We start from the raw sequence: 144,179 nt of genomic DNA on the forward strand, positions 1-144,179 counted from the left end.
CCAGCGGGAGCGCTAAGCGCCGGGGCGAGGGAACCGCGCGCAACTCGGCCGCCGCCGGCGGGGGTGGAGGGGGGCGGGAGGAGAAAATGCAGCCCGACGAGTCCCGCGAGCGCGCTGGGGCCCGGCCCCGCTCCGCCTCCGGCCCCGCCCCCGTCGGGCCGCCCCCTGCTGCGCCGGTAGCGCGCGGGCTGAGGCCGCAACTAATCCGCGCCGCCCCCGCGCTGGGCGGGCCCCGCACGCTTATTCCTCCCGCGAGGAGAGCTGGCGCCGCTCGCCGCCGCCGACTGCTGCTGCGGCATGTTGCGCTCCACGTCCACCGTCACCCTGCTCTCCGGCGGCGGCGCTAGGGCGCCCGGGGCGCCCAGCCGGCGGGTGAGTAGCTGGGGGCTGGAGTCCCGCTGCCCGGCTTCCCCTTTCTGGTCGCCAGCTGTAAGGGTCCGGGGTTGGGGACACCCGCGACCCGGTTTTGGGTCAAACTGCTGACCCCGGCGCCCCTGCCTGGGCTCAACTTTCAGGTCCCGTCCCAGCCCCGGCGGTGACCCTCCCTCTCGACGTCCCGGGGGTGCCCCAGTAGCTGGAAGGAGAGAGCTTAGGGGACTTTCTGGAATTCCCAGATTTCCTTTCCTTCCTGTCTTCTCTGCTAAGCCGAGTTTATTGGTGGTACTAGTTTAAAAATAAGGAAGGGGGATATTTCTGCAATGCCCCTACTTTGAAACCCAAAGATAATGTATGTCTTTAATACCCAAACTTTCCTCCTCTCAGTGATTAAAAGAAAGGGTCACTTGAGTCTTTTAGTGATAGAATTGTACTGATTCTAGAGTGAGTTAGCCAAGGCATGCCTCACTTCACAAACTAGAAGTACACCGCTGGGCCTCCCAGGAACACAGGCGTCCCGAACTTGGGTTTATGGACACCGCTTTATTCTCTCTGAGCAGAGCAGGGACCTCAGGGCTCTGGAAGGCTGGGCACCATCTCCTGGGACAGCCACCCTTTTAGAAGAGCTCTGTATCTTGCCAATCTTTGTTGCATCTTTTCTCACCTTTGTGAGAAAAGAAATGCTAGGCACATTCATGATACATCTTTCACCTTCTGTCTCTTCCAAGAGCAGTGCCTCAGAGCACACTGTCAAGGGTTTGGTTGGAAGCTGTTTAGTTCATCCATTTATCATGATAGCCAATACTTAGAACACTGTGGTTGAAACCTCTCATGGTGTTATTTCCAAAGTTTAGCTAAGCAGGTGGTTGAGTCCAAAGCAAAGCTCCTTCGGTACTCCTGTCTACGCTCTAGCTTGTTCACACATTTGTTTTTACATGCTTCAGCCAAGCAAAGAGTAGTTGCCTTCCATGCTGCCTTTAACTCTGGAAGGAAGACATCCTTTTACTCTTGAGCATGGGCCAATGATGGGTTCTGGTGTGTGTGTGTGTGTTTGTGTGCACACCAGATGCTTCAGTTTGCCGTAATGCTAGTTGTCAAATCATTAGCTTCATGCAGCAGGATCCCCCCTTAGATTCAAGTGGGTTTCCAAAGGAAGGTTTGGCCTTTCTTTGAGATGAGCGTTTGCCTTTTTTCTGTGGAAATCTTTCTCCATTGGAGCACAATTGTGATTGAAAAAAAATAAAATTACTGAACAGCTAGTCCTGAGCCGGGAAATCACCACGTGTGGGGCCCGATTGCATGAGATTCTCTAAGTCCCTCTCCAGAAGTGGGGCCACTCGGGCTGGCCAGGGTGATTTTGTGGGTGGACACAGATGTCCCGAGTATACCAGATAAGGCTTCTGAAAATTTTTTCCTCATACGTTTACTTTTGAATATTTCCTTAGTTATAAATGCGTTGGTGTCTGGCTCCATGCGGCACATTATCGAGAAGGCTTCACCTTTTGAATAAGATGATAGGAATTCTCTGGGATTGGGGGCCCAGGACGCTGCATCAGACCATCAGGATGTGTCCCGGGCACACTGATACTTGTTCTGTATCTTCATGTTTTCCAACTCTAGTTATGATCACACATGTCACAGGTGCTGTGTGTGGGTCCGTGTTGGGGGGTATAGGAAGTTGTGATTTGTTGATGGATTTATTTATAAAAGCATTCATGGTTTCCTTTTCTGTAGAGGTCCACTCTATCTGTAGAAACAGACGTAGTCATAAACCACTGTCATTAAAAGTGATGATTGTTACAGTGGCGTAGAGTTCTGTGCAGAGTTCTGTGGCAGCTCAGTGGAAAAGTTCTTCTTGCAGCATCCGAGGCGATGTTTGACTTTAGCCTTGCAGGGTGAGTCAGAATTTGTAGGATAATTGACCTTATTGGGATACTAAGAGGAGGAACCATCACTGCTCTAAATAGAATCCTTGGCATACACTGTAGGACAGTGGCATTTGGGTAAGTGATTTACTTTTAGAAAAACAAAAAACAAGTTATCTTCAGTGATCGTTAAAAGTGTCCCTGAATTTGAAAGGTTTCAATGAAGTCTGTGTCACTCTCTCTTTCCTCTCTCGTGACAGGAGGTCTTGAGGGTGGCCTTGAACAGTGACGTCTTAACCATTCAAATAACATTTCTGTTTCATCCAAAGAGCTTATCAAATTAGGGGCTGCAGGGGAAACCAAGCCATGTTAGTCCAGAAGTTCAAGCCAACCATAAATGGTGGTGACAGCTGACACTGAGCAGGGAGTTCTCTGAGTCAACTGCACAAGACCATGTCCCCTAGCCTGACTGGCACCGGTTCTCCTTTGTTCAATGACAGCCACCTATAATTTGCACTTCCTTCTTATCTGAAATCATTGCTCAAGGAAAAAAAAAAAAAAAAGGCGGGGAGAGTAATTTTTGTCAGCTGATAAACAAAGCTCTGAGAGGCATTTGTGGATGCCAACCAACAAGGATTGTGAAATTAAAAAAGTCTGCCTTCAAACCTGTTGTGCACTAAATATAGTTTTATCTATGGCAACCGCAGGAAGATAAATTGCTGGAGAATAACTATAGCCTGAATGATGACCTTGGGAAATTGTGTGTGTGTGTGTGTCAGGGAGGGGGGGATGTTTTTTAAAATATTGACATGTCATCCTATTTTGAAAGGAATTTCATAAATACTGGTGAATCCCACCGAATGAGCCTTTGAAATGAAAAGTCCGTTGCGTGGCCTGGTGTGTGCTTTGCGGGAAGGCACGTGTTACATTGTGCAGCCTCATATTTTGGGGTTGACTGTTCACCTGGGGTGGTGTGAAGAGGCCTATCAGTCATCCCTCCATGGCGAATGAACTGTTCTCCTGTACCCCATTTCTGTCTCAGTGCCTCAAAATAAAGAATCTTCCCTCACTGCCCTGTGAATGGGTCAGGCAGGTGTGTTCCTCACTTCCCTTTCCTGGTGGACAGAAACATCTGTGCACATAAGGCCTGTATCATTTTATAAGCTTTGAGGAAGGGACACAGGATGTTATGGGAATTTGGCTTCTGGTGGAAGGAAGCTGGCTGTAGCAGGCATGGTTGGTGGGGGGTGGGGAGGGGAATGGAAGGCGAAGTTCCCCTTGCACCTAGAAAATTGGCCTGTTCCTCCCCAGATCCCTCCCGAGCCAGCCCCTGACAGAGCAAACTGAGAGTTTTAGGAATCATTAGGCCCTCAGGGCTTAGCCAAAGAGCTTCTGTCACTAAAAAAAAGGATGCTGGCTCAAAGAAAATGTCCCAACTTCTATTCTTTGGCATTGGTGTGGCTGTGCTGGGTGTAGGACAACCAGATCTGATTTCTGGGAAAACTCTTAAGGAAACTCGATTTCCCAAGATGTGTGTGAAGATCCCAGGGTTGTTCTGCAAGGGTGTGGAATTTGATCTTGACCCATAGCTTATTTCAAGAGCACTGAGGAAGGGCTGTGGAAAAGGTCCCTGTTATGGGTTACCTACACTGTGCATCCATACCTGAAGGAGACTTAGAGGCTGGGGTTACCACTGAGCTTCTGATCGCTTGGTAAACTCTTTCAAGTCGGTAAGCCTCAAAAATCAGGATCTAATTGAGTCCAGGGAGCTGTGGGTCCAGGACTGACTAACTAGAGAGGTCATGTTGAGAGGTTTCAAACTATACTTTCAGCAATTACCTTATGATCTTAGAGCTTCCGGCATTCTTTCTTAGCCTACAACAGTTTCACTGTTCCTCGAACACACAAAAGAGTAATATAATGGTCTTTACTTCCTTAGATGAGTGGTATTTCCTAGATGTCAATCACAGTGCTAACTCTTGTTTGTCATTTAATGCCAGAGTGATGTTTCTACAAAGTAAAAACCAGTCATCTGAGTCCTCTACTTCAGGAACCTTCTCCGTACTGCTAGGGAAAAGTTCAAACACCTTAGTTTAGCATCTAGACTCTTCTGTTCTGGCCCTTACCTTCCCTGTCACCCCTCCCCAGGCATATTTTTCCCACTTATTCCAAATGATTTGCCATTCCCCAAGCTTTTGATGCTGTTCCTCGGTTCTTTGCTGTTGTTTGCGCTACTCCTTTGATGGTCGTCTCCTCCAGGAAGCCTGCCCTGAATCCTGCTCTTCCATGTTCTCCTACAAGCCTGTACACCCCGTTATGATTAACTAACGATTAACTATTTGAGGAGAGAGTTTATGCCCCCCACCCTGGCCTGATAGTATAGATGCTTAAAAAGAGGAGCCTCACCAGGGTCCTGAAATGAGTCACACGTAACATTTAAGCCACAAATGGGCAAACAGGAAGAAGAGTCTTGGGATAAAGCCCATCAGCCTCAGAGCCACCTGGGCAGGAAACAGGTGACAAATGGATGGGTCTTGCTGGCCCAGCTGAGGAGCTTGACAGTTTTGGGAAGGCCTCCAGATACTCTGTTGCATCATCCTGTTGCTCTGTTAGTTTCATTCCTTTGGGTAAATCAGTGGTTCTCAACCCAGGTTACACGTAGAATTACTTGGGAAGTTTCAAATACCTATACCCAGGCCTTACCTCACACCAATTGAATGAGAACCTCTGAGAGTGGGGAATAAATCAGTATTTTTTAGGGCGTTTCCCCAGGTGATTCCAGTGTGCAGCCACTAACAAGAGCCGCTGCTTTACATACTGATTTCCCTGTATGGTCTTCTGGGAAACACTGATGCTCCCGGGACAGAAAGAGCACTTTGGACCTTTGGGTTGAAGGTCAGTGTGTGGTGGGGGCTTGTAATGCTCCCATCACACTGGTATCTTTGCATGCATTCATTTGCCATCATGTTCTCTCTCGTTTTGGCATTTTGGATCACGTTGTGTATCTGGTACAGAAGGGAGCCGGAGAGAGCATGAAAGAGAGGTCACCATCCTTCTATGTAGGGATTTTGTCTGGAGTCAGTGCTGACCCAGCAAAGAGGACCTCCGAGACACTTTACTCCCCTGGAAAAAATGTCAAAGTATGTAGATCGGGGGTCAGCAGGCTACTGCCCCTGGGTAAGTTCGGGCCCTCAGCCAGTTTTCATATGGCCCTGAACTAAGAATGGTGTTTACAGTGGCCCAGAAAGACTAAATATTTATGTTCTGGCCCTTTATAGAAAAAGCTTGCTCCACCCTGATGTAGATAATCAGGCCTGCAAGTTCAGGGCCACAGCAGAGCTAAAAGGCCCGATGCAGATGGGAAGCGCGATTCCGCACACAACCTGGCCTACAGGGTCTGGCGATTTTACTCTTGCATGGAGCAAAAGAGTGTGATGTCTGTCCTCTCAGCCGCACCCATGAGGCCACACCTTCCGTTAGTAGGTGGAGCTGGGCAGAGACAACCCACTGTCACAAAGTGTGGCGGGCCTGAGTGAAATGTGAACACATTTGGTACATTTCTTTAGGCAAATCCATTTTGTAAACTGATGAGCAACCTCCTGTCACCTCCTTGGGTCATCTTGTCAACCCTTTCTATCGGAGGTATCTTTTTCTCTTGGGCAAGCCCAGGTGCCTGAAGCTGAGAGCGTGAGAGCACGCAGACCCTCAGAGCCCCCATCCCAGAGAGCCAGGCCCTCTGCCTCCGCAAAGATGACCAGGAGCAAAGCCCTAGAAGATCCGCTTGGCACTCCAAGTGCCCTGAGTTTCAGACAAGCGCTTGGCTGTCTGTTTTCTTGTGGAGAAGACTTGAATGCTCTCTGCCTTCACTTGTCATCCCTCCCAGTTTGAAGAAAGTGGAGGGCTCTCAGGGGATTTTCAGCTATTTTCTCCCTATTATGTTTTAGTTCAATCAAAAAAATACGCGCACGCACGGCAGCCTCTCCACCCAACCCTAACATTTACTGAGCAGGCACCCGTTATATGTTGATAGTATGCGAGGCACTGTAAGGGCTACAAAAGTGATTAAGGTAAAAAGCTTGCTTGGTTACCTCCCCTTGTTTTTTCCCTTCCTTCCATTTTGTAGTACATGGAACATAGCAGGAGTTGAATAACTGTCTGTTGAGTTATTGAAATGTCCTCCCTATTATCTTCTGACCAGAGCCCACGTGCCTCTGTCAGGCATGTATAGATTTTTAGAGATGGGCCCCTACTGTTTGTCCAGTTTCCTCTCCCACTCTAGCGTAGGCTGCAAACCCACTTACCTTTCCTTGAACATGCTCACTTCTGCCTTTGGCCAACCTGGAATTCCTTGCCTAATGGATGTCTGTTGTTGTTATGATGATGGATTCTTGAAACTCTACTGCCCTGTCAGGATCTATACCCCGCTCACATGTCAACTCTAGTAGCCCTCCCATATACTCTCACCACCCATTACGATTCATGTTTTCCTTCCTATATTTCAATGTAATAAAGAACCCTTACCAAGTACTTAATGTGTCCCAGCAACATTTAAAGCCTTTGTATGTATTAGCTAATTTAATCCTCACAAGAGCCCTCAGAGGATAGTTCTCAATATTGTTAGTTCTCTTTCACAACTGAGGTAACTGAAGCACTGAAGATTAAGTAACTAGCCTAAGGGTTCAGAGCCAGTAGGTGTGAGCCAGTACTGGAACCTAGGAAGCGCAGCTCAACTACGCTTTCACCACCAAGCTATCCCACCTCTCAGTACCTTGAATGCCTTACTATAAGTGTTCCTGATTGCTTTGTGTGTTTCTACATTAAGAGCTCAGAGCTCTTGGGGGCAGGGCTGTTTCCATTTCATCTTTGTATTTTGGCAGCCCCCTAAAGTATTTTACAAGTCATGGGCGCACAGTGACTGAGTAATGAAATGTGTTGAGTCCAGCTTCCTGCTTTTGATCACGAAAAGGGACCCTTGCACCCACTGTAGCTGGGCTAATAGTAGAGGTGTTCAGGGTAAGTAAGAGTAAGTTCTCCTTGTTGGTTGAAACAACGGCTGGGCCAGCTGCTGTGGTGAGCCTCTGGGGATAAAGTATCATACCTGCTCTCAGGCACTGCCCAGCCAGGGTAGCTCTGGTTATTGTTTATCTGGGTTTCAGGAAGCCATGGAGATCAGCATCATAAAATGCTCAGAGATAAGCCTCACTGCCTTGCTCTTATTCTGTGGTCAGTATCCCCTTCGGAAATTTCCTGAAGGTGAATGGAAAAAGGGAGGTGGACTGTACCAGGCCAGCCTAGTGGATGGGTTCAGGGGTTACAGTTCTTAGTGCATGTGTTGAGGAATTCAGAGCACCCTTTAGACCTCTAGGATGTTCTTTTTGCTGCTCGTGAAGCAGGCCCCCTGGATTTAGGAACGAGTAGTGTCGTTGTCATTCTATCTCTTTCATGTCCTTTCTCAATCTTTGTTATTGCTATTACTACTATTATTATTTTAAATTAAAAACCCTTAATATAAACAACTTTATTTTAATTAAAAAACTTTTTCACTACTATTAATACTATTACTTTAATTTTTAAAAATTGCAGAAATGTGTACATTGAGAAGTGAAAGTTTCTTTCCTCATCCCACTTCCCAGAGCTCACCGCCATCAATGGTTGTGTTACCTTAAAGACATTTTCCCCCTAAATCTACTCAGATGATCAGAATGAATTTAAAAAACAAAAGCATGATCATTCCTAACATTTCGTTCTGCAGCTTTCTTTCCTTTCACATGACAAGGTGTTTTGCTGTCTTATTTGGAAGGGTCTGACCCTCTTCCGTTCCAGGTTTAATTGCACCTGCACGGTTAGAATGCTCGCAGTGCTTCTTCTCATCAGGGCGCCTCTAAGGACACGTGCCCTCTCAGGGGCTGGGGCAAGCACCTGCTGCGACCGTCAGACTTTGAAGTCAAAGCCTTATTTTCTAAGTTCAGATCATTTCATTTCATCATCTGTCACCAGGTAAAACGGGCCATTTAGGGCAGTGCGTTTATCCCATGGCCCTGCGTGGCTTCAGAGGATGCGTGGCTCTGCAGGAGAGCGTGGCATGTATCGGGTGCCGAGCACACTGTTAGAAGTAGGGTGGCTTTCGCAGTGTGACTGTGTGATTGTGAAAACCTTGTGTCTGATGCTCCTCTTATCTGTGGACATATGAGTAAGACGTATGGATTAAAAATAAATAAATAATAATTAAAAATGAATAAATAACAGGGGAACAGATGTTGAGATCAATTTAGTAACTTGAAATGCTAGTGCTCAATGAAAGGGAGTGGTAAGGGGTATAGGAAAAAATAGGGGAAACAAAGGCTAAAATATATTGGGTAGATGGAAATACTAGCAGTCAGTGAGAGGGAGGGGGAAGGGGTATGGAATGTATGAATTTTTTTCTTTTTTCTTTTTATTTCTTTTTCTGAATTGATGCAAATGTTCTAAGAAATGATCATGGTGATGAATATGCAACTATGGGATGATACTGTGAGTTATTGATGATACATCAAGAATCATATGGTAAGAATGTTCATGTTTATATTTTGTTATGTTTAAAAAAATTAAAAAGTAAGGTGAGGAGTATCCAAGTTCTGGGAGGGTGAAGACTGTGCTCGAGCAAGGGGAAGGGACAGTCTCTTTTTGGGTCATCAGACCGGCGTGGGTCCCTCTGGAGCTTTCACCTCTTCAGTCTGAAATTATTGTCATTAGGGATTATCCCATTAGGGCAGTCGACCAATCAAGGTATTACCGGCACTGTTAATGCCCACCAGATCTGCTGACCAAATTGCTGTTATTCTGGAAATCAGGACCTTGAAGCCAAGTATGTCTATTTTATTTTGGAGCCTTTAGGAGGATGATAAAGATAGCTAGCATTGATAGATGCCGTATGCCAGGCCCTGTTCTAGGTATCTTGCCATCATCCCCTTTGCCCTTGAGGCGAGTGAGATTCTTGCCTGGGCTCACATAGCTAGTGTAGGAGGCAGGCGTCTGTACATGTGTGTGCACGCGAGTTTGTATGTGAGAGGGAAGCGTGAGGCAGGGCAAAGGCACCTCCTTTTCTGGGCAGAATTATGCCATGGATGAGACCCACTCTAACGAAGATTCCCGAGTATGACAGTCTTGGATTGCATCCATGGTGTGAGCAAGGCTTTGATGTTTGTGCAAATGCCAGAGTGGGTTGAGCCAGTCTGTGCGGCCTGGAGTCAGAGGGTTTTCTTTCTCAGAAGGAATTCAGATTCCCATCAGTGCTGTTTCCCACCAGGACAGAGAGCTGCCTGGTGGAATAGGCTTGATTTCTTTTTGACCGGCGTGGCTGGCGGTGAGCTTTGAAGGTTTGGTGCAAAATTGGCCACGTAGGCGGCGGTGATGGCCCCTGGGTCTACATCTGACACCCCAAGTCATTGGTGTCCTGAAGCTTGCCCAGAAGAGAGTGGGGGTGGAGAGGGGTCTTGAAATAACTAGTATTGTTTAGTTTGACAGAAAGGAGGTTCAGGGGACAAGAGAAAAAGAGGAGTTCTGCTGCAGTCCCTGAGAGCAGCTCTGGGGCATTAGGTATAAGTTCTGAGGAAGAGTATTTAAGCTCAGTCGGAAGTGAGAGAGGTGCCCAGCAGCTAAATGGGTTGCCTCCGATGGAGGTAGCTGCAGTTTATTTCAGTGCTCACATTGTGCCCCCGACTGATGGTGGGGAATGTTTCCCTCAGGCTGGGTGCCACCCGCCAGCTGCATTGATGGGTGTGGGGTTCCTTTGGGGTTCCTTCATAGGATGGCGGGTTCGACTTAAAAGGTCTTTTGCAATCACATCTAAATCGGGGCTTCTAAGCTCTGGGCAGGGTCGTTTAGCTCGGAGGCTGCCCTATGGACTAGTGCAGACCGGTGACTCTGCAGACCAGGTCAAGGGGCAAGCAGCGTACCGTGAGTCACACCTGCGTGGCTGTGGGCTGGGCTCTGTGGCTACTGCTGGGATCCTTTCTGGACTCTTTAGGGTGGGATCCCTTCTTACTGGTGCACCTTGTTGCAGGACCAGACTGTGACAACAGGGTGAAATAGACATTCCTTCTTCTTCTTCCCCATTTCCCTCCTCCCCCGTCTTGCCCTTTGCAGGCCTCCTGTGTTTTAGTTCTACCTTGTCTTCCCAGTCTGAAGGGAAGATATCTGGGAAGCATTTTGAGTCTTAGAAACTGTGTGTTGCATCTGGAATGAGGAACTGGGAAGGAGATTTGCATTGCAAACTGTCTTTCAAACAGTATGAGCATATGATCTCTTTAGAACATATCAGAAGAAAAACTAGTTACCCTTCCCAGGAAAATCTGCACCTGTGAAGAGAGCTCTTGGGCTCGGCACCGTGGCCTGTTGGCAGCAGCATAGCACATGGCCTCTGGAAACTGGCTGCTTGGGTTCAGATCTCAACTCTGCCATCTCCTAGCTGTGTGATCTTAGAAAAGCTACCCAGCCCCTCAGAGCTTTCCCCTCCCCATCTCTAAAGTGGGGCTGGTGAGAGAACCTACCACCGTAGGGTTGTGAGGGTTCATGAATAAGCACTCATCACATACTCAGAACTGTGGCCGCAGGCACGTGCCCAGTCCGTGGTTAGCTGTTCCTGTTATTCCTCTTGTGCTCGCATTTTCAGAGGCTACTTTCCGTTCTCTGGGGGCAGGAGATGGTTTTGCTCATATTCTAGAAGGCAGAACCCTTTGTCACTAGAAGGTAGAAAATCATACAAGTTGTAGCTTCTCTCACTGAATGGAAAAATGTTCATCTTAAGAGAAATGGAGTGATTTCTTCTTCTTTTAAACTTTGTAGTTAAATATGCACATCTTATTGTAGGAAAATTGGATATACAGTTGTGTAGAAAGCAGGCCTCTCCCCACCCCCCCACCCCAATCATATCTTACCTGATAACCACTGTGCATATTTTGGCCTATAGCCCTCTCTCAATGTATTTTGGTATACACATGTGAAATGAGATCCTTCTGTAAATACTGTTATGGAATCTGAGCCATCAAAAAAAAAAAAAGTGTGAAATTATTCAGTAGTTTCTTTGTTCTGAGCAGCTGGATGGGGAGTGCCTGTGATGGGCCAGGGAAAGTCCGCTCTTATCCTCACCGGCCCCGTGTGAGGTGTTCCGTGACCCCCGCTGCTGAGTGTGGGAAGCAGATGCTGAGAAGCCAGGAACTGACTGCCCAAGTTCATTCCAACTCAGAAGCTAAGCCCAGGTCTCTCCACCCTAATAACCGGGCCTCTCCTCTCTTCTCTCCTAGGCGAATGTCTGCAGGCTGCGGCTGACCGTTCCTCCCGAGAGTCCAGCTTCTGAGCTAGGTGAGAAGAGTGAAAGAAAAGAGCAGGTGAGCCATCTCCTTGTCCTAGCTCTGACAGGCTCTCATCTCTGTACTGTCCTTTCGCCCCCCTCCCCAGGCTCCCCAGGAAGCCGAATGCCAGCACCTCTGCTGATGTAAAAGCCCTTTCCACCCACCCAGCCGCATCTCACATCACCCCAAAATGCCAACTTCTCTCCCCAGCTGGCTGTGCCAGGCTTGTGCCTCTGCTCTTGTTTCTTGGTGAGCACTGTGGCTCTATGTTACTCTGAAGTTTGTAGGTACTAGCTTTAGTGACAGGTGCTGTGGCTGGCACAATCCGGTGGAGTCAAAGGGCCCATTGTGAGCAGAGCTGCCTGTGGGCTGGAGCCTGGAGGTTTGTGCATGGCAGGATGGGTGTCTTCAGGAGCCTGGGGTGCAGGGGAGAGGGCACTGGGCTGGGGCAGGGGGAGCACAGCACAGGGGGCCAGGGAGATAAATATGACCTTGTCTTTGCCTTAGAGGAGCTTGTACTTTTTCATGTGAGACAGATGTGTAATGATAATGTAATGTTGCAAGTGTTAGGATCCAGGCATGTAAGATGGGCTCTGGGAACCCAGCGAAGGGGCTCACGCACTCTTGGTGAGTGACATTGGTGCAGAACCTGAAAGGATAAGGAGGCGTTTCCTGGGCAAGGCATGCCACTCATTCAACTAACAGTTATTGGGGGTGCAAGCTTAGCTCAGTGGTAGAGTTCTCGCCTGCCATGTGGGAGACCCGGGTTCGATTCTCAGTCCATGCACTTCCCCCAAAACAAACAAACAAAAATTCAACAAACAGTGTTGCAGTAACAGGTGACTCACATGGAAAAATAATGAAATGTGACCCCGCCAACACACAAACAGTCGTGGAGCAACTCCTGTATTCCTGGCCCTGTTCTGGACAGTGGGAGTGTAGTAGCAAACAAAGTAGTAAATAACCATGAAGCGTCCATTCTAGTGGGAGTAGAGTGAAAATAAACAAACTAGGGTGGGCCACGGTGGCTCAGCAGGTAGAGTTCTCGCCTGCCATGCCGGAGACCCGGGTTTGATTCCTGGTGCCTGCCCATGCTAAATAAATAAATAAAAAATAAAAATAAAAATAAACAAGCTAAATGAGTACACTTTCCAATATTTTAGAATGTGGTAAGTACTGACAGAAACAAAGTAAGAGAACAGAATAGTAGTACCAGGAAGTAAGCATTACTTTTTCTTGTGCATATATTTTATATGAATATAAAACAATACAAAATGAAGTTATATCATATAATTTGCATAAATGAAGTCATGAGAATAGTAACTTCTTAAAATGTCAGCTTGCTTTGGAGTTAACCAGTAATGTAGTAAACTGTAGCAAAATGAAGCTTCTCATGGCCAGTAAATGGTTGATGATTAACATCCCTAAATTTCCAGGAGGATTTTCTCTTTTCTGCACTCTTTTTATAGCCTTTTTCTCCCCACTTTCTGCCAAGGACCAAGAGCTACTTGCGCTAATGCAAATGATGAATAACAAGGTAAAAAAAAAAAAGAGGGAGGAAGGAAACTGAAATTAGGACTAGAGAAAAGAGAGAGAGTGTAAAGTAGCGTATCAACTTGAAATGTGAGAATGAGTCCCACTAAAATGATTCAGAAAACCCACTGGTTCCAGGTTAGAGTAGGGAAAGATAGCTGGACTTGCAACATCTCCCTGTGCTGGAAAGCAAGGTAGCACTCAAAGAGAAATAGGGTCATATTAGAAGGACCCAGAAGACAACTTGAAAGGACTCTCACTGGCCAAAATCAGAGCACTTGAACATCGAAAAGAATAATGACAGTAATGAGTTATGACATACTGAATGGAAAAAAAATCCATGTATATATAGTGATAATTGAGAAGAGAATAGAAAAGGAAGCCCTTCTTTAGAGAAGACCAGCTAATAAAGACAGAAAATCTGTTTTTTTTTTTTTAGCTTTTGATCATTCTTTCTACATATGTAATCAGTAATTCACAGAATCATCACATAGTTGCATCTTCATCATCATGATCATTTCTTGGAACATTTGCACCTATTCAAAAAAAGAAATAAAAAAAAAACAGAAAAAATTCATACATACCATACCCCCAACACCCCCCTTACCGATCACCAGCATTTCACTCTAAATTTAGAAAATCTCTGTTTTGTAACTTCTAAGCAGGCCCCTCATTGGATGCTGAAACTAATTGATAAAAGGTTATTGTGGAATGGGATATTTGCATTTGTCTCAAAGTATCACTCGCAGTTTACTTACTGATTCTAAAGGAATGGGTTACCTTTGGAGTGGAGTAGTCTGGCAGTCCCCACTTCGACCCGGTAATCCAACTTAGTGTCGTCAATTTTGGGACAACCTGCTCTTATGTGATTTTGGAGGTGATGCAATTAAGAAGTAAGCAATATTAATACTACCTGTATAATAGTCATGTAAAACTTAACTGACTCTAATAATAAGAAAACAATCAGAAAAATCCAAAATATGGTTACATTCTACAAAACAGTTGATGCAAAACCCTCAATAAATTCAGTATCATTGGGGAAAAAAAAAGGATGACTGTCTGTTGAAGATAAAGAGACGAAAGATACTTAACATCAAATGTAATGAGTGAACCTCGACTTCATCCTGGGAACAAAAGTCTATAAAAGATAAATTGGGACAATAGCAGAAATTTTGTGTATCAACTGTATCGTAGATCTTCTTGAATAAATGTTAATTTTTTAACTTGTGGTAGTGGCACTATGGTGGTTCATTTGAACCATTCAGGTTCTATAGAACTTTGAACAGTCTCAGAAGAAAAGCTTGGGGGTAAAACTTCATAACCCGGAGTGAGAATGGGCGTGCTCAGGCTTCAGCAGCTGGAGCCCTGCTCATGGCCAGGATCAGCAGAGCCTTCCGGACTCTTCCGCCCACCCTGCTCCATGTTTACCTTTTGGAGGGGGTGGCTCGGTCGGAGAAGGGGGCCTCAGCTTTGTCCAGCGGGATATGGACATCTCAGACCATGGGGCCTCACAGGAGCACTTTTTGAAGAAGCAGCCCGAGCTGGAGTGAGCAGCAGCCTGAGGGCCTGGGGGGGGCTGCCCCTTCCTTGTGGTAGAGGAAGCCAAGCTGGGAAGTCGCTCGGGCGGAGTTGGAGATGGAGGGCTGAGTTAGACCCGAGCTGCCTGCCAGGGGGCTGAAATTGGGTGGTGGGTTGGGTGAGGCACCACAGGGCATGATACCATCGAGGGAGACTCAAAGAAGGAGGCTTGTGTCTTCAGCTCTGTCACGTGGGAGTCGGTAACCAAGTTGCATATCTGTGATTTGCCTGTGTCTTGAATGGTGCTTTTCAGGTTGTTGTTTAAGCAATAGGACCCTCTTTTTTGAACAATGTATGATGTTGAAACTTCATCTAACAGCCAGGCAAAAGTGGAGCTTCTGTGGTTGAAGTGCCAGTGGGGGCCAGAGTCCTTCAGTACCCCTTCATTCCTCCAGCCCCAGTTACCTCGAGCAGATGCCCTAGAGCTCCATTGCTCTGAAATAGAGGAGCCACCGGGGTAGGGTGTGCTCCACGACGCTTGCCCTGGGTGAACTGGGATAGCGTCTGAGGGCTTGTCTGCAGTGTGTGGGTGACTCATCCCAGCAGAACAGGGACAGAGAGGAGGGGGGCAGGGCCGGCTGATTCCTGGGGACTGAAGCCTTGGGTGGTGGCAGCACTTGAAGCTACTGGTAGTAAGTGTGAGGCTGTTCTGGGTGGTTTGGTCACCGTATCCTGGCCGGGTCTCTGGGCATGAATCATCAGGAGCCCAAGGCCAGGCACCAGCCAGGAGACTCTGGAGGGTACCCCCCTCCTCTGATGTGGCTTCAGCGTGGCTGCCCCTCCCTGCTACATGGTAGTCCACAAAATTGCAAGATGCCCGGAATAGGGATGACCCTCCCTGCTCAGGTGCCTTTGGCTTCTTTGGCGGAAGGGGGAGAGGGGCCCTGCAGTCTGCAAAGGCCAGGGAAAAGGGCAGGGAGGTGGAACTGGCTGGGATGTAGAAGCAGGAAGATGTAAGACCGAAACTGTGGAGGCTGTTCGGTCCCTGTGAGAACCGCAGCAGACAGAGGGCAGATGCCGGGCCTTGATCTTGAGCACACTCATGGGAGAGGCAGAGTGTATTTTGAGGACAGGGGATGCCCCGGGGCAACGGGGCACACAGATGCCACTGCTAATTGGGCTATTCTTCTATCATGGTTCCCAAGTCAGGGAAGAGAGGAATGACTCAAATGGAGGGTTGTGGCCAATGGTAAATTTTATCAACTCCATGAAGGTTTAGAGATATCTGGAGGCAATTACTGTACTATCGGCGTGTTTTTATGGAGTCAGGGATTCATGGGATGTGTGTGGGAGGCTTCCCACCTCTCAGGCAGATGCCCTGGCTGCCAGTTCCTTTTGGTCCTTCCCTTCCACGGACTGTCCTGGAAGAGACTACTTTCTGCAGTCCGCAGATGAGCTCCCAAACACTTGGTTTCCTCTGATATGCAGATTTCCCATCTGTAAAATAGGCATACTAATGCCTGGCTGCAAAGAATAAATGAGCTAATGTGTGCCAAGTACCTACTGCAGTATCTGGCCTTTAATACTGATCAGAGGGGCAATGAATGAATGCCAGATCTCTTCCCTTGACATGCCCAAGCCAGTGGCCTTTCTTCTTTGCTTTTCTCCCTTGAGTCTTCTGAGGTCATTCTCCTTTCTGAAAGTGCCTGTCCTGCCTTCCCTCCTTCCTCCTGGCTGTGCCTCTGCACCTTTTCTCCATGTCATTCTGTCCGTAAACCTGAGCATCCCTCCTCTGGTATACCCAGCCCTTGCCTCAGCTCCTGTCCCTGCACCACCCTTGCCTGGGAGAAGCTGTCTTTCCCGGCGTGTATGGCCACTCTAGGACCATGCTCACCTTATGTTAATATTAAAAATATGAAATCTGGACCATTTCTGTGAACAGAAATGCTCAGAAAGTTCCAGGCTGCATTGATAGTTTGAGTTGAACTTAGGTACTTTTGTTTGGAAAACATTATGACCATATCCCATACTCAGCCCATTTTACCAGCTCAATGATTGCCCGTTGTTTTGCTTGGTCTGCCCTGCCAGAGAGGTCCACTTATTCTCTCCCAAACATGTTATCTACTTCTTCCTTAAAGCCTTTGCTGAGACCCTAGCTCATGCTTGGAGTTTCTTTTCACCCCCCTCTTTGTTTATCCAAGTCTTCCCTGCTTTCCAAGCTCAAGGCCCTTTTTGGCTTGGAGCCCTTCCCTGAATCCTGGTGCTTTGATAATTTTTCTATCCTCCCTTGATGTATAGCATATCCAGTCTGCCCCTCTCTTGGGAACTCTGCATATGGATTTATTCATATTTCTGTCCAAATCTTATGCATATAAACACACATAGAGAAATAAGAGATGGGACTAACTCCAGTTATTACAGATTTATCATGTTGAATTTCTCATTGCATAATCCTATTTTAGGAAATAGAAGTTGAACTTGCTGCTTATGAGTCTGTGTGAAGTCCCATCTTAAACTGGTAAAGTAGCTTGAGGCAAATAACATGTTATCTGTCCTTTCATTGCTCTCTGTCCCCATCCAGGCTCAGGGAGTGGTGTCTTTTTATTCTCTCTTCCTAGAGGCTGGTTCCCTGCCTTGCACATAGTAAGGACCTACAGAACGACTTGATTATGAGGATTCTGTTTATCACTTTGAATTGTATTAACAACTCAGATAAATTAGCCATGTTTTTTTTTCATTTATTTTTTATTTATGATACATAACCACATACAAACACACATTCTTATCATATGATCATTCTGTTCTTGTTATATAATCAATAACTCACGCTATCATCACATAGTTGTATATTCATCATCATGATCATTTCTTAGAACATTTGCATCAATTCAGAAAAAGCAATAAAAAGAAAACAGAAGAAAATTCATATGTACCATACCCTTTACCCCTCCCCTTCACCAATCACCAGCATTTCAATCTTCTAAATTTATTTTAACATTTGTTCCCCCTATTATTTATTTATTTGTAATCCATATGTTTTACTTGTCCATCAATAAGGTAGACAAAAGGAGCATCAGACACAAGGCTCTCGCAACCACACAGTCACACTGCGACAGCCATATCATCATACAATTATCTTTAAGAAACATGGCCACCGGAGCACAGCTTCATATTTTCAGGCAGTTCCCTCCAGCCTCTCCATTATACCGTAACTAAACAGGTGATATCTATTTAATTTGTAAGAATAACCTCCAGGATAACCTCTCAACTCTGTTTGGAATCTCTCAGCCATTGACACTTTATTTTGTCTCATTTTGCTCTTCCCCCTTTTGGTTGAGAAGATTTTCTCAATCCCTTGATGCTGGAGTCCCAGCTCATTCTAGGATTTCTGTCCCATGTTGCCAGGAAGGTCCACACCCCTGGGAGTCATGTCCCATGTAGAGAGGAGGAGGGCATTGAGTTTGTTTGTCATGTTGGCTGAGAGAGAGGCCACATCTGAGCAACAAAAGAGGTTCTCTGGGGGTGACTCTTAGGCCTAATTTTAAGTAGGCTTAGCCTATCCTTTGCGGGATTAAGTTTCATATGAACAAACCCCAAGATTGGAGGCTTGGCCTATTGCTTTGGCTGTCCCCACTACCTGTGAGAATACCAAGAATTCTCCACTTGGGCAAGTTGAATTTTCCCCCTTTCTCACCATTCCCCCAGGGGACTCTGCAAATACTTCCCTATCACTATTCCAGTTGCTCTGGGATTTATTTTAGCCATGGGTTTTTATTTGTCTATTTAAGAATCATTAATAATAATGATAATGGGAGAGAACATTAGTTTGGGAGCCTAAATTTCATGTTGAGAAATTGATAAATGTGGAAGATGATGTTTACAAATTGTTGAACATTGGAGTTAAAATCAGTAGTAGATAATTTTGTAATTCAACACCTGTCTTCAGATAATTCCATGAATATGTATATCCATATTCCCAACAAACCCACATGCACTGTACTGTATGAGACACACGCTCGTAGAAATGACAGAACCAACACCACTTATTACAGATGCATCGTGTTGAGTCAGATTCTCCCTGCGGAGGCCTATTTTGGCGAATACCATTTGAGTTCTGCTAAGTCTGAGCCTGAGTGACGGTGAAGTCCTTTGCAAATGGATGAAAAACTTGAATTAGATAGTAAGTTCAGTGGCTGTCCTGTCTCACCATTTTAAGTGTCCTTTGGTGACCTGTGTTTCTGAACAAGCTGTTTTTCTCTAGACCTTTGAGAGCCCTGAGTGAGGGAGAGCGGATATATGGGCATGGATTAAAGTCGTGACCTTTCTTAGCCCAGTGTAATGTTTAAAAGGAGGAAACCCTTGCCATTAGATTTTATAGTCCCCTTTCCTTTAAAAGGCCTGTATGAATAAGCCTGCTGACTTCTCATCCTTGGCAGGACTGTTTATACAACATCACCGGCTGTTGCCAGGCGAGGGAGTGTGCTGCCATGATTCACAGGGAGCTGGGGCTGCTCGGCATGATAAGGTGCAGGGACTCTGCAGGACTCCCCAGTAACAGTGTCACGATGATGTGAAAAGGCATGGGTTTGAGTCCCGGCTCCCTCCCAGCCGCTGTCGTGGCCGGGCGGTCAGGTCCTCTCCAGGTCTTGGTTTCCTGGTCTAGGCCATGGAAATATTAGTCCACAGTCAGTGGTTTTCACATTTCTTTAGCTGTGGGACTCTTTATTTAAAGTACTGTATGTGGAGATGCTGTTGGTAGAACAGCGGCAGTGCAGTGGCTGTGGTTTAACATAAGATCAGGGTTATGTGGCTGCCCCCAGCAGCCTCCGTTTAACCTCACCCCCAGGCTTCTTAGAATCTGAGGAGGAACTGGGGATATTGTGTACAAACTCACAGGACTACACAACTCTTTCCGGTTTTTCTAACATTCTGAGATTTGTGTTTCTCTCCCCATGAGGAGAATGGGGAGTGAGCATTTCAAATGTCAGAGCAGATAGATAGCTGTAACGGAAACGACAAAAAGACCCCGAGAGAGAGTCAGGCAGACAGACTGAAGTATCTAGACGGTCATGTAGATTTTAGTAGGAACCCAGATACTCAGAAATAAGGAGAAAATCACACCTCTGATAAGAGAATCTGTCATTTATATTGAGTGTCAGCTGCTTGCCCACCGGCATACCAGGTGTTTAAGATACATCGCTGTGTGTCTTCCTTAGGACGCCACTCTGAAATCGGTGATATTATCCCATTTTAGGGTGCTGAAGCTCAGTACAATAAACAACTTGCCCAGGGACATGCAGCTAATTCCTGGTAGATTTACGATTGCAAGTCAGGTCTGTGACTCCGAAGCCAGAACTCTGTACCTTACTATGTTGTGATGGAAGCATCAATTTGCGTGCTTTCTCCTATCAGGGAAAGTCTGTTTCAGATATTTACATTTTGTCAGCCAAGGTTATCAAGGTGTGCACTGTACAACTGGGTTCCAGAAAAGAAATTCCTGATTTTTTTTTTTCAGATACTCTTATTTCTCTTTTTCTCCCTGGAGTTGTTAGGCCTAAGTAGCTGTTACTCGGATAGAAGCTGTAAAGGAATTGCTTTAAGTTGCCTCCTACCAGAATATTATCATTGGAACTTATTACTCTCTTTGGGGTTTCTGCTTGACTAGAAGCTTTTCTTTTCCTTCTCATCTTTAAGCATTTGAAGAGATCCGTCTGTTCTTCTGAGGATGCATTTATTTAGGAAGTGGTCAGCAAATATTTAATAGGTCAAAGGCTTCCATTTCTTAGAGACTATGGTCCTGCCCTCCCCTTCCTGTTCTCCCAGGCTGTACTTGGGCTCAGTTGTAATGTTCATTATGTGTCACAAGAAGGCAAAACAACGTCAAGTATGGGTAATGATTGAGGACCAGTAATTTGCTAAGATGAACATCCAGGCAGGACAGGGGAGCACCCGTTCCTGGAAGTAGGTCCTCTCCAGGCCAGATGGATTGGTGTGGATCAGATATCCACTGGCTCAGCACCTCTTCCTGGGACAGCTGCTGCCTTCGGGTGGAGAGAAGAGGTCTGGGGCAAGAAGCTTAGGGAAATAACTTGGCTTCTAGTTTACATGTCATTCCATTCCTGTTAATGCTCCTTCTAAGTCGTATTGGCAGCCTGGATGTGTGTCAGTTGCCTGACCTGGCCTCTGGGGCTGGGGACTGACTCTGGCAGTCCACCACTGTCAGTTTTGATTTGGGTGTCAGTTTTGATTTGGGTGTCAGTTAGATTTATGTGTTTCTTCTGTTATTTTTTATTTGAGAGCCCTTATTGACCAAGGGATTTCTCTCCCTTTTCATAGATTGATTCTCAGATTCTAGAATGACCAAATAATCCAGATATTCTGGCTTCAAACTTTATTTATTGAGCATCTCGTTTTAATTCCTGGGAATATAGTAGTATAGCAGGGGAGATACAGCCTTTACCTCTGGGGATGGAGTCGATCTCACTGTAAGATCATGTATTCTGGTTTAGGATTTGGAAACTATGCTCACCCATCTTTGGCATCATTTACTGTCAAACAGCCATAAAGACCTTACAGCAGAAATTTGGACTGAGCTATTTTTCTATGGTTTCTCCTTTCTACGCATATTAGGAAAAACGTCTGTATTATGATCCTGTAGGCGAACCTTTGTCTAGAAATAGGTCACAGGAGACGGCTTATTTGAGAAAATTCTCAGTATGTTTCAGTGATTATGCGTGTTGTTAATTTGGGTGCGTTTTGCTTAGGGATTCTGGAATGCCTTCTCAGTTGGTTGCTTCCTCTTCCTTTTGGTAATGACTTTCTTTTCGTTCTATACATTTGTCAGGACTTTTGTTTTCAGGGTGATTTTGCCTAGTACTGTTTTACACCCAGGAGGCTTTAATGGGTATCCTGTTTTAAATTTGATTTTTTAATACCAAGCAGTACTACACTACGAAAGAGATTTTAAAAACTTAATTATGGGAAATTTCAGACATACCAAGGAAGACCAAGTTGTGAATCATTTCCCCCATTGCCCAACCCCAACAATCCTCAATCCAAAGCCAGTCCCACCTGGTTATACCCCCCACCTCCTTTCTCTGCCCAATTTTCTACATATCAGGTTCATTCAGAAGTACGCCCACGTTTCTCTAGAAAGGTAGATTGTTTCTTAATATTATGACAACACTATTATCATGTCTGAAAATTAATATTATTTTGAAAGAAATGAGAGGAGAAAAATTCAGCCACAGACGTGTTACCAAACATTTAGTCTCACATTATTCTTTCTTTCTTTCTTTTTTTTCTGTGTTCTCCTCTAGTGTTTGACCAAAACCATGTTGACATTTTGAAAATATCATAGCAGTTTCTGCACCTCTGCAACTTTTCTGGACTTCCTGGATATACATTTTGGGATTGTGATTGGGGCAAACATCAGCTACCTATCCTTCCATCGAAGGGGAGCAAAGTGTGTTCTCTTCAGCTAGCCCACATTTACCTCTTCTGGATAATTCTGCAGAATGTCTTGCAAATCCTAACGCTTCCTGTTCATTCCACAAGTATTTTTTTGAGAAACGAGAAACCCAGTGCCTTCCTAGATGCTAGGGATTATGGTGGAAAGAAGACAGAGGTAGGTGGTCCTGGACTTCTAAGAGCTTATAGTCTGTAGGGGAGGCAGGTTTTACGTCATAACAGTCATTGCAACAGTAATGATCACTTGGTAATGGTTGTGGTAGAGTGTTGGGTAGAAGTGCTTTGAGATTGTAAAAGGAGACCTAATCCGTGTGATGGGTCAGTGAAGGCTTCTTGGAGACCTGCTCCTTGCTGAGCAGTGAGCAAAAGCATTTGCAAATGGCCTGAGGCAAGAAGGAGGTTGCTGTTAAAGAAACTGAAAGGAGGCAGTGAGGCTGGGGTGGAGGTTTGGGGGTGAAGAGGATTGAGTTGAGGCTGGAGAATAGTCTCTCCATCCTGAGCAGCTTTTTCCAAAGGCCCCAGGACCTGAGGACCAGGCCCTTGGCTTCACTGCTCCTTAAAGCTCTGGGCTGCCACAAGGAGATACGAGTTCCAGTTCCACTTTGAACCCCCAACTCTGAACCATTTTGGAGGTGTTGTCAAGGAAAGAACTTAGATTTGGGAAGACAAAGACCGGCATTTGAATCCTGCCACCTCAGTGGAGCTAATACTACTTTCACAGTAGGCTTATTGTGAAGATTAAGGGAAACATTATATAATAAAATATCTGGACTGCAAATATTTTTTTTTCCTCTTTCTTAATATTCTTTCCCTTCCCCTGTCACACCCCAGCAGCCCCCCAGGCTGTGGCAGGAACCGAAGGGCTTGTGTTGGCTGCCCTACACCTCCGCCCTGTACCTGAAAGGCCAGCTTTTCCCTGAGGGTCTTTTATGCAGACCCTGATATTTTAATCCTTTTAATTTGCATTTCTTTTGAAACTTGAAATATAAATTATTAATTCACAAATAATGCTTGGGTCTTGTTTATGTGCTTTTGCCAAAAACAAAATTCAGAGAGTGCAAGAGAACATAAAGGAAAAGGTAAAATCCTGTTCTACCCAAGAAAATGCCACTAAAGGTTTAGATTCCATCCTTCCAGATGTTTTACGCACGCAAATAAACACATTCTTTTTCAACTTTCAAACAGTTGAGTAGCTTTATTTCTAATCCTTAGCCTTTTACATAACAATTTATAGGAATAAAAAAACACCGTGTTGCTTATTTTCCATCATTCTGCCAGACGCTCTCTGCATCCTTCACTGTGCCTACTCGGGCTCCCTTGCAGGTGGCATCTGGTTAGATCTTTCAAAGGGAAACACCGACAATTTGGTACCACAACTCTGGCCACAATGCTCTCTCCTACCAGTGACCCTTCCTCCCTGGCACGCCTCTCAAACGTGGGCTCGGATAACACAGTTTCTATCCTTTGCCTCTCAGGAGTGTTAATATCTCCGTGCTTGTGGGCTTCTGTAGCCTTTGTTTCTGGCCCACACATCTGTAATAAGTTTGTCGTTAAAATCTTCTTAGTTGGAATGGAATTCTGTTTTCCACCAGAACCGTCGCTCATGCAAACAGCCTTCCTTATATCAGTTTGTCAAAAGAAACAGTAGTTTCCTCAAATTGCCAAATAGGATATTAACTCTTAGGAAAATTATTTCTCTGTGTTAACTAGAATGGCTTCAGGTCTAAATAACTGACAGCCCTAAGAATAAATAAAAACACTTTTAAGAATGATACAGAGTCCCGTTAGAGAGAAGGATTGGAATGAACAAGTTGAGCAGCTTGTTGCTGTCACTGATTTCCCATCTTGTACGTTGTTATCTTTAGGCTACTGCCCCACAGGGTGACGAGCTACCATCAAATATCACGTACAGACCTGGAAAGTTCAGTAAAAGGAAACAGTTTCTTATGACTCCTTTTATCATTGAGATATGGTTCAGAGGTAGGACATATCTATCCCAAGCCAGTCATTATGATGAAATTTCCATGGTTATCTGGGTGTACCCTTAAACCACCTGGGGGTAGGGTGGAGACAAAATACAGAGCCCAGCAAGGAAGAAATAGGGAATGTTTCTATTAGAACTGCTTACCAGTGTGTTCCAAGAAGCTGTAGAAAATAGAAGACAAAGGGGCAAGGATAATATATGACACCCGACAGTGTTAAATACAAATGCATAATAACTGGTTTACGTGAAAGTCAAGTTACACATATCATGCTTACATAGATCCTGCAGTGAAATACCAAGAGTATGAAAGAGAAGGTTCATTAACATCACCATTTTTCCTTTGTGGAGGGCAATATTACTGTTCATAGCTGATGTTGACCTTTACAAAACTTATGCAAATACTATTCTTACTAACAGCATTTACAACATTTCTGACTCAGCGACAGCTGAAAAACTTCAGAAAAATATTGATTGGTTTCTTTATTGAAGTGGTAGTTCAGTAAACTATTCATTTATGCCAAGAAACAGTTAGAAAAGGGAGGTGATATGGTTCTTTGTGAAATATTATTTCATTTAAAATATATACTGGCCAAATTGTAAGGAGACACTGGTATTATTTAAAATAGGACTGATTAAGAGGTAAAAATCTCACAAAACATCGCTTGACTTCTTTATTGAACAGTCAGTTTCAGCAATAATGACCATAGCCATTTATTTATTTTAGGAAATAGGGAAAGAAGGAATATGTGGTTTGTACTTTAAATTTGCCAAATATATCTTCATATGTACATAGTGGTGTGCTGGTAAATGTTTGACAACAGGTTCTCTGGGAAAATAAAACCACCGATTAGTAGAGTCTGCCACTTTCCAAGGTGTGAATACACCCGCTATGCCAATTTCAAGCTACAAATGTAACAGTGCTGAATGCAGTGTTGGGAAGAGATGTACAGTAGCGTCCTAATATATTGAATTTCCGCCCTTCTAGATTCAATAGTCTATGTAACCTAAAGGGCACAGACAGTAGTAAAATGCAGTAAAACAGTTAGGAAGTGATAAGTGTTGAATATTTATTACCTTTGTTTTTAATGTAATTTGTGAGTTCACATAATTTTTAATAATGGCTGTTTAACAGGTAGTCCACAAAATTCCTGAAAATTTGATAGTCAGCACTTACAAGCCAGTATGAGCTGACACTCACACACCACATTAATTATGACAACCTATAAAGATATTGGTAGTGCTTAGTGTGGCAAATGTTAATATATATTATAATAGTTACTAAACTAAAGGTTCATATTTTCGCCTTCTAACCATCTTACGCTCCAAAAGCGTACCCTAAATTTGTTATTTTAGCACACTCATATAGTGCCTGCAAACGTCAGAGACTCCTCGTCTCTTTAATGCTGCTGTTCAACATTTTTTGAGCTTTGCATTTTACTGTGAACATGGGTATAAGTGAATATCATCCATTATGGTTACGATGTGTTTTCTTTTTTTGTATGCTATGTGCCCCTGGGTCACATTGCATTCTTTTCCATGTGAGTATCATGTTATTGAAGCACTGTTTGTTGATTTTTTGTTTGTGTTTTCATTTTTGGGAAGTGTGTGGAGCATGAATCAAACCCAGGTCTCCCACATGGCAGGCGAGAATTCTTCCCCTGAACCACCCTCGCACCCCTACCATGTGATTTTGGCATCACGTCTGGAACACGACCCTATACTATATAAATTCTAGATAAAGGTTTTTACCACATTTCTTGAGTGAATAATTATCCCTCAGGACAGATTTCCTGATGAAAAGTTTTAATTTTTTTTGAAAGCTTCCCCATATTCAAGACATATAAGATTTTATCCTAGTACCATTTATCTGAAGTACAATGAGATATCATTTCTTAGTAGTTTGTGGCAGTCTTTTGATTTCTCTAATCTCATTTTTTTCCCTACATATACAATCAGTAATTCTTACTATCATCACATAGTTGCATAGTCATCATTTCTTAGAACATTTGCATCGATTTAGAAAAAGAAATAAGACAACAGAAAAAGAAATAAAATGATAATAGAGAAAAAAAACTATACGTACCATACCCCTTACCCCTCACTTTCATTTACCACTATTTCAAACTGAATTTATTTTAACGTTTGTTGCCCCTATTATTTATTTTTATTCCATATGTTCTACTCTTCTGTTGATATAGTAGCTAAAAGGAGCATCAGACAAGGTTTTCACATTCACAGAGTCACATTGTGAAAGCTATATCATTGTTCAATCATCCTCAAGAAACACGGCTACTGGAACACAGCTCTACATTTTCAGGCAGTTCCCTCCAGCCTCTCCACTACATCTTGAACTCATTTTTAAAATCGTGCAACAAATATGACAGGTGGAAGAAAGCTCCTGAACATTCAGGATGTCGAAAGAGTTTTCACCCTTGTGTGACTTCTCTGATGTTTGGTTAGTACTGACCTCTGGCTAAAGGGTTCCCCACAGACATTGTAGTCACAGGGTTTCTCCCCTATATGTGTGCGTGATGATAAGGTGTGGTTTTTGGCAAAAGAATTTCCTACACTCAGTGCATTCGTAGGGTTTCTCTCCTCTGTGTGTTCTCTGTTGTCGAATGAGGTTTGACATCTCCCAAAATGTTTTCCCACTCACCACATTCCCAGGTTTTTTTCTCCTGAGTGACCTCTCAAGTTGGATGAGATGTGATTTTTTGCTGAAATTATTCTCATTTTCATTGTACCCATAGGGCTTTCCCCCATGTGTACTATCTAATGTTTAAAGTGGGTTGACTTTTCCCAAATTTTGTCACTTATTTTATATTCATGGTGGATATTTCTTGAGTAAGCTCCCTGATGGATAATGAAAGTTGAATTGTCACAGACGATTTCCCCATATTCATTATGTTCATAAGGATTTGCTCCTGTAAGAGGTCTCTGATGTCCAAACCTGAAATACATGTAGAAGGAATTCCTACAAATACTGCATTCATATGGCTCCATGTCCACATGAGTTATACTGTACTTTAAATTTGGAATGATGACTCTTCCACATTCATTCTGTTTAGAGAAAGTCTCTGAAACAGGCTGTCTCCTCATGGAAGCCTTTCCCATTTTCATTATACTCAAAAGATTAGTCAAAAACTGGTTGACTGAGAACCTTACTATGATTGAGGACATTTCTTTTGTGAGTATATTTCTAAGATTTCTTTCCAGTAGGAATTTTCTCATGCCTAATATCAAGGAGCAATTTCCGACATATATTAAACTTGTCAGGCTTCTTTTCTGAATAATTTTTACTTATAATTAGGTCTGAAATATTTCTCAAACTCGTTTCACATGAATCACATATTTTATAGGAAATATTTCTTGAAGGAACCGGGTGTCATGACTGTACACAACAAACAAATTAGTACATAATAAATGGGAAAGCAAATGGTAACTCGGGACATGGGAATGTCAGAGCCAGGAACGGGCTAGTCTCCGTTTTGTAAATGAAGAAACTGAGGCATGAAGGAGGTCCAGTCTCCAGCCGCAGCAGGGTGGGTCTTCCCGACACCCTCCCAGGGGGCCAGGCGTTGACTACGTAACAAACACCACAACCTCTCCCAGGGTGCAATGCCCACAGCAGCCCAGGGGTGCAGGGACGATGGTGGCCCCGATCTTCCAGGCAGGGAAACCGAGTCCTAGGGTGGTCATCTCGCCTGCCCTGGCAGTGCTGCCCCTACCTGCAGGCCCCAGATTTTTATAAACAAAAAATGGGAACATGACATTTACTAGTTTCCCTTTAATGCATCTTAGCTTTCTGTCCATGAGAAGAACTTTTAGATCCAGGACCTCTAGGGCGGTGTTTCTTAGACTCGTGACCCTCCACTGTGCTTGTGTTTTTTTCAGGTGTAGTGACCTTCGTCTCCTCAGTTGGTGCCAGGAGCCAGAATCCTCTAAATCCAGGCACTGAGGGCTTCACTGCAAACTGACCTACCTGGGAAAGCCTTTACTTTTTAGAAATGCATTCCACAAAACCTTGTATTGACTGGCACCAGCTTGTTTTTCAGGAACTGGGTGGAGTCTGTGATTGAAAGAGCAAGCTTTTGTTTCCTGGCATGGAGGGTGTTTTATTAAAGCTTTTCCTCTTCATAATTATATACCTAATGAATCAGGGATGTTTTAATCCTAGCTTGTCACTCCACAGAGAGCCATTTAACAGCCTGGTCACTTAAACTTATGTACACATTTCGGGGGTCAGCATCAGTATCCGTGGGACCCCGAGGTGAGAGAGTCAGGTGGACGTACGTATTCACCAAGAGTAAATACAAAATGTCACACAGCCCCTCTCATCCCATCTCTTCTCAAGTATTTAGAGAAGGGTGGGAGGCAATGGATATTGAAAAAAAGCTCTCATTGTAAAACAAACGGTGCACAAAGGAATAAAGAAAAAAGTGAAAAGCCACCCTATTTCTAGCACTCTTGCCCCCACCCACCATCCCCCCGCTCAGAGGTCACCACTGTTAATAGTTTGTCATGTAACTATTGCTTTTACAAATTTGAATGAATGGGATCATAAAGTACTTATTGTTCTACCACGTGAATGATTTTAAGATGCAAGTTATAGATTTGTTTTTTGGGTTTTTTTTGGTATGTTGTATGGTGGGGTCACATTTCATTCTTTTTCCATGTGTGTATCCCGTTTTTGCAGCATTATTTGTTGAATTTTTGTTTCCTTGCTTCTGTTTTTTTTTTGGTGGGGAAGGGTGCAGGGGAAGTGCATGGGCCAGGAATCGAACCTTGGTCTCCCGCATGGCAGGTGAGAATTCCACCACTGAAGTACCCTCGCACCCCCTGCAAGTCTGCAAGTTACAGTTTTGTATGTCAAAAATATATTTTGTGAGTTCATGGAAAGAATCTGTGCAAAAGTGGTTTAAAAATTAGTGGGAGAGCAGAGTTGCTTTTATAGACTTGAGGCTTCTGAAATGTGGCATCGTTAAAGTATTCGAGGTCAGCCCTGAGAAAATAGGGAGTAGGCCAGTTTTTCTATGAAGTCTTGGTCCATGGTCTTGTTTTTGTTTTCTTTTCTTGCCTCTGTCCCTTCTGTGGTGTGGAGGGCCCTTCTATCTCCCTACATCTCACAAAGCCCGCAGGGCAGAAAGGTGTAGTCAGACAGAACTGGGCCTGAACCTAGCTGTGTGACCATGGGCAAGTGATTTAACCTCTCTGAACTTCTGTTTTCTCAGTTATGTAGTGAAGAGGGCAATTACTATGTTACAGAGTCGTTGTGAAGACCAAACATGCTAAGAAATATTTCTAACTGATAGTGTGTACTCAACACACCTTAGTTTTCCTTTCTCCAACTTCTTGAGCCTTCTATAAAGATGTGTTAAGACTAGGACTTGTTACCCCTTCCCAAGAGCATTTGCATTTCAATAGTACTCAAAGTTCTAATGGAAGGAATTAAGGATCAACCAATAGGAGCAGGAAGATTCTTTTGGATTTTAATCACACCGCCTCCCCTGACTTCAGAAATATTTAACACAGACTGACCCACCTGTGTGTCTCAGAACTTGGTCCCAGAGTTAGTCCCAACCTCAAAGGGTAACTTGGCTGCCAGGTGGTGGCCCATTTTCTTCCCTCAGCGTCAATGCATTTCAGGCTACTGATTTAGTGATGAGGTTGAAGTCATACCAAGCAACTGGTACAAGGGTAAAGACATGCAGAGAATAATGGAGGTGCAGTCATTTATTTTGTTAAAGGGAACAAAAGTCCATCTCACGTCATTGTGGGAATTAGAAGAAGGGAGATGTACTACTCGGCATGTGGACAGGGCCTCAGTACAAATGAAGGCAGTGGGCTCTTCCTCCAAGGCCCCGCGGGCCCGGCCCCTGCCAGGTGTGGCTAGGTGGGCGGGGACCAGGTGGATCTGTGCCCTCTCTGCCTGCTGCCAGGCACCCATGTGCTGGGCACAGCCTGCATGGCCATCATGACGGGCGTATTGATCATAGTTGTTTTCATTGTTCTTTCTCTCTCTTCCTGTCTTCTTTTAGCAATTCTCTGACCAGAGCAATGGAGACCCTCCCAGGAAACTTCCTCAGGGTGTTGTTTATGGTGTGGTGCGAAGATCAGATCAGAATCAGCAGAAAGAAATGGTGGTGTACGGGTGGTCTACCAGTCAGCTGAAAGAAGAGATGAACTACATCAAAGACGTGAGACATTTAAGGACTTTCATTTTTTCCTGGTTTATTCTCTTTTTTGTTATCATGGAAGAGGGTAGGGTTGGAAACATTGAGTGAATATAATAAGGCATTGTGAAAGAATTCTTAATGTTGTCATTTTGGATAGAAATGATTCCATATACCCTCATGGTAATGTTAGAAGCACAGATGGAATTCTGTGATGGGGTGGGGGTTGACCGGTAGGATGGAGGCTACTGAATAGAGATAACACAGGCATCCCGATAGCTCCTTCTTCTGCATGTGATGTGGAGGTTCTTAAGTGGTTTGCTTGTTACATTGGATACCCCAATGTATAAGTTTGGACACCTGTGTAAGTTTGCCTGATTTTTGCTCCAACCCAAACTGACGTCATCAAAAATGAGATTTATTTCACATGGGATAAACCTAGAGGTAGGTGGACTCCAGTTTCACTTCTCTGAGGTGTCCTTGGCTTTTTTCTCCTTCAGTCTCAGGCTGGAGGCATCATCTGAAAATATGACCATGTCAGGGGGCAGAAGAGAGCTGACTCAGATCTGCCTTAATTTTTAGAGGCTCTGCATTAGGTTTCCCCTCATGTCCCGGTGGCCAGGATGGGGTCATGTGCCCATTCTCAAACCAGTCTCCGGTAGGAGCGGTGGGATAACAGTGACGGGTTCTGTTGGGTTGAAGTCAGTTGGCTGGAAATGGGTGCTAGGAAGCTAACCACAGTAGACATTATACAGCACAAGCCAACCAGTACCATGTATTTTTTTTGTATTTAATACTACATTTCTTATTTTGACTACATGTCATTTTTTGAGAAAATTTAGAAAACCCAAAAATGTGTCAAGAAGAATACAAAATCACCCTTAATCTCCCCGTTCAGTTGAAATACTTAACATTTTGGATCATTTCCTTTTAATCTTTTTTAACTCTCTCTCTCTCTTTTTGGTCCATCCAGTATCTCCTTAGATTGAGCTTTGTCCTGTTGCCAGATCAGACAGTTTAGATAGAAGAGGAAATGCATGGCTCTGGCGTTGATTGGCTCCACGTTCTGCCATGTGGGTTAGAAGTGCCTGTGAGAAGCAGGGCAGGCCTGTGGAAGGCTCCCTGACCTGTGAGCCCGAGGACCTGGGTTCAAGGCCCAGCTCTGTGTTTGGCCCAGCAGGTCACTTGCCTTCTCTCAGCTTCAGTTTTCTCATAGACTGTGAAAGCTGGGCTGTGACCCTAAGGTCAAAACCTCTAGCTCTGTGAGCCCCATTTTATTGGGGGATTTACAGATAAGACTCAGTGTCATGCTGTTTTATCTTTTGTATGAAATTTTTTTCTGCAGCTTTATTGGAATACAATTCACATACTATATAATTTACTTATTTAAAGTATACATTTCAGTGGTTCTTAGTATATTCACAGATATGCACAACCATCACCAGTATCAATTTTAGAACATTTCATCACCTCAAAAAGAAATTCCTTACCTTTAGAGAATTTGTCTCCCTCAGCTTTTAAGCAACCACAAATTTACTTTCTGCCTCTAAGGATTTCCATAGTCTGGACATTCATATAAATCATATAATATGTGGTCTTTTAGGACTGGCTTCTTTCACTTAGCGTGATGTCTTCAGGATTTATTCATGCTGTAACATGTATCAGTACTTCATTCCTTTTTATGACCGATTAGTATTCCATTGCATAGATATACCACATTGTGTTTATCCATTCATCCATTGATGGATTATGTTTCCACCTTTTGGCTATTAATGAAAAAACTGCTATAAACATTCACGTACACATTTTTGTGTGGACATATATTTTCCTTTCTCTTGGGTATATACTCAGGAATAGAATTGCAGGGTCATGTGGTAACTCTGTATTTAATTATTTGAGGTACTTCCAGACTGTGTTCCACAGTGGTTGCGCCATTTTGCATTCCTACCACACTGTATAAAGGTTCCAGTGTGTGCACATCCTTGCCAACACTTGTTATTATCTGACTATTTATTTGGTTGTAGGCATCCTAGTGGGAGTGAAGTAGTATCTCAATGTGGATTTGATTTGTTTTTCCTTGATGACTAATAATGTCGAGCATCTTTTCATGTGCTTCTTGGCCATTTGTTTATCTTCCTTGAAGAAATGTCTTCATATTCATGATCCTTTACCCATTTGTAATTGGGTTGTATTTTTGTTATATACTCAAGAATCCTTTTTATGCTCCTGGTACACATTCCTTATCAGATATGTGATTTGCAAATATTTTTTCCCATTCTTTAGGTTATCTTTTCACTTTCTTGATGGTGTATGCATTTTGAAAAAGAACATCACTTATTGAATTTCAAAAATAATAAATGCTTAAAGGAGAAAATGGAGAAAAGCCAGAAAATACACAAATGTACAGCATAGGCGTACATTTGTGTATTTTCTGTCAACCTCAAATCCCCAGCCGTCCTACCCTGAAGATAATTTTTAACCATTCAGAGAATTTCATTCCTGATTTTCCTGTTTAAGATCAGTTAAACATTCTAAGTCACCTGTATTATCCTCAAGGAGATGCTTAGACCTTCCTCATTTAAATGCCCCACATAGCTTGGCATGGCTTCACAGGTAAACATTCTAAGCAGAATGGAACGTGGCAAATTGCCCAAGACAGAGACAGCAGGTTTGGGCTGATCACAAGTCATGTGCCGAGGTTGCGGGGGTGCTTCTGAATCGGAATTACCACCTCCACTGTGGTCTGCAACTTAAAATGAATTTTTGGGTCCCACCTTCTGTAGGTAGCTTCAGATTCATGTCTGGCTGGGCCATTCCCGTGTGTGTGCATGGGTTTGTGTGTCTTCTCCTCCTTGTAAGTGATTGACACCTGACTCCCTGCAATGTTTGGTCAGCTCGGGATTTGCACCCCCTTAGCCACTGGTGAGCGTTTGAGCCAAGTGAGGGCGGCAAATGAAAGCCAGCCTGCCCGCCCAGAATGAAAGCTGCGCTCTGGACCTTGTTTTTCCATAGCATTCGTAGTTAATGGTAAGGACACTGATTCTGTTAGAATTCACTGGGGAGGGCTTGGGGTTTTAGGACCCACCCCAGCCACACCTAATCAACAGGCTGCGTAATTTAAAACATTGCTTCTTTGTAAATAAGCTTCAGGACGCATCCTCCCATACTGTCCTCTCTAAGCTTGTCGTTCTAACCAAATGTTAAGCCCTTCTTACACGGATGGGCCCTGTAGCCGGATCCCCGCAGCCTTCCTGACACTTTTGAGGATCCCTGAGCTCTGCTTGTAAGGTGTTTTTTTAAAATAACTTTTAAGGCCCATTACTCCTCTGGCAGTGATTCCATAGAGAAATGAATAGTTTTTGTTTAAGCAAGTGTTTGGGGATCAGCTTTACTTTTGTTATATTTACTGTCTTATATGTTAGTGCTTAGTGGAACCTCAGTGTTGAATTTATGTGCTCTTCAGGTCTCATACTTTCCTGCCTGACATTCCAGACATTTCCTAGCTCTTTGGCTGTCAGCAGAGATATAGACAAGTCCAGAAGTTTTCTGGATTTTGGTTCTCTGGACCACATGTTTGCAGAGTCAACTTGTTAAAAACTTTCTACTTATAAAAAATGTGTGCTGGAAAAGGATGCAACCTTGCCTAAATGCAGTTTGAGAATGATAGGTGAATTTCAGCAAACTTTTTTTATTTTCTTCAGTGTATCATTTTTTCTTTAGAGTTTATTATTTGGATAATTAAAAGTTAATAAATTATGCCAGAGACCTGGGTTTGATTCCCGGACCCTGCCCATGCCAAAAAAAGAAAGAAAGAAAGAAAGAAAGTTAATAAATTAAAATTTCCTTGATTTCTAACTAGATATCAGGAGGGATCTTCTCCTTTAATTTCCCAAATTGTCCTGTTCTTAAGAATGCGTCTCTTTTTAGAGTTTCTTAAATGTTTTGGAAATCTCATATGAAGTTGTTGTAGCTTGATCTCTAACTAGCAACATTGTGGGCTTCAGGTGAGAGCCACTTTGGAAAAAGTACGGAAGAGAATGTGTGGAGACTATGATGAAATGAGACAGAAGATTCGACAGCTCACCCAGGAACTATCGGTAAGTCCATTTCTCAGGCTCTTGGAAGATGGAGGGATGGTAGAGCTCAGAAATTCCTCTCAGGGGCTAGTACCTGAAAAAATTGAGTATATAATACTCTTTGTGAGATAGATGCATATTTTAAATGAACTGAGAGAACTTTTTCATGGAACAAAGTTTAAAGGAAAATTTTTGTTGACAAGAATAATCTCCTTGATGGTAATTCATATTTTAAAACTTTAGTGTGTGTGTGAGACAAGCAAAAATGTTTATTTGGTGCAAAATTTATAGTTTGACTAGTACATTTCCTAATATAACTTATGTGGACAGCTTAATCGAGCACCATAGTTCTTGGAACCTTGCATAGGGCATGAGAGAGATTTTGTAGGTTTGTCCATAGTGATGCCCAGATAAATCCCAAAGCGATTTGAACAGTGAATAGGGAAGTATTTGCAGAGTCCCCATGCAGGAATGGTGAGAAAGGGGGAAATTCAACTTCCCCAAGTGGAGAATTCTTGATATTCTCACAGGCAGTACGGACAGCCAAAGCAATAGGCTGAGCCTCCAGTCTTGGGGTTTGTTCATATGAAACTTAATCCCACAAAGGATAGGCTAAGCCTGCTTTAAGTTAGGCCTAAGAGTCACCCCCAAGAGAACCTCTTCTGTTGCTCAGATGTGGCCTCTCTCTCTCAACCAACACAACAAGCATACTCACTGCCCTCCCCCTCTCTACGTCAGACATGACTCCCAGGGGTGTAGACCGACCTTCCTGGTGACATGGGACAGAAATCCTAGAATGAACTGGGACTCAGCATCAAGGGATTGAGAAAATCTTCTCAACCGAAAGGGGGAAGAGCAAAATGAGACAAAATAAAGTGTCGATGGCTGAGAGATTCCAAACAGAGTCGAGAGGTTATCCTGGAGGTTATTCTTATGTGTTAAATAGATATCACACGTTTAGCTAAGTTGTAATGGAGAGGCTGGAGGGAACTGCCTGAAAATGTGGAGCTGTGCTCTGGTGGCCTGCTTCTTGAAGATAATTGTATGATGATACAGCTGTCGCAGTGTGACTGTGTGGTTGTGAGAGCCTTGTGTCTGATGCTCCTTGTCTACCTTATCGACGGACAAGTAAAACATATGGATTAAAAATAAATAATAGGGGGAACAAATGTTAAAATAAATTTAGTAGATTGAAATGCTGGGGATTGGTGAAGGGAAGGAGTAAGGGGTGGTATGTATGAATTTTTTTCTGTTTTCTTTTTATTGCTTTTTTTGAATTGACACAGATGTTCTAAGAAATGATCATGATGATGAAATACAACTGTGTGATGATAGCATGAGTTATTGATTATATAACAAGAACGGAATGATCATATGATAAGAATATTTGTGTTTGTATGTGATTATGTATCATAAAAAATAAATACATTAAAAAAAAAAAGAATAATCTCCTTTACGTTACGAGCGTGCTCACCAAAGTCAGAAACAAGACAAGGGAGCCAACTCTCATCATTATTGTTTAATGTGTCACCTGAGGTACTAGCCAGTGTACTTAGATTTAGAGATATAAAAACTGGGTAGGTTCACTCAAGTGACCCAATGGGAAGAAAACTACTGAAAGCAATAAAATAATTCTGTGAGGTAGCAGGTTATAAAATTAGTAGATTAGAAGTACAGAAGTGTCACTATACCAAAAAAAAAACCCAAAAACCAAAAGCCCGAAACAGGCAGAAGAAATAACAGCAACAAAAAATATCAAACACCTAGGAGTAAACTTTGGCAAGCAGAAAGACATATCATGTGCTTAGAAAAGAAGAGTCAACATTATAAGATGTTAACTCTTCAGATTATTCTACGAATTTAGTATGTTTTTGTTTTTTAGAAATGAACAAGGTGATTTTAAGATTTATATAGAAAAATCTATAAAAGTATGACGATTTTGAAAAATTATGAGAAATCATGGAAAAAAGAACAATGAGGTGGGGACCCGTCCTATAAAATTTTAAAACAAAATTTTATACTCAGAAATTGAAACAGTGCAGTGCTGGCATATGACTAGACAGATAACAATGAAAAAATGTCCAGAAATTTACACTAATATATGACAAAGGTAGAATTTCAAATAAAGGGAAGAAAATGGACTAGTCAGTATATGTTGGTGAGAAACTAGTTTTATGCCTGGATATATTCCAAATGGATTAAAGATTCAAATGCTGAACAATAAAACTTAAATGTGCCAAAGGACAGTATGAGTGAATTCTTTATAACCTTAGAATGTGGGTGGGGTGGCGCAAGTCTTTCTCACTGTGAGATAAAATGCAGTAACCACAAAAGAAAAGGTTAACAACTTTGACTACATTGAAATGAAACACTTCTTCAAGACATAACATCAAAGTCAAATGACAAACTGGGAAAAAGTATTTACCCTTCACATTATAGACCACAGGCTAATTTTCTGAATATTTAAAGATATTCTATAAATCAAGAACAAAAAGGTCACAACGTATAAAAAAATAGACAACTATTTTAGCAGATAACCTATAGCACAGGAAGGATGGTGAGCTCTAAATGTAGAAGATACTCACTTTTACTCACAACTCGAGAAATGTACAGATTAAACCTATCCTGAGATACTATTTTTATTAGACAGACAAAACTCTAAGAGTGAGACATGACGCTGCATTGGCAGTGCTGTGGAGAAGCAGGCAGGTGATGGGAGTATAAAGTTTTATTGCTCTTAGGGAGGGCAATTTGGCAATATCTGTAACTACAAAGGCATATATTTTTGACCCAGCAATTCTATTCCTAAGAATTTATTCTACAGATAAACTCTGACACGTGAAATGACATATGTATGAACCTATGTATTGCAGTATTATTTGTAAGAATAAAAGATTGGTAACCTAAATGTCCATGAGAAAGGGGCAAGTCAAATAAATTATGTAATATGTCTGCAATGGAATATCTGCGATTTCTAAGAGTGAGAGAGTGCGCTAATCTTTAGAAAGAGCCATGGAGAGATTTCCAAGATCTGTAATAGATGGTGAAGAAGGCAGGATGCAGGAATATGTGCACTGAGTGCTATTATTTGTTTAAAGCAAGAAGGGAAAATGGATACATCTAAATTGTCTTGTATATGCATAAAAAGTTACTGGATGGATACTCAAGAAAGCAGGAAGGCAGTGGTCTCTAGTTGTGGGGTGGGCATGGTGTTAACTGAGTAGATGGGACAGGAGTGAAAGAGAGATTTTTTTACTGTGTATGTCTTGTAGTTTTTAAATATTTGAAGCATGTGTATGCATTACTTACAAATTTTTAAGTAATTTCTTCTGTAAGATAATGCCCCTGGGGGGGGATTTTTTTTTGTACTTGTTCTTCATAATCTCAAAGCTAAAATCCATGATTGTGTACACATGCCTTCTGTAAGAGTTAATATCTGCAGGAAAAAAAGAGCGGTTACAACAGAGGTGCCTGAGAGTTTGATTTATGACCAGGCCGTGAGATTTTCTGCTTAAGTAACACCTGATGCATTGATTATAGGGGTGAGAGGATGTAATCACACCCAGCTAATCTCTTTCTCACTGGCATGTAGGCAGACTTATGAAATTCTCCCATATTTATGACAGGCTCCAAGGACTGTAAGCAAAGCAGTAGATTTACAGTGGATGCATAAACAAGACCCAGCCTCTTACCGTCGCCATCTCTTGCACAACCTCATTTTCTCAGGCAAGAGCCATCACTGAAATCCCATCTCGCGCTACGTCTCTCCTTCCTCTGGACTACCATATACTGCAGCCAGATTAAGATTGCTAAAGTACTGCTTTTATACAGACACGCCTGAACAAGAATGTACCATGTGTTCCTGGCCCTGGCACACTGCTTCAGCTCTCTCTCCCACCTCTCCCCAGGCAGCACCTCCAGTTCCATTGTGCCAGGTTGCTTCCCGTGGCTCCCACAGGCCACACAGAGGTCCGCCCCCGAGCCCTTGGAAAGCTTGCTCCTTGTTCTCCCACCTCCCTGCATGTCTACAGCCAGCCCTTCTGTAGGTTGAGCTCAAGACTGGCCTCTGATGAAACACTCACCATCTCTTCAGGCTTCAGGGGTGGTAGTGTCAGTATCACACAGTTTCATATTTTAGCACTTGTTCCTATAATATCTTGTGGCTGCCAGTCTTGTGAGTAAACTTGGGCCACATGGATACTTCTTTTGTGAAAGTGTCCAAGAAAGTGTTGTATTCAGTGGTTGATGCACCAGTTGGCTGTCCCTGCTGTGGGCTGTCACCAACCATGGCCAGTAGGTGTTGAGGGTACTACAACTCTATGGTACGTTTGCCAAATCTCAGATTTGCTTTGCTGATTTTATTTTATTATATAATCACTGCTTTGCTAATTTCCTTTTCCTTCACCAGGAAGGAGATATAGGTTGAACAGCTCACATGAAAATGATGGTGCTGGTGGCCGCCATATTGATCTCTTACTACGTACTAGACACGATATAGTAGACAGTGCTTGGTATTAATATGTTCACGTACTTCATTTTAATTTTTCAGATAAAATTGAAACTCTGAACAGGCATGTAATTTGTTTAGGGTCCCACAGCTAATAAATGATGATGCTAGGCTTCAAAACCCTGTGCTCCTAGTCATCATTGAAACTTACCCATTGGGTGCTGTCTGTTCACATCCACAGAATGATTTGGCAAAGATACTCTCCCCCCAGTTTCATTTCCTTATTACTGTTTCCACTACGTATTCTTTTATCAGTCACTTCCTCAGCATTAGTTGTATCTCTTAGATTAGCAAATACTGATGAAGGGCAGTCAAAAGAGTTCAAGAACAGATCAAAGTAAACAGAACATGATAAACAGATCATGCTATCTTTAAGTCAGTTGACAACCCAAACCACTGACTTCTGTGTTCTCAAACATGTTAAACCCACACACCCAACAAGGACAGTGAATGATAATTAAAATGATAGAACAACCCTTGAGAAGTAGGTGAGCTCAAAGTTCTATGGTGAGAAGAAAGAGAAAGATAGCAGTAGGGTCTTTCAGCTGGGTTCTGACTCTAGGTATGCCCCTTCTGAACTGTTTGACTGTGGGCTCTTAACCTGTCTGATTCTGTGTCCCCTTTGGCAAAGGAGGATGTTGTGGCTGCTGCACAGTAATGTGACTAAATGAGGCTCTTTGGATAAAGGTGAAAATGCTATCCACAGTAAAGCTTGTTGTTTTCCTAGTCTCTGGTTCATGTAGAAAATAACTTTTTAATTTAAAGCTGTATTTGAGATATTGTTGAAGTGGACATGACTGCTCTCAGAAGGAAGTTCCAACCTAACTAGATTGTTATGAGGGTATCTGGATTGGCTTTGAATAACTGTCTCCTCGATCTTTTCAGGTTTCACATGCTCAGCAGGACTATCTGGAGAATCACATCCAAACACAGTCATCAGCCCTGGACAGTTTTAATTCCATGAACTCATCCTTGGCATCGGACTCCCTTGGCCTGCAGGTATTCAGCCTTTCATTGTTAGACAGGGTTCCCCTCTGTTACAGTGAAATCAGGCTTCATCAAGGGAGGCCCTGCTCCTTTACAGAAATTAAGTCAGAGAATATCCTCAGCTCGTTATTCAGAATTCTTAAGCGTAGCCACACAAAACACTGTTTCAGGGAGACAGCGAAAGAGTTGAAGGAAGAGTTTCCAAGCTGAGACTCGAAACCTTTGAATTGCAGTTGTTTCTGCCCTTACTCTAACGAGTTTTTAGATTTCATGTTCAGTGCTAGAGATGCCACTTGGTCTACAAGATACCTAAAGGGTGATAAGTGTTAATGTCTATCACAGCTTACAGCCCCTTTCTCACTGTAGTCCAGTGTTATAGAAGTTCCACCTAATTACAGAAAAGACAGACTTAACCAAAGACAATCTGAACTCAGGTTTGGTAAGAAACTCCCAAAGCCCTTCAGGTGTTTTTTCTGAGTTTAGAAATTATTTTGCGTTGACAAGAATCATGTGTATTCCAAAGAATGTCTTATATTACCAGATGGGGAGACAGAAAGATCTTGTGTCTTAAATTTGTGACAGTGTGTTGTCAACCCACTGCAAGGGCATGGTTCTCTGGATAAATTGGATTTGCTGAGAGTTAACCACTCAAAAGCATTCTTACCCTTCCAGCTGAGTCCGCTGCCTCACATGCACACTAACTTGGAAATGTTCAGAACAAAATGTTACATTCACCCGAAATAGCTTCTCTTGGCCTTTGCTCCCAAATATGTGAACAATTGTTTCTGACCCTCCTCCAACTTTGTTATTTGGCTCTTATCTTTTTGCCCTCCTTTTCAAAGTTCCACAAGCGATTTCAAGTCCTTTCTGGTCTAATGTAAATAATTTATTCAATAAGCAAACAAATATTCATGCTGGGATTAGCTGCTTCCCTTGGAACTTGGTATTATCTAATAATGGTGATATGGCAGAAGTGCCAAAAACAAAGCCAGGCCACCGTCCAGCAGTAGGACTGGGTGGGCCTCGGTCTGGGTTTGTCCGAGAGGCCCACCCCTTTCCTGGCTCTCCTTAGCGGGTGCCAGTTTTCCCCTGGTGTCAGGGCAAGCCCTGGTCCTTTCAGTAGCCTTTGTTTTCTTTTCCTCCTGCCATCAGCAGGGCTCTCCAGGGCTCTTCCTTTCCTTTCCTCTTGGGCATCTTCTCATTCCTAGCCAACTGGAAAGTGCTTTATCTCTCCTGAATTGGGTCTTGGTATCTGTACTGAATTTATGATTTTCCTTCTCCATTATATTTCTGATTTACCATCCAGCTGACATTCAAGATATGTCTTAAATTAGAACAGGGTCAACCAGGAGATACCCTAATCCAGATATCTCGACCACCTCCTAGTTATCATCCAGTGTATTAGTCCCATGAGTCTTATAACTAAAAGATTCAACCATTGTTTTTGTTTTGTTTAAAAATGATATCAACTGATAGCTGCAAAACTCAACCGAGTCCAAGGTAATTGGTTTGTATGTATGCTGGGTCCCAACCTCTTTCATTGCCCACTCTAGTCTAGACCTTTGGTTTGATTTGAAAGAATGCTAGAGCTAGAAAGAAGTGTTGAAATGTCCCATTCCAACCCCATTGTTTTACAGATAAAGAATCAGGTCATCTGAGAGAAATGACTTGAATAGGCATCTAGCTAGTTATAGAGCCAGGACGAGAAAAACCCTGCTCTCTTGATCCAAATTATAGATTCATGAACAAAAGAGTAATATCTCTAAAGCTGTTGGGGTTTGGAGTGGGGGTGGCTGGGCTGTGTGTTTTCTAAGGACCTTGCATCTGAAATGGTCTGTGATTCCATGCTTCCAAACAGCAGAAGTATTTCCTTTAATATCTGTTTACCACCATCCTTTTCCTTGATTCAAGTAGGTTGAGGAATGAGAGACTTATTATTGTCCAAAGTGAAGACAAAGGAGTTGGGGGCGCTTCAGAGACTAATCATCTACAAAGAGGACAACTGTGTTAGAGATTGTGCCCAACCCCAGGGCTTTCAGATCTTCTTATTTGAAATAGATGACTTGGGGAGGTGGTAGAAGGTGCCCATAACTCACTGTCCAGGGGTGGGCATTCTGGGGTCTGTGGAAGCCATTTCTCTGTAAAGAGAGCCAAGCAGGTAGGAACTGAAGCAGTAAACAGCAACAGTATGAATTTAAACATTCTTGCTTCTGTGGGTGGCCAGGAGCAGTAATCAACAGGCTTTTATCAGATACTTGTCACCAAACTCTACTCCCTGGTGCTCCTGTCTCACCACCCTTCTCTGCCCAAGGAAGGAAGGTGAGGTATTGGAGTAACCTCAGCCGTATTCCCCGTATCTACCAGGCAATCCAGAAGTACAGAAGTGACAACCCCTTTAGGAAATAAAAGGAATATCTCCATTCTGCAAAACTCATGTTGGTTTTCTAGTTTCATTATGAAAATTTAGAACATATAACAGAAACAATTATTTGGACTTTGATATCTTTCCTCCTACTCTTTTTTTTTTTTTCCTGTGCACAAACACGTATTTGAATAAATGCTTATATGTGTTTTTCAAAATGAGGTTGTACTATGTTTAAGTATTGTCAAACCCATTTTTTAAAATGTGAAATGATATACTATGAAAAGTTTTTCCATGGAAAGATTCCGTGTTCATCCATGTCCATCCATCCTAAGTGGGGCAAGCGGAGTTGACCGCAGCCTTGGGGAGCTGTGGGGGAGGCCGTCCGGTCCACCTGGTGACCAGGTGCCAGGGCCTCTCCGTTCCTTAAACCAGGGTCCCCAGCGGGCAGCGGCTGCAGCTGGCCTCTGCCTCATGGCGAGCGACAAAAGGGATGGCCCGGCCCGTGACTTTGGCTGTGTCTTCTCACACCGTTAGGTCTCTGTTATTGTTGGTTCTTTTTTTAAATCCTGACAGAAAACCCTTGTGGATGTTACTTTGGAAAACAGCAACATTAAGGACCAAATCAGAAATTTGCAGCGGACGTACGAAGCGTCCGTGGACAAGCTGCGGGAGAAGCAGAGGCAGTTAGAGGTTGCGCAGATTGAAAACCAGCTGCTAAAAATGAAGGTGGAGTATATGAGCCCCGATTTCCCATTAATCTTTCTCTTCTTTTCTTCTCCTTTCTCTCCTCTCGCCCTCTACTCTTTCATTTCCCTTTTCCTTCTTCCTCTGGATTTTCTCATCCTTTTTTTTTTTAATGATAGAATGGAAACCTTTATTTTTTCCTATGAGTCTCCGTAATAATCTAATTTCCTTCATATGCAGCTAACATATGTGTGTCTGTGTGTTTATGTATAGTTTCTCACCCTTTTTGAGGTCACTTAAGAGGTTCCCTGTTCGCTGTGTCACCGTTTTCGGTCCGATGTGGGTGTCCCTTGAACACTGCTGTGGGACACTCCTTCACTGGTGCCCGTGGCCGCGGGGGCTGCTTGGTCACTGCGGCAGTGCTGTTACGTTGCGGAAAAGACGCTTGGGACACTCACAGGTCTGAAAGCAGACGCTCTGGAGATCCCTCCCTTAGCTGCCCAGGCTTTCTCTGAGGTCCTGCAGCCTCTCTCTTTGGCTCGCTTGTACTTGGGCTCTGGCCCCCTTCTCAGGAAGGAAAGCCATGGTGGCTGAGGACCCTTGGGGCATCCCTCTTGCCTAACAGGGTGGGCTGTTTCCTAGCTGGTTGCCTCCTACCCTGGAGGTGTGAGTCCCTTCCCCAAATTTGAAACATGGAGAGGTTTCCTGCTCAGTGTCAGGAACAGACCCATGAATGGCTCATGGAGGGCATTCAAAAAATCGTGTCACGAGTGAATTCTTTTTCATTGAAGTCTGGTTTTCAGATTGTGTTCAGCACAGCCTTAGGGTATCCTAGAAGAGGGCGCCTTGAGGGTAGTGTGGCCTTATAATTGATTTGCCTGAACTGGAAAGATGTTTGGGAGTAAAAGGTGGTACTGCTGGTGACTTAGTGGAGGAAACAACCTGGGACATGCGGTCGCCCTACCTCTGAGCTGCCTCGGGGACAGGCGAGTGAAGAGCCTCTGTCTGTGCCTGGCCCCCATGGGGTCAGGCAGTGCACACTCCACTTGGCCAGAGAGGGGTAGAGAAGATGGGCTTCTCTGCTTCCACTTTGAACAGGGCAGCTCCTCCTTTTACTGCGTCATGCTTCGTGATTCTAAGTAAATTACTTTAATAAAAAGGGTTCTGATGACAAAGAAAGGCTGAAATCACTGTTTTAAGTCTTTTCTTCAGCTTAGGAGTTTTATCCATTTTTCATTCCACAAGGATTCTTCATGTTTCTTCTGCACACTTCTATCTTGTGCGTTCCTGTTTGCTCCGGGGGCAGTGGGCTGGCAGGCTTCTGGGGGCATCACTGGGCTGTTTAATGGTCTGGCTTCCTCCAGAGAGTCCAAGCCTTACCCACAGTGGTCTGATTTTAGGGACTAATGCTTGTTTTCATCCTGAGCAGCAGAATTAAAGAGGGAAAACCCTTTACCTCCCCAAATTAAAAATTTAAGAAGTTACATGGGTTTTAGAGTATCTCACATGACCTGGCTGCAGAGTCAGAACTCAGGACAAAGCCCTTTCCAGCAATCTGTCTGCATTGGAGATGGAGGGCAGGGTGTACGTGGTCCCTCTCTGCCAATGAGAATTTCTATTCTGGATTTTCCATTTTGTGGCTTCTTGTGTGCCAAATCTCACCCAGTGACAAAAAAGAATTAGAGGACATCAAGAGAGACTTTGGTCAAATCCTTGATGTAAACATCATATAATCCATAAAGTTGAATAATATCAGGGGTTCCATATCCAGCAAGCTCATCTTCCTAGAACAAGCAATAATTCAGAGGAAAGGGGCAAAAACAAACCTTCAGAAGTGTAAGGTCAATGTCATGAGGTCCACATGTGAGGAAATGGTCCAGACTGCAGGAAACACCTGCTATCGTGAACCTAAGCCCTGTCCATCCACATCTAGGGCATGTCCTCTCATTCTTCTTGTCTCCAAAGCTGGCCTGCTCAAGCCACTAGAGACCCCTAGCTTAGTGTCCCGCCAACTAGGTTGGAATGTTTCTACACTCAGCAGTTGAGAAAGCACAGAGGTATGGAACGCATGCATCTAGAGTTCTTATTTGAGCTGAGCTGAAGCCTTAATTGTAGAGACTAGCTTGGCTAGTGCAGCTAATGGGACCGCTTCAACTTCATGCGGGAAAGTTCTCATCAAAGGCCTCCCTCCTTTTTTTGGACATTAATTTTTTTTATAGTAATCGGACAACATGGAGAAAAAAAGCCTAATGATCTAAAAGGTAATCTAGAGAAAAGAAAGTCTCTTTCTTACCTCTGAGCTCTGGTTCTTACCTAAAAGCAGTAATTGCTACCAGTTTGTTAACTTCTCATAGATATTTGTAGTTTGTGAATAATTGATATATCTTTTTTTAATATAAATGTTAGAATACTAAACAGATTTTTATTCCTTTTTCACTGATCATTTCATATCAGAACATCTAGAGGTACCTTTTTTTTTTATCAGTTGCCTATCATCAATTACATTGATGAACTATGACTTATTTATACTTTCTTATTGGTGAAGTTTAGGTTGTTTCTAGACAAAGACCCCTTAAGACCTTTGCCTTTCCCCTCCCCGACTTTCCTTGACTCTCATCCTTGCAGGAAGAAAGCAGGAACGGCTCCAGACATGTCCTCCAGTCAGGTGGGGCAGAGACCTCGGTCACCTGGAATCCTCCTTTTCTAGGGAGAATCTTTCCTTTGCGCATTTGTGTTCTGTATTTATAGACACATCCTCACTGTGACCCAACTCTTTTCTTTTTCTTTTAAAAAAAGTAATTTTCTATTAGAGAAAATCCCGAACATTTAGGGAGTAGAGAGAATAATATAATGAACCCCTATGTATCCATCACCCAGCTTCAGCATTTCCCAGCAGTCAGTGTTGTTTAGCTACACCCTCATCTACTTCCCACCACACTCCTGCTGGTTATTTTGAAGCATTTCATCCATAAATATTTCAATACATAAAAGAGAAGGAATCTCATACCTTAAAAAATTTATAATAGTATAAAGCAGCCAGTCAACCACAGAAGAATTGTTATTCAATTCTGGATAAGATAAAGCCCACATATTACAATTGGTTAGTATGTCTCTTAAGTCTCTTTTAATCTCGATGTTCTACCGATCTCTTTTTTTTCCCCCTTGTGATGTATTTGCAGGAGAAACTGCTTTGTCCTGTAGGATTTCCCATGGTCAGGATTTTGCGGATTACTCTTTAACTTGCTCCTATGTCTCTTGTAGTTCCTGAAAGTTGGTATTTAAAGGCTTGATTAGAATTCAGGGTTTGATTTTTTTTGCCAAGAATATTTCATAGTTGGTGGTATGAACTTCTGAGTCAGACCTTCATTCATTTTTATGGCTGAATAATATTCCAGTGTCTGCATATGGATGTATGTGTGTTTGTACATATATATGTATATATACAGATATATACACACACACGCCACATTTTATTTGTCCATTCTTCTGTTGATGGACATTTGGATTGCTACCACATTTTTGCATTTGTGAATAATGCTGCTGTGAATATTGTGTGCACATGTCCGTCTGAATCCCTGCTTTAAAATCTTTTGGGTGTATCCTCCAGAGCAGGATTGATGGGTCATATGGAATTCTGTACTTAAATTTCTGAGGAACTGCCAAGCTTTTTTCCACAGCATTCTCACCAACAATGCATGAAGGCTCTTCTTTCCCCACATTCTTACCAACACTTGTTATTTTTTGTTTTTAAATAATAATCATTCTAATGGATGTAAGGTGGTATGTTCTGGATTTGATTTGCATATCCTTGATGGCTAATGACATTGGACATCTTTCATGTGCTTGTTGGCCTCTGTACATCTTCTTTGGAAAAATGACTCAAGTTGTTTGCCCATTTTTAAATTGTGTTTGTCTTTTTGTTGTTGAGTTAAATTACAGTGTTTAAAGTCATTTGGAATAGTACTTCTCTGTGTGGTTATGCTACAAACTAGAAACACTTTTAGGTTCATTTGTTTATATTTTTAAATTAGATACCTTTTTGAAATTTAAGTTTTTTGTAAGAGCTAAATTATTTACTTGGCTTCAAAGTAAAATCAACAAAGCCAAGTATATTCAGAAATATAGTATTTATATAATATCCCCTTCCTTCTCTTACTTAATCTCTCCTCCTAAAGGTAGCCTTTTTCTTTTAATTTTTTTTATGTTTTTTTCAACTCTTACTCAAATTCCAATAATTTAGTGATCTTATTTTTTCAGCCCCCCCCCCCCCAAATACACAAGAATTAAACAAGTTTATCTTTTTGGGGGCCAATTAGAGAGTAGATAGATACCTCAGAAATCCAGAGGAAATGGATCAGAAGAAGCATTAGTTGAAGCAAACCATTGTAAAAAGGTGTTCAAAAGACAGTGGACCATGAACTACATTTTAGAGAAAGTTTAATTTAAAAGTGGCCACATTTTTCCTTTAGGGGGTGGGGTACTTATGTTGCCGCTTTTTAAAAAGTTCCCTTGTGGAGCACCTTTGTCCCAAAACAAATGAAGTAGTGCCATGTGCCCCTTTTTACTTTCCCGTACATCAGCTCATCTCTCTCCCTCCTGTCACTTCCCCCGTTGGTTTCTGCTTCACTCTCTTACGCTCTGTGCCTCTGTGTGTCCTCACACGATCCGAGCAGAGTGAGAGCTGCTGGTTCCCCTGAAACCTACAAAACCTGTAGTTCTAAAATGACCCTCTTTGCAGGTGGAATCGTCCCAGGCAGCGAACGCTGAGGTGATGAGAGAGACGACGAAGAAGCTGTACAGCCAGTACGAGGAGAGGCTGCAGGAAGAGCAGCTAAAGCACAGTGCTGAGAAAGAGGCGCTTCTGGTGCGTATGTTGTAGCTGCCAATAAAATAACCAAGATTTTTTGGCTATTGTTGGAGAGGTTTAAGTAATAGGGAGATGCATTAGTGGGCTGCAACTGAGATGAGGGATTATGGAATATATTCATTTGTTCATTCCCTCCCCTCCCTGCTCAGAGGGTCCTGCCCCTCTGTTTGTAAACACACCCCTTTCTCTAGCCGATCTGGACCACTGGCCAGCACTCAGGAAGATCCTGGGCTCTCCTCCAGCCATGCTCTCCCACACTCTAGGCCTTTCTACCTGGAATATCTTCTTCCCTGCTCTTAATCCTACCTCAGGGTGCATTAAAGCCCACCCCTTCCATGCATGAAGTCTTTCCCAGTCATACAGCCAGAAGTGTCTGTACTTAGGATGCCCCTCTAACTCTCTGCTCTTTGCTATGCAATGTTATTATACCATAGAGTTAGAGTTGGGATGTATGTCACATATTGGGGTTTTTCTGGATCATACAGTCCTTGGAAGCAAGGACTCCAGGTCTGCCTTATCTTGTCTCCTTAGAGGCTTAATAAACGTGCTAAATGATTTTTTTTCTTAGGGGCGAGTTGTATTGTACTACGGGAGAAAGATCTTGGAATTCTGCGTTCACTTCCAGATCTGGCCCTAATTCCCTTTACACTGGTGGCAAACGTGATGACAGTCTTAGCATCTAGTCAAGGGACAAGGAACATGTGCAGGCTCTTTTTATAATTTGTAGACTGAAGGACTCAAGAGCAAAAAGGAGAAAAAATAACCAGGTCCCTTAAGAACCCACACATTGAGTGTTTATTCACAGGTAAGAGCCAGATCTTGGAGTTGAATTCAGGATCTTTGAGGCACTTCTCAGCCCCAGGGTCTTACTTTTAAAGAGAAATTGTGACTTTAAAAGACTGTGGCTGTTTGAACCCAGTCAGCACCCTGGGAGCTCCACCACGCGGCTGAGGACAGTGGGTTTCTTTTGCAGGAGGAAACTAATAGTTTTCTGAAAGCGATCGAAGAAGCCAATAAAAAGATGCACGCGGCAGAGATCAGCCTAGAGGAGAAGGACCGGCGGATTGGAGAGCTGGACAGGCTGATAGAGCGCATGGAAAAGGTAAGGGACCAGCCCCGGCCGTGTCCCCCACTCGCTCGGGCTGCCCTGCGTTCCCATGGCGGCCTCACGTGCCTATCAGAGGACTTAAGAGGCCTCAACGCTGATCCCCCTCAGCCCTCAAAAGTGAGATTAAAAAGAAAAAGAAGCAATACTAAACTATAAAATAAAATCTAAGGATGCCCCCCAAATTTCTCATTTTCCCCATGGTAACTGTTCCAATGCTTTCTAAAAATGTAAAATTCTCCCCTTTGACAGCCCAGCTTTGCTGGTGGCCTGGGCATGAACCAAGCTTCCCCTTTGGGTAATCAGGCCCTATTTTAGATGCCACATCAGCACCTCAACCCCTGTGTTTCTGGGCTGTGCCTCTCGAGGTTGACTTTTCCTTGAGAGTCTGTAGATTCAGAGGAGTGGGGACGTTTCTTTGTTGACATGGTAAGGAGGCTGATGTGGGGGGCAGGCGGATACCTCTAGAAGGTAGGAGCTCGACTGAGATAATGAAACCAGTGAAAAAGAAAGAAAACAGGCAGGAAGTGGAGAAAAGGGAAGATAGGGTGGGAAGGACAGAGAGAAGCAAGGAAAGGGAGGAAGCGAAAGGATGGGTGGCCTTTCACAGATGACAGCTGACTTCTAGGAGAGAGGTGGTGGCTTAGGGCCAGAGCTGTGGTTGGTTTCTAGAAAATGACTCCCTAGCTGCATGTGAGTTTGCAGAATAGTGTTGATCTGCCAAGAGGGTGATATTGGGAATTTCCAACCTGACAGTGGAAGGAAGGGGAATGAAAATGTGAGCGAGATTAACAGCTAGGCTTCTGGGAGATTCTCAGAAGGGGTGTCCTTACTCCTGGCATCTGCAACATCAACCCCTGTACTGTGCCTTAACAAGGCGAGATGCAGCCTGAGTGAGAACTGCTTTAAGTTCAGTTCTGTGGAGCCTTTGGGTTCACCGAGGGTTCTGGTTAGCTAGGATTTTTGTTTGGGAGGGACTTCAGCAAACTAGAGTCAGTCATTTCAACCAGTGCCCTCTTGGAAAACAGGATCCCATCTTCTATTTTTTATTTCTTTTTAGGCATTACACAATTTTTATTGCAAGAGTTTGTGAGTTTATGGTTTGCATATGTTTAAATCTTTAAACTTCAAGTATGAAAGTATGCGACACATAAATTGAATAAACATATATATATATATATATATATATCACATATCCAGTACATTATTAAATCGTAACCATACTAAAAAAAAAAAAAAAGAAAAGGATTTACTTATCTTCACTAACACAGACACTAAGTGCAAAGATCAAATCCTTAGTGTATTTAATAAATGCTCAAGGCTGTGCGTCTTTGACCCATCTTTAACTCCAGTGATTGTTACTATAGCTTCTCTGCAGATTTCATCTTACAGCATTATATTGAACCATATGACCTAAATTATAAAGCCAAATCTTTCTTCCCCTGAACTCCCTGTGTACTGTCTTATCACTCAGAATATCACAACTCCCCATTTTTTTTTTTTTTTTTAAAGAGAGAGGGAGGAAGGGAAGGAAAGACAGAGAGAAGGAAGGAAGAAAGGGAAACATCTTTAAACATTTTCTTGTTTTTATTATATTTTGTTTGTTTGTTTGTTTTTTACATGGGCTGGGGCCGGGAATCGAACCGAGGTCCTCCGGCATGGCAGGCAAGCATTCTTGCCCGCTGAGCCACCGCGGCCCGCCCAACTCCCCATTTTTTATTGAAGATGGCTGGTTGGCTTGTTTTAGAGAAAGTCAGCATTGATTAGAGGGGTAGTGCTGACGACTGGGCAGCAAGGGCACTTTCTAGAACTTGGATGAACTTTCTCCCACATTGTGGTTCTCCTACAACAGCAGAAGATGCTGGTTAACTGACATGCCTTCTCTCAGTGACAGATTCTCCTGCGCTGGTAAAGAAACAGGGTGAGCAGGCATCATGGGGGAGGTAGAATGGCAGGGAAGCGCTCTTCAGAGAGACAGTACGTGTCCTGGCTAAGAATCCAGGGCGTAGAATCACACAGACTGGGGGTTTGGATCTTGTTTCTCTTTATAGTTGTGGACAGAGACTTGACTTTCCCAAACTCAGTTTCCTTTTCGGTAAATGCTTGATGTAAACAATTCTTATTCTTCGGGCTTTTGTGAGGAATAAATGAGAAGCATTCGTACAGGGTGCTAAGCATAGAACCTGGCACATAGTAGGGCCTCAAAAATGTGTGGCCCTGATTACTTTGTTACAGACTTGCCTAAGTTTCTGTGTCCTGAAATCCACTTTCTTTAGCTGGACCCGTTGTATAGCTTGTCCTCTTTGTTGCCTTGGAATTCTGAAAACTCTTGGGGTTTTCCCCACTAATTTCCTCCTGGAGCCTTCAGGACAGCTGTGTGAGTGGGGCTGGGAGCTGGGTGGAGGTGGTGAGGCCCGGCCTTCCAGCCAACATTTATGTAACAAAAAGTTCCCTAAATCATGTTGACTTTTTGTTTAGTTATTGTAAACTTATTACCCTGTCCTAAATCTTCTTTTCCATTTAGCCCCCAGAAATGCTTTCTCTTCTTGGTTAAGATTGGATATTTCAGTTTACCACCCTTGCCCCTTCAGAGATAAATCTTGGAGAATACGAATTTTGCCAAATCTCTGTTGCACACCACAGAGACGGCACATCCGCCTATGAGAACTGAGCCAGTGTTTGTATCCTCTTCTCACTTATGTGCATTTTGCTCGAGAACAAACTGTGTGCAATTGAAATGGCTTCTCCTCTATTAATTTACTATTTATCTTATTGGGCATTGTATTTTTTCTGATCAGGAAAAATTTTTTAAGGAGCGTGTTCTACCAGGCACCCTCCTGGGGAATAGATATCCCCACCTTGATTTGGCTACTTCTTTCACAGGTTTATACAAATGTAAAAATCACTGTGCAATGTTCACTGAAGGTTTGTTATACCTCAGTTTTGTTTTGTTTTTTAAGTGATTTTTAAAAAAAATGTGTGCTGTAAATTAGTCCTTATCCTCCTTTATCAGGACTTTTTTGGGGGGGCTTGTTTGTAAAATATTTATCACTATTATTTCAGTGCTAATGTAAATTTGCAGAGGTAGTGTGGGCATTTCACCGAGGCTAGGCAATAAGAGAATTTAAAAACAATTTCAAACCCCAGTAAAAGTCAGTCTTCTTTTCTTATTCTAAATTGTTGATGATCATATAATCTGAACTTTTAAATTTACATATAGAGAGCGAAGTGTACAAATCTCAAGTGTACATCTTTATACATGTGCTAATTACGTGTTGCTGCTGTAGCAAATTGCCACAAATTTAGTGGACTTAAACAATGCACATTTATTTTACAGTTCTGGAGGTCTGAAGTCCTAAAACCAAGTGTTGGCAGGACTCTGTTTCTTCTGGAGGCTCTAGGGGAGAATCTGTTTTCTCACCTTCTTCAGATTCTGGAGGCCACGTACATTCCTTGGCTTATGGTCCCATCTACATCTTCAAAGCCAGCAGGGTAGCATCTTCTAACCCCTCTCTCTCTAACTCTGCTACCCTCTTTTAATGACCCCTGTGATTGCAGTAAACCCACCTGGCTAATCCAGCATACTCTTCCCACCTCAAGGCCCTTAATCACATCTGCATAGGGTCTTATGTAAGGTCACATTTTCACAGGCTCTGGGGATTAGGGCATGGATTATTCTTTCTATACTATATCTCTTTATGCATGAATACACCTGTGTAAACAGCAACCAGCTTAATATATAGGGTTTGCCAGAATCCCAGAAGTCTCTCTTTTTTTATTTAGAGTATAATCAAGAATTTTGCAATATCACAAGCAACTGATTTCAAGTATTGATTATATCGTTATTTAGGACTGTAAATTTTCACAAGACATCTAAAGCTGGGCTGATGGAATAATTAAAAAAAATCGTGAATGCCTTTTTCCAAGATATCTGTCCCTTATTCATAAATAAGTCTATGAATATATACCAACAGATTTGGCATCTGAGTTTTGTTTGGACTCTGAGTGATGGGTGTGTAAACCCAGAAGGTTTTAGAGACTTAACTCACTTATGATGCAATTGCTTGGGTTGCATTTTCTAATTTTGGATCCATTGATTAAAATAACAGTTGCTGTTTGTTTTAGGAACGCCATCAATTGCAGCTCCAACTCCTAGAGCACGAAACAGAAATGTCAGGGGAAATAACTGATTCTGATAAGGAAAGGTAAGATAAGATACCCTTTGGCTTGTCATGGAGTCAGCTGTTGGACAGCCTTTTGGACAGCTTTTTTTTTTTTTCCACATGGGCAACACTGGGAAACAAACCTCCTCTGGCATGGCAGACAAGCATTCTTGCCTGCTGAGCCACCGTGGCCCACCCTTTTGGACAGCTTTTGTGGGCTCATCTGATCCTTGTATTATCATTCATTTGGTCATCACTTATTGCAGCCTTATACATATAAAGCACTGGGCTGAGAACTTCCGATACAGAGTTAGAACATTTAGAAGCTTACAGCCACAGCTGAGAGCTGATGGATGGATGTTATGTGCTGGAACACATCAAAAATCATCACAGGTGCAAAAGTTCAGTCTCCATAGCCATGAGCTGCACAGGATGCACCTGGTTGATGAGAAAACTCAACAGCTGTGACTAATACCATTTGCCCTGGAAACTAATTTTAAAATGTCTCTTGTTGTCTTCAAACATTGGTTAGTAAACCATTGTCCTCTGGCCATGACCATATAAGTCCACATGGAAAATATGGAGGAAGGGCTCACTGCCTCTCATAGAATCAAAATGTAAAAAGGCCACGCACATCTCTCTGGTAGAGGAAAACAAGGCTGGAATAATTTGAGCATTTTGGGCAAATCATTTACCTACCCCCTCTGAGATTCTTTGTTCCTCTGCAAAGTAGGAATATTCATTTTGAAAGGGAAGATGTGATGATCATAACAATATCGCCCGTCTAGTGGGTTATTATTGTGAAGGAATTGTTGAGTGTACTGCCTGCCACATGGTATCTGCTGAAAAATGTTTTCCTTCCTCTTTTGAAACTTCAGCGTTTTCAAAGTTAAAAGAGTCTTCCCTGGGTCCCTAATGTAGTGCTAAAGGAGGGACCTGGAAGTGATGGGATGTGGTGAGCAGACCACCAGGTCCTTTGTCCGGTGCTCCATTCCTGTGACCCACAGGAGTCCCCCTGCTGCTTCCTTTGGTTCTTTTGAGCCAAGCAAAGTCAGGAAATAATTTGTGCCATTTAAAAATAAAAATATAAACTCTTTTGCAATGTAGTCTACTCTACTTTGATGCGGAGAAGATCTTTCAGCATGTTTTCCACTTACTCCAACTAAATGATGAGCAAAGCCACTATAATTCCCTACTTCAAGACTCTTCCACTTGATTTCAGATATTTTGTTGTATTGCTAGACTCCTCTCTTTCTCTAGTCTCCAAATCAAGGTAATTTACTGGACATTCCTATACTGTATAACACCAATACACACAGCCTCATACACCCATAAGTGGTGAAAAAAAATTCTGTGTTGGGCCCAAGGAAGTATAATAACTGCCCTTATCCAGGATAAAACTTGCAATTGGGAACTTGAAAAAGAGTCCTGTATTCCTTCTACAGTGGAGTGGTTGATTGGTAGTTAATTACCTATGATACCCAAAAAGAAGAAGGGTATATCATGAACTGTCATTTCTTGTAACCGGGCAGTATTCTTCAAAGCTACAGTTCTCTGTGCAGTGTCGCTGCATTGGTTTAGAACTTGATTGCAATTTCTTCTATTGGTGTTAGGTGTCAGCAGCTGGAGGAGGCGTCAGCCAGCCTCCGTGAGCGCATCAGACACCTGGATGACATGGTGCACTGCCAACAGAAGAAGGTCAAGCAGATGGTGGAGGAGGTGAGTGTTTGTCAAAGCCATTGGCCTGGGACGGTAGGAAAACGTCATCCTCCACACAGATCTGGCTCTCAGCTCAGTTTCCTCTTGGCCCAGAGGGGAGTCTCCTGGTATATCCTCTGTGGACGGATGATGATCCTTCTAAAAAAGAGACACTTCTCCAGGTCAAAGGGTTTGCATTAAGAAAGCTGTGAAGCACAGTTCATAGTTCACCCACTTTCAAAGGATAGTAGTTCCTGTGCTAGTTTGGAATGCGATATACCAGAAATGGAATGGCTTTTAGAAGGGGAATTTAATAAGTTACAAGTTTAAGTTCTAAGGCCATGAAAAAGTCCTAATTAAGCAAGTTTATATAGAAATGTCCAATCTAAGGCATTCAGGGAAAGATACCTTGGTTCAGGAAGGCTGATGAAGTTCAGGGTCTCTGTCTCAAGTGGAAAGGCACATGGCAAATGTGGCACCTGCTAGCTTCCTCTCCAGGCTTCTTGCTTCATGAAGCTCCCCCAGGGGCATTCTCCTTTATCTCCAAAGGTCGCTGGCTGGTGGACCTCTGTCTTTCTCGGAATCTCGTGGCTTTCTCTTTTGTTTTTCTGTCATCATCTCCACTCTCTCAGAATTGCAAGCCTTTTCCAAAAATGCTTTCTCTTTTAAAGGATTCCAGTAAAGTAATCAAGACCCACCTGGAATGGGTGTAGACACTCTCCACCTAATCAAATTTAATACCCACACTTGATTGTCACATCTCCATGGAGATAATCTAATTGAAGTTCCCAACAGACAGTACTGAATAGGGATTAGAAGAAACAGCTGACTCGACAAAATTGGATTAGGATTAAAACATGGCTTTTCTAGGATCTGTAAATCCTTTTAAATTGGCACAGACCCTGCGCAGTGTCTATAGCTTAAGGAATGACAAAGGGTGTGACAAGAAAAGTTTGTTTCAGCTCAGGTCTCTGCACATCTCCCAAACCTGCCTCCTCTCCCAGCTGCCGCCCTTGCCCTGTCTCATTTCTGGATGTCTTTTATTTCTGTCTCTTCTGTTCTCTTTTTCTTGCCTGTTTTTCTCTTTTATCTGTTTTTCCTCTCATTCTCCTCTCCCACAACTGTTCCTGTTCTCTTTTCCAGCATCCTTTCTCTCTGAACTATCCGTGTAATATGGCACCAAGTTACATATTACTATATATTGGACATAGTTTAATATTTTGTTTTTCTAAATGAAAAGAATAGGTAAGTTGAACATTTGTATTCCTCCAAGAGGAAACAAAATATTTTAATCTGTCTTTCTTGTGGTCCTCTATGGCAGAAAGTCTGTTGTGATAAAGGGAATCATATATTATAGTAATTTTTCTTGCACTGTTAAAATCTGACAAAAAGCCCGGTAGAAAATAGAACAGTTAGGTACTAGCTGTTTATAAGAATTCCCTAGGGTATAATTCCCTAATTTGCAAAGAAAGGAAAAGTTTTCAATTTAATTAAACATTTGGTTGACAGTGGAAAAATGGAGAAAAAAACCTTTTCTTACATTAAACCCTACTCTGAAAAGGTATCCATTTTATAAATCCATAAAATGTTGAAGATGTTAATGAGTGGGGTTAAGGTCAGGGAATTGCAAGGATGGGGAGGGACATTCTTTTTTATTATGTGCAGGATAAACAAATGCAGTAAATAAAATCTTGTCCCTGAATGAGTAATCCAGTCATGCCGTGTTGACTCTTGTGAGTCTCGTGTTGGCCCCTGTACAGGTCTCTGGGGAGCAGTAGGGTACCAGAGGTTTGGATAAGGCAAGCATGCACGTCGCTGGCAGTCCCCATATGCACACAGACGCCAGTGCTCCCAGCAGCAGTGATGGGTAGATCCTGCCCCATCAGCAGCCCTGGGGGTAAATGTCAGGACTTTGTTTCTCTAAGGAAAAGCATCGTTTTGTCATAATTAGCATCTTGGTAAACTGTGCTTTCCAATCAGTTTTTTTCTGCTCCTCAGTTTCACACACAGGAAGCCTGGGGCAAAGGTGGCCCTTATTTGCCCCATGTGACTCCTTCAGTGTTGAGTACTACATTCCTCCCGCCTCACCACTGATTGTTCTTACTGTTTTAGAACCTAACATGAGAGCACCACTGAACCAAGCTTCATCCCGGTTGGCTTCTCCTTCCGTTATTATCTGTGAGGGTTTGAGACTGTTACCAAAACTGCTGATACTTTTTTTTAACAGACATTTTCAAAGAAGTTTAGAATTCTGTTTTCTAACCTGCTTCCAGAGGATAGCAGTTTGAAGGGAGTGGGGAAAATACACACTTGGATCTAGAGGGGCAAAAAAAAAAAAAAAAATCAATGTCTTAGCCTTGCTTTCCTACCTGTGATTTCATATCTCCCAAATAAGCCTCTTTAAGTCCTTACCGTGAGTCTGGAATACCCTGTCATTGGAATGAAATTCCAAGCTGAAATGTAGGATGGCACCACCTAGGGGATAGCTGGGTTTCAACAGCAAATGGAGACTTAAAATAAAAATAATAATAGTAATAATATTTACTATTGCTAATAATAATTACTATTATTTTATTCTAGATATAAATAACTACCTAAATCAGGTAGTCACAATCAATTTGTTTGTCCTCTGTACCATGTTAAACTTATGCAACAAAAGGCTGGCTTAAAATCTCGATTGTTACAGCTATTTCTGTGGCTCCATTTCTTTTTAAAGTTAGAAACCTGGAAAGGGGGACATTGACAAATGAGCACATTCAGAAGGGCAGGAGCAGATTGGAAAGCAGTAGAGAACTGTACTAATTCAGGGAGTGGTTGACGAAAGTGGGGAAGAGATGACCAAGGAGAGACACGAAAATGGACTTTACTTCTTTAGAAAATGATCCTCTGCAAGGGGGAGTACATTTTTGTTCGTGTTACCAATGCAAGGGCAGGCCAGCACCACTGGGTGACACTTGCAGAGGCAAATTTCAGCCCTCCATTCAGTATGAGGAAAGCATTGCTAATACGGCTTCTCTAGGAAGGTTTTCAAACCTTCATCACAGGTGCATTCCTTCTGAGATAAGTGGAGGTAGAGCTCTCTAGTGTTCCTACAGATGTCTGTGTTCTGTAACGTGAAAGACTACGTGGAGGAAATCTGAAAACTTTTGGTAAGCGTTTGTTTCAGCTTGCTAAAGCTGCCTGAATGCAATACACCAGAAATGGGTTGGCTTTTAACAATGGGGATTTATTAGTTTACAGATTTATGGTTCTAAGGCCATGAAAATGTCCCAATTAAGGCATCAGCAGATGATCTCTGGAGAAAGGTTGCTGGCATCCAGGGCTTCTCTGCCAGCTGGCAAGGCACCTGGCCACCATCTGCTGGGCTCTCACTCCCAGGTTTGGTTGCTTCCAGTTTTTGGTTCCAGTGGCCTCCTCTCTGGACTTCTGTGGGTCCTCTCTTAGCATTCTCTCTGAGCTCTCTTGGCTTTTTCTGCCCTTTATCTTCTCATAAAAGACTCCAGGAAAGGATAAGACCCATCTTGCATTGGGTGGGTCACATCTCAATTGAACCAACCTAATCAAACGGGCCCCCTCACAGTAGGTGTGCACCGTGCGGGATGGATGAAAAGAACATGGCATTTCTGGGGTACATAACTCCAAACTGCCACAGCGCTCCTTTTATCAAGAATTTTCTGTGGTTTGCCATGCTGTGCCTGTTATGAAGAGCCCAGCATTATCACTGGTTCTGCATGATGGGTGAAATAAGCAAAGTGATAACTAAATCGCTTTAGGCCATTGGAACCAGATTTTGAAACATCCTTTATATGTAGCAGACATGAGGGGTGGTTCTCTTCCCCTCATAGGGAGTCTGAACGCTCATCAGCGCCACAGACTCACATTCCCAAGGGGAAAAGAGACTCCAGCCATTGTGGGCGCCATTTTGGTTATGTCTCTGAAGAAACTTAGCTCTTCAGAGTTGATGGGCTTCTTTTTTTTGGTCCAAAATGTCCAGGTCTCACTACTGAGGCTCTCGGAATCCTTGTCAAGCAATACATTTCCTCTCGCCTTAATAGAATGGCATTTAATGGTAATAGTAGTACTACTGCTGCTACTAATAATATATTGAACAGAAGGTAACCGGCTGAGGTTTTACAGTTTTTAGCTCAATAGTGACCTGGTGCTCATTGTGTGGGATGGTGAATTTAGCATGGACTTGTGCTGTGTAAGAGGGGCTGGTGGGGCGGGGGGGAAATGAGCTCCTTTGAAATGAAGGATTTGTGTATTGCTTCTGGAATCAAGTTCACTGAAAGAAGATACAAACCGTCTTCTGTGAAGTAGGCAACCAATACTCGGCTAGTCTAGATGTTTCTACCTAATTCATTCTCCTTTTGCTGTGGGTTTCAGGGATTACTTATTTCTCTCCCAGTTTTTCCAGCTAGTACCTGCTTTGAGAAAACACAAATCACTTTTAAGGATTTGCCAGAAAATAGAGAGAAATACCAAGGAACTAAAAAAAAAAATATAGCACTCGTGGGGAAATTAATTTCTTCATCCATTCACCAGGTACCACCAAGCACCTTCTCCACACCAGGTTGGGTTATGCAGTGCATATGGGGTGCATATGGGGTCCCTGCCCTCCAGCAGCTTAAAGGCTGATATGACTTGAGCTCCAGATAAATCCTTGCCCTTGGACTTCATTCTCTAGTTTAAAAGTCTCATCAGGGTTAGTCCTTAGTCTTGAATCTGGTTGCATTCTCTTTTAGATGGCTGGTAAAGGAAGCAGGGGAGCTAGGGGGATGCACAATGCTGGGGAGGACCCTCAGAGGCCCGGCCAGGGCAGTGAACCCCTCTTCACACATCTTTAAGTGCTTTTTCTTCAGTAAACAGGTCGTTCACACCTCTTTACCTGCTCATACCGGGGCTGATTCTGCTGCCAACCAAAGCAGCTTTCCTGCCAAGGGGAGAATTATCTGGAGGAAAAAACAAATTTTTATTTGCCCTCCAATAGGGTGGGTTTACATTTCTGCCAGTGGTAATGATATTATTCCGCTGCATAAACAGTAATTTAATAAGAGTTCTTTTATTATTTTTCACATCAGCCACTAGGCATCCTTTCACGTCATCATTTCTTTCTGATTTCCCATTACGATTTGTGATGCGCAAAATATTCTTCAGGCAGAAAGAAGGGGGTCTGAAGGGCGGTTTTTGTACTGTGTCAGAGGAAGTACTATTTCTTAAGACTCTTTTCTTTGACAGAAAGCAATCGTTCTTACTTTCCTCTTTCTATAAATTGGATGTTTTAATGAGTGGATGAGCCCGTATTAGGGTGTCTTCATCTGGGCTGCATATTGGAATCACCTAGGGTGCCATAAAACATGCCACAGCCTGGCAGACGGGGGTGGGGTGGGGACAAGGTATCTTTTTTTTTTTTTTTTAAGCTCCATAAGTGATTCCAGCGTGCACCTGGGACCAAGGACCGCTGCCCTGGGTTCCAGGTCTGAGCACTGGCCTCTGCTCTCCTCCCTGTGTTTCCATGACATTCATATGTTCAGCCAGCCCCCCTCAGCAGCCCCTGCAGCTGGGCCAGGAAGCTGGTAATGAAGACCCTTCCCCCTGAGTGAGGCAGAGAGGAGTCGGGAGGGCTCAGTGGAAGAAAGCCAGGGAGGCTGTCTCCAGGGAGCAGGAGCAGTGAAGTGGGACCCAGCGCTCGCCGCCAGCCCCTGGCCCAGGAGGGCTCCTGGACAGTTCCCTTTCCTTAGCTATCCTGGCCCCATGGTGTCCGAATAATAAAAGCTTCCCAGGGGCTCAAGAGAATATTACTAAGGTAGAATAATCACATTTGTTAAAGAGATAATAGGGATATGAGGTGGCAGAGTCCAGTCCACCTGGTGTGTCCTTGGAAACTTAGAACCTTCCATTAAGAGAGAGACCAGAAGTGGTTGTCATGCAACCTTGTTCCCCTGCAGAGGGAGAGGGAGGGACGCGCGCGGGCGTGTCTGCACGCACCCTGGTTGAAATGATCCACCCCTGTCTGTGCAGGAGGCCTTACGCTTAGCTGCCCTGCGCCTCTTTAGGAGAAGGGGACGTAGTTGTATTAACGAGAACCACTTCTCAAGTGCAGCACAAAGCACGGCACTTTTGCAGTTCCTAAGAAATGGGTTGTGTGTAAGAAATTGTTATCTCTTTGATTTTTTGCAAGAGTGCTGCCAAAACCGTAAGTTCCCTGGGGAAACCCAGTATCAGGGGCGCTAGATGACAAATGACTCTTCAGAGAATCGAGGCTTGGCCCAGTCAGCAAAGCCGAGTTTCTGGTCTCTTTTCCCAGAGCCCCGTGTCTTAAGGCCCCAGGCCCTGAATCCATGTGCTCCCTCGTCTCTTAGAAGCCTGGGAGAACTGTTTTGTAAGAATAGAGTAAGAGTTGGCAGGGAGCACAGGCTTTAGAATCAGAACAGGCCTGGGTTTGCTAGATGTGGGTCCTTCAATAAGTTGTTAGTTTTCTTGTCTGTAAAGTGGGGTTAATAACAGTATCTTCCGGAGCCTGTTTTTTGTAAGAGTTAAATGAGATGATGTTTATAAAACATTTAGTGTACTAATTGGAACATAGTAAATACTCAGTAAATACTAGTGGCTGTTATTATTATTACTTATGGGTGGTTCCTGCTGTGTCAGCCCAAAGTAAAATTAAATGAGTTAAAAACAACTAGCTGGGTTGGTTTCTAGCGTCAGTCTTTGAGTAGAATATTTTCACACCAAGCAATTAAAAAGAAATTAAATTCTCTCCATGGCAAGAACTTTACATTTTAAATGGCACAGCCGTTTATTAGCACACAATTATATTTGAACTCTTGTGTGTTGGCTGAAATGTACAACACACAGAAATACATTTTTACCAATGTCTTGTGTTTTGAGGGTTCAGAGTCATTTCCATCACTGGTAATTAGCCAAATACCATTTTTAAATGGGGCATGGGAAAGGAGCCTTAGCACTGAACCCCATAATTCCCTATTCACAACTCACCTAATTTACTCAATTGAACTGTTTCTAGATTATGTCACACGAGCTCTTCTCCAGATTTAGCCTCCGGTTCTTTGGAAGATGATACAATGGTAGCCTGCTCTGGGTTGGAAGTCCTTCTGTTGTTCGTGGTTAGAAGAACACGTGCAGTCTGTCTGCTGGGAAGAGGTGGCATTTATCTGTGAGGAGCTGATGAACAAAACAGGAAGGCCATGCTCTTGAAAGGACCATTTGACCGTTTAGGGCTCTCGTTTGAAAAAAAACACCCAACTTGTACACATCACCTTGTACATCCTCAAACTGCAGGGTCACGAGAACTCAAAAATCCAGAATATTTTTTAGAAACTTAGGTTCCTAGACATCCAAGAAAGAAATGGTAAAAAATAATTCAGAAAATGCCAGGTGGAAAAATGAAGCCTTACTATAGAAAAACTGCCCAGGACACGTGGTCAGGAGATGGGAAGAGGGCTCGAAGAACTTCAGTGTTCCAGGAGAGAAGTGCTCCTCACCAAACCACACCCCAGATGCCACCGAGTATTCTTGTGGTCTGTTTATATTAGACTAATATGTGGGACATGGCCAGAGGTTGGCCTTCCTGAATGGAGATCAACTGTGCTAGTCAACGTAGCCCTCTCCTTGTTTGTTTAAGAAAAGTTTGGGTTGCTTCTATTGCTAAGGGGGTTTTGCCTGAAGAGACAGTTCAACCAGTTTCTTGAAAAGAAATTTATCTGATGAAAAGAGAAATATAGTCAGCTGAAATACATTGAGAGGAAACATACTTCATGGTGCTTTATTTTTTAATTGGCCTTCCTTGAGCCAGCTGCAGATGATAGTATTTCATCGAAACTTGCAGTGTTGCTTAGAACTGGTAGTAGTAGCTGCAGTGGGCGATTAGCCTGCATCTGCGAGTAGGCTGGGTTGAAGGATGAGTTTATTCAGAGGCCCAGTGCCTGTCCCTTAGAGGCAGGGTGGCTGTCCACTCCCACCACCTTCCCAGGGCAAAGTGTAGATGCTTTCTGGTGGGTATTTGTCATTAGTCTTTCATTTTGATGCTCCTTCCCAATTTAAGCAAGTTGAGTGGACGGGAAAGGAAGCAGATGAGTAATTTTCCACCTTATTAATTGACCACCGTGTAGCTGACCTGTGCACACTGCTCTGTTTAAACACAGATTCCCCGCTGATGTGGGGTGGCTGAATGCTCTGCCGGGGAGTCCGAGTTCCGTCAGCGAGATTTAAGTCAGATTTGACAGGTGCTAATCTAGATGTCACTCTAGCGTAGTTATCGCCCACGTTTGTTGAAATACCTTTTCGGTCATAATGTTTTTCTAAGTCCTGGTGGGAAAGTTACCGACCTTTGTTCTAGTAGAATAATTCATTACCTAGTTACCCAAAAAATGAAATAATATTTTAAAAGGGCGTGTAATGGCTTTTAGAGAAAGTGTGTCACCCTGTGAGGCTCTCCCCCGTGCTTATATGCTCCCCCTCTGCCCTTGGTGTTCCTTCTCTCTTTGGGCCATGGACAGTACCTGGGGGTCAGGTAGGCTTAATTTTGTGGAACAGATGTCAAGGAGCACCCTGTGGTGCTAGCTGGGCTTGGACTAAGCTGGACCCCACAGGGGCAGCCTACACCCTTCGCTCGCCCTATTCTAGTCCCAGCCCTGGGGCCTGGGCTAATGAGTGAGCTCCTTAGAGCTGGGACCTCTGCTTGCCAGGACCAACCTCAGCCTGCTCTTCTCTGCCTTTGCTAGTGAGCCCCACCTCACCCCTGTCCTGCCTCGACTGTGGTGTGGCCTGAACTTGAGTTGTTGCCTGTCTAACCTGCGTTATCTGCTCAACTCCTACCCCCGTACCACTCCCCCTACACACACCCTGTATGCACACCCTCTCTCCGTCCTTCCCTGCCTTCCTCTTGACCAGGACCTCAGTCTTGGACTCCTAAAGCTAAAGTCCGTACCCTGCGCTCCTGCCCGCGGGAGGCGCTACTCAAAAGTTCGAGGCAAGATTTATCAATCGCAAATGAATATGTTATAGTTTCAAATTCTAGTGTGTGACCTTGTGTGGCTCACTTATTTTAAGATCCTAGGTATTTTATCTAAAAGGTGAAGCTTTTAGAAGTTATCAGCAATTTCACGGGTACATGTAAGCCTTTTTTCCTATGCATTTTGGGAAATAATCTTGCAGGTTCGTTTTGTGACGTATATTGATGGCTGTATTTACGATACCAATTGTCCTTTTGTTCTTTGTAAATGTTATCGAACCTACTTTCTCTTTGTTGAAATTGTTTCAAATAAATAGGCTTTCAAATATTTCTCAGAGACCTGGATGCCTGTGTCCTGCCCTTAGAGAGTGCCAGCACACTGGGAGTTTGTATTCTCCAAGTAGCTGCCAGTTATTGAGTGTTTCTCCTGTTTTAAGGCTGTGCATAATAGCCTGGGGGCCAGTATCAACTCAGTTATTTCAGCACAGAGATCGAAACTGGGAGTCTAAAAAACCAAGTAACCTGCAGCCCCTCAGCAGATAAGGTGGTGCTGAGGTCCACACACACAATTTTGACTCCAAAGCCAGTGTTTATCTTCTCTTCTAGTTTTTATTTTTGTTTTTTAAACTGGAAACAAATTTCAGCACAGGGAAGTATAGAGAATGATAAAAGCAAAAACCATGGACCCTTCTCCAGAATTAACAAAATGCTAACATTTTGGCCTATTTCAGATTTTCTTTTTAATAAAAGAAATAAAATATTACGGATAAGGAAAAGGTTCCCTTTTTATTCCTCCTTAGTTATGTCCCTCTTCCTCTCCCCACCCCACTACAGGAATTTGCTGTCTATCCAGGCCATGTTTCTATGCTTTTACTACATAGATATGTATCAATGTACAGCTTAGTTTGTATGTTTAAAAAAATTATGTAAGTATTTGTTGTACATACTTGCAACTTGCTCTTTACTCAGGTTTTGTTTTTGATGTTATATATAACTGTAAATTATTCATTTTAATGGCTGTATAGTATTCCATTATATGAATATATTGTAAATATATTTATCCAAGACCCTATTGATGGGTATTTCATTTGTTTCAAAGTTTTATTCTTTTGTAACCAATGCTGAACATGTATCCATGCTTCTCTAGTTAGGGGATGTGCTTAGAGGAAGAATTACTAGGTCCTGGGGTTGTTCCAGATATTGCCCAAATGCTCTCCAGCACGTATACTTGCACCAGTCATGTATGACAGGGCAGATTTCGCCACAGCCTTACCCCCACTTGGCACTCACTGCTAGACTGTAATTTTAGCTGGTTGTGAAATAGTATCTCATTGTTTTAGTTTCGTCAGCCTGATTACTACTACTCATTTCAGCTAGTGAGATTGAGCATCTTTTCAGAAGCTTATTGAACATTCAGGCTTCCTCTTTTATGAGCTGGTCATTCAGATCTTTTGTTAATTTCTCTCTTAGGTTGCTTATCCTTTTTCCTGGTGATCTGTGGGAAATTTTTAGATTTTATCAATATTAATCTTCATCAAAAAATATTTGGATGCAGTTGTCTTCTCCCAATCATTTCTGTATGTTTGTTTGTTTGTGGTGTCTTTTATAATCGACAAGTTTTAAATGTTGATATTGTTAAGTTTGTCAGCTTCTGTAGTGTTTTGTATGTCTATTATAAAGATATTTTATGTTATATTTGAAACTATTGTTTTTCATATTTAGATTTTTAATTACAACCTTGCATTCCTATCCCCTTTCCTTATTCTCTTTTTTTCTCCATAGTTCTTATCATTTTCTAATGCACCGTACACTCTACTTATCTATCTTGCTTATTTGTTGTGTTTATTGTCTGTTTTCCCTCTGCTAGAATGTAAGCTCCGCGAGGGCAAGGACTTTTGTCTGTTTTGTTCATGGTTGTATCCGTAAGTCACTGGCCTATAGGTGCTCAATAAATATTTATTGAACAAATAAAGAATAATCCATGTGGAATTTATTTTTGTGTGTGTGTATGAGTAGGGCTCTGCTTTTATTTTTTTTTCCTCAAGAAAAGCATGTTTCTCTAACAGCTTTTATTGAATGGTCCATCCTTAACCCACTGGTTTTTTTCCTACCACCTGTGTCAAGCTGGAGTTCTTTCCCCTGTGCCACTGTCTTTGAATATTCCCTATGTATCACCCTCTGCTGAAGTCTGCAGGAGACCTAGTCCGGGCCTTAGGGGTAGGTTTGGAGGTAATGAGGAGCCAGGCAGAACGTATGGACAGTTCTTGTCTGATGATTTAAGATGTGCGTTTTGTAAACTGGGTACAAAAGAAAAAAAAGGTTCAGGGAACTTTCTGGTTGACATTAAAACTCATTAGAACTCGAGGCAGAATGTGATGTGTTAAGCAAGAGTATAAGCCATGTGTTCTGGGAAAACTTGGAGTAACTTAAATCTGGCTTTGCATTCTGCCTCTGTTCCAGTCTAGACTTTGCCATCTTGAGCAGGTTATTTGTTATCTCCAGGACTGTATCCTTCTCAGAAAAAGGGGACCGATCATAGTACCTCCTTGGGAGGTTGTTGTGAGGGTTGATTGACAAAATGAATGCTGAGTGCTTAGCACAGGGCTGTAAATGTTAGCTGGTCCTGGTGTGGGTGGGGAGTGTTTGGAGAGGAGGTGGTATTTGACCAGGTTTTGCAGGGTGGGTTGGATTTTTCTAGGCAAGGCATTAATGGGTGGAGAAAGACATGCCAGACAGAAGCTGTAGAATAAATAAAAACATAACATGGAAACCACAAAGTATAGGGTGAGTTCAGGGAGCATTAATCTAGTTTGGGTTGTAGGAGGAAATGGTAGATAAAAAGGCTGAAAATATAGGTTGGGAACAGTAGAGTTCAGTTATAAGCACCAATCCAAGGAAAATGTCCCTTATTATACTGCTCACAGTTCCTCAGTGGCTCCTCATCGCCTGATCAGATCTGAGTCCTAGAGTGATGCTTCTGGAGGGGTGCTGGGTGAAGGGGGGTGGCGGGTAGTAAGGGCAGCCCTGGCCAGTGCTGGTGAGGGTCCATATTCCTGGGCACTTGAATTTTAGCAACATTTCAAAAACTACCAGTTTTGAGCACCACCTTTGTGCTAAGTGTGGCACTAGGGTGCTTCCTTGGATATTGTCTTGGTAGATTAGTCTGAAGCATTTCTCTCCCCTGGATATTCCTGTTCAGTGTATGGTGTTTTGTCTCTGAAATTATGTCCATCTAGGAAAGTATGGGGATGGAGAAGCTTACAGCATGTTCTCCTTCACTTCTCCATTCCTCCTTCCTCCCCTAAAATCATACAGAAAAAAGAATAGCCTGAAAAATGAGGTCCTCAGCAAATCCTTCGTTAGAGAAGATACGCAATGCCACCATCATTTCCAGCCTTGCCTAATTTCTGGGCAGCCTTGCAGTGATAGGTTGATAGAGGAAGAAGAACTCTGAACTTCAGATGGTATAAATAAAAGAGTCTGGGCCTTGATAGGAGAGAGACTTGAATTTGATTCCCAATTTCTGCCAACATCTAGCCCTACAGCGACTGATGGTCCTGGACTGCCAGTGGCTGAGTTCTTGGTCTGCAAGACATTTAGTGTTAAGACCTGCCAAGTCCTGGGCCAACCGAGATGGGCTGATCACCTCGCCCGGCCCTGTGATTGAGCCTTGCCCTCACCCCATCACCGTCGGCAGGTCGGCCTGCCTCTGGGGGGCCAGACACTGCTCTGCCTGTTCTCTGGACTGACTTAGGTGTGCTTTTCTTTCTCTCTCCGTTTATTGCCTGCCTTCCTCACTGGTCTGTTGGTTCTGTGAAGGTAGAGACCATGCTTTCCTGGCTTCCCGGTTCCTTCCCAAGCCTAACGCTACCCAACGCTACCCAACATCTGCTCGGCAGACGGTTGCTGAGGGGGATGAACGAGGGGTAAATGAATGATGAAACTCTTGGAACCTCAATTTCCTCATCTGTAAAATGGGGATAACCATTCTTAAACTGTTTCTGAGACTGACATAACTCAGCAAAGGCCCTGGAGTTCAATACGCCATTCTTTCATTCCAGTGAAAGAACACAGGTTGAAAAACCAATTTATTCATCCTTCCTTGACATTTTGGGGCCCCTAAGAGAAACAGGGCACTATGCCTCTCCTTAAGGAGAAGTTGGGTTACCTTTAATAAAAAGTAAGAATCAAACCAAATGAAATTATTTTACCTCAGAAGCCAGTTTCCACTGATCTTTATGAATGGTATATACTTATATATTACTTCAAACTTAATAGAAAAAATTGATTAAAATATGCGTCCTGTTCATATCTAGCCTGGCTGAATGCCACAAGACACATTAATTGAAAATGAATTTCCTACAAACCCAATCAAGCATCATGAAGATGAAAAATGTACCTTTTTCCTCCGTTCTTTCATTGATTTTTCATTTTCCCTGCTCAGACCTTCCTTCAGCAATTTTTCAGTTTCGTTTTGTTGCAGCCTTGATTCATTCCCTTCACCCCACCCCTGTCCCCTCAAATGAGCTCATGTACCATTTTCCTTGTCCTTTTTAAGCTGTTCCTTCCTGCCGCATTAGTGCAGGGCAGATTCCGATCTTTATCTTTTTAAAACATAGGGTACGCTTTATTATTATTTTTATCCTTGGTGTTTTATGGTAGCTCTTTTCAAGGAGAATGCGCTTTAAAAAATACAAGAGCTATGAAATAACAGTGTTACAAGACATCCAAAATATAATTAAGAGAAAACTGTAATGTAAAAATTAAAAAAGACCTCAGTGGAGAGTATGGCATATTAGTTATTCTCATTTTGCATTGTGGAATGTGTGACGATCAAACATGATTCCCATTTGGTGGGGGAAATGGAAGCAAATGTTTGCCAGATCACAGAGGAGACAGGAGGTTGGGTTGAAAACAAGGCCCCATCAGACAGGCTGAAGAGGAAGAGAAGGTGCCTAAAAGCTCTCTGAGCTCTCGGAGCTGCTTGCCTGTTCCCTCTCTCGCCTGCCCCAATGGGTTCACTGGTTGTGTGGAACCCTGGGGGCTTTTGATAGCCGTAACGCAGATCTTCAAGCTGTTTTCTTGAGAAATTTTCAAATAACCCAACACATGAAATTCACCCCCCAAAAACTACAGAGACTTACTCAGGTATCATATTCCCTGATTTATTTTTCCCTAGAACTCATTACTCTGCTTGTCACATTTTGATTAGAAGCTTTGGTTGACAGTGACAGATTTTTGATACACTTTTTGATTGGAAAATGAATTGGTTCTTCATAAATGCAGTTTCAAGTAGGAAGTCTTAAGATGAGGGTCCATAGGAAGGAGTAACGGAGCATGGGTTTGTAAAGGATGGGGAAACTTTGGTTTATTTTTGTGGTCAAGGTATGCGATGTGCTTGTGCAGACACACGCAGCTCTACGTCTTGATTTGGAATCCATGTGGGCTTGTAGGCCCTACCTGGCTGTCCTCAAATTAAAATGAAAACAAAGTAAAACAATGCACATTTCCAAGAAAATAAACCATGACATCAAATGCTTGGACTGGATTTTTAAAATAATCCCCTTCTCCTTACAAGATTTTAAGCAATTTGATTGAATGTGACCATCCGTTTTAATGTCCCTGCTAGTACTGGTGCTGGGACTAGAGTTGCACACGTGGCACGCTCAGTGTGTGATAAAGCTGATATGCCCCTTTTGTGAACTCCTCTTCAGTGTATGTCATGTTTATTTAAGGCATTTTTCAGGTTACATGTGTAATATCAGTTGCCAGCTGGTAATAAAAAACACCCCCAATGCCAGTTCCTTAAAAACTCATGTCAAGTGCTGTCTAGTATTTAATACTTATTTGCTGCTGTATTACTTTTTTTTAGAACCGCCAACAATGGATATCTTAGTTAGCTTAACCGTAGGCATATTTAAATAAAGTATCCATGATTACTTACATTTTTTTTAATACGCCTATGTTTAAACTAACTTAGATATCCATTTTAGGTGGTGAAGATTTCCATATGCTACTGTAAAAATATTTGTATCTTCATATTTTCCTGAAATCAGGATAATATTTAGTAACATAGGTCATTACTATAGCACTGCAGATATTTGTGAGAACTTGGTACTTGATATCTTGAGAAAATTCACAGTTTTGACAGCTGCTGTATTTCTTATATTCCTTTACTTTTCTTCAGTCCCTGAGTTCAATATTGAGTTATCTTTCATGAGTCTTGCACAACTGAGTGCAATCCACATCCCAGTTCCAACAGCAGGGCTATCTCATGTTCTGACATCCAACACGAAATGACCCGGGTCCTCTATACTACCAATAGAAAGAAAATTTCAGGAAGCCGAGAAGCCTCAAAACTTCCATGGTTGGGTGGGCCACAGTGGCTCAGCAGGCAGAGTTCTCGCTTGCCATGACAGAGACCCGGGTTCGATTCCTGGTGCCTGCCCGTGTAAAAAATAAAAACAAAGAATCCATGGTTGCAATGAAACCATAACAAAATCCATGCTACAATTTTTTTGTGCAATTTCCTTTTGCTTTCATCCACGTACACGCTGTTTTTGAAACAAAGTGGGAGGAGTCTTTTCCCAAAGCAGTGTATTATAAAGGTGTGGCTTGATACAGGTGATTTCAACTTCTAAGAGAAGGGTTCTTTTATATGAGCTCATTGATGCCCTGGATATTTGTCTGCTGTGAGCTTAGTTGCTGTCTAGTGAGAGAGGAAGATGTAGATGATGTGTCCTAGTAGGAAGTTTTTCAAAGGGCTGTGGTCACACAGAGGAGGGCTATGTGAAACCAGCCTGGAGGGCTTAGGAAATGCTGGCTTAGGAGGTGACTGTTGAGTAGGAGTTGCCTGGTGGAGGAGAGGCTGAAGAAGGCATTCATAAAGGAGGCCGAGCAGGTGGTCCAGCAGCCTGGAACCAGGGCTGCAGCATGTTCATGGAGCGCCTGCAAGGGTTCGGTGGCTTAGATATAGGGTTCATTGGAAAGAGGGGGGATCTGCATGACATGATGCTGGAGATTGGGACTACAGTGGAAGGGCCTCATGTACCGTGCTGGGAAGGTTAAACATTAGAGTCCTGGGACGATTTTTAATTAGGTCAGTGATACATTCAGAATCTCTAGAGCTGCCACTTTTTTAAAAGCTTCCAAAGGGTGATTCCAGTGTCCTGCCAGGTTAGCAGTGATTGCTCAGCTCAGACAGCCTGTGCAGGTAACTCATTGTGGCTAATGTGAAGAAAAGCCATTGTCAGCTTTAAGAAGCCAAGATTGTTATCCTCCACTTCCTCGTGTATCAAAGTGGCCTGCGCCCTACAAGATTGATCAGGCTGCAAGACATATATTCAATTTGAGTTACAAAAAACATGCTAAATGAGACAAAAATTAGAAAAAAAAATTATGAGCATTAGTTAAAAGGTTCCAGATTTTACCAGGGTGGGCTTTTTCCTTCTTGTTCTATAAAGGGATCTACTACATGGTATTTAAATTTAGCTGCTGCAATATGGTTCTGTTCTTGTTTAAGTAAAATGAGTGTTCCTCATTTCTCAGTTCTTAATGCCTTAACGTGAATCTGGTAACTCGAATCCATTTACCACCACCTGGTGACAGTAAGACCTAAGTGCAGCTTCATTGACATGGTAAACCTCTTTAAGGTCGTCTTTACAGATTGAGATGTATCAGAGCTTGAGAGCAGAGGTGTCAGATGGATTTCTCTTGCACACCAGCTTCACAGTGCCTGAGATTTTGGAGCGACCCCTGATGTGGAGACATGTCAGTTTAGTAGGTTCACCTTGGATCAGCTCAGTCTCCAAGAGTCTTTTCAGGACAGTTTGACCTTAAAGTCTAAATGATGGATTTGTTCAGGGATTGGTAGATGGGTTCATTGATTCATTCATTTGTGTTCTGAGAATATAATCAAGGTCTTTACTCTCCTTGACCTTGAGTGGCTGAGTCTAACTTAGAAGAGAGATACTAATTAGTAGTAACATGAGGACAGCTAATTTTTATTGAGTGCTCACATGTGCTAGGTACGCCAAGATACAACCTTCAGGCTCTTTGAAATTGGCACTTAAAACTAATATCGTATTCCATACAAATGGGTGATTCAGAGATTGTGAAAAAGAACCAAAGACGGGAGTCAGATACAATTAGAATGCTCTCAAGCCCTGAAGCAGGTGAGTCTGTTTATTTTAGAAACTGGGTGTCTCACTCTGGAGAAGGCGTGGGGATGTGTTCCAGGGGCAGGCCCCAGGGAGACTGAGTTGGGATTCAAACTTGGCACCCTTTGTCAGGCATGTGGTGCCAGGCACTCATGGTTTTTCATCTGAACAAGTCAATCCTGGTCACAGAATGTACTGTACAAAAGATCCTTCTGTAAGAAATGCTCAAGGATGAAAGCAAACATGATACTCAGCTTTCATTTAGCACAATAGGGTGGCAGCTTTCTGAAGCATCAATTCCTGTAACACACAAAGCTTGTCCTCAGAATCTTCAGTGCCCTAAATCCTTCTCAAAACCCCTTCTTTCTCCCCAGAACGAGGTGCCTCTTCATTCTGCAACAACACTTTACTCTCTGGACACAGAAAGGTCTTCTCCCTACAGCTGCTTTTCCAGATGACATCTTTTATTTGTATTTTAAACTGAAATCCAGGGGACAAAGATGAATGTTCTCAATTTTTTTCCTATGAGCTGTTCATTAGGATGTTCTTAAACCACATCTCTTAATTCCATCAATTCACAGACTACTCTGATGACTTCCGAGATAGTGAGACTAGTATATTTAAAATCACTTATGTTTTTTATTTCATTCAATATTACTCTGACATTCTTAGAACACTTTAATTCCATTATCCATTTTGCCTAGCACATAAGAGTTTTAGAAGTCTGTTTAAAAAATCTTAATAAGAAGGAGTGAAAAAGGAACACTATGAGGATAATTAAAACTTTTTTTTATTGGAGCAACTGCAGAATTACAGAAAAATCATGCAGAAAGAACAGAGTTCCTCTATACCCTGCACTCCACATTTTCCTTATTAATATTTTGCATTAGTGTGATACCTTTATTACAGTTGATGAAGCATATTATTGTAATTTTATATTAATAAGTAATTCCATAATTTACATTAGGGTCACTATGTTATAAAGTCTATGAGTTAAATTTTGTTTTTTTATTCTGGTGACATATATACAACCTAAAACTTTCTATTTTAACCACATTCAAGTATACAATTCAGGGTTAATTACATCTACAGTGTTGTGCTATGATCATGAAGACAATTTTTCCTACAAAAATAGAAAAGAATTTAAACACACTAAACTCTTTTCTTGCCGATAATTCTACCTCAAGCCAAAAATCATTTTCATTTATCTAACTTCTCATCCAGTTTTTATCTTCATTTTTGCAAACTTTTGTTTTTCCATCTTTCAAGGCTGTCTGCAAACACTTTTTCCATGTTGCCATATAATTGTTTTTAGTGTTTGTATAATATACTCCATCAGATTGATATTCTGTAATTTATTACTCATTCCTTTAGTGCCGGACATTAAGGTTATTTCCATTTTCCCTCTATTATAAATAATAGGAATGAGAACATCTTTGTATATATTGCTTTTTTTCTACTCTTGAATTACATCTTTAGGATAAATTCCCAGGAGTGGGATTAGTGGGTCAAAGGGTATAAACAGCTTTATAGCTCTTAATATTTATTGCTAAATTGCCCAAAGGGTCATTCTAATTTACAGTGCCACCTGCAGCACATGAGAAAAGCTGTCTTCTCAGCCTGGTTACTTCGGTCCATAGTTTTGGGCAAATTTAATAGGTATTAAATTTTCATTACTGTTTTTAATTAGTAATTTCTTTAATTATTATTAACAAAGGTGTGTTTCTCATTATATTCTATTCTGTATGATTTGCTTTTCGTATCAGAGGACTGTGTTTTTTGACACCAGGTGGAATTTAAAATGTTTTATAATGAAAATGTCAAGTGCACTTAGAACAGAAAGAAAAATCAGTAAAGTCCCATAGACTCATTACCCAGGTTCAACAATTAGCGAGATTTGGCTATATTTGCTTCCTCAAACTCTCCTGTTTTTCTCCTTTGTGCCATTATTTTGAAACAAATCCCAGACCCTGTACAAGTTTTTCCTCCGTATTTCACTATGCATTTCTAAAATATTTGTACCTTTTCACAATGCTGTTTTCACATCTGACAACGTTATTAATTCCTTGGTATCATTTGTACCAATTTGCATTTATACCAACCTTTGCATTGTTTCTGTTTGCTAATACCTGTGCATTCATCTTTCTCCACCTGTTTCATGCAAAAGCTAGCATGGCACACTTACCGTACCAGATACCACTTTAGTGTTGAGGCATCATTTTTTTTAATGATTTACCTAGACATCCATTGCTAGGATGTATTATGGTTTATTTAACCAGCCCCTCTTTGATGAGTTTTAGTTCATTTTGTGTTCTCTAAAAAATAAAAAATCCTGTGTCCGATCTTGTTGACCCCAGTGTGCCTTTGGGGTCAATTCCTAGAAATGGGATATGTGGGTCAAAGAGTATATATCTGTGGACTTTTTCTAGATAGTGCTAGCTTTCTCCATAGAAGTTGCACCATTTTGCACTGAAAGGGATTAAAAAATTTTTTGCAAATGCCCAAATTTAATTTATGAGGTTGATGGAAAGGCAGTGCTTTCTTAAAATTAATGAGTTATTAATTGGTCCTACAAACTGCTGCCACTGTTATCGAAGGCATGGCCTGACAGAGTTCTGTGCTTCCTGCTTGTAGGGAACCTGTGGTTTGCCCAGGGACCTGTGATGTAGGAATGAAGAACAAAGAATAGTCCAAGATACATCTCAAATCCCTCCTCCTTAGGAAAATTTCTCTGCTTACTCCAGGCCGCAGGAATCCTTGATCCTTTGCATTTCATTAGCACATTTAATGACAGTGATCCTTGTCCCCAACCAAAACTTGGTTCAACAAATACGATTGTACTAACAGGGATAATGGAGATAAGTGTTTGAAATTTGGGCTGCCTCAGAAATTCAGGCTGAATAATTATATGTGAAGTTCTTTCTCTATTTCGCAAAGAATATTCTCTTGGATGATAATAAGGGCATTATGGTGAAATCAGTGTGGAGATGATAAACAGATGCTAAGCAAAATTAATGAGGTGTGACTTTCCAAGATCTTGCTGAATATCTCCAAGTGCCTGGCCACAGAACCCCCTGTTCACAGAACAGCTCTTGTTAATACTGTTCCATGGAACTGAAAGAACCAATATGTTAGTTCTATTTAAATGAAATCCACAAGCACCGCTTTCAGTTGACTTACCTGTATTCATGCATTTCTATGTTTTTATTGACAATTTTCTATTTGCTTTTTTCTAGATCGAATCATTAAAGAAAAAAGTGCAACAGAAACAGCTCTTAATATTGCAGCTTTTAGAAAAGATATCTTTCTTAGAAGGAGAGGTAAGAAACTGTGTTTCCTTACATTGGTGTCTTCCTAACCATTAGATTTTATGTTACTGAGCCTCCACTGACACGTGCTTTTAAAAATATGACTATTTCTTGGCTTTATAAAATTGATTGAAGGTTAACTGCCAACACTGAAAATGAGGTTCTGACAGCTAGTTTTACTTTACCATCTGACTCTCCTCATTCCAGCTCATTCCTCACCTCTGCTTTTTTGGTCCTGGTTTTCCTTGTTCAAGAATTTTCTTAGGAAAAGAAAATTTTGCTAAAGAAAATTTAGCAAAAGAACAAAGACAAGGATGATTATCTTTGTATTAACAGTGGAAAAGCTGAGGCACTTAGAAAAAAGTGCTTTGCTCAAGGTCACCCAGTTTATTAGTTGCCAGGATTAGGCTTAGAGAAGGACTCCTAATCCAGTGCTCTTCTAATACTTGGGGTGAACATGTATTGGAGATAACTAAATTTTACCTGAAACTTTTAAGATATTTAGTATTCTTGACTTTGTGGCCTTGAAAAAGTCATTTCGTAGGTTTTGTATAAATTCCAGAGAGGAAAATTATGAATTCCTTAAGAGTTTATGTATTAACTGAGGGGAAAGCCAAAATCTATTTGCTCTAAAGGCTATGTATTAAGAGTTTGGCATTGAGCCTCCATGAAGAGCTTGTTTGCGTGTACCCTTGTCTCTGTTCCTAATTATAGTCCTTCCCAGTGAGAGACAGCCTAGGAGAGAATGAGGAAGTAAGGAGAGAGGAGAGAAGGAACATTTATTAAGCACCTAGTGTGTGATGGGCATTGGTTACTTTCCATATCTGCTGTGTAACAAGAAGATAAGAGTAGAATCAAGTTTACCCAAATGTGAACCCAGGATCTGCTTCTGACTGGCTTGGTGACTCTGGGGGAGGTTTCTATAATTATAAACTGGTAATAATAACAGCACCCATATGTGTGTGACAGTGAAATGAGAATGCATATGAAGTGCCCGGCATGTACTAAGCACGTGATAATTGTAGACCTACTGTTGTTGTTCACCCTTTGTTAAAAAGGACGTCCTGTGAATTAGGTTACATTTACCCCCATGTTTATGGATGGGGAAACTGAGATTCAGGGACATTAGGGAGCCTGCTCGTGATTACAGGTGGAGATAGGCTAGCCTGAGTCCAGAGCCTGAGCCTCCCAATCACCATTTTTGCAGGGGTAGCAAGATGGGTCTTTATTTACTCTCTGCTTAAGAGGCTGCCTTCAAGTCATTACCAGAAGTTGCTGACTCCTGACTGGGCGGAGAAATGGGTACTTACTTTGCCATCTTCCCCTCCACCATCTGTGAGTCCATCTCCAGCCTTATGAACAAGCGTTTATATTTCTAAGATTTCCCTCTGAAATCACCGCTTCCTGTGGGAGGCATCCCACCATAATCATCCATTAACTCCTGGGTCAGGAGAAGGGAGTGGACACCCTGAGAGTCAGAGAGCATGCTGGTGGACAACTGGGTGCACGGAGAAAGGGCAGTTCTAGGTGAGAGGGAGGAGATGCCAAGAGGAGAGGCGGAAGGTCACCCCCCTGACACACACAGCTCTGGTGTGCTACTCAAACAAGCTCTCCTACTGATAGGTTCTTAAATGTTCAAAAGGATATATGCATGGAGAAGAGTCTTACATATATTTGTACTTTGTTTAATGCTCAATGCATTGAACTCATCATTATCTTTGGTATGGTTATCTCAGACCCTGAGATGTAAGGTATGGGTCCAAATAGTTGATTTGGGTGGTGATCCCGGGGAGCACCAGCAGGGGCGTGGGAAGATGAGACTGGACAGGGAAGAAGGCCAGTAATGGGTGCCTTCTGGAGCAGACCACCACTAAGGGCAACCGAGGCTCGCTTGTACTGGATCTCTAGGAGATGGTGTAGATCTGGCCTCTGAGATGTCCTTAGCAAAGGGCGGGGAAGCTGGGATATTTATCTACTAATTCTTCTCAGTAATTGGTTGAAGACTGCTTCTAGGGGTTGTGGCAATTTTGGCCCATACTGGGCAGAGCCAGTTGGACCAGTTTTCCTTGAGCAATTTACACATTTAGCTGAACGAGTGTAAGGCTTGGCCAAGCCAGTTCCTATTATTATAGGGGCCAGAAGTCTTTTGCCTGCAGCACCCCAAGGAATTCATCCTAGGAGGGTGAGGAGTCTTCCAGGACACAATTCTTACAGGCTGGTAATATGTCAGCTTCTTTTAATAGTCCAAATATTTTTACAATACATAGGTGTTTGGGCCCTATATGAAATCTTAGGGTTTGAGTTTCATAAGCTGATTATCTTGTGTGAAGTCAATTCTCTTATTATTTGTTCTGACTTGTCCAGATAGTGTTTTGGGATTTATTGACCAAGTCTGCTCCTCTTAGCCACAGTACTGATAGTTTTAAAGAAATAATATTACATGTCTTCTCATCTTGGCCCCCTTCAGACCTAACAGTCTTGAATCTAACATGTGCCCTCACTTAGTCCATTCCTATCTGTTCCCAGGAAAGTTTTAGCTGCTTTCCTTCTTTAGTCATGGATTTCAGTACTGCTCGGAGTACACACCGAAGTGTTGGGGCTACTTTGTGTCAGCTCTTGAGAGCCAATTGTGTGCATGTCTTCTCAGTTTTGCATTCAGTAGTATCATACTGAAAGCTTGGTATTAGCTATAGTGGGAATCTTTACGCCAGAGAAATTGGCAAACACCGTAAATCGGGACTCTTTTCTCTGGAAATCTGATCGTTAAAAATTTACCAGCACACTAATAAAACTCAGTGGTTCTAAACAAGGGTTCTCTTTTGTTTTTATTTTTACAAGCAAACCCTCTGTGCCAGTTTGAAACTGTCCTGTACCCCAGAAAAAGCCAAGTTCTTTAATCCTCATTCAATATTGCTTGGTAGGATCTTTTGATTGTTTCCATGGAGATAGAACCCACCCTATTGTGGGTAGTAACTTTTGATTAGGTGGTTTCCGTGGAGATGTGTCTCCACCCATTCAAGGTGGAGTTGCTTACAGGAGCCCTTTAATTGGGAACCATTTTTGAAAAAGCTTTAGAGCCAACAGAGCCCCACAGCCAGAGCTTTGGAGATGCAGCAGGGAAACACCCCCAGGGAGGCCTCATGAAATTAGAGATAGCTAGCAGATGCCGCAATGTGCCTGCCCAGCTGAGGGAGAATCCCTGAACATCACTGGCCTTCTTGAGCCAAGGTATATTTCTCTGGATGCTTTAATTTGGACATTTTTGCAGCCTTAGAACTGTAAACTTGCAACTTAATAAATTCCCCTTTTAAAAACCATTCCATTTCTGATATATTGCATTCCAGCAGCTTAACAAACTAAAACACCCTCCTCTTCCCCCGCTTCCTAATTTAGTTTTTATTTCAGTAAGTTTGCTATTTCTAGTCATCCCTTTTAAGTGGTATACAATTTTGCCCTTAAGTGTCTTACTTACTTGACTGAACGTAATGTTGTCAAGATTTTTCTATGTTGCAGTTTGTTTCACAACTTCTTTCTTTCTTATATCTGAATAATATTCCCTTATGTGTATGTATCACAGTTTTGTTTATCTGTTCATATGTTGATGAACACTTGGGCTGTTTTAGCTTTTGGCTATTGTGGATAATGGTGCTATAAACATTGGTATACAAGTATTGTTTATGACTCTGTTTCCATTCTTTGAGTATATATCTAGCAATGGGCTTTCCAGATCAAATGGTAATTCTATATTTAGCTTTTTTGAGGAACAACCATATTGCCTTCTACAATGGCTGCATCGTTTTACATTCCCACCAGTGATGCACTGAGGTTCCTATTTCTCTGTGTCCTCCCCATCAGTTGCTGTTTTCCTTTTTTCTAATAATAGCTATCTTTGAGTGTATATGGAGTGGTATCTTGTGGTTTTAATTTGCGTTTCTCTAATGGCTGGTGATGTTGAGCATCTTTTCATGTGTTTATTGGCCATTTGTTTATCTTCCTTGGAGAAATACCTATTCAAGTCCTTTAAGCAAGGGTTTGGATTTAGATCCTGACACCTCCTCTTAGCTGAGCCATCCTGGTCAAGTGCTGAGTCTCAGTTTCAGCATTTGTAAAATGGGGATAATCATATCCACTTGGAAGGATATTTTTTAACCGAGTACATTTACATGTAAAGTATGCAAAGCACTTAGTACTGTACTTGCTCAGTGTGAGTGATTGACAAATATTAATTCTTTCTCCATGGTACTCGGCATTTTGGAGGCTTAGATTGTCATACCCATATTCTGCCACTCATTGTATGTGATCTTGGACAAATCAGACAACCACCAACCTGGGCTCAGTTACTTCACCTTTACCGTGGAGGCAGGTGGGGGGTGGGGAGATGTGTAGGAGAGGACTTAGAGCATCTCTAAGTTTATTTTTATTATTAATGTTTGGAAACTTCTGTTGGCTTTTTCAAATCATGTTAGAACATTGGATAAACAGTTCCAGAGAACACTGTATAACTGCTCCCTGGACTTGGAAGAGGCTAGGTCCTTTCCTGAATCCTGCCTGAAAAAATCCAGAACCCTTTCTTTTCTTTTTTTTTTTTTTTTTAAACAAAGAATGTGGATTCTTTGTTTGGGTCCCTGAATTCATCATTTGTACTTACCTATATTTAAACTCTTTACATACATTGTATTTCATTTTGTACCCTTTCCCCTACTCCCCAGTTCCTAAAAGCTTGCTCTAGCCTGCCCTTAATCAGATTTGATTCTCATCAAATGATTTGAAATCTTCCTGATACAATAATATGCCCGTTCTTCTTTCTTTTTCTTCTGGAAAAGAACTATCCCATTACCTCCTTCTGATGTACGAACTAATGTTAAAATAAGATTACAAGCATATATTTTCACTAATAAGCTTTCTGATACTCTGAACAGACTGCATTCCATTTTTCTCTGCTGAACAATCCCAACCTTGCAACTCAACTCACAAGTCAGAGAAAAGGATTCAGGTGACTTGGATTTGTCTCTTCTGCCTTTAATGTGTGGTTCCTAAACCTTCCACTGTGTCTGTTGTGCATTCTTGGGGCTACTACTAATCTTCCTGTGTAATAGTGGGGCGGCAGCGCCAGGGCTCCCAGAGTGGTGGACGCAATTTTGTTCAGTGGTGGTGCTCTGCAGCTCAGGGCTGCTCACTCCCCAGGGCTCGAGAGAGTTGGGGAGGAGTTGGCTGCAGTATATTAGTAAACATAATTTCTAAAAAAAATGCCAAAAGGTGCCACACCAGGTTCTTCCTTCCTGGTAGGCGCTCAAGCCTCCCAAGCTACTGTGTGTTATGTATTACACATATAAACACAAGGTGGAGGTATTTGAAAGCAGGAAAACCCTGGAGCTTGCTTCTCAATCCTAGAAGCAGTCTTATATGGAGCACAGTGCTGGCAGCTGTTGAAGCTATACTTTGTTATTCCACATTAGTTACATTCTGCAAAACTGAGAAGCGGTAATTTTTGTTTTACTACATCAAGTCCTATCGGTTTTCTTTTTAAACTGTTTCATAATTCTACCTTTCCTTTTACAGCCGCTGTCTAGGGTCTTACCGTTGTTTTTTTTCCTGATCCATTTTATTGTGTATTAATTTACAAAAATAAACTGCATCTATTTAAAGTGCAATTTGATGAGTTTTGACAGTTGCATGTAGCTATGAAACCACAATCACAATCAAGATGTAGAACATCATTCCCCAAAGATTGTCTGTTTTCCTTTGCAATCTATCCCTCCATTTACTCTTAGGCAACCATTGACTTATTATTTTTTTTTTGGAGGGGGGGAGGTGAGGAGTGGTGGTGGGAGATCACTTTTGTTATTTTTTTGTTACTGTAGATTTGTTTGAATTGTATATAAATGTGATCATATATCATGTACTCTTGTATCCCAGCCTAATGATTTGAGATTCATCCTGTTGCTGTCTGCATTTCTTTTGATTGCAGAGGAGTGTTAATCCATTTACCTGTTGATATGCATTTGGGTTATTTCCAGTTCAGGGCTATTGTGAATAAAGCTGCTAATGAATGAACATTCCTGTCTGAGTCCTTGTGTGACCACATGTTTTCATTCCTTTTGGGGGAAATTCCTAAGAGTGGAATAGCTGAATTGTATGGTAGGTGTAGATTTAACTTTTAAGAAACTATCACGGTTTTTCAAAGGGGTATGGTGTTTTACATTCCCATCAGCAATTTGAGTTTTCCAGTTTTTCCACATCCTTGCCAAGGCTTGATATTGTCAGTCTTTTAAATTTAGCCATAGTAGAGGAAATGTAATATTGCATTGTGGTTTTATTTTGCATTTCCTTAGTGACTAATGACATTGAGCAGCTTTTCATATTATTATTGGCAATTTGTATATCTTATTTTGTGAACTGTCTGTTCAGATCTTTTGCCTGTTATTTTATTAAGTTTTTGTTTATTTGAAATTGACTAAGTAAGAGTTATTTATGTATCCTGGATGACAGTTATTTGTCTGTGCTTTTTTGTCCTTATGCTTACCACAAGGTCTGATTTCCTCTAAGAATTTTATAGTTTTTACTTTTACATTTAGTTCTATGGTCCATTTTGAGTTAATTTCTGTTTTGTATGAGGGTTGATAGTCTTTTTCTCCTCCCAGGAGTTCACTTGTAACTTTTAGTTTCTTTTTAATTCTTGATGTTAGTGATTTGTATTCTCTGTCTGCGCTTCTTCCCTTTATCTTTTTCTTTGATCAGTCTAGCGAGGGGGTTATCAATTTTGCTGGTGTTTTTCTTTTCTTAAAAAAAATGCATTTGATTTTAATTTTTCCATTTGTTTTCTATTTCATTGATTTCTGTTTTTCCTTTAAATTACATTGAGTTTATTTTGCTCTTCTTTTTATAGTTTTTTCAGGTGGAACCTTAGGTCATTGATTTTAGACCTGTCTTCCCCCCCGCCCCTTTTTTTTTTCTTTTTGTATGCTCTACAGTAGGGGTAGGGGGTCACATTTCATTCTTTTTTCATGTGACTATCCTGTTATAGCAGCACCATTATCATTATTAATTTTGGGGGGAGTGCACGGGCTAGAAATAGAACCCAGGTCTCCCACATAGCAGGTGAGAATTCTACCATTGAACTACCCTTGCACTGCAACCCCTGCCCCATCTTCTTTTAAAATATAAATCTTTAAAGCTATCATTGTTCCCTTACGTTCTGCTCCACTGCATCTCACACACTTTTGATATAATGTGTTTTCATTATCATCAATTCGAAATATTTTCTGATTTCCCTTAAGATTCTTCCTGATCTATGGATTATTTACAAGTATCCATACTTGTAAATATGGATTTACACATCATATGTAATATGTAAATACATATGTAATACATATGTAATACATCTATCATACATATGTAAATATATAAATATTCAGAAGTTAATATTTGGTGTTTTTCTAGATGTCTTATTGTTTTTTGTTTCTAATTTAATTCTTTGTGGTTAGAGAACATACTTTGTGTAGTTTTAATTCTTTTAAATTTATTGAGATCTGTTTTATGGCCCAGCGTATGGTTTATCTTGGTTAAATGTCATGAAAAAAAAAGTAATCTGTTGTCTTATATGTTCTGTAAATATCAGTTTGGTTTTAGTGGTTGATAATATTGGCCAGATCATTTATGTCTTTCCTTGTTTTGCATTAATTGTCCTATCAGTTGCTGAGAGAGAGTTGTTAAAATCTCTTACTATGGTTTTTTACTGTATTTCTCCTTTTTATTCTATCTGTATTTACTTCACGTATTTTGAGGCTCTATTAAGATAACGTTTCTGATTATAATGTCTGTATGACGAGTTGACCTTTTATTATGAAATATTAGTCTTTAAATGTGTTAATACTCTCTTGAAGTGTAGTTTACCTGATATTAGTATAGCTGTTCCTGCCTTCTTATGTTTACTGTTTCTATGGTATCTCTTTGTACGTCGTTTATTCTCAACTGATCCGTGTTTATGTACTTGAAATGCGATTGGCAGTTTCTGTCTCTCAGTTTTTTGTTGTTTTTTTTTGTTTTGGAGTGGGCAGGCTCTGGAAATCGAACCCTAGTCTCGGACATGGCAGGTGAGAACTCTGCCACTGAGCCACCGGTGCCCGCCTGTGTCTCTCAGTGCTTTAAAGATGCTGTTCCATTGTCTTCTGGTTTCTATGGTTTCTGATGAGAAGTCTTTGGTCATTCGAATTATTGCTTTCAAGGTTGTTCTTTACCTGGGGTTTTCAGCAGTGTGACTGTGATGTGCCAAGGTGTGCTTCTCTTCTAATTTATTCTGCTTGGGGTTCACTAAACTTCTTAGGTTTGCACATTTATGTCTTTTGCCAAATTTGGGGGTTTTTCAGCATTATATCTTTTAAGTATTTTTATCTGCTCTATTTGTTTTCCTATTCTCTTTCTCTGACTCCAGTATGCTTATGTTAGGCTTTTAAATTTTTCCTACTTTCCCTGAAAATCCATTCATTGTTTCTAATCCTTTATTTCTTTATTTTCTTCAGATTGGATGGTTTCTATTAATGTATCTTCAAGCTTATTGACTCCTTCCTTTGCCATATTTATGCATCTCTTAAGTCTATCTAGTGAATTTTTAGATTTCAGAAATTGTATTTTTCTGTTCTAAAATTGCCATTTGGTTCTATTTATATTTTCTACTCTTTTTCTTTTTGGTTCTTCTTCTGAATGAATTATGAGCACATTATCCTTTACCTCGTTGAATATAGTTATAGAAACTTCTTGAAGTCCCTGTCTGAATTAGAACATCATTGTTATCTCTGGATTGGCATCTGTTGATTTTCTTTTCCCTTTGAAATGGGCCCTATTTTCCTGAGGCTTCTTATGTCGAGTAATTTTGGGTAATGACCTAAACATTGTGAATGTGTTGTTGTGAAGAATTTGGATTCTGTTTTATTGTCCCCAAGGAGTACTGATTATTGTAGCAGACAGTGAATTTGTTAGAGGCAACTGCACCCTGCCAGGCATGCCCGTGGCAGGCATTTGGGGTGGGGAATAGTTGAAATCTCAGTTCCGTTCTTTCAGCCTTAGCTGCAACCATTTTTCAGTTTGCTCCACACACCTTGTTCTCTGACTTTCTCCTCTTTTGACTTCCCCTTCAACCCTGTGGTCCTGTTTATCATGTGCTCCTCTTCCTGAGTCCCTCTGCCAGAACGATGGTCTTTCTTTTGAATTTTTACCACCCCTATGCTGCCACTACTATAACCGTTCTACTCTCTGCTTAAAGCTGCAAGAAGAAACCAATATCAAAAAAAAAACAAACAAAAATATAACAGAGAACCCATTCTGTGCTAAACAGTGTATGTGTTATCTAGTACTCTAGAATCACACCTCAACTTAGCTCCAACAAAACAAAGACAAATGCTTTAATTTTTTCTGGTTATGCTAATATCATGCTCATTTTAAGACATAAATATGTTTATTTATTTAATAAGTATTTATCAGACATCTACTTGCCATGTTTGATTATACAGACAAGAAACTGAATATGGTTATTGCCTCATGAGTCTTTAGGTAGCCCTACAGAAACACATATGAAAGGGCTGCTCTATGTTTTACCTACCCTCCAAAACTTGTTAGTAGTTTTGTTTTGTTTTTTGTCCAGAGTTTATAGTTTTTATCTGCAGAGAGCTCAGTTTCCTAAGCCTTCATTCCTCTGTATGAGAAATGGGACTCTCACTCTTTGAATAAGATGACGGTTGTGACCTTTCTAAGTTGTCGACTTGTCTTTAGTCTTGTTTCTCTCCAGTCCAGTTTTCATCTGGGAGTCCAAGTGATTGAAAGAAAATCTAAGTTTGATGTTGCCTTTATGGGATAATGTCTCAGCTCATTGTAATGGCCTGTTTAACCCTTTATGAATAACTCTTGCCTACCCGTGAACTTCAGGAAGGTGCCTGTTCTCAACCCAGTATGTTTGTGTAAGTCCGGAATACTCATCCCTTTTGCTTTCTTTTCCTTGACTAACTCCACGGACTCTTCATGGACCATCCAACCTCTCTCCCTGTTTTGAGTTGTTTCCCTCTGAGTTTCCCGTTATTATTCTTTGGGTCCATCTAGCATGGGCCTGACCAGTTTGTCCTGTAATTTTATGCTTACGTTTCATACCCAAACAAGATCGAGCTCCTTAAGGCTTGGAAATCCTGCCACATTTCATCTCTCTAACCGTTATCTACCTCCGCCCACCCAGTGTCACATTTTGACCGATATATAGTTTTTTTACTGATTATATTGAATTTTCATGAGTATAAAAGTTTATCATTTTTGTGCATCTGTGGGTGTCTGATATGTATACATAGAGTTCCCATGAAATAGAACAAAGAGTTCTGGGAGCCCTGTTCACTCTTCTGCTGTGTACCATTCGGGGCATATTTGCCGACCTTGTCTTGTATGCATGCCCCTTCACTCTAGGCCCTGACATACAGCATTCTGTGAAATCCTTGTGATTAAAGTCTTACCGCTGAGAAGGGGCAAGGTGGTTAGAGTTGCTAGAGCTTGTCAAGGGCAGGCTTCTTCTGCCTTTCTTTACTTGTGAATGTGTATGTAAGGGTGTGTGTGTGTGTGTGTGAGAGAGAGAGAGAGAATGAAAGGCCCTGGTGGTGAGCCGGCACCATTGTCCCGTATGGAGCACCAGGTGATAAATTCAGATCCGAGATCTGTCATGGCTTGTCAGCTGCTAGAGGAGCTGGAGTGTGTTCTCTTCCTTTATGCCATTTCTTATTTATCAGAAAGGAGCCTTAGAACTTACATCCTACAGAATGCAGGTTTGTACAAGAACTGCTGTTTTGCTCCATGGAATCACCCATTCTGAGAAGGCGTTACTGAGCTATAACCCACATTGCTTCTTACAAAACAAATGAGCTTCTGTTTCCAACAACTTTTAATCTTGTACATGTTATGTAGTATCCTAGAATCTTGTTGCAACTTCAGCTCCAACTGAAAAAAAAAGAAGGAAGATAAATGCTTTAATTTTATTGGCTATGCAAATAGCATGCTCATTGTAAGACATAGAGGCATCTATTCACTCAATAAATATTTATCAAGCATCTCCTATCTCTCATGCTTTGATTACACAGGCAAAGAGATAAACATGGTTATTGCCTCATAAAACTAGGCTAGCCTTACAGAAAAACATACAGAAGGACTTTTTAAAAAAAACATCCAAAAATCTCAGTACACAGAGATAAACACTATTAGCCGCTCTGTGAAATTTTCTTATGTGTGTCCTTTGAATTCCAGGCGCCATCTCGTCATCTCTTTTCATTTTAATATCCTCAGCTCTCTTGCTCCTTTGTCCTTCATTTCCCTCGTGAGGCAAGTTTCTAATTCCTGAGCATCTAATCACTGACCTATGTAATGGTTAGCTCTGGTCTGAAATAAAGCTAGTCAGAATGCTAATTTTAACCTCTTGGGGCTTTTTTTACTTTATATGTTTGGGATTCTGAAATTTTTCACACCTATGAAATACAAATTTTAAGTCATAGAGGTATTTCCCACTAAATTAAATTAATAGACTTGTTTTATAGTTTAATGAGGGGGTGTTAAAAGTTGAGCAGAACCTTATTTATGATAATGCCATCCATAAGAGACTAGTTAAATAAATAATGTATATCCGTACAATGGAATACTGTGAACCTATTAAAATAGTTTGTTGATATAAAAAGAAAGCTGATAAACATGGAAATCCAATGGTAAGTTGTTAAGTTGGAAGAAAAAACAGATTGTAATGTAGATTAGGATATTTATTTTGTTTCTGTTTATGTATAATTGAATGCATATGTATTTACATGCACAGAGAGCTGTCTGCAGGGGTTCCATGGTTCAATGAATATTTTTTGAGTACTTGCTGTGTATGAGGGACTCAAGAAGTATGCTATGATAGGTTTCCCCCACGGCATGGGGGAAAATAGGAATACCTATAAATGTTATTATGCATATTTGTGGGGGAACATATTTGCTTTACTAAAAGTATTGTTTTTCTGATTTCTAGAATAATGAACTCCAAAGCAGGTTGGACTATTTAATGGAAACCCAGCCCAAGACTGAAGTGGAAACCAGAGAGATTGGAGTGGGCTGTGATCTTCTACCCAGGTATTTAGGAATTTCCTGTTTTTCTGGCTCAAATTCTTCTTTGACTCAGAATACTTCACTGGGCTGTTATTACCAGAATTTCATCCTTTCTATCAAAAATCTTTCTGCAAAGCTAAGTGGTGGCTGCTGAGGGGTCTGACTGGTTTCTTTGGGAGCAGGGGCATTGCGCACGGCAGAGGGATAGAGAAGGAGAGAGCTGGGGAAGCCATGTCAGAGAGAGAGCCACTCTATCAGCAAGTGTGTGCATTTCTTCGTTCATTCATTCATTCAGCAGACATCTGTTAGGTATCTTGTGCCAGACCACTGTGATGCAGAGAGGAACAAGTTTTGGTTTGTGCCTGCAGTCTGGAGGGAGTGACAGATTATGTGGACAGATATTAACACCAGTGTGAGAGAAACTTAAAAGGTGCTTTAGTAATATGGAGAAGGGAGGGTCACAATCTTGAGTATTAATCTTTTCCCCAGTGCCATAGCAGTATTGTCAAGTCCTGGATCCGATTCATAAATAAATGGTCTGCTTGAGTCCTGAGCAGATTTTTTTTTTTTAAATACCAAAAACCACCAAACAAACGCAAACATTCCTATTTCGATCATTCCATTCTACATATATAATCAGTAATTCACAATATCATCACATAATTGCATATTCATCATCATGATCATTTCTTGGAACATCTGCATCTATTCAGAAAAAGAAATTAAACGAAAACAGAAAAAAATGTATACGTACCATACCCCTTACCCCTCCCTTTCATTGATCACTAGCATTTCAAACTAAATTTATTTTAACATTGGTTCCCCCTATTATTTATTTTTATTCCATATGTTCTACTCATCTGTTGACAAGGTAGATAAAGGGAGCATCAGATACAAGGGTTTTACAATCACACAGTCACATTGTGAAAGCTATATCATTATTCAGTCATCCTCAAGAAACATGGCTACTGGAACGCAGCTCTACATTTTCAGGCAGTTCCCTCCAGCCTTTCCATTACATCTTGAATAACAAGGTGATATCTACTTAATGCGTAAGAAAAACCTCCAGGATAACCTCTCAACTCTGTTTGGAATCTCTCAGCCATTGACACTTTGTCTCATTTCACTCTTCCCCCTTCTGGTCGAGAAGGTTTTCTCAGTCCCTTGATGCTGAGTCTCAGATCATTCTAGGGTTTCTGTCCCACGTTGCCAGGAGTCCTGGGCAGATTTGATAACTCTGACCTGGTTGGTTGACTTGCATTCCCTGGCTGGAGGGCCGTTCGTGGTGTTGCTGCCACACACACCCGTGCAAGGGCCTCTCCCCCATGAGGTCAGAGCCCATGATCCAGTAACCTGCCTTTGGTAACTAACCCACTGGCTCTTGTGGCTCAGAACTGTGCGTGACCCAAAGAGGACATACGACACGTTTCCAGCCTGATTACATGGGTTCTGTGATTTGGGTAACAGTCACAGGGTGCCTGGTACATTGACTGTAGGAGGGCGTGTTCTCATGTAATCAGAGGCATTTGTGTGGTTTGTTTTGGGTATTAGTGGTCCAGAAAAAATGTAGAATCCTGGAACCTTGAATGGTACATCTAGTGGGGAACGGTATAAGCTGATCACTAGGCTGGGGTAGGGGTTCTCTGGTTCTCATCCCACCAGCCGGCAGCAGGAGCACTCAGGCCTGTTTCTCTTCACTGGGGTCTCGGTTTCCCAATCAGAACTTGGGGTTCTGGCCAGGTGACTTCTCAGGTCTCTTCCAGCCCCAACTTTGTATACAAAGCCTCATTTCCTTACTTTAGTATTTTTATTCATTATTGATATCTTCTTTTTCCTTTTTTTTTTTTTATTACAATTAGCCACTTGCCATTCTCCAAGAATTTGCTGAAAGCACCATTAAGCTTCCTTGGACAATGTTCTCATTTTCAGTGGTGGCCTTTTGGTAAATGCAAAGCAATTTTATCATCCCGCAATAACTAAAAGAAAAAAAAAGGAAAAGAAAATGTCATTAGGCTCTGGGTCTCATCCGTGTGTGGTGCTAAGTACAGATAAAAACGTAGCCACCAAAAGGGGTGCACGGGTGGTTTGGTGGTAGAATGCTTGTTTCCATGTGGGAGACCCGGGTTCGATTCCCAGACCATGTACCTGAAAAAGAAAAAACATACAGCCACCAAAAGGAAGGCTTGATCATGTCCAGGGACTCCTTCTGAAACATAAATAGTTTGGCTATTCCCCCCACCACCACCACCTTTTCTTATTTTTCAAGAACCAAGTGACTTAGTCCACACTAATTGCCCACATAATAAATCTTGTTTGGCGAAGACGGGTACAAAACTATGTCTGAAACCCATAAATTGTTTGTTTTCTAATTCCCACATTTTGGCTTAAAACAAGCGTTTCAATTTGTATGCTGAAGTATAGCCTGAAGCAAACTTTTATGGCTAAGTTATGAAGCCACAAAGCGGTTTTCATAATGGAAGTGCTGACAGACCCTTAACTTACGACCGCGGTGAACTTGGAAGCCACCTCAGTATCTAAAAGCAGCTTTTCCATAAATGTAGCATTTGGTTTCCCCCAGGATCCATCTTAGCACTTTAACTACCGAGGGCAATCAGCAGAGGAAATGAAAACTACATATCCACATAACCGAAAATGCGGACTAACATTTCATCCGTTTCCCCACGAATGTTTATGAAGTGCCTACTATGTGAAAGGTGCAGGTCAAGCGTTGGTGGGGGGAGCCCAGGAGCCGTAGATATAACTCAGTGTGCTAGTTTCCCACCGGTGCCATCGCACCTGCTTTGCTCTGTGCTGGGGCTTCTGGAGAGGCTTCGGGGCTACTTGGGGGCTGAGGGGGTTTATTGTGGGGCTGGCCTGTAGCACCTCCACCCCCTAAATAACCCAGCTCATCTTTTAGTCTCTTTTCTATGTTGGATTCCGCATAAGATTTTGTTTGAATAAAGAGATTTATGGTCACAGCGTTTGAATTACAATTAGAGCTGCTCTGGTTTTTGTCCTGATGAAGAAAAAAGCCTGCCTTTTCTTTAATTACGCAGCCACTGAGCCTGTCTTAGACACATGCTCCATGTGCCTCCCATTTCCCCCATCCCTGCCAGGACTGTGAGCTTCTGGGGGATAAGGACCCTAGGTTCCCATCTCTGAATCTAGCGTTCGGTTGATGGTGAATGAATGTTTGTTGGATGAATGAATGAACGTTATACACCAATTTCTAAGATTTATGGCCTTGGGTAGCTAATCTATACTATAATATGATTAATTGATTTAGTAAAGGCCTTGGTAGAAGCGATTCTTGTTTGTTTTACTTCTTGTGTTTATTATTTGTCTCACCCCACTAGAATGTAAGTTCCATGAGGGCAGGGATTTTTGTTCATTTCACTAATTGCAGAATCCCAGGGGTTTACTGCAGTTCTAGGTACATGGGAGGCACTCAATCATGACAATCCTTCCTAGACAGAAGAATGCCTCTTTCTTACCCTTGTAGGATTTTTGTCACCTGACTCTCTTCCAATCTCACTGACCAGAAATCCTTCTCCATTTCCTTTATGGTTTCTGTTTCTCCTACCGTGGGAACCCTTAATGGTTCTGTCTTGGTTACAGTAGGTCTTACAAAGATTGCATCCAGTCTGTGCTTCAACTCTTGTCTTCTTTTGACTGAGCCCCAAGGTAATTTGATTCTCTTCCCTGCATTCAAGTCTTCATTCCTAACTACCCTCCCAGCTGGTGGCAGCTTGATCTTCATGCTCACCATATCCAAAGCTGAGCACATCGTTTGTTCTTCTGAGTTCTTCTTGGTACCGGTTAAAACCACTGGCTTGGCAGTTAGACGCCAAACTACATCTGCAGCCTTGGCCAAGTTCCTAACCTCTCTGAAACTCGGTTTTCTCACCTAGAAAATGAAGATATTGGTAGTAATTCCTCAGAGGCTTGCTGAGATGATTAAATGAGGTAACCTGCATAAAGTGCAGTGTAAGTGCTCACATTTCTGTATTTCTGTAGACCACTTTCCTTGTCACCTAAGCTCAATATATTGCAGCCCCTTTTGAGCCCTCAAATTATATTGCTCCCAGACCCAGTCATTCCTACAATGCTTTATTTTGCCTTCATGACATGCCTTACGCCTCTTCCATTCCTACTGTCCTCAGCCTAGTTGGGACTGGTATTACCTTGCATATAGCTTACGTGATACAATCTCTGCCTCCACTTTCTTCTCCTCAAGTTCTTCCCCCTTTCGTCTAATCTTTGTGTTGCATAAATTTCTAGGCAGCAAGAATCTCCTCATAATGGAACAAGGAGAGAAGAAGGACTGGGGAAGGATTCACTGAGATTTCAGTGGATTTTAAATACCTGTTTTTTTTTTTCCAGAAGGTCCTATAGTTTGATTTAAAAACCTTAATTAAAGCTATTGAGAACAAGTTCAGGTCAACTAGTCTTCATTCACATAGATTTCTCTTTCTTCTGCTCCTGAGTGAAACTTGGTTTCCAGCAAACTCATAAATTGTTTCATGCTAGGTATAGTTTAATGGGAAGTATTCCACCTGATCATAACTGCCTGGCACATAGTAAGTGCTTTAAGAATGCCTGCAATTTTCATAATTTTCTGTTGCAGAGAAGTGAGCACAAAGTTGCTTGTTTGTCAAAGTTTTATTTGCTGACTCTGCCATTGATTCCCCCGTGGACCTACTCCTTTATGCATTAATAAAAGGTTAACAATAGCCTGAATGTTTTAAAGAAAATTGTTGAATTTCAATTCTGTGGTTGAAATTATTTGTGTTCTTTAAGTCCTCTTATTTCCAGTGGTCAACAAAATCAAATGCCCTACTTCCTTTCCTAGAAAGGTTGGGATGAGAGCCTATTTTTGAGACCCAGCAGGTCCACCTTTATAAATATTTCTGAACTTTATAGGTTTTTAGCATATTGTTACCGGAGCCCATTTCTGTTATGTGGAATTTTCACAATGTTTGGCACGAATTGCCATCTGGGTTTTGCCCCTGGCACTTCACTAAACTGCCCGGTCAGGTCACCAGGGACCCTTGAATTGCCAGATTATGTGGATTACTGTGCCAGGTGACACTGTGACCACTCAACTCATTCTTTAAAAACTCCCTCACCCCCTGGTTTCCTTTGTCATTCATTTGTGGAATGAGCTTCCTGTGCCTGGCCTGTGTGAGCTGCTGGGGTCATGATGATGAGTGAGATGTGGTTTTTGTCCTTAAAGAAATTGTGCCTAGCAGAGGAGACAAATGTGTAGACCAGTGGTGCAATAAGATGGTCCTGTGGTGTGTCAGAAGCCTATCCATGATTTTCAAGGTGTATCTGATGGGATTGGAGCATGGAGAAGGCATATTGAATATTTTGGGAAAAGACGTGAAGTTTAGAATTTCCCCTACCCTTCTAACAGACCACTTTCAGAAGTTGTCTTCCTACCATATTTGAGTTGAAAATCACTGTAGGGTAATGGGATGTGTTACTGACGGGAAAGCTTAGCCTAGGTGAGCCTGCAAGCAGAAGTTGTGCATCACTGCTGAAGGAAGCTGTAAGGGCAAAAGAAAGGAATGCTTATTGGAGTGGGTATGGGACATGCTGGTGGGGGTGGGGGATTCAGGGAACCCATCCTATAGGAGAGATTTGGTTTGAGTCATAATTTTTAGGACAGACGGATAAGATTAGGGAACTGTGCAACTCAGAGGGACAGCAGGAGAAAGGCAGAGAGATGTGGGGAGTATGGTAAATTATGAGAACTGTGTACTGCTCAGCAAAGCCAGACAGGAGTTATAACAGGAGATGATAGAGGGCCTTTAGGCTATGCACAAGAGTTGAACTCCATCCAGGAACAACAGGGAAAGTTGGAAGGGTTTTAAGAAGAGCAGGAATATGCTCTGAGGAATGTGTCAGAGAAGATATCTTTGACAGCAAAATGATCAGTAGATGTGGGGTGGGGGTGGGGGGCTTCGCCAGCACTGTAGGCCTGGAGATGATTTTGGACACTATTCCAGTATTTGCAGCTAGATGATGAGAACCTGAGCTGGGCCAGTGGCTGAGGAAATAGAGAAAAGAATTGGCAAAATAATTGTTAAAGAGGCAGATTCCATACCACTTCGTGAGGGATTGGGCGTGGGAAGTTAGAGGAATGGGAGTTGACTCCTACATCTCATATACCCAATTGGTCATTGCATTAGTCAGAATAAGTAATATAGCTGCTGTAACAAACAACCCACAAATCTCAGTGAGTTAACATAATAAAGATTCATTTCTGTCATTACAGTCCAAGGCAAGTTGGCATGGGCTTTGGCTCCACGTAGTCATTTGGGACCCCAGGATTCTTCCATCTAATAACTCTGCCTGGGCTTTGGAGTCCTCCTGCATTCTCCACTGTATTCTCTGCACAGGAGAGAAGAGAAGGGAGCATGGAGGGTCATGCAAAGGGATTTTTATGGGATAACACTAGAAGTAATATAAATCATTTCTGCTCATTTAGTCACGTGGCCCACCTAATTGCCAAGGAGGCTGGAAAAAATCATCTAGATACGTGTCCAGGAGGAACAAGAAATGTGGCTTATGTCTCTATCTTAGTCACCAAATCCTGTTAATTCTACCTTCTAACTATCTCCCTAACCTTTCCCTGCCACTTCACTTCCATTGCTACTGTTATAATTCAAGTTCTCATGATGTCTCACCTCCTACATAGCAGGACTTTCCTAACTAACCTTCCTGCCTTCAGATGAACCTCTCTGCATTCAATCCTCAACAATGCCCAAAGGAATCTTGCTAGAATAAAAATATGAACATATCATGCCCTTGCATAAAATACAGTAGTGGCTTCTCTTCTGAACTCCTTAGCAAGACACCTGAGCACCTTCTCTGCCTGGCCCCATCCTGTCTTTCTGGTCTCATTTTCTGCCTCTTTCCATTATAGACTCTGCTCCAGTTGTACTGAACGTGTGTCTGTTCCACACCCATGGCATGTGTTCACCCTCCCTTTGCCTTTGCACATACCTGGCATTCCCATCTCCTCCTTGCCCACTTGATGGATGCCACTCCCTTATCTCCTGCTGGCGTCTCCCAGCAGGAGGTCAAAACCGCCTGGAAGGTCAGAGGTGAGGGAGCCAGGGTGCTGCCCTTCCATGCCAGGACACAGAGTGGGAGGAGAAGGGGGAGAACAGATCTGGATGGGCAAATGAAGAATATCCAGCACAGTTCTTTATGTCTCTGTCATGGTACCTGTCATATTTTATTAAAATCATTTATGTATGTACTGTTCGCACCAAATTATGCCTTTATGGAATGCATGTTTTACACTTTCCTGAATCATTAATGCCTAGGACCGCCTCTGAAAGTTGCTGAAATCATGATCCCTTCAGTAATGTTGAAATGAAATACTCAATTTTGCGTGATTACCGTCCTTTTATTTTTTAAGTGCCGAGAAACCATTTCCTAGACTTGTCTTAACACATGAAGAAGATGAAACTTTCGTTTCATCTTCCTGACCTGCCTTTTCTCATTTCTCAGCCAGCCAGGCAGGACTCGTGAAATGGTGATGCCTTCCAGGAACTACACCCCCTACACAAGAGTCCTGGAGTTAACCACGAAGAAAAGCCTGACTTAGGTGCTCAGATCTTGTACCGATGAATCAAGACCCTCGAACTCTGCGGCTTAGAGTCTGGAAAGGGTGACTGTTGTTTCCTGCGTAGACAGAGTTTAAGCCAAAATGGAAATTGCCAAGGTTCGGATCCGCTTCCAAGACATGCAGGAAAGTGAAGGCGGAGGGGGACGTCACAGAGAGGTATATACCGCAGTCATATTTCAGACACCCAGCGGCGTGCACTGCTGTCCTACGTTGTCATTTGTTTTGCATGCAGACACTGAAATTCTGTCAGAAGAATTCCCTCACAATTTATTTTCTATTTTACTAGACTTTGGTTGGGAAGAAAAAGGGCATTAATTTGAAATTCACATTATTCATGTCAGGCTCATTTGTTACAAAATGAAGGTTTTGTTTACCCGTAAAAGTATTAGAGGCAGCATTTCTCTGGCACGGAGAGGCATGTCTACAAGGATTGTGGGCACCTGTAGAAACCTGAACTGGAAGGAAAGAATTACCAGCGTGCAGTGCTCTGTGCCCCAGGTCCCCAGGATCAGTGCAGGTTTTATGGGAGCCATGGTTCGAGACAGCCCTCGTGTCTCTTGTAGGGGCCAGACAGCTTCAAGCTTCATTCTGACACACTAATTGCTCGGTGTTAATTTGTGCCTTATGCCTTTGTTGGAGATCACTGTATTCAACTTGTGATTTTTTTTTTTCTTTCTCACCTTAACTTAAAGGACTTTTGTATTATACAGAAATGTCAATCATTTAATGTTTTCAGTATCAATTGGTGTTTTTATTAAATGAATGAGTACCCTGTTCGTGCATGCTCTACTTTGGTGTCATAACCCGTTACAAATATTTAATAAATACCGTATATTTTGTTCTAATGATGTCTCTGTGTTTCATCCATGACCACGTGGAAAGGAGAAGAGAGCAGAAGCAGGCTCCGGAATGAGTGTCAAAATCAGTTCATAGTGATCTTTCAATTAGAACAATCTGTAGTAATATTTATAAGCCATAAAGCAGTATGTGTGTGAGTGTGTGCTTGTATATTTTTAATCCCTAAAATTTAGCTAACTCACCTTCTGGAAAGAGTAACATTCTTTGGTTACAAATTGGAAAAATAGTTTTCCCTTTAAAAAAGCTCTCTCCCTTGTGCCCAATTCTCCTTACACCTCAAATAAATAAAATAACATAAAACAAATAAAGTAAAGAACTCAGCTGAGTAAATCAATGAGTCAGGAAAGTATAACGAAGAAAGTGCATTCTTTGGAGCCAAAGTTGTAGATAAATCCTGATTGTGTGTCCTTGGGCAAGTAATCAGACCTTCCTGAATATCAGTTATATCCTCTAACATCTTAAGATAACCATATGTGCTTGTTGGGCAGTTGTGAGTAGCCGACGAGATTATTCACCCAAAGTTACTTACGCGGTGCTGGGTACGTAAGTTGCCGGGTTTGACGTTATATGTAGGTTTGTTTGGAAGCAATGTGGACTCCTGGTCCCCACCCCCATGGAGATGTTCCAGAAGTGAGAAACACATGTCCTGTGGAAATCACCAAGGAGGAGTACCTAGGGAAAAGGCAGGTCTTGGGACCAAGTAATAGGGAAGCTGGACTCGGAGAGTGACAGAGGGTCCGAGAAGCCCCCTGTACTCCTGGATAAGCTGATCTGGTAGCAATTTCTAAATGAAATGCAATGGCTCTAAGCTCTAATGAGACCAAGGCAGAAATGAAAACTGTTCTGCAACCACTTCCTCATTCCCTCCTTTCTCTCTTTCTTAAAACGAACAAGAAAAAAAAAAAACTGAAAAAATTTAGCGTGTTATTTTAAATTCAAAGAATTTAAATGAAGCCAGGGATTATTCTGCAGTCCTAGAGTTGTCTCTATCTGAGCTTGTTGTGTTTTTTAGTATCTTCAACATATGGAGAAGAATCCTAAAAATTATTTGAAATACTCAAAAAAATTATTTAAGAGACGGTCTAGTTAGAACAGTAAGACTGCAAGAAACTTAAAGATGATACTTTGAGGTCTTTTGTTAAAATTTACTAATGATTCCAAACTCTGAAAGAGTTACACTTAACACTCTCTTCATGAGCATGTATTGTGTAGAACTGGGGGAATGAATTAATAATGCGTAGTAAATTTATCTCTCTGGTATGAAAAAAGCAGTGAGTTTAAAGTAAGTAAATACATACATCAATTTCCAACAATTAATTGGATTCCATTTTATTGATGTATCATAATTTACTCAACTTATCTCCTAATGTTGGAATTTTGGAAATTGCTTTTATTCTTTTCTTCTTTTTTTTTTTTAAGCAATCCTCTAATGAACCGTTTTGTACATATATTCTTTGTATACATGCCTATTTGTTTTTCTCAGGATAAATTCCTAGAAGACGAATTGCTAGGTCAAAAGTTATGTACAGTTTAAGTCTTTTGTTACATCAGGTCCAACTTGTCCTCTGGAAATTTGTATTCATTGAAACTCTCACCAACAGGGTGAGGATGTGGTTTTCCAACCCCTTGGCCAACACTGGGAATGAAAAGTAAAGAAATGTATAAAATCACTTTCTTTAGGTGTTTAGTTTGTAAATGCTGCCAGAATGCAATATACCAGGAACACAACAGCTTTTAGAAAGAGGAATTTATTAAGTTTAAAGTTCACAGCTCTAAGGCTGTGAAAATGTCCAAACTAAGGCATCCAGGGAAAGATACCTTGATTTAAGAAAGGTCAATGGGTCCAGAACATTTCTCTTAGCTGGAAAGGGACATGATGAGATCTGCTAGCTCTCTCTCTTGGCTCCTTGTCTCATTAGGATTCCCCAGGGGTGTTCTCCTTCCTCATGTCCAAAGGTCTCTGGCTATGTGGACTCTGTTGGTTCTGAAACTTTTTCCAAGATGTTTCCCTCTTAAAGGGCTCTGGTAAGCAACCTCACCTTGAATGGGTGGAGACACATCTCCATAGAAACTATCTGTTCTAGTTTGTCAGTTGCCGGAATGCAATATACCAGAAACTGAATGACTTTTAAAAAGAGGAATTTAATAAGTTGCTAGTTTACAGTTCTAAGGTTGAGATAATGTCCCAATTAAAACAAGTCTATAGATATGTCCAATCTAAGGCATTTAGGGAAAGATACCTTGGTTGAAGAAAGTGGATGAAGTTTAGGGTTTCTCTCACAAGTAGAAGGGCACATAGTGAACACAGAGTTTCTCTCTCATCTGAAAAGGCACATGGTGAACACGGTTAGGGTTCCTCGCTTATCTGGAAGGGCACATGGCGAACACAGAGTCATCTGCTAGCTTCTTCTCCTGGCTTCCTGTTTCATGAAGCTCCCTGGGAGGCATTTTCCTTCTTCATCTCCAAAGGTCACTGGCTGGTAAACTCTCTGCTTCTTGTGGCTATGTTATTCTCTGCTCTCTCGGAAATCTCCCATTCTCCAAAATGTTTCGTCTTTTATAGGGCTTCAGAAACTAATCAAGACCCACCCACATGGGTGGAGACGCACCTCTATCTAATCCAGTTTAACAACCACTCTTGATTATATCACATCTCCAGGGAGATGATCTAATTACAGTTTCAAACATACAATACTGAATAGGAATTATTCTGCCTTTATGAAATGGGATTTAGATTAAAACATGGCCTTTCTAGGGGACATACATCCTTTCAAACCAGCACACCATCTAATCAAAAGTTACCACCCACAAATGCGTGGGTCACATCTCCATGGAAATAGATCCCACCCAGCAATATACAATGAGGCTTAAAGAACTTGACTTTTTTGGGGGCACACAGTGGCTTCAAAGTGCACATTAGGCATACTCGTCACACAGGCCATGAGAAAAGTTCCTTCAGGATATTGTCTTTTGAATCCCTGAGGTCAGGGACTGTGCAGGCATGAGCTGCAAGCCTGTAGTGTCCCCAAGGCTCCGAGAATGCCTGGACAGCCAACAGAACTGGGCTCAGAAGGAGCCGGTATCCCCAGGACCTAAGAATCAGGGCTTGTTGCTTAGTGAGTCAGAAGTGAGGGTCAACCATGGGAAGGGGGCCTGCAAGAAATTTCAAGGACACAAAAAATTGGGTTGGAACAACACATGTCTGAGATGGGGTTTGGATCTTGGTGGGACATGCCCCAGAGGGCAGACCTCAGGGCTAACTAGGGGGGAAGGAGCACACTGGAAAGGCTTGGAGTTGGGGGACATGATAGAGTCCCCACGGAGGACACACACCATGCAAGGCTGTCTCCTGGGCTGGTCTGTGTGTACTCAGGGCACCCCCTTTCTCATGAGCAGATCCCATCTGCCTGCTCCAGGACCTCTGGGCTGGTCCCTGGGGGCGGGATAGTTGGGGAGGTGGTGATGGGAAGGGTAGGGTTCCTTCCTGTCCTGGCTCAGACCACGTCAGGCCCTGGTGATCTCCTTGACTTTCAGACCCAGAGGCTCAATTCAGTTCAACCGGCCAGGTGCCAGGGGCTACGTTTGGGGCTGGGCGGACAAGCAGTGGGCCTCAAGCCCCTCGGCCTCTCTGAAGTCCTTTCCAGTAAGACTGGCGCCACCTGTTCTTTGTTGTCTCTGAATCCCAGGGCTGCTTATTTTCAACGTCCTCTTTTCTATCTATTTAATAGATCATCATTTCAAGCTTCCTGAGTGGTATAAACTCTGGAAGGCAGTTTCCTATAAAGGACACACGGACATTTAGAGGGGCCCATTCCAAATCTATAAAAGATAAGTAATCCAGAAAGATCCTTGGCCTGGGGCGGGGTGGGGGATGGGAGTGGAGAAGGGTGTGTAAAGGGGACCAAGTGTGGCTGAGCTAGACAAAGCCTACATACAGTCCTGTGAGGGAGATGTTGTCACCATCATTTTGTGTGTAAGGAAACTGAAACTCAAAGGGATAGGAAGGGCGGGCCACGGTGGCTCAGCAGGCAAGAACGCTCGCCTGCCATGTCAGAGGACCAGGGTTTGATTCCCGGTGCCTGCCCATGTTTAAAAAAAAGGGGGGGATAGGAAAATTGTCTGAAACCACTCGTACCTTTCTGATTCCTGAACACAGGAGCCCGCCCCAAGTCTGCCACTAAATCCAATACCTCCTTGGTCAGGCCACTTCAGCTCTCTGAGGCTGTGTCCTTATCTGGGACACTGGAGGCTGCGCTGGTGATCTTTAACTGTTCCTTCTAGGGCTTATGCTTTCTTAAAAATGATACAGAGAAGACAGACACTAAAGGCCACATACTGTATGATTCTATTGATACGAGGTCTCCAGAATAGAGAAATCCATAGAGACAGAACTCAGACTGGTGGTCGCTGGGGGTTGGGGAGAGGTGGAAATGGGGCGTGACTGCCAGCAGGTACAGGCTTTCCTTCTGGTGTGATGAAAAGGTTCTGGAACTAGACAGTGGTGACGGATGCACACCATTATGAATGTATTAAATGCCACAGAATTGCACACTTTAAAATGGTTAAAATGGTAAATTTTATATGTGTATTTTACCACAATAAAAAAATGCGCAGATGGCAGATAATTCTGAAGGGAAAACATTCAAAACCTTTAAGAAGAAGTTGAAAATTTGAGCCTAGTTATTAGATAGAGCAAAACCAAATGATCTTTTTATACACCTTTGCGTAATAATAAATTACACCAGAAAGAAGCGGAGGACATGATTGACAGGCTAACAGGGGTTGTTAGAGTAGCGAAAGTGAACTTCTCACAACCTCCTGGGGTTTTTCCCCTCTTGCCCTCATGAGGGTTTTTTTCTTTTTATGCAATTGGAAACCTGAGGGAAACACTGCTAGCTCCTCCAGTAAGCAGCTTCACCATAAAGTAAATGTGGATCAAGTGAAATAGCATGAATAAATTTCCCAGCGCTGAGCCAGAGACGTGCCAATAATTGATACCTGCTATTATTACTCCTAGTTATTGGGAAGGGAGTATTGTGGCACTACTATTTGCAAGCCCAAGGATTTCTTTGACTGGGCATGTAATGGAGACTGGGCATGTAATGGAGACCTAAGGAATACTAGTGCATGGGATTTGTGCAGAAGGAAATGTAAGGTCAACAATTCGGCAGGATAGGGGGATTAAACAAACTGTGATCTATTTTCTCATACGCAAAGTCGAGAATAAGCCATTTGACTTTGTCAGGGAAGGGAAGGCCCTAAAGAGAGACGAGATGTGATTCTGGGAAGAGGGATCACAGTATAAGTAAAGGGACCAGAGGGAGACAGTCACTAAATCTGGGGGTAATTTGTTATGCAGCATGAGATAACTAAACACATGGTATCAAATATAAATCACAGTGCTTTTTGTTTTTGCATATGGATGTCCAATTATTTCAGTATCATGTGTGGACAAGACTATCCATGCTCCACTAAATTGTCCTTGTACCATTGTCAGATATCAAACGGCCACACATGCATAGGTTATTTCCAGCCTACCTCACATAGGTTTACCCTCTATTCTGTTAGATTAATCTATTTGCATGTTTTGACGCCAATACCACACCGTCCTGATCATTGTAGCTTTATGCCGTGCCGTGCCTTGAAGTCAGGTACTATCGGCCCTCCGACTTTGTCCTTCTTTTCAAAGTTGCTTTGGCTATTCTGGCTTCTTTGCATTTCCATAGGAATTTTACAGTTTGAAAATTTTCACAAAAGGGCTGCTGGGGTTTTGGACGGGTTTACGCTGACTGTATGGATAGCCAAGGAGAGTATGGGAGCTGGCTGCAAGTGTCAGGCGGGCTGGTAGCAGCACCCTGGTCTGGCTGGTAGAACGGGGCCACTCCCAGAAGTCAGAGGCTGCTTCCTAACTTGGAAAAGTACTAGGTAAAAATTTCCATAATGTATTTTGATAAAGGTACAGTATAAACTTTGTGGAAGTCTGAACAAAATATTATAAGAAACATTCATTTGTGCCCAAGGGCCATAAAACTGATGTAATTTGAATGCAATAAAATATAAATAAATGGCATACAGTTCGTGGGGGTTTTCTCTTTAAGTTTTCAACACATACTTTAGGGTTTTAACATATAGCATTTACAGCATTCACCTTCCTGAATTAAGGGTGGGAGGTGGCGGGGGGGTTGGGAAATAATTAGTAGGCAATTTTTTGGCCCTGGGACTTTTCTTGTAAATGTTTTCTTTGGCAGCCATGCTCTTGAGAACAGGAAGTTTCTCTCTTGTTACAGATTTAAGACTTTTCTGGGCCAAATAACAGAAAGTTGGATTAGTTCTGAAATGAAAGATGAGGGGGGCAACTCTAGGCTCTTGCTGGAGATTAATGACATCTTGCAAATATTTTAATTCTCCCTTTTCCTCTTAACCTGCCACCTCCTAAATAAAACACTCAGCCTGAAAAAACTTAACTGGTCACTTTGTAGCCCAATCCTAGAATAAAATATTTTTATGGTACTCACAAATTTATTCAAACATTTTAGAGGGTTGGGGGGAAAGATATTAAGGCTGTCTCAAGTTGATCTTTTAAAAATTTTGTTCCAAAATTCTCAATATGAAATTTAAAGCCCAAAATTGTAGTTGTAAAGATGCTAATGTTTCCACAGTGATCATAAAGATCCATGATTTTCTTTGACTTTTAAAAATGACTTTCGTTATGGACAAAAATGTTCAATCAAACTTTGTAAACAATACCTATATATTGTCTAAGATAGTTGCAAGCAGTTCATTAGGAATTGTTCAAAATGACAAGATCCCTTGACTATCACTTGTTTGTTTAACTGGGAAACAAGGGAACTGGGTCCCCTAGAAAAGGCTGAGTCCTTATTTACAAATGAGCCTGCTTAGGTTGAAATTGAATTAAAATTCATTTTTGCCTTTGATTCTAGAAAAATAACTGTAATCTTGATTAAATTATTATCTGGGGGGAATATTCATTCTATGAATTATCTGAGAACCATTTGTGAGGATTCTTGAAATATAGAATATGTTTCTGTAACAAGTATTTATCTTTTACTGGCGATTTAGGAAGTTTCTATGTGTTAATACAACTTTTCAGAAAGAGAAAAAGGTTGGGCTAAATTCTTCATTTACACTTGCATTACACACCCAAATGCAAATGCCCTTGTGCCCACAAAGTTTCATAAAGGTGGAAAGAGTCTGGGATAGGATGATGGATGTTCTAGTTTGCTAGCTACTAGAATGCAATATACCAGAAATGGAATGACTTTTATAAAGGGGAATTTAATAAATTGCAAGTTAACAGTTTTTAGGCCATGGAAATGTCCCAATTAAAGCAAGTCTATAGAAATGTCCAGTCTAAGGCATCGAGGAAAAGATAGCTTGGTTTGGGAAGGCCAGTGAAGTTCAGGGTTTCTCTTTCAAGTTAGAAGGCACAGGGCAAACACAGTCAGGGTTTCTCTCTCACCTGGAAGGGCACATGGCAAACATGGTGTCATCTGCTAGCTTCTCTTCTGGCTTCCTGTTTCATGAAGCTCCCTGGGAGGCATTTTCCTTCTTCATCTCCAAAGGTCGCTGGCTGGTGGACTCTGTTTCTTGCGACTGTGTCATTCTTCTCTGCTCTCTCTGAATCTCCTGCTTTCTCCAAAATGTCTCCTCTTTTATAGGATTCCAGCAAACTAACCAAGACCCACCTGGAATGGCTAGAGACACGTCTCCACCGAATCCAGTTTAACAACCACTCTTGATTGAGTCACATCTCCAGGGAGATTAACTGAAGTTTCAAACATACATTTCTGAATAGGGATTAGAACTAAGGGCTGCCTTTACAAAATGGGATTAGAATTAAAACATGGCTTTTCTAGGGTACATACATCCTTTCAAACCGGCACAATGGGGATTGGGTGGGGGTGGGGGAGGGTGGCGCTCACCTAGATGGAAGGACATGCCTTTTCTAAGTCATGCAGCCCTTCATTTACATTATCTAATATTTTTCTCTCTGTACTTTATAAAGAAAGAATACCTATTCCTTCAAACTGTCTTTTTCTCCAGTATGCTTGAAGTGCCTTTCCTCCCACATCATTTGTTATAGTCTGCATGACTTCTGCTATTTTGACTGGCAGATTTTTTTTTAACCTTATAAACAATCTCAGAGCTGTCATCCATTGATATAAAAACTGAATTATGACCAAGAACTCTGGGTAATGGAAAACATTATCCAGTCCTATAAGATATGGGCAACCGTGGGAGTACAGCAAAGGTTGATAAAACCTGAAACTCCATCAGTGTTGGGTGAGTATTTATTTAAAGGGAGCTACCTGCTTCCTGGGTTGACCACATACCAAATATTTCTTCTCAACATTTATGAGCTTAAATAGATGCAGATGTTGCCAAAGAATGTATTATAACATTAATCATCCTAAGAATCATATAATTTAAGTGTTGAAAGTTATGTTTAGAGCTCATCTGGTTCAATATTCTCATTTAAAGGGGAGGAAACTGGGTGGGCCATGGTAGCTCAGTGGCTGAGTTCTCACCTGCCATACCAGAGACCTGGGTTCGATTCCTGGTGCCTGTCTATGCAAAGAAAAAAAAAATTGGGGAGGAAACTGAGGCCCAAAGAAGTTAACTGACTTACCTAAAGCTAGTGCTATGCAGATCCTCCCAGGAGAAAAACAATTTAAGACTGAAAAATTTCATGCATGCACTTTCACTCTGACCCGGTTGAACTTTATTATCATATGCATTAGAACATATAAATTTACTCCTCCAAATTTTGGGGAGAAAAATCAAGGAGTATTTAATTTTTTCTGAATAGTTCTCCTGACTGTATATTACATGGTTATCCCTTATGCCTCCCTCCCTACTCCCACTAGCTGAAGTTTCTCAGAGCTATGTTCTTTTTCATGCAAGACAGAAAATTAAAGGTGACCAGAAGCTTCATTCTGGCTGAGTCAAGTAAGAGGAGAGGAATAGTCAGTTTTCTTTAACTCCAACCTGCGGTCAATCACATTTATTTCTCAAACCTCAACACCTAAAAAAAGAGTTATTGTGACTCTGACGCACATCAGATTCCAAAAAGTGAGTTGTACTGATGTTGTAGTAGAAACGTTCCTTTTTTCTCCATCAAAAGGATAACTCTCTCCCCAGTGAAACTCAAAAGGAAAAGAAATCATGAAATCTCACTCTTTAGTGACTTTCATATTATTTCCCTCACTTTCCTTTTCTATTTTCAGATAAATATATATGCAAACCATCTTTCCTCATGCACAAAAGAAGTGAAATCATAGTTCATCTGAGCATATTTTATTAATGAACCAATTTTTATTAATGAGATTATTTTTATAGACAGACTTGTGATATACAATGTAATAGATGTTTTGTGAAAAATCTCAAATGAGACCCATTTAAATATAAGAAACTCAGCCTTCCAGCATGGATTTTAAACCAACCTTAAGCAAAGTTTGGCTTTGACATCCTCCCACTTCCCTTTTTGCCTGCCTTGCATATTCTCCAACTCCTGGACACCAGGTCCTCTGTGGTCTACCTACTATCCTTTAGCTCACTACTAGAAGATTCTCCCTGGTCTGTCCTTCCCTCAGATTGTTCAAAATTCCCTCCATTTTCTCCCTTTTCTGCCAATAAAATTCTACTTTTTCAGTGCAGGTACAGGACCTCGGCTGGCATTTATGAGAAAGTCATTTGGAACCAACTTATACTCATGTGTAAATGACTAAGAACTACAATCCTTCTACAAATTATCCATGATCTCCAAGGAACATCTTTGTTAATTTAAATAATCTTATTTGTGGAATTTCAGCTGGTGTGTCGGAGGGAAGGGGAATAGGTATTTTAAACCTTGTTTAAAATCTGTCTCTGGAACTGAGAGGATAGGCTTCAGCTATATACAGTGTCAATACAGTATATACCAAAGCTCAGTACTCTTCTTGTTCATGATTTTTTTTCCTGGTCTATGAGTTTATTCATGTGAAAAATCTTATAAAGATGCTACTATTCAATCACAATTAGTCACATATCCAACCAGTAACCTTCATCAAGCACGTAAAATGTATTAATTAAAAAGTGAAATGGCATGAAATTTCAGAGAACCAAATATTTAATAATTTAAAAAATAAATGATCTCTTCCCTCCAAGCTATCACAAAAGGATCATAATATACAGCGGTGGACTGAAATGGGAGATTTATCACTAAACAGCATTCAGCCATGTGAAGGTCTGAAAAGAAAAGAATCCTTTCCCTCCAGCTTGAAACTTACTCGGCTGTGATTTTTCTCAACAGGGTCTTCATATTTTTTTTTCCATGGGCAACTGCCCCCTTGGTTAATCCCATTTCCCTTAGTCCTAGTTTTTCCAAGCAGCTGAGCAAACAAAGATGCAGGCGGCCATTTTACCAGGCCTCCTCCCTCAGGCCTTTGGGACACGCCGTCTGTCCATCCTGTTCAGAAACCAGGGCCTGGACGCGCTCAGAGAAAGCAGCAAAGATCTTCTGTCAGGATTAATTGTAATAGGCCGTAGTCTGTCACCTGGGAACCACGGGCCATGCTAAGTGGCTTTAAATTACTATTTACTGATAAAGAGGGAGATAGCTGAAAATTCGGTTCCTCATTTCAAACAATTCGGATAACTAATGCAAGAATTCACTTTTCCTGTGGACTTCGGTGCACTTTACAACCTGAGCCCTGGGGTCGTGGAGGAAAACCTTTTGTTGCCCTGGGAACATGGTGAAATACAAAGAGGGAAAATGTAACACTTTGTAGACCTAGAATTCTAGAGGTGAAAGGGAAATGAGGAATTGATCTGTGAAATCCTGAGCACTTCTGAAGCTTCATTTTTCTTATTTGTAAAAGTTCAGAAAAATGTTATTCTTCCGATTGCCTCTTTCATTATTTTTTCACCCTCTTTGCCAGTACCTTTTTCTTCCAGCCTTTTCTTTCCTCTTTTCACTGTTTTTCTTATGCCCCAATTCCAGTACCCTGTTCCCTCCCTTACTTCCTTTTCCCCAAGTGGCCAGGCTCCAGACACCTGCTTGTGAAGTTCTGTGCTGAGAAACACACGGGCACTGAGGTGAGAGAAGAGGTCCTAGCTCTTGCCTCTCCTTCTGTACAATTGGGGGAGTAACCACTGCTCTGTCCAACTGAGGAAGTAGCTCAGAGGACCTGATTGAAAGGAGAGGTTTGATAAAATGGTGCCCAGATATCAGCCATAATTGGTCAATCAAGTCTTAGTTTTACCATACTCAATGAATTGTTCATTAGCTGCTGCTTTGGTTGGGTTAAAAGTTCAGCATATTCCATTCCCAAATGGTGATTAAAAAAAAAAAATCACTGAAGAAAAGAGAATTTGCTTCTTATTTGATTATGACTCGTGGTTCCCACTCCTTCCTTGCCTTCCCTCATGGATCATGTCAGTTATTCATGGAGAAAAATTTCTCCACACCCATTTCAAAACATGATTGATACCATCAAACAGGTTTGGTACAAGTTCTGTAATTTTTCGTAAATGCCCAAGCCAGAATACCTAGACCTTTAGGCAAGAAGGCAGTAATCTGGCAGCTACAACAGAAATAAAACAAGTAACCTAACCATAAAGTTTACCATGTTCATAATGCAAATGAAGGAAGGAAAATTAGATTTTCTTTTAAAGCTGTCTGACAGCAGTTTAGAGAAAAAGGGCTGATTTGACTACAAGTAAGGAGATCTATTGCAAGTTTCAATCAAGGGTTTGGGTGAAGGGTATATGGGGGTAGGGGGTGTTCAAACGGGTGACAGGAGGGAGAGTGTAGATAGAAGAAAGTGTTTAGATTTCAATAGTATTTAGGTTGTAGGATTTGGTGCCCAGCTGTATGTGTGGGGCCAGGGGCTAGGGACAGGTGAGGGAAAAGGAATAGCCAGGTATGAATGCCTAGTTTCTGGCTTGGGTACCATTGAAGAGTTGAGTGGGGAAGGGAAATATAAATCAGTTCAGTTTGGACACACTGATTCTGAGAAGCCTTTTGGACATCCGGGGGATACGTACACACTTCGGATGCACAATGTAATAATTTCACTTATCAAGTGAGAACACCCATATAACCATCACCACAATAAAGATAATGAACATATCCAACACTCCCCCAAATTTAATCCTGCTCTTTGATAACCTCCCTCCAGCCACTCTGTGCCACCCCACAGCTTCAGGCAATTGGTGATTTACTTTCTGTCATTATAGATTAGGTTGAACTTTTTAGAATTTTATACAAATGAAACCATACCGTGTGCACTTTTTTGGGGGGGGGTTCCTTTCACTTAGTATAATTATTTTGAGATTCACTGATTTTGTTGTACGTACCATAGTATTCAATTTTATGGCTATACCACAAACTGTGTATCTATCCACCTGTTGCTAGACATTTGGGCTGTTTCCACTTTGGGGCTATTACAAATAAAGGTGCTACGAATATAAATACAAGTCTTTGTACAAACATAGGCATTCATTTCTCTTGTGCAAATACCTAGCAGAAGAATGGTTAGGTTATATGGTAGATGTATATTTAATTTTTGAAGAAAGCAGCAAACTGTTTTCCAAAATGGAATCACCTAAAGGCTAGCTCTCCCACATGCCTAGTAGTGGACGCTGTCTGTGGCTTAGAACCTCAAATGGGGCTGGCAGCCAAAACACCTACCCAAACTCAGCCTCCTTCACAATCCGTAGCTGGATTCCAAGAGCAATAGGCAGAAGCTGAATTGCGTTTTTTGTTTGTTTGTTTGTTTTGCTTGTTTTTTGCATGGGCAGGCACGGGGAATCGAACCCAGGTCTCTGGCATGGCAAGCAAGAACTCTGCCTGCTGAGCCACTGTGGCCCACTTGAAGCTGAATTGCCTTTTATCACATAGCCTAGAAAATCACTTTTGCTATTGTTACAAGTGCATCCAGATTCAAGGGTAGGAGAGATGGACCGCATTTCTTGACAAGAGGAGTTTTAAAGTTAAATATAAGAAGAACATGTGGGATGGGAGATAGTCTTGCTGCCATTTTGCTCAACACCACGTGTGCTGTGGCCAGTTTTAAGGCCACTTGTGCTCCAAACTAACAACCAATGGGAGGAGACAGAGAAGAGCAGCTGAAGATTCTGGAGAACTTTTATCAATTTCACGATTGGCTCTTTTTTTTATCTTTAACTCTGTAAGGACAAATGCAAACCATTACCGGGGGAGTTTTTATCATGTTCGAACAAAGTGCTTGTGCCATTTGGTGGCAAGAGGATGGCTAAGTGATCCTGGTAGCCCTTCGCACAACTAATGAGCTTTTCCCTTCCTTTCTTTTTCTTCATTTTAATTGTTTTTCTTCCTTTCTAATACACCCAGTTTTATTCGTTACTGTGAAAGCAATTAACACTCAAGAGATTAAGTTCCACTGGGAAGGTGACTTGGATTTTTTTTAAAAAGAGCATTAAAAAACAAAAACAAATGAAAATCAAAACCCCCATCCAGATTCCATTTTATAACAGATGGGCTCTTTATCAAAATTATTGTGATATGCAGTTGGAATTCTTTAGCAGAGATTAGTTGTCTGTGGTATGTGGGCACCATTTCCTCTCAAATGTTTGCCTGGAAACAGGTAAAAACCATGGCACTTGTCCCTCTCTTTGTTCATTTCTCCATTGTTAAATTTTCCCATTTTGTATTCTTTTTCCCAGACACTAATGTTAAAGTCTGTAATCTAAATATTTAGTTTTCATTGTTTTTGTTTGATGTATTATAAAAGAATACTTTGCCTATTTTCATTTTGAAGTCCAAATGCTTTTGTTTCAGGATGATGTTTTCCTAACACGAAACATCAATCCAAGAGAATTAGATGGTTTGTACATGGGTATTGTTAGTGTGCTGGTTTGAAAGGATGTATGTACACTAGAAAAGCCATGTTTTAATCCTAATTCCATTCTGTAAAGGCAGCCATTTCTTCTAATCCCTATTCATTACTGTATGTTTGAATATGTAGTTAGATCATCTCCCTGGAGCTGTGACTCAATCAAGAGTGGTTGTTAAACTGGATTAGGTGGAGACCTGTCTCTTCCATTTGGGGGGGTCTTTATTAGTTTACTGGAATCCTATAAAGCAGAACGACAAGAGAGAAAGCAGGGAGGTTCGGAGAGAGCAGAACGACACAAGAAGCAGGGAGCCCACCAGCCAGCGGCCTTTGGAGATGAAGAAGGAAAATGCCTCCCGGGGAGCTTCATGAAACAGGAACCTAGGAGAGAAAGCTAGCAGATGATGCCATGTTCGCCATGTGCTCTTCCACTTGAGAGAGAAACCCTGAACTTCATCACACTTCTTGAATCAAGGTATCTTTCCCTGGATGCCTTAGACTGGACATTTCTATAGACTTGCTTTAATTGGGACATTTTCTTGGCCTTAGAACTGTAAACTAGCAACTTATTAAATTCCCCTTTTTAAAAGTCATTCCGTTTCTGGTATATTACTTTCTGGCAGCTAGCAAACTAGAACAGTTAGGAATTCAGATTTGTATTATGACATCTTGTTATGTAAGAGATTCTATCCCATACCACTGAAAATATTTATAGTAATTATAGTTAATCCTTATATTCTTACATACACTAAAGGGACATTTTATTAAGAGAAAGAGGAATATCAGGGAGAAAGGAGAGAGAAAAATGATGAGAGAAGGAGATTCCACCAATTAATACCTGCTATATGAGTTAAGGGAGACAAAAAAGTCCTAGCATAGTTCCCCAACAGAAAGGACTTTACAACTTAGTTAGGAAGGGGAGATATCTTACCAGGTATAGCACAATTATTAGAGAGGCATAATAAGCTGTTCAGTGAGGTTCTGGATTTAAGCACTATAATTGTGTTAAAAGAAAGAGCAAGTTGGTTTGGAATAATCCAAGAGTCAGGGAGGAGATGAAGCTTTAGGCAAGATTTGTAATTGGCAAAGAGAAAAGGGACAGCCTTCCACAAGAGGGAAACAGCAAAGGGTAAAGTTCTGAGGCTTGAAAGAAAGGCATCTTTGCTTTATGGACCCTGGGGACCAAGGATCAGTGGATGGGGATTCACTGCTATGGGGGAATAAAGGGTCAGCTTGAACCTAGGGGAAGGATGAGGAGATCTTGGGGGAACTTGCCTGGGGACAACCTCCTGATCAAGTATTTCTTATCATGCTAGGACCAGAACAGGTTTCTGAAGTTCTTGAAAGCAAGGATTATACTAAGAAAATTTATTTTGGTACACTATTTAATCTGATCAGAATGAACTAAACTGGGGAGATACAAAATGGCTGAAAATGTGATTCTTTGAATAACTCCAAAATTCAGCTAGAGCTTTTGTCTGATTGAAAAGGAGTTGCTGGAGGTTGGGTTTATATAACACCTTACGGGGGTTTGAAGAAACCTCAATTTTCCATATCAAAAATGAGGTCTATGTGTGGAGGTGTAGTTTAGACAATCTGCTGTGACTCTTGCATACTTCTTACCCTTTCTTTTGGGAGACAGCTCTGATAGCTAAACTATAAGGAAAGGTGAGAGCAGGGTGTGAGGCTTATTACACTTGCCATCTTTTCAACAATTGGGGAAAAATTTTTTTCACCGATGTTATACACTTGGAAATAGGCCTAAAGTGAAGAAGGGGATTCTCCAGTTGGTGTGGTAGAAAGAGCAATTGGGCATTTGTGTTTGAATTCCGGTGCTGTCCCTGGTATTGTGCCTTAGAAATAGTTACCATAATTGTTGTCTCTGTTTTTATATTGGCAAAAAAGGGAATTGCTTTGTACAGTCTCGCAACCCCCTCCCCTTGCACCCCATCACCACTCTTAGCGGCCTTTGCTAAGGTTTTTGGCGGCGCTTTGGATTAGTTCAAAGAATTGGGAGTGCCATGACAACTAGTGCCCAGAAGCTAGGGATACCAAATATCCTGCAATGCCTGGGACATTGCCACAAATAAAGAATGTTCGGTCCCCAACGCACAGAGCCCTATTAAGAAGGGATGATGGTCTCTAAATAACTTCCCAATGCTACAACTTCACTAAGCTTTGAGCTAAGAGGATCCACATCATAGACCAGGCCCTTGAAAACCCAACCCCATCAATGGCTAACTCAACTTTCAGGTTCCAAATTTTACTTCTTAGAGATACTTCCCCTGATGTCCATCTCGAATTTACTATTAAATTGTCTTGCTCTCTGTTAGTACTTGCTGCCATTCGCCACATCGAAATGAAAATAGTGGCCGTGGCTATGTGCCCACTAATATATAGCGTTTGGTGAGGTCACAGTTGCATTCCATAAATTTTTTGCATAAACATGAAAAACGGTGGCACTCAATAAATACTTTAGATGTAAACAAATGAATAGGCGACGAAAAGACAAGCCAGCAAACGGCGCGAAAAGGGAACTCGGCCGAGGCGCTGACGTCACTCGCAACTTCCGCCTCTTTCCGCTCCTCCCGGCGCCCCCTTCTCCTTGTCTGTGTTTGTTTCCGGCGTTTCAATAAAGCTCGATTCGGCTCGAAGGAGACTCGTTCTTCCGGGAAGATGGCGTCTCCCGCTCGTGCCCCGGAGTCGCCGCCGGCTGCGGGTCTGGCGCTAGCGGCGAGGTCTGGTGAGGAAGCCGACTGCCCGCCGCCTCGCCAGCCTCAGCCCCAGCAGAATGTCCTCGCTGCCCCGCGGCTTCGAGCCCCAGGCTCTCGAGGACTTGGGGCAGCGGAGTTTGGCGGAGCTGCGGGAGATGTTGAAGCGCCAGGAGAGACTTTTGCGCAACGAGTAAGCTTGGGTCCTGCCGGGTCACTGCCAGGCTCTTTTGGTCCCGGCTCCCTGGGAAGCTCCTCCCCACCCCGGGGTTCCCTTCCCGGGAAGGTGACCTTGTCTCAGATTCATTTCTGCCCCACAGGCGAGGGGACAGTCTGCAGCCGCAAAACTGCACCGCATTACGGCCAGTCACGCACTAGTCACACTGCCGGATGAGTAGGGTACTGGACTTGTGTTTTATCGTTTGAGCTGTTCATTACCACCTTGTTGGTTTTCTTTATCCAGGTGTTGTGGCGAATCCTTGAAGGAAAGGTCTGTGCTATAAACTCTTTCTGTGTCCCCCCTCTCCCCACAACTGGTGCCCAGTACAGTAAAGGCTCAATATCTTGTGAATTTCATCTCAAAATCTTTCTTTCACGAACTCTAGGAAGTGGGAGAAGTGGGATATGAAGAATGGTTTATTAAGCCGAGAAAGTTTGAACTCTCACTCAACCAGGGTAGTAATATAATAAGTAATTTTTTTTTTAAGGAAACTTCATTTAGCAGCTAAGTGGAGGATGGTTTGAAGGAATAAAAGGTTTAAGGCAATAGGAGGATATTTTCAGATAGGTTCCCAACAAGGGGATTTCTTAAGAAAGCGAATGAGAACGGTGGCCATGAGATGGAGAAAATTACATCAAGCATGGGATAATTTGAATATGTTGTTTCCAGCGTCCATGCTGGAAGTTTCCAGGTAAACCATTGCCAAAACTAGGAAAATTGGGGGAGGAGAAAAGGTCCAGGTTGAATTTGCTTAGAATGAGTTGAGGGAAGGGCTGAACAGACATTGAGTTAATTATGTCTAGTTAAAAGCTGGAGAAGTGGTCGTGGGGCTCTAGAGAGGAGACTGGAAAAATAGGGGAGTCTCAACTGCAGAGAAGTGTTAATAGTTGAAACTGGGAATGAATGTGGAGAAAGAAAAGAGGGCCTGAGATGTAACTTTTCCTTCCCGTGTATTATATAGCTAAAGAGAAAGGGAAATGGAAAAAAGACTCCACTCAGCAAAAAGGAAAAAATAATCATTTGGCACCTTCCTAATAGATAGGTGTTTTGATTTTGTGAGAGTGGACTTTTTAATGTATAATTCTCTTAACTTTTTCCTCTTAAACATAATTGACAATCCCGAAGAGCTCTTATATCTCTTATATCTATCAGTATTTATGTTTATTAGGAATTACAACAGAGAAATCTTTAAAACACAAAAATATACAAGCATACGTTCCACTAGTCATCACATCACAAAACCTTTGGGAAGCCCTACCCATATGCGAGCATGGGAGTGAAATAGTAAAAAAATGTCTTAGTATTTTTTTTTGTATGCTCTGTGGTGGGATCACATTTCATTATTTTTCCATGTGAGTATCCTGTTATTGTAGCACCATTTGTTGAATTTTTGTTTGTTTGTTTTTTGGAAAGTGCATGGACCGGGAATTGAACCCAGGTCTCCTGCATGGCAGGTGAGAATTCTATCACTGAACTGCCCTTGCACTCCTGTCTTAGTATTTTTATGAAAATAGTTTTGACCTTGCAGACAAGATGGCCTTGGGGACCACATTTTAAAAACTGTTACAATATGGGAATGCTTTGTGTTGTTATTGTATACTTAAATTACTTTTCTGCAGTTCTAGCTAGATGAGACAAAAATTATTCTCTATTCTTCCAGCAGAGTATTTGGGTAATGTCTTAATTTGTTTCATTCTTGTGTGGGGCAGTTGGAAATCAAATTTTTTGTTTAAAAGCCAGTTTTTCTCCTTTTGAGGATAATGCTCTGTTTTTTAAATTCCCATCTTGGGGTTAAAAACATGCCAGTGATGTATACTTGTTCTTTTCCATTTGACAGAAAATTCATTTGCAAATTGCCCGACAAAGGTAAAAAGATCTTAGACTGTGCTGCCAGACTGAAAGCAGCCCTTGCCGAACGTGAAGAATTTAGAGGAAAAAGCGAACTGTTTCATCCCGTTAGATTAGGCTGTAAACCAAGGCAAACTGTGGTTGTAGCAGTTGATGTGGACACAGATAAGACCCAGAATTCTGATCAGATACTTGATACTTCATCACTAATTCCTAACTGTTCCTCTGTGGATAACATCAAGTCATCTAAAACAACCTCACAAAAACAGGGAATTGCAGATCTCACTAACAAAAGCGATGAAGAGACCACAGAGGCAAAGTGCACAGTGAACGAGAGCCCAGGGTCGAGCGTCAGAATCGGTGCAACTTTCTCATCTATAGCTAGTGAGCATCTTCCTCAGCGTTGTGTTTCAGGTCAAGCAGAAGATATTTCCAGCAGCTCTGACAGCCTGTTTATTGATAGATTACAGAAGATCACAATTACAGACCAAGGTGAACACGGCTCTGAAGAAAACACAAGCACTACTAACTTGACAGATCTTCATAGCAGGACTCAGAAGAAGCCCCATTACGTGGAAGTGCTAGAAATGCGAGCCAAAAATCCAGTGCCCCCACTACATAAATTTAAAACAAATATGTAAGTACCATTGGAAATAGATCTAGCATAGGAACAATATTTGTTAGAATTTTTTTTTTTAAGGAGGGAATTTGGGCTTTGTGTGAAAACTACTTGTAGTTAGGAATGAATGTGTTTTGGAAATAGAGCAACATGACTGGAATGGACAATTCATGTTGAAAAGTAGTATTTAGTATTTTATAGCCAAGTAATTAAAAAGGTTTTAAGTAACGGAGGAGTGTTAAATTTCTTGATATGTAGCCAATTTTTCATAATAAAACATAATTAGAGTTGGAGAGTTTACTGTGACTTTTTTTCTAGAACCATTTTTTAGTACACAAAAACAGCTTCCCCTTAAACTAAGCTAAAGGAAAAGTAGTTGCAGGAGCTGATAAAGATATTCTCAGCCAAAAATGCTTGAATGCTCATGTTTCCTAAGTTAGTGGTTTTACCACCTCCTTGGTTTTTTCCTCCCAAAGTGTCTTCCTTACCTTATTCCCATGTTTGATAGTCATGAAGACTGTGACCTTAATCTCTCCTTAATCATTGTCTTCATCCTCTCTGTCAAAGTGAAGGCTCTCGTCCCTCTATAATTATGGCCAAAGTGATACTGTAAAATGCAAATCTGAACCCATTGTATAGAATAAACCTCTGCATTTCAGTCTGGGCCAAGCCTGTTCTCCAGCCTTGTGTCTTGCTGCTTTTTCTATGCTCTCCACCTCCTGAACCTCCTGTATGCTGCAGCCATATTGTTTCACGTTCCTGTTGGGATGCCCTTCTCCCTTCCTTTACATGATGAGCACTGATTTCAAGACAAGTTTCTCTTCTTTGAAATTTTTCTGTCAAAAGAACTGGCCATTTTCTTCTCTGTGTTCCAGTAAAGATATCCATCATAGTGTCTGGTGGTATATTGCACTGGAACTGTTTGAACAGTTCATTTTCTCAACTAGACAGTAGACCTTTTGCAGACTTTTTAAAAATAAATATATAAGAAATAGCTGCAGTTCAAGTTTAAAGTTTAAAGAGGGAAAGAAAAGGCAGAGGAATTAGCCTGTATATGTATCTGTTAGAGCAAAGAATTCTCAAATTATACTAGAAAGGTTATGCCAATTTAAATACTCAAGTTGCTTTTTTTTTTGGCTTCTAAAAGGGGAATTTATTAAGTTGCAAGTTTACAATTCTAAGGCCATGAAAATGTTCAAACTAAGGCATCCAAGGAAAGATAACCTTAACTTCAAAGAAAGGGGCTGATTAAGTTTGGGATTTCTCCCTCAGCTGGGAGAGCACATAGCATCTGCCAGCTTTCTCCCATTTCATGAGGCTTCCTTGGGGTAAGACTCATGTTTTTTTTGTTGTTGTTTGTTTGTTTTTTGTTTTTCTTTTTGCATGGGCAGGCACTGGGAATCGAACCTGGGTCTCTGGCATGGCAGGTGAGAACTCTGCCTGCTGAGCCACCATAGCCTGCCCAAGACTCATGTTTTTGCAGTAAATATATTCAGAAAAAGGAGAGAAATTTTATCAACAAATATAATATAGGTAAATTGCTTACAGTTAACTTTATATAACAATTCTAAGGTTAAAAACCATTTGTGTGTGTGTACGTGAATCTTTTAAATGTGTGCTTATATAAAAATAGTCTTTTCACGTACATAAATTTTCCTCCTTCAGATTACCTTTGCAACATAGTGATTCATCTAGTCATTATCAAAGAAGAGGGTCTCCTGTTTCCTCAGAAGAAAGGCGACACAGGGATAAGAAACATCTTGATGACATCACAGCTGCTCGGCTTCTGCCACTTCACCATATGCCTACCCAGCTGCTCTCCATAGAGGAGTCTTTGGCACTTCAGAAACAGCAGAAACAGAATTATGAGGTATTTAGAGTATTTTTATTTTTTCCTGTGTGTATTTTGGATGCTACTTCTATCAGTTAGAATTTACTCCAGGTAGTTGAAGGGGAAAAGGGATTAAATATATATATATTTATATATATATAAATTTATATAAATATATATATAATATTCATAGAGAAGATTAGGTGCTAGAGAAATGATGGTCAGGGAAAGCTGCCACTAGCTTTCAGATATGTGTCACTAGTTTCAAAGAGTTGGGCAGTTGCTGGAAATTCAGAAAGTAGCTGAATATCGTTAATAATATCATTAGCTGGCAGTGATAGCACTTGCCTACAATATCATTATGGAGATGTACTAGAAAATGTGGAGAGACTGCTGCAAAATTTCACATCTCTTGAAAGCCCATACATCTGCCCACTGCTGTTGAAGGAGCAAAAATATCTCCTCTCTCTTCATATAAGTGCTTCTTACTAGTGGCATTGAATCCAGAGCCCTCCTAAGAGATTGAGGGAAATATCGTTCCCACACTTCCATCTGCAACATAGGGGAGAGCGTAAAAGAGTGTGGGGAGGAATAGTGCTGAGTTGCCAGCAGGCAGTCGTATGCTCTGTTTGAAAGCAGGATCTGCATGCCCATGTGAGGATAGGAGTCGCCTGTTTTTGGAGACTTACTTTTATATATACTGTCTCCAAAGATCAGTATGTTCTGTATTGAACTTTAAACAAGTACAATTTGTGTAAAGAACATGGAATGAGAGAAAATAAGTGTGAGAATAGAAGGGGTTAGATATATGTGAATAATAATAATTTGCATCCTAGGAAAACCACAGCCTGATTTCTTAGATACTGCTTAGTTAGATTTTAGTCAGGTTCTCTGACTAACACCAACTAACGCAGAACTAGGCTGTTACTCTGCCTTGGCATTTTCAGCGCACTCCTTTTTTTTTTTTTTTTTTTTTTATTTTTTTTTTTTTAAAGGAAAGACAGAGAGAAGGAAGGAAGGATAGAAGGAAGGAAGGAAGGAAGAAAGGGAAACATTTTTAAACATTTTCTTGTTTTATTGTATTCTGTTTCTCCGTTTTTGTTACATGGGCTGGGGCCGGGAATCGAACCGAGGTCCTCCGGCATAGCAGGCAAGCACTTTGCCCGCTGAGCCACCGCGGCCCGCCCATCGCGCACTCCTTTTTAAAGTCATTTTTCTTAGTATAATAAAATAAACAAAAATTATCATCTAGTTATGGCTATTATATTGGGGAATTGTCCTTTTAATAGTTTCTGGGCATTTAAGAATGCCTGTCCTAGCTTCATCCTACTGCTTTAAGATATGAGTCTATCTGTCTACCTATGCCTCTTTATTTATTTTAGTTTGAATTAAACCTTTCATTTTGAAATTGGCTTCCTTGGTAGGTTAGTAGTAGTAGCTCCCACTACGGTCCTGCTTACCTGTAGAATGTCCTGAGTGGGAGGACATTTCAAGTCATGGAGAAGAAAGCAGGAGGAAAGGGAAGAGCCAGGTTAGGAAAGAGTGTTCCAAACTGCCATCAGTCAGCAGTATATTAGCACATTTCCAGTATCTCAGAACTAGTTGGATTTTTATTGGATAGTGATTTCTTGTGGGATTTTATTCTGAGAGAGATATTCAGCTTTTTAGTATTTTTAAAATTTTCATTGTGGCATTGAAATGTCACCCTCAATTCTAGAAGCCCTGATTTAATCTAGGGAAAAAGGTTCTATCAGTTGGAGAATGAATACAACATTAGTGATTTTTGACATCTGATAGCTCAGATCATCCATGTGTGAGTGTGAGTCTGTACACATGTGTATGCTCACATCCTTAAAAATCTGCAAGTGTTTTTAACTGTTCCAGTGCTGATTATCCAATTTTTGTGTCGAGTTAGGATATTTCCATGCAGTGTTGTTTATTATTGGAAGTCAATAACTTAACTATAGTTGTAATTGGTAGCTCTCAGAAGCTCTCGGAAGCTTTGCTCTGTTTTGTCTGTAGGGCATCTGTAGGGCATCTGTAGGGCACAGCAATCAGGCTTGTTCTGTTGCGGCAGAGAGAGGACTAGGCTGGGTGTTCTGCCATTTTATCTCTGATTCTATTTGCCTGACATCCCACTGAGAAATTGTAGGGAAAAGTTGTAAATGTGTAAATTTTTGTTTGTTTTTTTTTTAAAGGAGATGCAAGCCAAACTCGCAGCACAAAAATTAACTGAAAGACTGAATATTAAAATGCAGAGCTATAATCCAGAAGGGGAGACTTCAAGGAAATACCGAGAAGTAAGGGATGAAGGTGATGATCAGTCCTCCGATGATGAATTGTGAAGATGGGCGTTGGAATATTCTCTTCAGTCTCTCAATGTTGAGGTGTCATCTTAACATCAGACTTTTCTAACTAGTTTCAAGATTGGTGTCAGACATTACTGAAGGAAAGAATTGTGTAAAGTTACACTAAGGTAGCTATCAAAAGTTCAGTTCATCTTTCAGAAGATAACATTCATGTGCTTGAAATTTTCATATTTGAATATTGCATTTGACCACATTGTATTAAAATTTTGCAGTATGTTGTGCATTGGTCTAATATTTTAATATATAGCAGAGCATGTTTGTTTTTTTCTTTCAAGCCAAATGAAAGCAGATAATTTAGCTTTTTTTTTTTTTTTACTTATTCTCACCTCTATCAAGCAGCATTTATTACTTTTCTTTCAATGAAATTGTAGTTGCCCCAGGCATCACCTAAAATGAATGAAGGAGATATAATTTCCCTTTTTCTTAAATGAAGAAGAGAATTCTAGAGAACTTTATGCATGATTGCATGGTGGTGTTGAGATATTGAATGTGAAATACCTAGGGAAGAGCTTATAGAAGACGCCTGACAAATGTTTGTTTCCTTTTGTTTTCCTTTCAGAAGAACGCTGTCTTTCTTCTGATTAGGAATGAGTACGTTTGATAGAGGCTGGAAGGTGGAGGGTCTTTCTGGGTGACCAGATTTGCCTGAAATAACATGAGGTTTAGGCAGAGGCTAAGTGGACTGATCTAGATGAAGGGAGTAGCTGTGCTTGTGCTTTACCTGCTCTAATATGATAGGTCCATTTACAGGGTATTAAAGTTTGGCAAGGAAGTTTTTTTTTTCCAAAGATGCAATTGTTTTCTTGCCAATACATCATTTTGTTTTCCCCAAAAAAGGCATATAAAGGCCATAGAAATCTCAATTTTACATATACCTACTTTCATGTCATCCTAAAGGATAAAATGGTTGTCTCCAAAGAAATTAATACACTTAGGTTATCGAGTATTTTCTTTTTGTCTAATATGTTGAAAGGAAGAATAAAATATTAATTAGATCAACTTTCAGAATATTAATGGTGATATTTTACTGGCACTTACTTATATTTAACTTCTTTTTGACTGAAAATACATTTAGGTGAGATGTACATGTGATAGGAAGGGCTCAGTTCCATATTACCCATGTCTAGTCATAGCTATTGCTTTTCATGTCCCCCAACTCCCTTTCTCCCCCTACCCCAAGAAAAAAGCAAATGTAAAAGTACACCGAGGTAAAAATCTCAATTAATTTTAGTTTTAAAAATTAATAACCCTTCCATGCAGGAGACCCAGGTTCAATTCCCAGATCATGCACCTAAAAAAAGAAAAAAGAGAAAATTAATAGTAAATGATTTTGCAACATAAAAGTATTTGATGTTCTATCTAACATGTTCTTTATAAAATAAAAAACTTGTTATTTATGGAGAGCTGGATAATAGGGAAGGTCTCATGGTCGTCTACACAATCACCTGTAATGCTGTCATTCAGAGAGAACCTCTGAACATTTTTGTTTATGTACTTCTTGTTTTTCTAGGTATAACTAAACAGTTATATTTTCAAGACTGGAATCATCTGTACTTTATTTCATAGTCTGTTATATAGTAAACATTTTTGCATATTATTAAACATTTTGGGTTTTAGATGATTGCAAAATATTCTGTTTAATGAAAGTACCATAATTTGAAAAAAACAATTTCCTGTTTAACAATTTGTTTATAGAGTGTAACAAGTAACCAGTGATATGATCACCATCTTAAAAGGTAATCATATCTGTACAGAAATGACTACTTCCAAAAGATAGAATTACTTGGTGAAAGGATGTGTAAATTGTTGAGAGTTTTGATGTACATTATTCACCACAAAGATTATGTCCATTTACAGTCCTACTAGTAGTATATCTTACCTCAAAATTGAAAATTGCTATAACTTAGCAAATTTAATCACAGAAAAGTATTACATTTACATTTCATATTTGTTTGATTACTTAGTGACATGTTTATTAGCCATTTATATTCATTCTTTTGAGAACTGCTTGTTCATTTCTTCCCTGTTCTCTTGGAAAGTTTGCCTTTTTTATTGTTTTAAAATTCTTTATGAATTAAGAATGTTCATCCTTTGTCACATATCAGAATTTTTTTTCAGTGTGTTATTTGCTTTTTAATACAGTTTGCAATATGTCAGTGTAGAGGTCTTTTCTTTGCATGTATGTTTGAACATACCTTCCCCTTCCCTGGGAATGGATCAGTATCTTTATTTTTTTCTAGCACTTTTATTATTTCACTTTTTAAATTTAATTCAAAAGGAAATTTTAATCCATCTAGAATTTATTTTGGGATATGTTATGAGGTGGAAATTTAATTTTAGTTTTTACAAATAGTTGATTATTGGTCCATTATCATATTAAATTAACTGTTTTCCCACTGATTTATAATGCTATCTTTATCAAATATTAAATTCCTATGTGTCTTTGTCCTTTTTCTGGACCTTCTAATTTCTTTTACGCTTTTAATAATCCTTGCTTTCATTGGTTTAAGACTTGGTGTAGTATAAGTCCTCCCTCCTTCTTTTCAATTTTAAATTTTATTGTGAACTATAGCCCACAGATAAGTACATTAAACAGATATATATAGTTTAATAGATAAAGCAAAGAGCTGTGTGACCACAAACCAGGTGCAGAGAAATATTGCCAGTAAATGAGAATCTCCCTGTGTGTTCCCTCTTGATATCCCTTCCTCCCCAAGAGATAACTACTATCCTGACTCTATGGTAATACCCCACCTCCCCACACCTTTTTAAAAAATGTTTTTACTATTTTTAAAATGTTTATGTATGTATCAATCTGGTTGGTTTTAGTTTTGCCTATTTTTGACAACGTGAAAATGGAATTTACTGTGTGTGGTGTCTGTCACTCAACATTGCTTATAAAATTCATATGTGTAGATGTGGTTTATTCATTTCATTGGTGTTTAATTATGTTATTTGCCTTTTAATATGGTTTATGGCATGTCAGTGTAAAAGTTCTTTTCATTGTTTTATAATGTGCCATTTTAATACTGCTGTTTGCCTATTCTGCTGTGATAAGGTATTTTCAGTTTTGGTCTGTTCTGAACGTTGCTGCATGAGCATCTATGCTACATAAATACACATTTCTATAGTGTTTATTCCTGAAAGTAGAATTGCATTTTGTTAATATTTTATTTTCCCACCCTTCTTCCTCCTACTTTGTAAGAGAGTTCTAGTTCACCAGCATCTAGTATTACCAAAGTTTAATTTTAGCCAATCTGATGTTTATATAGTGGAAATTCGTTGTGGGTTTATTTTGCTGCATTAGTAGCGACATTGAACATCTACATATGTTTAGTGATAACTTGGAGTTCCTCTTATGAAAAATGTGCATTTGAGTCTTTTGTCCATTTTCTGTTATGGTGTGTCATCTTTTTCTCATTTATATGTAGTAGTTCTTTACATGTTTTAGATACTAATCTGTAATTGCTTATATTTGTTGTAAATATCCTTTTCCTCTTTGGATTACTTTTCGTTCTCTTCATGGTCTTCATGTCTTGATGAACAGAAATTCTTAATTTTAATGGCAAATTTATCAGTTTTTTTCTTTATGTGTGTCTTTTTTGCCTGTTTCTAAGGGATCTTTCCCTATTCCCTAATCATGAAGAGATTCTTTAATTTTTTTCAAATATTTAAATTAAAAAATGCCCTATAATTTTGCCTTCACATTAAAGCCTTTGATTTGATTGGAATTTATTTCTGAATGTGTGAGGAAGGGTGTTCTAGTTTGCTGGCTGCTGGAATGCAGTACACCAGAAACAGATTGGCTTTCAGTAAAAGGGGATTTATTTAGTTAACTATAGTTCTTCAGAGGAAAGGCAGCTAACTTTCAACTGAGGTTCTTTCTTACATGGGAAGGCACAGGGTGATCTCTGCTGGCCTTCTCTCTAGGCCTCTGAGTTCCAGCAACTTTCCCCAGGGTGATTTCTTTCTGCATCTCCAAAGGCCTGGGCTGAGCTGTGAGTGTTGAGATGAGGTGTGCTGAGCTGCTTGGGCTGTGCTACGTTGAGTGTCTCATTTAAGCACCAGCCAGTTAAATCAAACATCATTCATTGCAGCAGGCATGCCTCCTAGCCGACTGCAGGTGTTATCAGCAACAGATGAGGTTCACATGCCATTGGCTCATGTCCACAGCAATAGATCCAGGCACCTTTACCTGGCCAAGTTGACACCTGAATCTAACTACCACAAAGGGGTCTGATTTCATTTTTTCTGTATGAACAATTGCTTGTTCTAGCACTATATAGTGAAAAGACAGTCCTCCAACTACTCTGCAGTGCATTTCTACCATGTATCAAGTATCTGTATATGTATGTGTTGCTTTCTGGGTTCCATTAATCTTTTTGTATTATTATTACACCGCCTTAATTTGATAGTTTTATGATAAATAAGCATTGTACAAGGCTTGTCATCCTATTCTAGAGTATCTTGGCTATTTTTGGTTCTTTGCATTTTCATATTAATTTTAGAATTAATTAATTTATGGTTTGTCATATTCCACCCAAAAAAACACTTTGATACGGTGAATCCTTCTTCCTCATTCGTTTTTCAAAAAAAGCTTAATATACTGTCACTTATACCAATTTGCTTTTTATCCCTAACAGTTTATAGTTTGAAATTGGAGACAGAAGATTGGAACATTGCTATTTCTTAAAATATATTTATTCTTTCAGTAGAGTGAGGAGTCTATGAGTTAAATAGAAAATTCAGAAGTCTGTTTTAAAGCATGTGAATACTTAAAATATTTTATTGTTTAAATTGAGAAGAGTTAGCAAGTAAGGAAAACAAAGGATTTTAAAAAATAGCCAAATTTAGGTTTGAAACAGGACAGTGGAGTGAATCTGCAGTTGTGAAATCTTTCAACTCTCAAGTGATTAGGTCAAGGAAAAACGTAAGTGTTTAAAGTTGGGGCTTAACCTGGAACCTGGGAGAGGTTAGGTGGATTAATCTCATTGTACGTTAGTCATCTATAGAAGTGGTAATTTTTCGTGTTCATAGGACCTGTCTCTAGTCTATATTTTCTGGAGAGCCAGGAGGATTGCTATGAATCAATGTGGTAGAGAGATTATGGTATTATCTTTACTTCCTGTAACTTGGATGTTGAGGTGATTGGCTCAAGGCCACTCAGAGGCAACTAAGGAAAGAAACCAGTATTCAAGATTTCTGGGCACGGGACTGCACGACCTTGCACGTGAAAGCCACAAATCAAGGTTGCATTTGGTCTTTAAAAGGTGCCGATCCTGGGCCAGTGTCAGATTACTCTGAGGATATTTGTCCTATCTCTGATTTATACTGCAAAAGAGCTTTTTTCCCCCACTCTAATGGTTTTTGTATTTGAAATGTTTTCATTTTAATGATTTTAGGATCATATGACCGTTTTAGCCACTACTGTCTTTTGTTCTTCCTTCCTCACTTGGTGGTTGCTGCATGAAATGTTTTAGGAAAAGAGATGTGAGGAAAAGCAACATCAGCTTTCATAGGTTTTACTCAGAGAACCAGGGAAAATCTGGTGGTTTACCTTGTGCGAACTTAATGCCATAATCTATAATACTAAAAGAAAGTAAAGTTGTTAGGAGAAAAAAAATCCTGTCTTTGTATAGGCAAAGTTGAAGAGAGTGTCTGTGCTAAATAAACAAAAGGATTCTATAGCCAGCCTTTATGGGAGACATTTATAGTCATCTTAAAAATATGGCAAATCTCATTACTGACCAGCTCCTTAACAAGGAAGAGAAAGTTAAAGCTATTATTTTAATTTCTGTCTAAAGTGAGGAAGCTTTGATACTGTGCTGATGAAATAAACCTAGTGTTGGATAATACTGAACTAGAGCCAGACCACAAATCAGAAGTGATGCTGAAAGCACATTGTAAAAGCCTGAACAATTAAATATGATCTATTACTTCCCAAATGATTTTAGAAAACTAAAAGAATAGTAAATGAATAAAAAGGAAAAAGTACAAAAAGGAGTGTAAGCCACTGGAATAGCATTAGATTATTAGATTTGGGGGTTAAATGCCACTATTTCCTTTGAATCCATTGGGAAGTTATGTACTCGCTGAGGTTAGCGACATCTAATGTATGGGGTATGTTTTAAGAGAACAAAATTTCAGAAGTGTGGTTTTTATACAGCACTTTGAGGTCTAAAAGATTTCTATATGAAAACCTTATTGTAACGATGGTAACAATTATGATTGAAGTAGTTAGAGGTACCTTTTGGCATGTGAAGCAAAATGTTTTAAAATCACCACCATATGAAAGTTTTAATTTAGTGTTAAAATGAACTGAGAACAATAGAGACTCCCTATAAAAAGCTATTTTGACAAGGGGGAAATTAGGACATTGTGCTAAGGAGAGACTTAACCTTGTATGGAAAAATTTCACATTATTAAGGCAAAAGAATGAGAGTTGTAAATCAAGTCCTTATTTAGAGCCTACAGAAACGTTCCTTAAAAGATGGAGACTCACCTCAGTGCTTATGAATTGTGTCTGAAAATATTGCTAGTAAATACATTAGTTCTCCTAATCAGTACCACATCTATTTGTATTGAATTAAATAGTTTTTTCTAGTGGTGTTGTAAAATGAATGCATATTGTTTATTGGCTATTTGGATTTTTAATACCAAAATTTCTTTCCCCTTCAGTTACTTTTAGTAGGGTCAAAATGAAGCACCATTAGGAAACTGCAACTGGCAAGTGAAGGCAAATCTTATCTCAAATTAGCATCTTTAATTCTTAGGGAAGGAAGCAAGCTTACTTATTTTGAATTGAACCCGGGCCTCCCACATGGCAGGCAAGAATTCTACCGCTGAACTACCCTTGCACCCCCTGTTCTATACCCTATAAATAGGGAAGTTGAGGCTCAGAGAAGAATGAAGAGTTACCTTTGATTGTGTACCTAGTTCTGGAGCCAGCTCTTACTAGCCCAGTGCTCTTTGTTTCAAATGGAGTCTACTTACAATTTATGCCTTAACACATTTTTTTTTGCAAATTTTCAGAAAAAGTTGTGTTAGAAATTTTTTATTTTCTGATTTTAAAACTATAGAAATGTTTAGATGATTTCCTTGTGGACCAAAGGGTAGCATTTGTACTTTGTAACTATTATAGTAACACTGTACTTAGAATGCCTCACGACTAATGGAGACACACTAGTGTGTCTTGATATCTCTCTTAAATGACACTGGTCTAGTCAATAGCCTCAGTTTTCTGCATCATTTCTTCAGTATGAGAGTTTATTTCAAAATTGAAAATTTCAGATTTGCAAATTGTGCAGTTGAAAAGTCGGTGTTGGATAATGGGCAAGAAGACTGGTATCTCTAGTTCAGTGTCTTTTCTCTTTCATTCTGTGGTATGATTTCCTCTGGGAAAAAGCTTATTCCTTGAGAAAACACAAATGATCCTGGAGGGAACAACACATTAGTCAACACTTATTATTCAGTTTATTAGATGACTTTTTTCCTATAGTAAAGTAGTGTTTAACATAATGGGGATAAGGCAGGGAGAAAAGAAAAATGGAGAAGGGAAGGACAAGGTTAGAAAGCAGGCCTGAATGGACCCTGAACAGCCAAGGGGCATTGGGAAAGCATAACTTGGAAGATTGTCTATACTTGCTGTCCCCAACTCCTCTCCTCCCATTTTCTCTTGAATCTATTCTATTCTCAAGTGTTTGCTTCCAACATTCTTTTGTAAAAGCCTTTGTCAAGGTCACCATTGACCCTCATGTTACTAAATTCAATTCCCGGTCCTTTATTTCTTTTCTTTTTTTTTTTTTTACATGGGCAGGCACCGGGAATCAAACCCGGGTCCTCGGGCTTGGCAGGCAAGCATTCTTACCTGCTGAGCCACCGTGGCCCGCCCGGGTCCTTTTTTCTTGATGTCTCAGGAGCATTACACATAGTTGATCATTCCATCTTCCATGAAACACTTTTTTCCCTTGGCTTCTGGACCAACACTCTCAGAGGAACTTGGTGACCACTTCTTAGTCTCCTTTGTAAAAGTTCCCTCTTATTTTCCCAATCACTGAACATTGAAATGCCCAGGAGACTTTCCTAGAGTCTCTTCTTCATCCATTCTTAATTCCCTTGGTGATCTCATCCAGCCTCATGATTTTAAATACCTTCAATATGACTCCCAAACTTTTATTTCCACCTCAGACTTTGCCCCTACACTCCAGATTCATATTTGCACTAGCAGTTCTCTGAGGAGAGGCACAGGTTCTTGGGTTACAAATCAGGATAAATAAATGGTCGTGGTAGCAGAGTTCTTGTTTTGATATTAGCAAATTGAATAATCTCCTTGGGGATGTGTGTTCCAGTTTCTAAAATGAGAGAGTTAGACCTGGTCAACATCTTCCAAAATGTGTCCCTTAAAACAAATCCTGAGGAAAATGAGCCTTGGTGGTCAAACGAGCCATCACGCTCAATTGCCTGGATTATTGCAGGGGCCTCCTCTCTGCTCTCCCTGCCCTGCCCCTGCTTACTATTTAGTGGAGTCTCAACCTCACAGCCAACATGATTTTTTAAAGACGTAAATCAGGTCATGTCATTTCTTTGCTCGAAGCGTTCCAGTGGCTCCCATCTCAGAATAAAAGCTAAAGTCTTTGTGATGACCTGCTAGACTCCACATGACCCTGCCCTCAATCTCCCTGACAGCACCACTCTGCTCCAGCCACACTGGCCTTCTTTCTGTTGCTGTAACATGTCGAGAATGCTCCCACTAGGGTCTATACACAGCTGTTCTCTCTACCTTCAGTGCTTTTTCCCCAGAAAGCATTTCCTAGAAGCATCCACACGTGTAACCTTATCAGTGCTGCCGATGAATATAAAAATGCTACCTACCTGTTTTATTTTTCTCCATAGAATTGTGTATTTTCCTGTTTTGTGTATGGTCAGATTGACCCCCATAGAATACGAGGTGGGGATTTTTGTTCATTTGGTTTACTTCTCTACCCCTAGTGGCCTAGTATAGTACCACTCAATAATTGGGTGAATGAAGTGAGAGGGGAAGATGATAAGATGGAGAAGAGGAAGGGAGGGCTTAGGGAGCCCTCCTTATGCATATGTCTGAGTACATCTTCACTTCCATGTGTAATCATAATACCTGGCACTTAGAACAGTTTGTTGTTTATGAAACAATTTCACATCTGCCATCTCAATTCCCAAACCTGCCCTGTGAGGCAGGTATTATTATTCTAGCATTTTCCAGAGAAGGAAACTGAGGATCAGCAAGGTAGCCATTTTCTCAAGTTTACACATTAGTAAGACCTACATCTGTTTTTCTCTAACTCAAGTGCCCTTTTCAGTTTTCCATGCTGCTTTTTCTACTTGTTCTGTTTGTTCAAGTTCCAGACAAGTCCCTAGCCTTCACTGAGGGACTGGGGTTGGGGGTATTGAGTGGGGGAAGAAGCCTAGATCTTATCATCCAAAGCCCTCACACTGAGGTCCCAGGTATACCCTCATCTCTGGTCCTGACAGCACAGTTGTGACAGTCTATGCTATTTTCCTTGATGACAAGGGAAAAGTAAAGGGAAACTAAAGACTTAATTATGGCCTTTCTCTAGCTCGCTTCCTCCTAAATCTTGAATTCTACCTTTTATGGCTACTGCCTCCCCACAGAGGACTGGCCCATTAGTTAGATCTGGCTTGAACCAGCAGCCAAATCTACCACTTACCAATATGTAATGCTGGGCGTATTACTTAATGGCTTGTAGCATCCTCATCTGAAAACGGGGTGTGTTAGTTTGCTAACGCCAGAATGCGATATATCAGAACTGGAACAGCTTTTACAAAAGGGGAATTTAATAAGTTACAAGTTTACAGTTCTAAGGAAGTAAAAGTATCCAAATTAAGGCACCAACAAGAGGTTACCTTCATGCAAGAAAGGCCGATACTGTCCGAAACACCTCTGTCAGTTGGGTAGTCACATGGCTGGCATCTGCTGGTCCCTTGCTCCTGGGCGCTGTTGCTTTCAGCCTCTGTTCCTGTGGGGGTTCTTCACTTTGTTTCTCTGGGGCTGGCTTTCATCGCTTGGCTTCCCTTGGCTCTCTCCAAGTTATGGCTTGCTTATCATCTTATGGCAATGTCTGCTGGGCTCCAAGCATCTCCAAATATCCACGTCCATTTTCTCTAAGTGTCCGCATTGGTGTCAGCTCTGCTGTGAAGCTTCTCTCTGCTCTGTGGCATCTGTCATTTCTGTAAGCTCTGTCATTTCTGACTCCAGAATGTTTCCTCTTTTAAAGGATTCCAGTAAACTTATCAAGACCTAACTGTAATGCATGGAGTAACATCTCCACCTAAAAATGTCACACCCACACAGTTGGGTGAGTCACATCTTAATGAAGATAATCTAATCAAACAATTCTTCATAGAATATTGAATCAGGATTAAAAGAAAGGATCACACCCACAAGATTGGGTCAGGTTTAAAATATGGCTTTTCTAAGGAACATAATACTTTCATACTGGCACATTCTACCCACTGGACCCTGTAAAAGACATGTTTTTTCCATATACAAAGTACATTCACTTCATCACAAATATCACAAAAACCTTAAATCATTTCAGTAACAATACAAATGCAATACAAAGTTAAAACAGTACAAAATCTCATCAAAGTCTGTTACAGGCATAGTATGTTCTAAGGCAAAAATTTTCTTCTGGCTCTGGATCTGTGAAACTTAGAACAAGTTATCTACTGCCAATATACAAGGAAGGGACAGTCATAGGATACATGTTTCCATTCCCACAGGGAGAAATTAAGGTTAAAACAGAGGTCACTGGTACCGTATAGTTCTGAAAACCTGCAGGGCAAACTCCATTAGATTTCAAAGTCGGAGAATCATTTATCCTTGGGACTTTAGAAGGTGACAGTCTCACCCTTCCCAAAGGCCTGTGTAGTGGCTTTGCTCTTGCCAAACACTGGACTGGTTGCGGTCTTGGGGAACACTGGGGAGACCATCTTTTTTCTTGGCTCCATCCTCTCCAAGGTTGGGCTGCACCTAGGCTCTCTGCCATTATGTGGCATACTCTCAACCCCTCTAGAACAATGGGGTGGCAGCCAGGCTCCTCCCAACTCCCGGTTTATGTGTTCCACCCTCTCTGAGGCCTGAAGTGGCACAACTCTTCCCAAACAGCAAGGTGGAAAGCCCACCATCGCCTTTGGGGCAAACTCACCCTCTCCAAGTGGTTGGGTGGGTCCACTCTCCTGGCCTGAGGTTTCTTGGCTTCAGACATTAGCATCCATGGTTCTGCCTCTGAAGTTATTTTTCTTTAGGGGGAATAATAGTAATGGTATCCTCTTGAGAGGCTTGTCATGAGGATGAGATAGTCCTTGTGAAGTGCTCTGCACAGTGGCAGACACAGGAAATGTACAGCTGTGTTTAATTCTTCCTGCTTCCAGACTGTCTCTGTGAGGAGGGCTTCTTCCAAACATGTGCCTGCTCCCCTTGCTCTTATAGAGGCAGCAGTAGAGATAGAACCAGATAGCCCATTTAGAGCTCTTCCAAGAGGTGTGACTTCACCCTTTCATCCTCAGCTGTAATCCAGAATTCATATGTTACAGAAGTAGCAGCATTCAAACAGTAAGAACTAACTGTTCTTATGTTATCATTCTGAATGTTAACATTCCTTCAGTAGTGAGGGTTGTTCTAACATCTGGCAGTTTCTAAGTATGGGAGCCTTGGTGGAAAGAATTGAGTTTATAGGAAGAGAAGAGTTTGGGGGATGCCAACATATTTATTCAGCTTTGGACTTTTAGTCGTAGGGTGTGTTAGATTGATTTATGTATCCCCAATAAAGATACACTCTTAATCTGCATTCCCATGAGTGTCAATTCATTTATAAACAGGACATTTTGAAGATGTCTTATCAGTTAAACTATGAATTCATTTGTGAATAGGATCTTGTTCTAAGGCTCTGTGAAGGTATGGCCCAACTGAATTGGGATAGGCCTTAAACCATAATATTGGAGGTCTTATAAAGAGCCAGAAGCAGAAGTCAGTTAGAACTGAAAGAGGAGATACAAGAGAGACACGGGGAAATCATCATGTGACAGGAGGCAGAGAGGTAAGCCAAGGAACCCCAAGTGTTGACACAATTCAGCAGACTGGGGAGAAAGCATGACCTTGTTGATGCCTTGATTTTGGACTTCTAGTCACTGAAACCACAAGCCAATAAAGTCCTATTTTTAAGCCAGTGAGTGTGTGGTAGTTGTCATAGCTTCCCAGGCAAACTAAGACCTGAGGGCCCTGTAGGAGATCTTGCAACATGTCTAGAGGGTAGCTGGAAAGGCAAGCCCTATCCTTTGGAAGAGAGGTCTGGAATGGAAGCTAAGGATGGGGCCACTCCATATAGAGAAGGTGGTTGGAGCCCATAGATTAGACACTCAGGGACAATGAAGAGCAGGTAAAGAAAAGGATCAATCTCAGAATGTTGGAAAGCACAGTTGAGGGTGAACAGGGGCATGCCTGATGGGGGGCACACTCAGTTTGGACTCACACGGGCCTCAAGGACCTTGTATGCCAGTAGAGGAGATCAGCTGTATGCATAAATAACTTTTATCCAAAGTAGAGAGGGCCAAGTGACTAAGAGAGGACTGAGGAATGCTATCTAGACCTGCAGGCCAAGAAGACTCCAAGAAGAAGGGTCTTGAAATTCGTTTTCAACCATGGGTGGGCTGTGAATGGATGAGATGGGGAGATGGTTTGCTACAGCATTAGTGACGGCATGGAGGCAGGAAAACTCAGGACTTCTGGGAAGTTGGCTACTATCTGGCCAGAAGTACTCATAGGATAATGCAAAATTAAATTAGCACTCAACAGCTTGCTTTTAAGTATGTTATGTACGTATAGACATATAGGGGGCTTTGAAATGATATGATAGTCGCGGGTGCTGAGATGGAGACAGGACATCTGTCAGGGAGAGCTCTTGAAAGAAACTGGAGGGAAAGGGGCAGAAGCAGGATGGGGCAGTGGGAGAAGCTGGGCTGTGATGAGGTCTCAACAAAAACCTCAGGTGACCCCACAGGGAGCTCTGGAGCTTGGTTGGCCCTTCAGATCAGTTTCTTAAGGGAGGCCAGGCCTTTATACCATGAATGATCACTTACAAAATGGAAACTAGGTCTTTGAAGAAAGCGTGATTTGGGTTGAGGCAGTTTTCTTCAACCTCGGCAATCCCCCAAAGAGGGCTGTGTGCTGAGGGCCGTTGTGTGCCATTCCTTTAGTAATACTTAAAGTTTCCAGGTTTGGGAGCTGAAGGAATTGAGTTCAATTCAGTCTTCATTCCTGAAGAGGATCTGGGCAATGCATTACAGTGTCCACTTCTCTGCTCCTCAGGGTTCCCAGTTACATAATGGAAATGACAAAAGGACCCATCTCACAAGGTTGCTGGGAGATTAGATCAGGGGTAATTATGTTTAGCTAACATTTATGGAGCACTTACTGTATCTACGCCAGGCATACCAGTACAAGAGTTCATGCAAGTATGGTCAGCATCCAGTGAACAGTAGCTATTATTATTATTAGAGAATTTGTCTAAGGTCACACAACTGCCAGAACCAGAAACCAGGGTTCCTACCTGTCGGGAAATACACCTTCTAGAGTAGGTCCCTTCCCTGCACGTGCAGAATCGTATCTCCTTTTCATGATACTGATAGTATTTTCACGCAATTAAACAAAATTTGTCCTTTGGAAAAGAGCTGTTATTTCGCCTTGTCATCTGAGAGAAGAGCTTTGAATTGTCTGAAATTCATTCCCACTCTCTCAGGCAGACCCTATGTGACCAAAGACATTAATTTGTGAGACAGGCTGGGGCAAGAGGGGCAGCTGGGGTTGGGCTCAGTTCCTTGCTGCCTATAGCTAATTGGCTTCTGCAAGCCCCACGTCCCAGCATCTGCTGACACGGCATTCCTGAGAAGTGGGGAGAGGCCAGATATTATCGTTTTAAAGAGGACAAAGTGAAGGACGGAGAGATTAGCCGATTTGCCCTCTTAATTAAGTGGTGAGCTAGAGATGGAGCCAAGAATTGAATCCAGATTTCTCAAGTCCCAGATGGTCTTTTTCATCAGGAGGCCTTGCCACATTTCTTCTCCTCCTCTGGATCCTAGAAGCACATACCTGGGTTGAGTTCAGGGCCGTGTGTATCTCTGTGTGTTCCTGCTTTCTTCATATTATACTGATTTTTAAAAAGGAAGAAAAATAAAGTTCTTACTCTTAGTGGCTGGTCCCTTAATTGAGAAGAGCATAGATGATACACAGATTGCTTAAATGCTCTTAACCACATCTATCTTTCAAGAATTTTGGTTGGCATTGCTGAGAGCCAAAAGAGCAAAGCTCTTCAGATTTGACCCATTCATTTCTTTCCAGAAAAATTTACATACATAAGCGTTCTGCAAGTTTTTAATGTTAAAAAGAGTTTTATCCTGCATTGAAAAATCTGAGACAAAATCCAGACTGGCACAATTTGAGGTTGGGCAGAGACAATGGCCATCCAGAAATTTCCACGTGCACCCTCCCACCTGGAGAGCATGCTCAGACCAATACTGTGGGCTTTTGCCACTAGGGGGCTCAGCCCAAATTATGCGCTAGAAAACATTAACCATTTCCAGCTTTTCAGGGAACATTACCTCCCCAACAAGGTGATTTACCATAGATAACTGTTACTGTTCACTTTAGATACATTTCCCTGTTCTATGCCCCCTCTCCAACCATTTGAATTCTACTTTTAGAAAGTATGCCAAACACCAGATACAAAACCCAGTTTAACTTTTTGTTTTTGTTTTTGGCATGTGCAGTCTCCGGGAATCAAACGAGGGTCTCCAGCCTGAAAGGTGAGCATTCTACCACTGAGCTACCCTTGCACCCTAGTTTGCTAACTTTTATCTAACAGGTTACTGACCACACTGTTTCTACTTTGGTTCTTTTTTGTGAAACCACCAAGTAAATGCTAGCCCATGAAGCCACATGGAGTTCCTCCTGCCTACCCTCGTTGGTCCAGCCCCTTGTTCTCACTTAGCCTGGATCTTCTTTGGAAACCAGATTCTCTCTTCATGTCTTCTAGTGCTGCCTGGCAGGTGGGTATTTAGTCATCTGCTCCTTCAAAGGGCTGAGAAGTCCTGTTGGGCAACAATAGCTTGATGGCTTGCTTGGTTGGCCATTTATTCATTCAATTAATGTTCACTAACACCTGTTACCTACCAGGTATTGTGATAGGCTTTGGGGCTAATTCCTTGATATCTTGAAATTAACAGTCTAGTGGAGAATAGTAATAATTAAAAATGTGGGGAGTGTAACACGATGGTGCATGGAATCATGAATTCTCCTCACTTCGCCCACCCCCCGAAAGTATTAACTGTTCCTTTCTCTCTCTTCCATGCTCAAAAGAGACCACATAGTGCTAAAATTATTATAACACATCACCAGATAATCTTGACTGCTAGGTTTAAAAGGATATCCCCATTGGGCTCTACTGGAAGAAAATATAAAGGTATTAGTAACAAGCAACAAAAATGGTTCTGAGGAAAGCCCTGGGCTAGGAATCAAGATAATATTGGGAGAGGTGGGAGGTGGCAGAGTTCTTAGTTTGCTATAAGCAAAATGTGTGCTTGGCCAAGTTACTTAACTTCTTGGGATTTTTAATTTTCCAATTTCTGAAATAAGGGTATTGGACCTTGTCAACATCCCCTCAGATGTCTTAATAGAAATCCTGAGAAAAATGGAATTTAGTAATAAAAGGAGTTGGAGAATTTCAGCATTATCTCTGCTCCTTCTCTCTCTCTCTCTCTCTGCATATGAAGCCCCCCACCTCTATCCCCTTCCCCACTATTTCAGGGAAATTCAAAATCACCATAGCATATTCAAGGTTTCCAGAGATCCTAGGTGAAAAAGACTGGTTAACTTTATTTAACCCAGCTTTTCCCAAGTGTATTTGCCTGGAGATCCAATTTTATATAATACCTATTAATATGGAAAACTTGGACTAGGTGTTCATTCAAAAGCCAATAAACATTTATTGAGTGCCTACTTGGTGCTAAAAGTGACATTTTGGGCTGTATTATACGAGTCTATGAGTCTCATAATTTCATCAAACTAACAGAGTAGTGGAGATTTTCCTGTAGATAATATCTTCCAATTAATTTGTCCGCAGTTCCCAGGAGTGAGTTCCTTCCTTCCAAAAGGCACTGTTCAGTGTCATTAGTGGTTTTTCACATCATTGCCAAACTTTTTCTGCATGTTGTATAGGAATTTAAAGCAAACATAATTCTTTTTAATTAAAGTAGCAAAGAGCAGAGGATAAATAGTGTTTGCTTATTGCTGGTCTTCCCTCCCTATCAGATCCTGGCGGGAAGATTGGCTCAGCTTTCCACTGCACAAGAGCTCTTTTGAAGGTTCATGTAGGCTTCATCTATTCATGCCCCATTTCTTGGCTTCTAGGTACTTAATAATTTGGGTAAAATTCAGTTAGTTTTGGGAAAGAGAAATTTTAGTATATGTTCCTTTTGTGTGGCTGATTTTAAAAAATCCCTATATGTTCAGCTAAAAAATATACTCATCCTGTCCTTTGTCACTTACACATAAAGGGAAAGGACATCCTGTATTAACGTCTTTAAAAAGTTCTCCCAGGTGTCTTATTCTACAGAAACTTTAGGAAGTGAGTTTTGACAGAGAGTCTGGTTTCCTTTATTTTAAAGCCATCTCACTTCAGGTTTTCAAGAGAAGACAGGGTCTATGAGAGCGAGGGAGAGAAGGAAGAGAATGCACATGGCTCGTGGTGAGAAATCCCATTGCCTGTTCTAACCTTACCTTGCACAACCCTAGGAAGAATAGGTAGGAAGTTAGAATCTGCATTCTTAAATCTGGATACCAGATTCGTTTTTATTCCTTTAGATTGAAGCTCTGCTGTTGCTTGTAATGCCTAAACGATAGCTGCTGATAAATATTATCTTTGTGGAGACGTATGGCTTTGCCATGTGTCATGTCTGCAGACTAATTTTTTATGCAAGCCCAGCAGATTTTTGTGGATATGGGCCAGGAATTTTAATGAAAGAAAACATCAAAGATGCAGAAGAAATGAGAATATTAGTCAAAGAAGATACACAGTGATGCTCTCTGATAACCCCTGGTATTGACATTAGAACTCTGTGGGAGTAACTTAAATAAACATCTGGACACAGAGTTTAGACATTTTCAGTGACAAACCCCAGACAGATCTTTTTGACTTGCAATAATAAATATTTCAGAGGCTATATGAATCAACTGAAAATCCTGTTTTCAATTATTCTAGTTTTATAAATAGAGCATAGTTAATTATTCAAGTATAGGATTTCTTTTGAAGATTGGGTGAATTTTATATTTCCTTTGTCCATGTTATACTTCAGTTTTATTATTCATTTCAAATTTATGTCTGTGTGTTCAAAAATAATAAAGTTAGCATGCCAGATACTATTAAATCAGAATCCAGCTGAGCTTTATTTTTTATTATTTTATTTTCAGGAAAGACCCCTTCACAGCCTTCAGCACTACAGTTCTGTAAACTTCTTCAGTATAGCCAGCCCTCGCTAAAGATTCCAGCGGTGGTAAGAGTAGATTGACTGTCTCCCTACATCTTCTCACCAAATTTCTTTGATTGTTGGAAGTTATTTGGCCATCCATTAGTCATAAAGGGGCCAGGCAGCATGCTTGTAATTCTTCATGGAAGTTTAATTTTAAGAAAAAACTTTACTGAAGTTAACAATCGCAATATAGTCAATACCGAAGCTACTGGGTTGGTTCTGTTGGTGGCTTTTATAAGTTCTGTGATACGAATGCAGACTTTCTGCCTACAAGTGGAGAGTAATAAAGGGAAATGTGATCAATTGCATATAGTATTTCTAGAGAACTAAAATCTCGTGCATTAAAAGGTAGCATCTGTGGTAGAGAGTCCTCATTTTTTTATGATCTACTCTGGCATTAAGAGTGTGACATAGAGTGACATCTTGTTAGAGGCAGATTTAAGAACTATTGGAACCATGTTTGCTGGTGTTTACCAGGTGTGCTTTGTGAACTGGTTATGTACAGCCTTGTTTTCCCATCCCTCCTCATCAGATTGCAAACTCATGGACTGGGACTGTCACAGAAGATGCTCTTTTAAAATGTTTTGAATAAAGAGGTCATAGTATTACTTCTGATAATTTTTGGGGTGGGGGAGAACAATGTCTGCATTTGTCCAGTTTTGAATCTAGGATATGGTAATATTAGCCAACATTCATTGAACTCCTACTAAATGCAAAACACTGTATTAGGAGTTACGTGGAAGAAAAAAAATATATGTAGATTACATAAAGAGTCAAACAGAACTAGAAGCTTTTTTCACTTTTGTATGCTATATGGCAGGGGTCACATTTCATTCTTTTTCCATGTGAGTATCCCCTTATTGCAGCACCATTTGTTGAATTCTTTTGTTTGTTTGCTTTTTTGTTTGTTTGTTTTGTTTGGGAAGTGCATGGGCCGGGAATCGAACCTGGGTCTCCCGCACGGCAGGTCGGAATTCTGCCACTGAACTACCCTTATACCCCTGAACTAGAAGCTTTTTAATGAAAAATAATCCTCTTCCCGAACTCTTCCTCCCTAAAACAATTACTTTAGTTATTTCTCAGTTATTTATCTCCAGATTTCTAAATAACATGCCCATGCAGCTCTAGTTTAATTTTTAAATTAGACATTATCCACAGACTGAAGAGTGCGTTTCTGCTCCTATACCCCATTTACCCGCCTTTTACTTCTGCTCCCTTGATCCTCCCAATTGTTGATTAAATATTGTGTTTCCATTACAAAGACTATAATATAAACACTATTTTCTATTAATATTTTCAAAGTTTCCTAGGATTGCATTTTGCTCTTTATATGACTTTAGTTTGCTTTGGAATTAATAATCAGTTTGATTATTTATTTGCTTACTTTCCTATGTGCCTGGAAAATGAAGTCTCAAACTTTCTAACAGAAGCATAAAGCTCCTTTCCATATGGTCAGATAAATCAAATAACGTCACCCAGTCCTCTTTTTTGTTTGTTTGTTTCTTTAAAGCCAGGTTTATTGAGATGCAGTTTACATACAGTAAAATTCATCCTTTTTAGGTGTACAATTTGGTGAGTTTTGACATATGAGGTCAGTTGTATAATCACCGCCATTCCAATGTATTTTAAGGTAATAGAATACGAAGAGTTTATAAATATGGTTTCAGATTCCAACTTGCAACTAATCTTTATGAAACTACCACCTAATTTTGGTGCAATATCAAAGAACAATATTCATAATTATCTATAAAGGCCATTAAAGTATTCCTTTATTTATGAAGCTATGTATTTGTGTGCGGTTTATTTTTCTTCACATGCTTTTACTAAAACAACTTACTACGCTAGGTTGAAGGCAGAACCAGATAGCGGAATCCATCTGTCTTCTATTATTAAGCCAGACCTTAAAGAGATTTGCAAAAACGTCAAATGACGCCACTCTTCTCACTAGTTTTTTTGGAAGACGTAGTTGTTTTTCATGGATAGGTTAGCTGTGTTAGCATGCAATGGATTTATCATTATTATTTTTAAATAAATAAATATTGTAATACTTCCTCAGTTCTATTTAGTTCTCCCTCATCTGGAGCCATCCCTGCCGGAGCCTTTCCGAGTGCCTCACTCTGGACTGATTGGTCTCTCGGTCTGCTACCCGCAGTCATCCTGAGACTTCCCTTCTCTTGAATCCCAGGAATTCTCTTGACTCCTGTGTATATTCTATTTTTTAGGTCCCATGACTTCGTCTTTCTTGGTTTTCTACTTTTTTTCTCTTAAAACAACACAAATTTATTGTTTTAGAGTTCTGGGGGCTAGAATCCAAAATCAAGGTGTTGGCAGGGCCGTGCTCCCTTTGAAGCCTGTAGGGAAGAAGCCTCCCTTATCTCTTCTGGTGTTTTTTGCCAGCAATTCTTGGTGTTCCTTGGCTAGTAGATGCATCACTTCAACTTCTATCTGCCTCTTCTATCTTCACATGGCTTTCTTCCTCTGTGTCTATCTTTGCATCCAATTTTCCTTTTTCTTATAAAGAGACCAGTCGTGCTCTGCTATGACCTCATCTTAATTGAATTAATTCCATCTGTCATGACCCTATTTCCAAAGATGATCACATTCTGAGGCACTGGGATGGGGGGTGGGGAGGTGGTTAAGACTCTAACATATCTTTTTTTTTTTCTTGGGCAGGGGGACACAATTCAACCCCCAACACAGCACTTAAGACCCTTTCCAATCTGCGTTAGAATTCCATGGCCTCTGCAACTTTGCAGGTGGCCTGGGTATCACCTCCAGCACAGCTGATCTCTAAGGATCTCTTCTAAAGAGACCCTGCAGTTTTTAGCCTGTAACAAATGTCAGCTGTTTCCCTGAGGGACTAGAAGCAGTAATGAGTGGTTTGCTACCTTGACTTCAGATAAGAAGCCTGGCCCAGGTCCTAGTCCTAGGGCCTCTCCTGTGTTTTGACGGAACATAGCTGTGCTGGTTTGAAATTATATATCCCAGAAAAGCCACCATTTCCTTTCCTAATCCAATCTTGTGGAGGCAGATCTATTGTTTAGGGTGGAATCTTTGATTAGATTGCTTCTATGGAGATTGGCCTTCTCAATTGTGGATGTGAACTTTTGATTGGATTACTTCCGTAGAGATGCGTCCCATCCAATTTTGGGTGTGACCTTTTGATTAGATGGAGATGTGCCTCTGTCCATGCCAAGTGGGTCTTGACTAGTTTACTGGAGTCCCTTAAAAGGGAAAACATTATGGAGAAACCTCAGATGCAGATGCAGACACAGATATTTGGAAATGCAGAAGCTGCAGGAGACACAGTTGCTTCAGGGCTGACAGAGACAGAGAACTTTGGAGATGCAGAAAGAAAACACCCCTGGGGAAGCTGTTTGAAACCAGAAGCCAAACGACCAGCAGACCCAGCCACAAATCACTGCAGCCGACAGGGGTGTTCCATGCCGTCCGCTGTTGTTGATTGAAGGTATCTTTCTCGGAATGCCTTAGTATGGTCATTTTTTATGCTTTAGAACTTTAAACTTGTAATTTAGTAAATTCCCTTTATAAAAGCCAACCCATTTCTGATATATTGCATTTGTGGCAGCATTAGCAAATGGAAACAATATCTTCCAGCAACAAAAAGGCAGCATAGGAGATACGTTTTTTTAGACTTTGTGCATCTTGTGTTTATATTCTATGATTCAGAATTTGGCTGAGCATAGAATTCTAATAGGAACTCATTTTCCCTTAGGATTTGGAAGGCATTAATTACTTCACTATCTATTAGCTTTTAGCTGCTGAGAAATCCCATAATATTCTGAATCCAAATTTACTGTATGTGACATATTTTCTCTTCTCTTCCCTTCCGTTCCCCTCCACTCCCCTCCCATCCCTTCCCTTCTTCCCCATTCCCTTCCCTTCCACCCTTGTCCCTTCCTTTCCTCTACTTTCTCGTCCTGCTTTCCCCATTCTCACTCTCTCTCCCTTAATATTTAGGGTCTTTTTTATCCCTAAGATATTGAAGTTCCATGATGATGTGCCTCGGTGTCAGCCCTTTTTCAGATTCAGGGAATGTGTTGGGTACTTGTTGGGCTCATTTAATCTAGAAAAGCATGTCAATTTATGGGAATCTTTCATGTATTTGATAATTTGCTCTTTTCCATTCTATATTTTCTCATGTTGGAAATTGGCTCTCCTGGATGCATACTGTCATATTCTTATTCGTATCATTATGGTTTTCTTTTGTATTATATTTTGTTCTTTGAATTGTCTGTTTTTTACAAGGGGCTTTTTTTTCTTTGTCTCCCTATTTACTTTTGGTCTCTCTATCATGCGATAGGCCTTCATCTGATTTCTTTTCTTCTAGCTGCTTAGTGAGTTGCTGGAAAGTTATGGGGACATTGTGTGTGTGCACATAGGTGGGGCACCTAGCCTTTCTTTGGAAGTGTCCCAAATGCTGCCATCTGTGCAACTTTCCTTTGCTCTGGACAGTTTTTCAGAGGACCTCCTGCCTTTGGGGTGCATGCTTGGCTGTTCATGTTCAGGGGCAGGTATGGTGACCCTTACCATTCAGCAGGCTGTCTTTCCCTCCATCCCCCGAGTTTCAATACATTGCCTCCCCCTGTCCCCCCCGCCACGCACTCACACTTTCCCTATACTGAGTGTTCTCAAGCTGGAGCCTCTCTGGTCTGCCTCTCCAGAGGACAACATCAGACGTGAAGAAGGCATCTGGGTGTCTATCAGCTCCTTATGAGACTTTCAGTAGCTAAGAGCCGAATCTGACTACCTCTATTTCTAAACCTTTCTGAGATCTGTGGTGTAAATTGACTAGTTTTTTAAATTGGATTCTCCTCTGCAGGCAGTTCTTATCAGCTTTCTCCACTCTAGTAAGTTAATGGATAACTTCACGTTGTTGCCCCTCGTAGAGTCCAGTGGCCTAGCAGGAACCACACACCCACCTGGCCTCCTTCTCTTATAAACAGCGTGTTCACCTTTCTCCATACCAGCTTACATGCCATGGCTTCCAATAAGTCTTCCTTTGTGATTGGGATTAATTAACAGGTGGAGTTAATGGGTTCATTCCCATTGTTGTAAGATGTTGCTTACAACATCTATTTGAAAGCATCTCCAGGGTAGAGACCTTGTCTTGTTCATCTACTAGTCACCTAAGACCCTGCGTCTTTGGGGTATGGGAGTGGGCCATAGGCAATTAGAAACTGGTTGTGGGGAAGTTGTGTTCTCATTGGACCCTCCCTCCTTGGGCTTCTCGGCTGTTCCTTGCTTTGGCAGATCTATTCCTGGCAAGAGAGGCACTAGGGGCTAAAATTTAAGGCGGTACACACTCTCAGGGTTCTGCAGACTCAGGGTCAGCACCTGTACAATCCTGAGAGTGAGTGCCTCCTTAAATTTTACCCCCTGGTGCCTCACTTGCCTCACCCTAGTCTGGCTCTCCCACCTGGGGGAAACAGCACTTAGTGCTGGGCCCAAAAGAAAACTGGCCTCAGTCACCCAAGCAGCAGGGTGCGTCTCCCAGCAGTCACAGCATCTGTACTTGGTTTTGACCTCCCTTGCCTCACCCGCAGCTTGTGAGTGCTCAGGCCCATACCTCCAGTAAGTGAGGCCACCAGGGCATCACCAAGACGCAAAAGCAGGCTTGTGAGACACACACTGTAGGTGCACAGAAGAGGCTCTAGCACTTTCTGAAGTCTGCAGACAAATATTTATTGACACAGAAACATCGAGTGAAAATGAGAATCAATTCTTGCCCTCAATGAGTCTATAGTTTGTACGTGCCTTAAGCTAAAATTCTCTTCCTGAAGAAAAAAAATCACAAAACCCTTCTGCATTATCTATAGTAGAAATAGTGTCTTCAAGGCCATTAGCTGGCTGTGTTATTGTAGAAGACACTTTTCCTTGTGGGCTTGGCTTCTACATTTGTAACATGATGGGATTTTAGATGAGGCGATCTCTGAGAGCCCTCTATATTTTAAAAATTCTATGATTTCTCTTATCTTATTATTCCGTGCTCTACTAAATGGTACTTATCTCCTACTGAGGTCTAAAAATATTTCTATTTTGGATATGTTTCTTGATTTATCACTTATTTTAATCTTGTTCCATATCCTGATATATGTCTTTGTCTAAAACCTGTATTTTAATTTTTTTAAATGCAATTTGTCCTTTATAACTCTTTTTCATGTCCCATAAAAATGATGGATAGGGGAAGATAGATAAAGCTACAGATCAATCTTAGATTCTGATAATCTAATAAATGCTTTGAGCACCAGTCTTGCAGTTTATGACCTCTTGCCAATTGATTTATGGCCTCGTAGTAAATTTTCTCTCCCACTTATCCAATATTTATTGGAACATCTTGTTCTTAGCAGATGAAGTACTGTATAAAACATCTGTCAAAACAAAAGCCAATTCAATTAAATATCTTTTACTTCCAAATCTACTTCTCTGGTTCTCTCTAGCACCCAGACTGCAAAACAGCAAGCCACGTTATGAACAAAAGTTTGAGCAAGGTTTCAGGAACATAAAATGTGCTTGAAAAAAATCATGAAAACAAAAGTTAATCTGAAAAGAGTGAAAATGCCTGTTTACTCGACATCGGTGGCCTGGACCTGCCCGCCCTGCTGCTGGCCCTCCCTGTGTGTCCCAACCTCTTCGTCTGTGATGGCAGCACCATGCATTTTCCCTTCACCTAATGTGAAAGTTTTTCTTCAAAGAAACACACTCCATTAACTTGATTGTATCAGTTTGTTGTCCCTTTAGTTATTAACCCAAGGACATATGTAATTACCAAATCCCCTAGTTAGCCTGGGATAATCCATGTTCATTCACAGAGTTGATGTAATTCCTGCCAAGAGCAAAGAAAGAGACATGCAGTTTTTTTGAGGTGTTTCGAAATATTGAAAATAATATAAGGGTCTCTCCATGACGGCCTGTGAAGGAAACACAAAGCAAGTGTACACTTTTCACTCAGATCGTTCTTTTCCCTACTAGCAAGTACAATGGGGGGGGGGAGCTCTTTGTAGCTGAAACTCACAGACCTGAGCTTTTCTTAATGTCTCCTTTGTTGTAAGGGTCAGAAATGCTGAAATGTGTGTCCTTGGTCCCTCTCTTTGACCTACAAACCCTTGAGCTCCGTTCTGAAGGTCAGTTTATGGATGGTTTGTGTGTGCGGCTTAGTAAGTACCAAGTTGTTACGTTTCCATAGTTCAAATTCCTTCAGATTTCAAGGTTCCAATTTTGTTGTTATTGTTACTAAATACGCCTCAAATGTAACATGGCTCGATGACATATTGAAAGCATATGTATGCTTACCTCCATATCGATGTCATTTTTTATAACAGTGGGAATTACATGTTAAGTACAGGGAAGTGGTGTGTGAGTGGGGA

At 41.4% G+C, this 144,179-nt stretch overlaps 2 protein-coding genes across 4 annotated transcripts; both read left to right on the plus strand.

The window, feature by feature from the left end:
- Nucleotides 1-260: 260 nt before the first annotated feature.
- On the plus strand, nucleotides 261-95,726 carry MYZAP (myocardial zonula adherens protein). 2 transcript variants are annotated; one of them, XM_077128024.1, is made up of 13 exons: nucleotides 261-372; nucleotides 11,522-11,605; nucleotides 30,113-30,271; nucleotides 34,252-34,344; nucleotides 39,716-39,829; nucleotides 42,756-42,908; nucleotides 47,605-47,730; nucleotides 48,707-48,835; nucleotides 52,964-53,043; nucleotides 54,615-54,720; nucleotides 75,069-75,152; nucleotides 87,160-87,260; nucleotides 94,764-95,726. In XM_077128024.1, the coding sequence occupies exons 1-13, from the start codon at nucleotides 298-300 to the stop codon at nucleotides 94,858-94,860; spliced, it is 1,401 nt and encodes a 466-aa protein (XP_076984139.1). In that variant the 5' UTR covers nucleotides 261-297; the 3' UTR covers nucleotides 94,861-95,726. The 2 variants fall into 2 exon arrangements, with proteins under 2 accessions (XP_076984139.1, XP_076984140.1); XM_077128025.1 differs by lacking the exons at nucleotides 75,069-75,152; nucleotides 87,160-87,260; nucleotides 94,764-95,726 and adding an exon at nucleotides 61,727-66,302.
- Nucleotides 95,727-112,273: 16,547 nt separating this feature from the next.
- POLR2M (RNA polymerase II subunit M) lies at nucleotides 112,274-119,435 on the plus strand. Of its 2 annotated transcripts, none has more exons than XM_077128026.1 (4): nucleotides 112,274-112,520; nucleotides 114,385-115,032; nucleotides 116,680-116,884; nucleotides 119,044-119,435. In XM_077128026.1, the coding sequence occupies exons 1-4, from the start codon at nucleotides 112,408-112,410 to the stop codon at nucleotides 119,188-119,190; spliced, it is 1,113 nt and encodes a 370-aa protein (XP_076984141.1). In that variant the 5' UTR covers nucleotides 112,274-112,407; the 3' UTR covers nucleotides 119,191-119,435. The 2 variants fall into 2 exon arrangements, with proteins under 2 accessions (XP_076984141.1, XP_076984142.1); XM_077128027.1 differs by lacking the exon at nucleotides 112,274-112,520 and adding an exon at nucleotides 112,859-113,238.
- The last annotated feature ends 24,744 nt before the right edge of the window (nucleotides 119,436-144,179 follow it).

Source organism: Tamandua tetradactyla, chromosome 14, assembly GCF_023851605.1.
Source record: "Tamandua tetradactyla isolate mTamTet1 chromosome 14, mTamTet1.pri, whole genome shotgun sequence".
NCBI lineage: Eukaryota > Metazoa > Chordata > Mammalia > Pilosa > Myrmecophagidae > Tamandua > Tamandua tetradactyla.

Coding starts and splice junctions, on each gene's coding strand:
- POLR2M (XM_077128026.1), top strand. CDS start 112,408: ATGTCCTCGCTGCCCCGCGGCTTCGAGCCCCAGGCTCTCGAGGACTTG. Junction 112,521..114,384: donor GAGAGACTTTTGCGCAACGA/GTAAGCTTGGGT, acceptor TCCATTTGACAG/AAAATTCATTTGCAAATTGC. Junction 115,033..116,679: donor CATAAATTTAAAACAAATAT/GTAAGTACCATT, acceptor TTCCTCCTTCAG/ATTACCTTTGCAACATAGTG.
- MYZAP (XM_077128024.1), top strand. CDS start 298: ATGTTGCGCTCCACGTCCACCGTCACCCTGCTCTCCGGCGGCGGCGCT. Junction 53,044..54,614: donor ACTGATTCTGATAAGGAAAG/GTAAGATAAGAT, acceptor TATTGGTGTTAG/GTGTCAGCAGCTGGAGGAGG. Junction 87,261..94,763: donor GGCTGTGATCTTCTACCCAG/GTATTTAGGAAT, acceptor CTCATTTCTCAG/CCAGCCAGGCAGGACTCGTG.